Source organism: Phalacrocorax aristotelis, chromosome 8 (assembly GCF_949628215.1).
Source record: "Phalacrocorax aristotelis chromosome 8, bGulAri2.1, whole genome shotgun sequence".
Classification (NCBI taxonomy): Eukaryota; Metazoa; Chordata; class Aves; order Suliformes; family Phalacrocoracidae; genus Phalacrocorax; species Phalacrocorax aristotelis.
The window spans coordinates 31676281-31817869 of record NC_134283.1 but is presented as its reverse complement, the minus strand read 5'-3'; the positions used below and the strand labels follow the sequence as shown (position 1 = coordinate 31817869).

At 47.9% G+C, this 141589-nt stretch overlaps 2 protein-coding genes and 1 non-coding gene across 5 annotated transcripts; all 3 read left to right on the top strand.

Moving 5' to 3' along the window:
* Positions 1-83060: 83060 nt before the first annotated feature.
* HSPA9 (heat shock protein family A (Hsp70) member 9) lies at positions 83061-106851 on the top strand. Its single transcript, XM_075102226.1, has 17 exons — positions 83061-83578; positions 84470-84528; positions 85870-85957; positions 86076-86257; positions 86769-86893; positions 88458-88531; positions 88628-88734; positions 89555-89717; positions 90381-90473; positions 92173-92382; positions 94797-95024; positions 95832-95936; positions 96997-97114; positions 99606-99700; positions 103364-103456; positions 105119-105259; positions 106084-106851. The coding sequence occupies exons 1-17, from the start codon at positions 83492-83494 to the stop codon at positions 106141-106143; spliced, it is 2028 nt and encodes a 675-aa protein (XP_074958327.1). The 5' UTR covers positions 83061-83491; the 3' UTR covers positions 106144-106851.
* On the top strand, positions 95275-95345 carry LOC142061686 (small nucleolar RNA SNORD63). Its single transcript, XR_012662211.1, has one exon. It is a non-coding gene; the product is annotated as a small nucleolar RNA SNORD63 (small nucleolar RNA).
* A 4773-nt stretch (positions 106852-111624) lies between the features above and the next one.
* Positions 111625-140775, top strand: ETF1 (eukaryotic translation termination factor 1). 3 transcript variants are annotated; one of them, XM_075102223.1, is made up of 11 exons: positions 111625-111761; positions 111855-111996; positions 128114-128289; positions 129092-129231; positions 132404-132542; positions 133481-133671; positions 134189-134318; positions 135099-135254; positions 135838-135902; positions 137117-137264; positions 138683-140775. In XM_075102223.1, the coding sequence occupies exons 2-11, from the start codon at positions 111911-111913 to the stop codon at positions 138763-138765; spliced, it is 1314 nt and encodes a 437-aa protein (XP_074958324.1). In that variant the 5' UTR covers positions 111625-111761; positions 111855-111910; the 3' UTR covers positions 138766-140775. The 3 variants fall into 3 exon arrangements, with proteins under 3 accessions (XP_074958324.1, XP_074958326.1, XP_074958325.1); XM_075102225.1 differs by lacking the exon at positions 111855-111996 and having other exon boundaries at positions 111664-111761; XM_075102224.1 differs by lacking the exons at positions 111625-111761; positions 111855-111996 and adding an exon at positions 117645-117744.
* The last annotated feature ends 814 nt before the right edge of the window (positions 140776-141589 follow it).

The window sequence follows — 141589 nt, the reverse complement described above, 5'->3', positions numbered from 1 at the left end:
TCATTTTCTGCAGCAAAATTGTCCCTTCCCATTGCAGCAGCTGAACCTGCAGCTCACTGTGGAGTTCAGCCTGTGACTGGGCTTTGCCAGCCTGTTCCTCCAGCAGTAGCCCCAAAGGATTTACACTGTAAAGTTCCTTCCTAGCATGCTGTCTGCATTTCATCCTTGACCCCAGCTGGATGAGAGTCCACCATGTGCTGTTCCCCCTCTGATGGTCCCAGCAAGTCAGTGCCTCCCTGGCACATCACATTAGGATCCCTTAGCATCCTGCCTGTGAGCAGCATCCTACCCCCCAGCCACCAGTGAGCAACAGCAGTAGCTGAAATACATCCTCAAGCACAGTGTGTGCTGCTGGTCCCCAAAACCACCTTCCCTGGGGATGTCCCTAAGCTCTTCTGAGAAGTATGCCTTGGCAGAAAGCATTACACAGGCTTCTGAGGCTCTTGGGGTGTCCTGGAGGAAAGCATCTCTGCAAGCCCCCATGGCAAGGATTTGCAGCTGATTGCAGCTTCACCAAATCGGTGCCTCAAGTCTTTTTCTGTTTTCAAACATCACTGCCTGAAGGCAACGCCTGCCCTGGTATGTACACAAGATTGTTTCCCAAAATTGCTGGCAAAGGGGAGACGAGGGGTCTGCGGGGAGCTGGGTACCAGGCGCAGGGACCTCCTTACAGGGATCAGTGCAGGGTGATCGTAAGGACAGAGGGATCGTGCCTGGGTGAGCAATTTCATCAAGCATCAACAGCAAAATAGGGAGAAGGGAGGCCTTGAAATTTATGATTGGAATCTAAATGAAGGTGTTGCACCCCAAGCATCCCCCCCGGGCCCTTTCATCATGCAGTGGTAACCCCACCCCTGTGAGGGGAGCAGATGATGGTTGCAATACATGGTCAAGCCTTTCACGTGGCCCCTTTGCTCTTTACAGGACCCTTCAGACATCCCTGGAGGCTACCTGTGATTGCATCCAGATCTAGCTGCTTTCAGCCTAAATCACCACAGTCAGGAGCCGAGCTCTCAGCCCTTGAGTTCAGACTGTCAGATCTCATTCCCCACTGAAAAAAAGGTTACCAAATGGGCAGACCTCCCATCCTGGGCATGGTCTGATTGACCTACCTTGCACCTGAGCTCCACTCTCAGCCCCAGACAGGCTCTGTGGCAGGTACTAGGGGTCTTGGGGCTGCCTGGGTGCAAGTGTACCAGGTCTGTGCTGGAAAAGCTACCCCAACCACAGCTCGATCTTGGGTTCAACAAGGAGTATTTTGCTTTTCCTGTTACATTTAATCTCTTTTAGCCAATAGATGCACATGTTGATTTGTCTGGTTTCACCCTGCCATGCTCTATGCCTCTCTTCTGTGGTCTGGGTACTCTGAAAGGTGTTGCGTAAATAATTGCAATAGAGTCATACTTGTGCAGCACTTGTGTTACCTGGATGGCAGAGGGCTGGATCTTGGACCTTCCCACAAAGCCTGCAAAGGTAACCAACTCCTGTAGTTTGGGATCTTCTTAAGATCAGCTCCAGCATGAAAACAGGATGGTGCCTGCTGCATCCCTGCTGTGGGTGATGCTCGCCCCCAAACAAGAATCTCACTTGCACAGAGAGGGGAAATACCTGTAACATGCACGCAGATGCTGTCACTGTGCTGCACCTTTCCATGATGTCAGCCACAGCGTTAGTCATTGTCATGGAAACAGGGAGCTGATGGTAAACAACAGGAACCATCCCTGAAAAGCACCCTGCCACGCAGGTCTGTGCAGCAGGACGGGCCACTGGGACAAGATAACTCAAGGTAATGTTCGACCCAACCAGAAAGCAGCCCAGCAGCTTCCCTCGTGGTAAATTCCTGGCCCTGCCAAGGGAGAAGCAAGGAAGGATGGGAACCCTAACTGCCCCAGCCCTGTTGTCACCTTGTCATGCAACAGCTTGCCTGGGCAGGGAGCTGGGGGAGCCACCAGTGCAGCCTGAAGGCCACCTCATTCCCTCCCACTGGGTCCAGTCCAGTGTGTTTCAGAAGGGACCCAGAGCCAGTTTTGGCCAAGATGTGCTGCAGGCGATGCCACACACCATGACAAAATAGCAAATGATGCCCCTGCAGCAGCTGTACCATGCACCGTGGGTCTCATTCCTGGAGGTGCTGTACAAGGATGTGGCTGGGTGCATGTCCCGCCAGCCAGCTCTGGGAGCCTGCTGCATGACCAACCATGTGGCTGAAACCTCAAAGCCTCAGCAGTGGAGCAAGGTGCACATAAAATGCAACCTCTTCAGGTCACCTGCGGTTTCTGGGAGGCGAAGCACCATAAAACCTCCTTCAAGCATAAAGGGACACTTTGTGCCATCGGTGAGTGGAGGGAGGCCAGCAACACCCTCTCCCACAGTGCAGCCCAAGGCTGCAGGTCCCCATCAGGGTGTCATGGGCAGGGTCACGCAGGGATGTGCAGAGACTATTGCTGATACCTAGCCAGGCTGCACTCATAGTGGGGAAAGCAATGCTTGGCAGGAAATAATTTTTGGCTTTGCGTATGTTTTGCCTTGCAAATGGAGATGGAGTGAGGAAAACCACTCAACATTCGGCCTGGGCAGAAAGAGCCAACAAGGATGGTGTCACCCTCACAGAAAATCACCTCCATCAGGGATTTCATACCACACCTTGTTTTCAACATTTCAGAAACCTCCTGGTTTTCTGATGTCTGCCACAGGGTTTGGGGTGGAAAGGAAGGACATCTCACCTGTCAGGTGCCCAGATGGCTCTGCACCATGGCCAAGAGCTATTGGCAGCCACACCATGTCCCAGGGCTTTGTGTCCATGAGCCCACCAGTCTGGTGCAAGGAAAGGTTTCTTTCAGAAAGGCTTTTTCCACACTGGTTTTCAGTATTTAGTACTTAGTCTTTATATTTAGTATTTAGTCTTTTCATTAAGACCCCAAATCTTCTTCTTGCCCCTCTTAACTTTTCTTACTGAGTTTCTTCATGCCATAATTCAGAGGCAGTTTCAAGGTTAGAGTAAACTCCTTATGCTGCAGTCACTGCAGCTCTCCAGGGGAAGGTTAAAGGATGCAAATTGTTGACAGAGGGCTTTTCAATTTAGCATGCAAAGATCTGATGGTTGAAGGGTGAAGCTAGACAAATTCAGCGTAACAGAATGGGTGATCAGCAGTTGGAACAATTTGCCAAGGCTCATGATGGATTCTCCTTCACCGATGATTTTAAAACTAAGATTGGAAGCTTTTCTAAATGCTGTGGTCATGTTCAAAAAGCATTAATTAGGGGAAATGTTTCGGAGGAGTTCAGAGTGGTTCTACCGATGAAGCCATGAGCCCTGCATCTTCCTTAGGCTTTTCTGTATCTCCTCTTGCTCAGCCTTGATCATATGGTCCATGTGGCTGCCAAGGGCCACCCAGCAGAGAATTGCTAACCTCACTGGATGCCTGTGGGTGGCCCAGAGTGGCCCCAGCCAGCTCCTTCAGCTCCCCACCCTCCATCCCACCGCCTCCACTCGTGGCTGTTATCACTGCAGCACTGCCCCCGACACAGTGGTTCACCCAGCTCCCTCCAACCCATCCAGCCAATGCCCTTTGTCACCAAAGCCTCTGGGAAAGCCAGCTGGCCTTGGCAGGGCGAGAGCTTTGGGAAGCCACCATGCTTATGGCAGCATCTCGCCTCTGCTCGGAGCTGCCCCCAGCCGTCCATTCAGCTTCAAATGATGGATGGCATCTTTGCCTCCGTCCCTTTCATGGACAGATCACACTTTTTGTTAAGTCCAACTGCCAGCAGCAAATACCAACTTTTTCCCCTGGCAATATTACTGTATCAGAGCACAGTACAGAACATTTTGGCTTAGCAGTACCTGTACATATACCCAGCAGCCAGCTCCTCCCTGCTCAATGACGCTCAATGCTACAAGGAAACCAGGGAGTTTTTACACTACTTCTATTGTTTAATACTTTCAGTGCATGGTCCCCAAAATGACTGTCCTCTTCCCTGCTCTGTAACTTGGATGTGCCTCTTGGGCTCATTTAAACTGTTTGCCTTGCTCTTTCATTTCTTTTTTTCTACTGGAATTTAGTGCCCAGCTGACAGATCATGAAAACAGCATCCCATCCTCCATCCTTCCAGTGCTGCACACACCACAGCTGTTGGCCTCACAGCAAGCCATGCAGCCCTGGCCAGACCAGGGCCACCTTTCCAGGGGTGTAAATTTGTTCCCCCCCAGTTTCTCACTTGTATTTTTGGCTTTTCTACCTGCATGAGTGCCTGGTCATGTCCCTGGGTTCTTAGCAGTAGAAAGCACTGGTCTTCTATGCCTGAAAATCTGTGGGGCAATCTGTATCTAGTTACCTTTAAGTGCTGTTATTTTTTTAGCAATAATTACAGTTGTGCTTATCGTACTTTTTTATTACTTGGGTACAGTACGGGCACCAGCTTCCAGCTGTACACTGAGTCTGCTAGAGGAGTTCAGCCTCTCCTGTGAGCATGCCCCAGTTGAGCACTGCCCAACTCACATGAAATGCAAAGCCAGGGAGTGAAAGTCTCTATACGTTTTCATCATGCTCTTGCTTTTCATTTAATTTAAAGCTCTGTCCTTCGTAACTTTTGAACAAACCACTGTATAGTCTGCTTGAGCATTCAGATCTAAGAATCTTTGTTTTGTGTCATGAGTATGGAAAGAAAGTAATGAATGTCTCTGTCTTAATGGTCTAAAAGTCTTTCTTGCTGTGCAAAAAACCCCCAGCTTCCCCAAATCCATTTTCGTTTATAACATTATAAGTAATTCTACTGGCAGCAGTTTTTCCTTCCCGTATATATGTATTAGAGGGAGAAATTCCCTATCCTAAAATAATGCTTTTGCTTGGATCAAATAGGTTTTAAATTCCAACTCCATGTTTAACCCTTTAATTGCTTCCCATGTGCTGTTTTATCACACACTGCAGGATGGAGTGTTCCTCTCAGAAAATATGTCACCTGGGAACACAGAAAGCAGCTTCAGCAGATGACTGAGAAGCAGATAGAGGCAGTGCTCAGAAAACAAAATCAGAGCAGCTTCAGAATGAGCTGTGCCATTTTTGCAAGAGCAGGAAGCCGTGAGGACAAGCACCCTTCTCCCCAAAAAGCAATCTTCTGCCCATGCTCCTCAAATAATGCTCATGAAGTTGTGATCAGGGTATTGTGATTTGCATGCAGACACCCTGAGCTTGACCGGGCTGCTGAGGAACACGGGCGGGTGTCTGAGTCCAGCTAAGGGGACTCTGCAGGGTGGGCTGAAGGTATCTCTGAGCTTTTATGGACCTCAACGTGGTTGTAATCACACAATGCTTCATAGCTTCTTCTCAGTGTGGTGGTAATTGCACAATGGTTCATAGCTCCAAAGACCAAGTTGCCTGTGGAGAGGCCACCTTCTAGCTAAGCTTGAAGGTAAGGGGCCTGTGGAGGGGCCTGAGAGGAGGGGTTCCCTCCTGTTTTCCAATAAAATATTCCTGTGGCATGTATTTTTGGCAATGCGGGAAGGAGAAGGAGAGAATCAGCTGCTGTCTGGAAAAAGGAGGATGAGGCCACCATGGACGGGACTAGAGACCTCAGAAATATTGGTCTGCTCTGACCATTTGTTGGTGATTGGGGGCGCCATCTTCTAATGAGCAGGGTATTTTTCATCATGTCGGTGACAAATGGCTCTCAGTTCAGTAGAAAAATGGTTTATTGATTAGCTAGCAGAGGTGCTTGCAGGGTTTGTGCCACTAACGAACTGTGCCTGTTCTGCTGGCTGCTCTCTGCAGGGACTGCTGGGGAGAGGTGGGGGGACTTTTGGCCTCTTCCTCCTGTGGAAGAGGGGACACATTTGGCATCTTCCTCCTGTGGCCATGGGTCCTGCAAAACAGAGGACAGGGTACAGCAGAGCTTAGGGGAGCCTCATTCTGCTCCTTTCTCTGGCTCCCTTTTGGGGCTTGCTAAGCAGGGACATGTCACTGTCCCCAAGGCAGGGGACTACCTGGCTTCCAGGGACCATTGGTGACAACTACCAATATGCAGCAGAACCACCTTTGCATGTTCCCTTTTGGCAGTCAATCCCTCTGCTTCCCCGTATCTCTCCTTTCCATGTTCATCCAGTCTAAATCCGACCCTAGCAAAACACTCTAATGCTCAGTTTTAAGCATGCGGCAGTCCCGCTGAACTTGGCCGGCCTATTCAAACCAAATGTGTTTGGATGCTGTAGGATGGGAAGCCACACCAGTTATCTGAACTGCCTGGGAAGACTGCAGTTTTGAAGGATTTCTCCCTACTCAGAGCTTCATTGCTGGAAAAAAAACCAGTTGCTTTGTTTTCCATTTATTTTTCATCTTTAGCCTCTGTGTGTCTATCCACAGCACACCTTGAGCAAGTTGAGCATAATTAATCACAGTTTGCTTCCCTGTGTTCACATGGGATTCCTAATCTGCAGTAAATCCTTTGGGGAACAGATGCAATTATGAAAGAAATGCTTATTAAAAAGAACTATATGTGCCATAAAAAAATGTCAGGACAATTGTCCTTTAGTTGTTTGTAATGTTGCCAGCTGTAATATACGATCCTAGTGCTACGTCCCAGCTGTCTACGTCCCCTGGTACAGTGTGCTTCAGAGATAGCTTGTGCTGGATTTCACGTGCAGCTGCACAAAGCCCCCAGATTTCAGCTGTTCTTCCTCCTCTCTCCGTCCTGCGAGCACCTATTCCTAACTCATCAAGCAAAAGCTGGTCACAGCCAGGAACCTCCTATAGCAAACACTATTTTTGATCTCTCCTGACTGAAATGGATGATGAACTGCTTGGAATTAATATCCTCTGCATGTGTCAATGTGACCAGCCACTGGAATAAGATATATTTGACAGCAATTTGTTGGTTTGACTGGCTTGGCAGAAGAAGGACCACAGCAACTGAGCTGCAAATGTCTACCACACTTTTCCATCTGGTGGCATTTTCTTGCCTGGTAAGGAGTGATGGAGGAGGTTACAACCAAAATCCATGTGTTCTGGCTTTTTTAACACTCCTGAAGTGACATTAAACCCCTGAGGACAGTGACTCTGAGGAAATTAGGATTCTGGGGTTGCGCTCTTGGATTTGGCCAACCAGTTTTTCACTCTGTGGCTTAGCTTTTCACCCATAAGACTGGTGAAGTAATGTCAGTCCACTTCCGTAGACACTTTGAAGGAGCAGCCAAACGGATACAGACAAAGACATCTCCAGGAAAGCTCTTTAACAACATAGCTGGGTAGCCCATGACCAAGGCCAAATAATTCTTGTGTGTGGGATGGTGCTGGAACAGGGAGCACTTCGTCTTGGAAGAAGAAGCAGAGGAAAAGGGAGATGGTTTTGCTATATATATTAAAGATGTGCATGCTTGCTCTAAGTGCTAGAGGATAAGGGGGTGTAGGACCTACTGAAAAACTATGAGTGATTAGTAAATAAGGTCACATATTGTGAGGCTGCTGACCTATACGTTTTAAGGTGAAGCACATCTTTTTGTGGGCAAATAGCAGAACAATCCAAACCTTAGGAAACAGAAGTATGGGAAATGGAGCAGGAGCTGTCTTAGGTTAGCTCTAGCTCATCACTGACCTGGGGGAGAGGAGGAAAGACTGCAAGGACTAAAAGCTGGGTCATGTTCCCAATGGCAAGTTAGGTGGCATGAGCAGGCAGGGATGAAAGCAGGAAGCTCAGGTTGTGAAATGCTCTGCAATCAACAGGGATTATAAACGGTAATAAGGATCAGTTGTAGATAAATAAAGTATTGTTGAACTGGCCAAAGCCAGAACTTTATTCTTCATTAGTCAAGAAACTGGCAGAAGCCATCTCGGGGCTGTTACAATGCTCTGGGAGATTGGCAGAGACGAAGGTAACATCTGTGTTTACAGAGGGGTAAAAGGAGGAGGGATGGAGAATTGTTATTAGCATTGTAATCTAACTGGTTGGAATTCAATTACCAGAAAAATATAATTTCTAAGTACCAAAAGAAAATAATCCCCCCCAAAAAAGAAAAAAAATCACATGTGTGTCAAGCCAATCTGATTTCCCTATGTGAGGAGACTAAATATTTTGGATTGAGAAGAAGCCAGAGACATCAGATGTCTTGGCTTTGCTAGGATTTTGCTGTGTTTCACATAATATTCCGTTTAACAAGGTTTGTAAGCAGGTCTCCATAAAACTACTGTGGGAGAGGTGCAAAACATGGTTGGAAACCAGACAAGAGAAGTCAATGATTTGCTGTCAGACAAAAGGATGGATTGAGTGACTTTCTGCAGGAATTTGTCCTTGATCTAATAGGAGTCGGTATTTTCCCTAACGATCTAAATGATGGAATATTCTCTGTTGAATCTGCAGAGGTTCAAGATGGGAATTAGTGCTGCAACTGCAGAGAAGGAGCTTTCTAATCTTGTAACAGTAAGGACAACTAAGCACTGGGATGTTTTGCCTGGGGAGGCTATGGAGTCTCTGTCATTAGAAGTGTTTAAGAAGAGTTTGGAGAAGCATCTCTTGGGAATAATACAGAGCTAACCCTACGCTGAGGCAGGGCCAATGCTTGAGGTCCTTTCCAGTCCTGTTTCCTGTGATTCTGCAACATTCCAAAAGCAGTGGCACATCTCCTATGACTTTTAGGGAAAAGTATGAAAAATACCACAAAAAGCTAAAAAGGTGTGCTGACTTTAGAAATAAAGCTTTGTGCTTTTATTTACCAAAATCTCAATATATTAACCCAGTTCTCCAAAATAGTGGCAGAAATCAAGTAGCCTGTCTTTTAACCCTCATTATCTGCAGATCTCCCAGAGCTCTTGCTGGCTTGCTCCACCTTGCATTTGGAAAGCCTGGGTGGTAAGGTCTGACTGCTGTGGAAAAGTGTTGGATTTCTAAAACTGAAATATGAACAAGGGTATTTGTATGAAATGGGAATGAAAAAAATTTTTCTATTGACTCCTCTGGCAAAGACAGCTGCGCATTTGGAGTGATGGTGTTTGAGATGCAAAATGCACCTCATTGGAGAGTTGTTTCGTGCAAGTCATCTTCAGAGTACACTCTTACTGCTTGTTTGCAATGTGCAGCTATAAACCATGCTTTCTGAAAATGCTCCGGCTGGCTCAGTGGTAAGGAAGAGGGGAAGGATGGTAATATCAGACATTTCAATCCCCGCTGCAGCCTACATTGCTCAAAGCAAGATGACTTGCAAACATCTAACACAAATGAGGAAGATGAATCGTATGCAAGGTCAGGCGCAATGCCAGGAAACTGATAGAGGCAAAAGCAGTTAATTGCTTTAGATTCCAACAACCCCAAAACGTGCCCTGTGTACAGACATCCATTCTTTGCACAGCAGTGGACCTCACCAGCAAATAAAATAGGCAATGGAGGTGCTCGTCGTGATTTTTAATGTCAAAATTAGATTCACTGTTGCCTTATGGTCTCTGTAATTACTAGACATCACTCATAATTTTCCCCAGCTCAAGGGATACTCTGTTATTGACCTCACTGGGAAGATATAAATACATTACTGAATGGAAATATCACCATTTGCTATTGTGGAAAGGTCTACATCATAGCTCAAAGGACTCTCAAATCTTTATCTCAGTGTACCTACAGCAGAGGAGAATGCCTGATACTATTGATACGATGGCAAACCACTGCTACTAAGGTCTTATCTTAGAGGAGAAAAACCTATAACAGGTTATTAAAGGAGAGCAACAATAGCAAACCACAAGCTCAAAGGAACTTGCTGCAGTGAAACAGCTAAAAATACCGTTCTGGGGTAGCACAGAGCTGCCAGCAATGGAGGTGGTCAGAGGGCATGGTGGCCTCACTGGTCCCAAGATAGAGGGACCACAAAATCTCTTGGGAGCATGGCAGGACTGCAGAGAGCCACAGAAAATGAAAGCATGTTATTTCTCTTGAATGTGATGAGCACCGAAAGCAGGGAGAGGCCAGTGAGATGTTCTTGTGAAGCCTTGTGTGGAGCATCGTGGTGGTAAGGTGCACCTGTGAAGCTGTGCATATAGCATCATGGTGGATGTCCAGCTCTGTGGGTCACCCTGGAGGCTGCCTGTGAAAGGCAAGTTGCTCGCCGGCTTCTGTTTGTCACTCCAGAACCTGCAATGAGGATACTCTGCTGTTGCCTCCCTGCTGGTGGCAGGCCTTGGAGACATCCCATGGGTCTGGTAGTGCTGCCTCAACTGGGCTTCCCTCTTGTCTGCTAGGGTCAGGTGTCCCTTGGGGACCACCTCCTTCTTGAAGAACGAGGTCATTGCAAAGGCAGTGTGTGCCATGGGGTGCCAGCTCTTGCCTGGTAGGCTGCCCGTGCTCCCCAGGACCTGCCTGTTATTGCTGGGTCAGTGGCATTGCCCACTCCGAGCCCCAAGCACCCTGGAGCTGGGAAGCATCTCTGAGCCACAAAAAAGGGCTTTCGAGGTCGGGATCTTTGGAGAGGGTGAGCTGTCTTCATCTGTGGGGGTCATGCACCTTTGCTTTCTAGGTCTTTGGGCAGCTGCAGAGTAAATGTCTATGCAGGCATGGCATGTGCTCAGCTGGGGACACCTTCCATGCAATCTGCACCACCCTTTAAATGAGAAATCATGACCAATGATGCTCAAGCTGAGATCATGTGTTCCCACACAGGGTTTTGGTTTAGCACCCATCAGCCCCCCACATCCCTGCCTGGCACAGTCATGGCAAGTGGAGGGGAAAGGCCACCCCTCAGATGGGTCTCGCTCTCCTGCCTGCCTGGCTCAGCTTTCTGCCTGAGTATGTCTCTGATGAGGAGGGCTCCTCTGTGCCACAGCAGTTTGTGCTGATCCACATGAGCCCTGCTTGAGCATTGTACCTTCAGCGTGGTACCGCCGGGGGCTGGCGGGAGCCAGCTGGCCCCTGCTGCGTGACAGCTCATGCATTCAGAAGCTGGAGGGCTGTTAGGAAGCTTTGCTGGGACAGGGCTAGCAGAGCTTTTTTATGATTTCCAGGCTTTTTAAGAGGCCCCATAAAAAAGCCCCATCCATTTTGAAGCAGAAGTGGCTGTTTGCAGACAGGCATAGCAGTGACAAAGCAGAAATCAGATCTGCAGACCCTTCGAGAGACTTGAGAGCCATTAGGTTCCTGCTGGTTTTGTGGAGATTCATAGATTTCACCCAGAAATGTCCAGTAGCTCAACATGTGCCTGGCTAAAGTAGGTCCTGGCTGACAAGGACACTGGGACCTGATGGAAAATAAAGAAACGGTGAATCGCACCATCTCTTGGTGACTTGTTCCTGTGGCTAATCACTCCCACTGTCTAAAATGATCTTTATTTTGGGTTGGAGTTCGGGTCTTAAAACTTCTCTTTGCTTTAGTCCATGCAGGAGCTGGGGACATGTCCTCACAGAGGAAGGACAGCACCAGCAATTGGCCAAGCCAACATCTTTCCTCCTTAGTCAATATAACTGAGAGCTCAGAAGCTGCTTGAGTTTCATGTCTCATTTGTTTTTAAAACGGCGTGTCACACAAATCTGTCAGCTGCTTTGGAAAATCCCTGCCTGTATTCTTAACCTCCCACAGGAGCCTCCATGCATGGAAAGCTGCACACCTCTGAGAGCTGCTTTAGGCATCAGAGGGAAAGAGGACCCAGCGGCAGGCAAGCCGGAGCCCTTCCCAGGGTGACAGCTGCTATAGGGATGTTCACGTGCAGGGAGCCATGTCACTAAACCTCCTGGTGTGGCATTGCTGATGGGGTAAACAAACTGCAGGCAGCATCTTACTGTCCCTCCCTGCTGCTCTCTGCACCACCAGCGCCCCAGGGCAGAGATGCCTGCAGGTCCTGGGGGATGTGGGGGACAGTGACCCGCTCATGGGTTCATGCCGGCGGAGGGGGGACCCTGCTTACTGCAGGGAAAGGAGTGAGGATAGGGGGGAAGGAGAAGGGATGCACATGCAGGCACTCGTTCACCTAGGTTTTTTTATTTTTCATGGTGCCTAAAGAAACAACTGTGACTGAGCCCCCTGCAAGGGCTGCACTATGAGTGGATGTCTCTGGTGTGGGTAGCTGTAAATCGGATGGACCCTTGGCTTTAGGCAGGGACATGTGTGGTGGAGGAGACCCCCAGTGAAGCAGTGGTGTTCAGCCCTGCCTCCCAGCACAGCCCCGGGCAGGGTCCAATCCCCAGCCTGCAGCATAGATGGGGAAAGGACCAGGGCAGCCTGGGAGAGCAGCTTTGGGGCCAGGCCCCCCTCTTCTCAACCTTGATGGACTGAGATGAAGGCAAGCCAGCCAGAGCCCAGCCAAGCCTACATCCCGTGGGGAGAGCTGGCCCTGCAAATTACAGTTTCTCTGCCTGCAAGTGCTTATTATAGTTTATTGAGCTAGGGAGGTTTCTCTGCTTTCTATTTTGGGCCAAGTTCCCCTTATATTTATTTACAATCAGCAGAGCAGCTTGTAGCCATTGAGGCTGAAGAAAATTACTGTGAAAAGCAGGAAATTGGCTTCTCACCTTATGAGTGCAGGAGCAGGCTGCACACCTGGGAGCTGCATCTCCCCCCATGGGACCCCAGCCCTGCACTCGCAACAGCACGGGAGTGCTGTGCCATGGGGTGGCCTTTAACCCCAAACCCATGGCATCAGTGTATTGTCTTAGTCCATGTTGCTATGAATTCAGGTCTCTCAGGCATGCCTTAAGTAACCTCCAACGCTGGCTTGAGGCTACACAGCAGTGTGTGCTCGGTGCTGGCTGCAAAACCTGCCTTAGGTGGTTGGTGCTACAACTCATATCAAGACACAAGTCAGCAACCATAATGTCAGCTCATACATCCTTTTGAAAGGTACCTAAGTCTTTCAATGGTGTAGTTATCCTCATGGATACATCTTGGGAGGGTGAAGGAGTGGTGAAAGCCTCTGCGGAGGTCTCTGGGGTGCATAGCCCTGTGTAGCCCCATATTCTCACGGTTCTGGGCTCTCCTATGCTGCAAACTGGCCTTGACAGCAGTGCTTCACACCCACCCAGGCATTGCTGCCCCTAAAGTCATAGCAGTTTCCAAGCTGAGAGATGAGAAGTCTGTCATGTGCTGGGGTAACTGCTCCCAGAAAACCCTGCAATCCCTCTGGTTTAGGAAATGGCTTACCTATCTGGCTTCACCGTGCTAGTGGGGTGCTGAGCATGCAGCCCTCCAGCAAACATTGGCTCCAAAAGCAGAGGGGCTCACTGCAGCTCTGGCTGTCCCCAGCCAAATCAAGTCCCTCAGAAGAGGAAAAATGTGCAAGTGCCTGTGCAGCATCTCTCTCTGGACCTATTGTAAATGTCATGGCAGTGTCTATAAGTGGCCTAACATATTAAAGATCAGGCAGCAAGGGGAGGGAAGATGACCTTTTGCATTTTGCCCAGAGCAGGCAAGGGTAATGTAATTATAATTTCATGTAATTCATCTCCTGACACTGTGTAATAGCTGAACTTCACTTGGCCAAGCCAGGGGTGCAGTGGAGAAAGACAGGAGGAGGGGAGCACCTCAGGCCCCAGCTGGGACAGCCTCCCCCAGGCAGAGCCCCCTACCCTCACATGGCTCATCTGCTGCTCCAGGGGTCCTTGGTCTGGCCTGGGTACAGATGGAGCTTCTCCCTCCTCCCGGGAGGTTGCCAGGGCTGTTAGCTCAAAACCGCTACGTTCAGAGGCCAGCAGATAAAATGCTTCCCAGCCCACGGAAGCATCTGGCACAGCCGGGGCTGCTTGCTCTGCCAGTCTCAATCTGCTCCTCTATGTGGTTTAAGCTCCCCTCCATCTCTTCCCAACATTGTGTTCTGGGTTTGTGCTTTTTGAATCATACCAAGCACAAAACCGCTCTCTAGCAGCAGGGGGAGGTGAGGGGCTATGCCCCACCCTCAAATCCCAGTGCTGCGGATGGAGCAAACCCAACCCCGACAAAAACCAGCCCTACTGTTTTACCCTTAAATAAGGCTTTTCTCTTGTCCAGGCATGCTATACCTAAAGCCCACATAGTGCCAGCCTACTGTTAATTAGTTCTTTGTTAATTTGCTCTGCTGTCCCTGGGCTGGACCGCTTTTCTGAGGTCTGCTCTAACCTGTCCATTGGGAATGGAGTGATGGACCAGAGGACTTCCCACTCCTTTGGGCCAGTAATGGGGCTGCCATGCCCGCCACACATAGTGCAGGTTTGGGCAGGTTGTGTCTGCAGGATGGTTTATTAACAGAATAGATACCGTGTCTTCAGAAAGTAAGTTACACCTGTTTAAAAGCCACTGCCACCTGAAATTTATTTTTCATCACTAACTGATTAAATTCTGCTAGTCAGATTTTATCTGTGAGAAATCCTCCAGGAAGCTCTAATAGCAGAGTCAATCTTCATAACATCGGGAACAATAAAACAAGAGGCCTCATTTTGCTGCAGGTTTTATCTGCGGGTGCATGGCTCCGTGTGCCAACCAACCCCATTATCATCCCAGCACCCAACAGGAGTCATTAAATATTTATTTAAAAGGTTTTCATCCCTGAATGGCAAAATAGAAACCAGCAAAGTTTAAAGGGTTTTGTTAAGATAAACAATCTGGAGGAGAGAGCACCATTTTGTGATGGCTCAGGGGACTGGGATGCAGGGACTGGGTCTGGATGCTGCGTGATCCTGCACTGCTCTGGGGAAGATTCTGAGGCAGAGCCAGAGAAATTACCCATGGGCTTTCGTTACTGGATGAATATGGTGTTGGGTGATGCTGAGCCCAGAGGAGCCTTAAGATCTCCGTGAGCCGACATGGGGACCTGGCACCCAGCACTTGCAGTGTGATGGCCATGGTTTGCCCCGACTGTTTGCCACAGGAGGAAGAAGCAGGGATACTGGTTAGGGGGTTTTGTAATCAAATCTGCTGCACTCTGGACTCTCAAAGCCCAGAAAAATGCCCCAAGGCCAGCTAGAGCAAGAGAAACACCTTCATCAGCATTGGGCTGTATGGGCAACACTGCTTTCCACAAAGGCTCCGTCAGTGAAAACAACATCATCAGTATCAGCCTAATTCATCTCCCCCTTCTCGCTCCACGTGCCTTCTGCAGATCCATCATTGCAGTCATCTTGAGGCCCTCAGAAGATATATTTTTTCTTACTTAAAATTACCCTGACCTCGGCTAGATGAGAGAGATTTACTGGTGTTTCCCACCCTGTGTGTGCTCTGGGTTCACCTTCTTGGTGGCAGGGCAAGACATTCCTACCTTACAAGTTCTCTGTTCTGTTCCTCGCATTAAAACATCTTTAGTGGCTTCTCTACCTCTTAAAAAAAGGCACTTACAGGCTTCCCTCCTCCAGCTTTCCTGTAACAGTAGCTCTGACTGGCAGCAGACCTATGGGGGTGAAATGGGCTGTCTCAGCACTGGGATTTGGCACCTTTGGTGCCATTGAAGGAATTGGGTTTCCACCAGGAGGTTGAAAAGTGGGCACCACATTCTTTCTGCTAGTATGAGCTTCTGAGTTATATCCCAGCCTGTTTGAACATGTAGAAAAGCGGGCTGGTGTTGGGGTGGGGGACACCAGCAGCTTCAGCACTGGTGAGGCAGGAGCCAGTCCCATGCTGTTTGTACCCCCTGAGCTCTTCTAAATGCAAAAAGAAAAACTCATGTTTTCCACCTTGCCGCTGACAGACAAACTGATTTGCCTTTCCAAATTTATACTCCTAGGGTGCTTTTTTTTTTTTTTTTTTTTTTTTTTTTTGAGGAGGCTAGAGGGGAAAGCAGAGCAGTTGAAACAACACAGCACCTCCCATCTATGGATTGAATATAACACCCTGTTATCTTATAACATTGAAAAAGGAAGCATCCTACTTATTTCTGAAGCATAGCGTTTTCTGCATGGTGAATGGTAAGAAGTTTTTTTGGTCAATGTGATTTAATTATGCTACAAAGCATTGAAGAGCTAAGCTGCCCTTCCCGGCCTCCCACACCCCTCAGCTTGCTGGGGCGGACAGGGGGACACTGGCCAGTTTGACATCATCCTACTAACCTCTCCCCCTGCTTGGATTCCTCCAATTTTCTTCCTTGTTGCGCTTTAGAAGATGGTTTGCCAAATGCCCTTGTTCTGCCCTGAATTGAGTGCCTCCATGTCAGACAGAGCCAATCCTGTCCCACATGGGCATTCAATCCTCGCTGCAGCCACCACATCTGCAGCAATTCAGGTGGCCATGCACGTGGGACTCCCCAGCTCCCTCCCAAGCTGATCCAAATGTCTATCCAATGTAGGAGCCTGGCCCACTCATCCCAGTGAGCTGGCCTGAACTGTGAAGTCCCCAAAGCTCATTTAAGCTCCAGCAGGACCGGCAGCACTGGCACGAGCAATGCACACACCGAAATCAAAGGGCGCTTTGAATGCTGAAGAACATTTACATTCAAAAGTCTTTGAAAGGTTTGGGATTTATCTCCATCCTGGGAGGGAGCCTTATTAGCGGCTTTTGGGTACACCGCTCCTGAATAATGAGGACAATCCTGTCTTGGGAAGATAAATCCCGATATAATGATGCCATTGTCTTTTCTTATTGTAACTCTTCGTCAGCCCCTCATTTAACTGCTGTTTTACCCAAAGATTTTGACAGCCTGTTTTAGCACAGGAAGGATAATACAATGCTTTTTAATTGCCACCCAATCTAAAATTAGCCCTTTCTTCTGTGGCTAATGAGCCACTGCACAGTCCTTTGGGGACAATGGTTTCAGCATGGCCAGTTATATCTCCTCATCCTCATGGCCATGCAGGATCTCCTGCTGCTTTTCCATGCCCTGAAGGGTCCTGCACATCACCCAACCCCCTGTAGCAGCAGATGCTCCTAGCTCAAATCTCTCCTTTCCTATGCCTGCCCTCTTTGCACGGGAAGAGCAATTGATGGGGAAAGGTTTTTGCAGCTTTGCAAATTCTCCTACAATTATTGCATGAAAGAGAGTGGCTGAGAGAAACAACCTTGGTACCAAAATACTGTTTGGAAATAAATTTGTTAGAATATATTTCTGCTGTGACAGGTACAGAGACCACTGGAGCTGGACTAAGCAGGCAGGCAGCTCATAGGTCATTATGAGTTCAAATCAGTTACCAGGGGGATGCAAAGGGAGCTGGAGACGGATGTATTATAAGAAGGTATTCTGGAGAGGATTTGAGCAATTTCAACTAGCTGCCATGGTTGGGATTGGCTTGAAAGTTTCCTAATGAATTTCTTTGTCAGGAGGAAATTGGGCTGTTGAGTGGAGGAACGCGCAGAATAGAAAAGCAGGCTCTTTCTGTTGAAAATCCACCAGTGAAAAATCCAAATACAGATAAAATTCCTTAACCTTTTGGCGTGGATCCCCCAGGAGCTGTAGTATGCCATGTTTAGATCTGTAATTCTCCTCCTCAGATTTTCAAGGCAGCAGTGGGCATATCACTGCTCTGTAGAGGAGCAGTGGGGTGTGGGGGCGGAGACCTGTCCCAGATCAGTGCAGTGTGGAGGGAGTTGGGTCCAGAAACCACTGCCATGCCGGGAAGTGCAGGAGCACAGCCTAGGCTTTCCTTCACATGGGGCATCCCCAAGACCTTTATCTCCAGGCTAACAGACTTGTGACACACATGTACCTGGGCAGCAGCATCCCTGAGCCGAGGGCTCACGGCTCCCAGGAACAGCGCTGCAGCGCTCAGCTTGCTGCCAAAAAGCTGCATGCCCCCGAGGAAATTTTGGAGTTCAATTTCTTGGCATAAATTTTCCAGTGGTTTACAACCAGCAGTAGGCAAGAAGCCTCTGCCCTGCACACTGTCCCTATGGGCCAGCGGAGAGGAGCACTCACAGATCCTGGACCAGTATCTGGAAAAGGTATGAATGCTGGGGTGCATGGCTGTTTTGCTCCACTCTAATTTGCTGTGCTGATTTCATTTTGTGTTTTCCCCAGAGATTGGTGTCCTAATGGAGGAAATTTGGCACAACCTTCAGGGATTAACACCATTCCCAGGAGCATGTCTTGGACTCATCGAGGTATATTCTCCAAAACCAAACAATAGTAGTGCTGCAGTTACCTCTGTTATGTGCATAAATCTCCTGGTCTCACAGGAAGAAAAGGTCCTCAGCCATTACCTGGCTTCTTGGTATTGGGGCCCAAAACCTTTGGAAAGGGTGGTACAGGCTTTGTGTGCCAAGACAGTAGTTGGTTAAAGGAAGATCCTTCAGAAGTCTGAGCCGTGTTATGTATTTATTGTAGCTCTAGTGCTTTCAAATCACTTCAAAGGTCTAATTTTACTGCTTGTGTCTCCATGGTCCAAATTTAGCAGGGCTGGGGTTATCAGCAAATAGCCACGAGAGACGCCACGTGCCTACAGATGGGTTTGCTGTGTAGGTGTTCAAAGGGTTGGTGTTTGTGGTACTTCACTGATACAAAGGACCCATAAACTGGTTCAAGTAGTGAGATAATCTCCGTAGCTCAGTGCAGAAGATAACAGCAAATGATGAATCCAGACCCCTGCCCTGCTGGGGATGCCATTAGCATGTGCGGGATTTGCTGCTGCTGTGGGAAGGTTGAGCTGGATCCCGTATTTGTGTATCTGGCTCTCTCTGCACACATTTTGCCCTGCCTGTGCCGTGAGTGCCGACCCTGCCGTGCTCTGCCAAGAGTTAGTGTGATGCCTTTGATACCAGCCAGTGTCTGGACATAAAGGGCAACATTTCTGTCGAAATGGACTGCCTGTGTCCTCCTCACCCTGGAGCATTTCAAAGTTAGAGCAGACTAACTTGTGCTGAAGCTGCTGGCCGCTGCAGCGTTACCCAGAGCTGGATGCTGCAGTGCTCCCTCTCCCAGTCAGCATGGCTGTTAAATGAAAGGCTGGGCTGTGCAGCTGCCTGCAAGCCTGCAGGGCAGTGGGACATGCAGTGGGATGCGTGGTGGCAGCAGGGGTTTGGCTGGTGGGGGCTGCAGCCAGCAAAGAGGGTTTGCAAAGGATCTGGCTACTGCGTCCCTGCTGCCAGGGCTGAGTCCGCCAGCAAGAGCTGGGGGACACATTGTGCCCATTCCTGCACAATCCCTGTGGTATTTGCTGCCTGCAGTGGCCACCCCATCACAGGGGTGAGCAGGACACAGTAGCGATGTGGTTTTCCTGATTGCCAATAACCTGCAGGTGGAGTTGCTGGTACTCAGGGTCTGCTTTTCACCTTGCCCCTCCATTGAAAGAATCATAACCTGTGGCTCTCCTGACCCCGCGGTAGCATTAATTTGCCACCAGTTTCCACTGGACTGGGCACATGGCACTGCTGGAGATCTCCACCCAGGGTAACAGGGTGGGGGGATGTTGCACGAGCGTGAGGAGCAGCCACATACCCACGGGCACAACCTCATCTCCCTGTCCTGTTCACTGGCTGCAGGCGCAGACCAAAGGACTACAGCAAGGCATAGTTTTGCATGGAGCTGCCCTGCTGCAAGCGCAGGCAGGACAAGTTCATGCCAAGGAGCTGGCAGCTTGGAGAAGTGTGTCCTTAGGATGCAGGAGCAGCCTGGTGGCTCCTCCTGACTCTTTTCCCCTGTAATGTGACACTTTATGAATATTGCAAGAATGAAGACACATATGCCCTGAAAAAAGAAAACTCATTTTTTTATGAGGCTATTTGATTTCCTCTGAAATGCCTCATCTAGCAGCCTCCCTCCATTAGAAACCCTCAGAAGCTATGCAAGAAAAAGCCATATCTTATTACTTAAATTAATAAAGCAGCTGCAAATTTTTGCTTCATTCTAAAATATGACTTTAGAAAATATCCTTCCATGGACCATTTTTCCTGTGGTTTTCTTCCTGAATATTCCTAATTATGGCCATAATTAATTTTAATGAGTCACCCACCATCAATTCCACAGTAATTTGTAAGTGTCCTGCAGCTGACTTTTAAAAAAAATAAATTCAAAGCAATGCCCTCCTCTGGCTGCCTCTTTAATGAAACCTGGGATTACTTAAGGAATTGGCACTTGGCTCCAGAAATGCAAAATTGCCTGCTCCTCAGTCAGAGCCAATGCTGTCCACCCATTGATGGATGGCATCATTCAGAGCTTTTATAGGCACAGCGAAAGAGGCCAATCTGTCCAGAACGATAAATCTAAATCTTCTATAATATTTCATAGTTCTACCAGACATATGTATGAAGCCAACGTGATGCTTCATGCTCCCAGGGAAACAGCTCCTCCAAGGCCAATGGTCAACACCAAAGTCCTTGGACAATCTTTGGCCTCTGGGGAAGGAGGTTAGGAAGGTCTGGGATGGAGGTTGGAGGGTCTGGGGGGTAGTTGGGAAGGCCTGGATGGAGGTTGGGAAGGAAGTTGGGTATGTCTGGATGGAGGAGGTGGACGAAGAGAGGAGGTACAGTAAGTGCTATGGAGTCTCATCTCCATGTCCCAGACCGGGTTAGCATCACATATCTCTACAAGAAGAGATTCCAGCTTCTTGTGGACACCCAAGAGCATGGGAGCCCTTGGAGGGCACCTCAGACTAAACTTTGCCATGTTATTCTCATAAGAGGAAGGAAATTAGGTGAAATACCAAGTCAGCAGAATTTAAGAGCAGGGCTGGCAGGTGGGACCAAAGGGGAGGAAAGGAGGGATTGATCTGCAGAGCAATCCCACATCTTTGTGAGGTCAGCTGCAGACAGAGAGCCCCCATTATGGCACCCACTGCCCTGGTGCCGCTCCCTGCCAGGAGTTAGGGTCACCATTCCCTTGCCAGCAAGTGCAGTGTGGGCTGGGCAGTGGCACGGTGCCTTCAATCATCTGTTTTAATAAACAGCATTGCTGATATCCTCATTAGAGTCTTGCAGCCCAAAAGCAAGGGCTGGACGCCAGCAAGTGGCTGCATGTTCACAGGGGCTTGCTGCCTACATTTCAGAGCTAATCAGGCCAGCCACTGCTAGCCAGGGGTTTGACATGGAAAATAAAAATACAGGTAGCAACAAGCTCCTCTGTATTACAGCGTGGCTGATGGTCAGATCTGTCCTTTAATTCTGGTATGACTATATTACTGGCATTCCCCTCCTTTGATTTACCTTGGTTTTGCAAGTACATCCAGAGCCAGTGCAGGCGGCTGTAGGGTTTGGGGTTGTGGCAGCAGAATCTGGGACATGTTCATGTCTACTCCCACAAGTCCAAGCTTGGGCTATTGTGATTGTATGCTGCTGCTGAGAAAATGAATATTCCCTGCTGGGGTGTTGCTGTGATCCTCCTGCAGCACATCCCCTCGTTTAATGCCCCCAGCTAAGCCGGCAATGACCCCAGGTCTGGCCGCAGAATCAGGGCTGTGTTGGTAGAGCTGCGCAGTGCTGCAGGAAGGTGGAGTTGGGAGGTGCGTAGAAAATCCTGACCTCTTACAGCAGCTATACCAACCATCCTTGTTACAGCCCTTGGAAAAGCACTTATCGCTGGGTCTTAATCTGCAGTAGCTACAAAAGGGATAATATGTCTGTCTGGGGAGCGCTGGGAGGCTTATCAATGTTTATAAAGAGAAGCATGGAGAGGGACAGGGTTCAGAAACCCTGAGTCTGTCTCCAGTGTTCAAGGGACTGGCTTGAAAACTGTGAAAATATTGAAATATGATCCTTTTTTTTTTTTTTAATCTCCTGGTCCTGCACTGCTGACTGCACGGGTCACATTTGCAGAGCGCTGTGTGCAACCAAAGTGTTCCTGGCTGTTTCTGAATGATGTGCTGAGGTTTCTCTGCATCCCGTGGCCAGCACCCATCTCTCCTCTTGGGCTATGCATCTGATACAGGCACCTTGGGATGGCAACACTCCCCAAAGGAGAAATAGCCAGGTTAACATTAGGAAGTCAGAAGTAAAAGGGGACCTGGAGCCATAGTTTCACTTTAAAGCTTTGATTTCCATTGCATTTGATGGGCGTTGGAGGCCCAAGCAGACATCTCAGTGGCAGTGTGCCTGACTCCTGAGCATGAGGAAGTGTGTGCATTAGCATCACAAGCAAGGAAAGCGGGGAAGGGAGCATATTAAAAGCATTCAATTGACTGAAAAGCCCATGAGGATGTAAAAGACGCTCACTCTTTGCATACGCAAGGTTTAGCAATGATAGCATGAATCCATGAAAAAAATGTTTCCTCTTTACTGCAACTTGAAATGGTGAAATATGGGCTGACCAGCAGCTACGGCAACCGTTTTATCCTCCAATTTACTGCTCTCACTTCCAGCCTGGCCCCGAGAGCCCAGCTCCCTTTGTACCATTTTTCTATTAGTGGGTTTTATTTGCAGCTGGGAGCTTTGTACTTGCAGAGCAAAACCTGTCTTTGCTCCTAAACCATTCTGCCTGGGCACAGCTCCAAGACCCTGCACCAAGGCTGGGGAGAGCTGCTGTACCTGGGTGTGTAGTGCCAGACAGTGTGACTGCTGGGGTTCTGCCAGATTTTAGTGCCACAAGGAGGTATTGAGCCGTGGGAAGCTTTATGTTGCACAGCCATACCAAAAATAGGTCAAAGAGAGCAACTAGATCCAGTGATGCCTCAGTTCCCCATCCTGTTTACCCCCCCAGGGGCATCACAGGTTGAGGAGGGGTGCGAGAGGGTCAAAGACCCCATGCGCTGGCATGGCCACCCAGGAGGCACCCCGCCAGCCCGGGTGACCCTGGGGACACCTGGGGCTGCCCACCAGAACAGGGAGCAGCCCCAGTTTTTGCAGAAGCTCGTTTTTCCAACAGACTCCAGTGAGACTTGCTGAACATGCCAAACCTACCTCTAAGCATTGTTTTCCAGCCTCTGCCCAGGCAGGGTCTTCTGCAGCTTTCTCTGGCTTCATTCCCAGTCCTCCCAGTCCCCAAGGAACAAGTCCAGTTGAAGTCGCCTTGTGCTTGGCTGAAGGCATTTAATCTTTGTCTCAGCATGATGGAAATACAAGCTACTCCTGTGGCAGTCAGGACACGCTCTTCTTGCACGGACGAAGATGAGCAAGGAGCCATCCGAGCATGAAATAGTTGTCAGGCTTCCAGAGGGTCACAAGATATATGGATTATGAAGTAGAGACTCCCACACATCTCAGATTATCAAATATAAAGACTGCAGGAGAAGATTGCTTTGTGTTAGATCACAGGAGCACTGTCCTGAATTCAGAACTGGGCTGAAGCACCATCCCAAAGGCTGGCTGAGTCCATGGGACTCTTGTTCCTAAGATTTGTGTTCACCGCAAATTTAGCCACCCCTGCACAAATCTTCTTGGTCGTCAGATTTCTATCTCCAGCTCACAGGAATGGGCACGTTTTATGCCCGGGTGTTCTGTGTAGAACAGAAGCCGTCTAAAGGTTAGAGTGCTTGAAGAACTGGAGATTGGGATTAAACAGGACACTTCAGGCAGGTTGAACAGAAACTAATAGGATTAGCAGCATTAGGTTTGACATTGGTGGGAGCTGTCTTGCGCACGCGGATCAAGAGCCTTTAGAAGAACAGGCAGTTGCCGGGGGGAAGCCCAGCAGTGTGATGGCAAACCTTGAGGGGCTGTCAGAGACCCGCAGCCCCTGTGTGCCTGAGATCCAAGGGGATGCTTTTGCTGGCAGGAGGACACTGCTCTGTCCTTGAGCCTCTTTCCGAAGTCCCAGAGATAACAATGCCATCATGGGTGTTAGTGCTCAGAGGCTGAGAAAGGCTCTCTGGTATTTTGCCTGGGGTGGGTTTTATCTGCACTTGGCTCCAAGCTGTGATGTGTAATGCCCTCCCACAGGCAATCACTGCACTGTCCCCCTTTTCCACGTTATAGGAGATGCAGCTGAGGTCACCTCCCTGATCCCATATCTTGGTGCCCCATGTGCTTCTCTGGCAGCCTGGAGTATGGCCCTGGCCAGGAAAGCCATGACTCGCTGGATTGCTTTCCACCAGGAGCTGAGCCACTAACACAGATGATGCCTGTGAGATCCCAGGGCTGCAAGAGCAGGGGATGGGTTTGGTGACCCAGGAGGTCCCTTTCAGCCCAGAATCCCTATGTCCCTGCCTGCCAAATCCTGAGGTCACCCTCAGGCAGTCCCTGTTCCAGATTTAGGGGAAACAGAGAAAAGTCTGTGTGTAAGCCAAGGAGCCAGCAGAGAGGTGAAAGCATGCCTCCGTCTCTGTGTCTCTGCTCTGCCTATGCCCCCTCTCTTTATTTCTGCAGCCCCACTAGCTGCCCCTAAAACTGGGGCATTTCAATGATATATTCTTACAGGTCCTGAGCAAGACTGTTCATCAAACCCAGCCCTAACAGGGACCACGGCTACACACCATCCTCCAGCTCGGTACACAACTGCTTATTCTTTGCTTTCACTGCCACCCACCAGTTATTCTTCCTCAAAGCCCAGGCTCAGCCCAATTTGAATTAATTGCAAGAGTCAGACGTCAACTGCTTTTATGTAACACTCCTGTGTAATTCCATCTACTAGTTTCTGCTCCCCCACTAATTTATTCACTCCAGGTTTGTTTAAATCAGCCCGGCCTTTTTTTTTTTTTTCCTCTTCCACAAGGTCTCTTTGTAAACCATGTTCCTAATCCAAGGTCTTGGGACTCCCCAGGTAGCCAGGGTGGGTGGGAGTAAGCCCCAGGGGACTGTAACAGCGGGGTGAGCGCCTTCACATGGGTTTCACTGTGCTGAGTGTTGCTCGTGACTTGCCTCCTTCCCTAATTACTTCTATTTTATTTCTTTCTTCCACTGCTTCAGCAAAGAGATAAACTAGACTTCCGAAACAGACTCCCTTGCAGTGTTACCATGTATTTTTTTTAATCTATATAAGTATTCTAATATAGAGAATTTCTGGAGATTAGCTATTCTTTACAGTAAGATGGAAGAGTGATGTTATATACTTATTGATATTCAGAAAGCCTAATACTTAGAAAAACAATCCTACCAGCGGATTGGGAATTTCCCTTCATCTCCTCTCCCTGGCTCAGCAGAGAGGTGCTGGGACGTGCCAGCGGTGCAGGGACGTAGCCCATGCATGAATCCAGCTTGCCAGCAGAGCTCCAATGGCTGCAAAGCACACTAGTCCCGCTAATGAGCTGCCTGGCTCTGTGCGCTGAGAAGGGTCTACCTCTCTCTTATAGCACTCCTTCAAATAGAAGATGGCTCTTCATTTAGCTCTTGTGTTGACAGGGCTCAAATTAAGAGGCAATTCAGGCGGCTCTCAGAGTGAGATATGCACGCGAGTCCTTCTGAGGAGGTAGCAGGACTTGTAGGGAATCCAGTATCCCAAATTCCTGCAGAACTTAGTGGATATTTACCTTGGGCTTCATCTTCGCATCACAGTTAACCCCAGCTCCTACTTATGACTTAATCCAACCCCACCTGCTAGCACACATCCTGAGCAGCATCAGCCATGGGCTATCCATCACAATGCTGTAAGAATCTCAGAGTGGGTTTTGCAATACCTGGGCCCTGCAAGAAGAGCTATGGTGGTATTAGGACCAAAAAATATCATCTTATTTGCTTATCGATTTCCAGCAAAATCTAATAATTAGAAAAATAGTCCTGCCGGTTTGTGTGTGCCGTGCTTACAAAGGAAGAAGGCAAAATCATTCAGAGGATGACAGTGCTTCAATACTTGCCCTGTAATTTCTCTGGGCAGACAGACAAGTCTCACTGCAGCTGGCATTAGTCTGTGGCTCGAGGGAGAGAGTGGAGAACACCAGCGTCAGGAGCCCGGGGCATTCCCAGAGCATGTGCAGGGCCAGGAAAGGACTTTTGTGAAGATAGGACTGCCATAGATGGGACCACAAGCCCAGTGCTGTGGCATGGGTACCAGTCCCCTAGGCTAGCTGTGGTGACATTACAAGCCTACACGTGATCCTGACAGGGAGTGGCCACACCGTGTGCTCGCCTCTGCCAGCATCACCTGCAGCTCCTGTTAGCACTGGCAGGGAGATGCTGCTGTGAAAATAGCTGGTGCTGCATCTCCAAGCACGTAGGGTGAGGCTGGTCCTACTGTGAAAGGGCCATTCCTGCAGCCAGTGCCAGCACAGCGGCAAAGGTGATGCTGCTGAGGATCAGATGTGCCTCCTGTGTGAATAAACAGAATATTTTGCTCTCTTCAGACTCCTAATATAGTGCCTTCTACCATCTGTAAATAGCACACTTAAACAGCAGTTTATGAAAAACAAGTCTTGAGGAATTATCTGAAATCAGCCTGTGTGATGAAAGGCATGTGAGCTGGAGGGCTGTGTCCTGCACAGGAGTCTGAGAGCTAAAAAATAACAGCAGCATTGAAGTCAAAACACATTTGCAGCACTCTGCTGTCGTTCTGCCACACAGACTGCGAGCAAAACACCCCTGGGCCCCTGACATTACAGTGCTGGGCACAGTAATGGGCTGTAAACCACAGCTTTGCACACTTTGCATGTGATTGACAAAGTAATCGAGAGTTTTTGGCAAGCAAGCTGATATTTTACCTTTGGAAAATCAAACTCTGAAACATTCTCATCCCAAACAGCTCATCATTTGCTTTCTTTCTGCTTCCCAGCTTTGCTTGCCCCTTCCTGCTGAACTGCATTACCTTTCCTTGTGGCTGCTCTGTGTTTCCTCTATAGACCTGGTTGATCCTCTATATGTAAGAAAGCTAAAGAAGTGTTAATTGCTGGAGTGCATTGCACTTTCTGAAGATTTCAGGAATCTCCCAGAGCTGGCACCCCAGCACAGGCATGCAAAAAGTGCAGGGCTCCATGCAGCCTGCATTAGCCCAGGCAGGGCAGTCATCACCACCTCCAGCAACGATAGGCACCATCCTTGGCCTCCAAAAACCATCTGTCCTGTTTGGTACGGAGTGCAAAGAGGTAAAGCAACATGGCTAAACAACAGACAGATGGGTTCCCAGTCCTTGGCTGCTGAACATTCCCATGGTGGTTTCATGGTGCGGGACAAGGACCATGTATCATGCAGCACATGTGCCATGCTCACCCCCAGCCAGCAGTCCCCGGCATCTCAAGGCTCTCCTTGTACCCTCAGAATTTATCAGAGGAGCAATAATTGGGAAAGGAACACAGATGAGGCTCTGCCTGGCTGCCAGGCATGCTCCAGGGTAGAAGCAGAGACAGGCTCTGCGCACAGAAAATAACCGGGAAGGCAGGCTTCTCTCGTTTCAGCTCGAGTTAACTCTTGTGTGGGTCAGGAGCAATAACTTCAACTCGCCAAGTCTCACCGATTAGCATTCTGCTCCAGTCTGGGTTTCATAAGCTGGTCTGACTTTGTAAGATAAAAAAGTAATAACACTGCCCTCTATTATTTATTAGAAGCCTTTATGTCTTCCGGCAAAAAAAATCCTTCCTCCTCCCTGGCTTCCTTGCTGGGTTGCTCCAAACAAGGTGCGATGCTGTCACTCCACAGGCCCCATCAACCAGGATTTCACATGGCTCCAGAAAACCCATCTCACAGCTCAGGAATTATATTCCAGACATGACAGATATTTGTCTGGCTCCTGTCCTGCCTTCCTGGATGCTCAGGGTGGCCTTGTGCTCTGGCTGCAGGCAGCCTGGAGCTGCCTACACCCAGCTGTGGAAAGCATGGCAATTGGAGTATGGCTGAGTGGGGTCCCTACAAGAGCACTTGCCTTTTGCCCGGATTTCAGGGATATTAAGCTCTTGCATTTAAAATTATTTTGCCTCCAAACTCTAAAATTACTACTCCAAACAAAACACACATTCATTGTTTGACCTGGGCTGTACCGGTATCTCAAAGAAAGCTGGCTGCTGGATCTGTGCTGGATCCTTCAGGGTCCTATGTATGTTTTTTTCGGTAGATAGGAGTCGCTGGTGCCCTGGCCAAGTTTTCCTGGGGTGTTTGCCCCACCTGGGAGCTGTACACAGGGTCTCCCTCTCTGCGCTCAGCCCAGGTGCAGGGGCTGCTAAACGAGGTAGGTGCCCTGATGACACAGGGTGCAGAGAAGGCAGAGTTACTGAATGCCTTTGCTTCAGTCTTTACTGCTAAGGCTGGCCATCAGGCATCCCAGCCCAAAGAGCTGAGAGAGAAAATCTGCAGAAATGAAGGATTCCCCTTGTTTGAGGAGGATTGGGTTAAAGATCATTTAGGCAAACTGGATCCTCACAAATCCATGGGCCCCACGAGTGTTGAGGGAGCTGCTGGATGCTGTTGCTAAGTCACTCTCCATCATCTTTGAAAGGTCATGGAGGACAAGACAGGTGCTCAAGGACTGGAGGGTAGCCAATATTACTCTAGTCTTCACAAAGAGCAAGAAGAAGGACCTGGGACAGCCAGCCTCACCTGCATCTCCAGAAAGGTGATGGAATGGTTCGTGATGGAATGGTTCATTCTGGAGGTTATCTCCAGGCATGTAGAAGAAAAGGAGGTTATCAGAAGTAGTCAGCATGGATTCATCAAGGGGAGGTCATGCTTGGCCAACCAATAGCCTTCTAGGATGGTGTGACTGCTCAGCAGATGAAGGGAGAGCAGTGGATGTTCTTTACCTCAACTTCAGCAAGGCTTTTGACACTGTCTCCCATAACACCCTCACTGGTAAGCTTAGGAAGTGTGGGTTAAATGAGCGGACAGTGAGGTGGATTGAGAACTGGCCAAACAGCAGTGCTCAGACGGCCGTGATCAACGGCGCAGAGTCTGCTTGGAGGCCTGTAACTAGCGGTGCTCCCCAGGAGTGTGTGCTGGGTCCAGTCCTGTTCAACGTATTCATCGGTGACCTGGACGAAGGGACAGAGTGTACCCTCAGCAAGTTTGCTGATGATACCAAGCTGGGAGGAGTGGCTGTACACCAGAAGGCTGTGCTGCCATCCAACGAGACCTGGACAGGCTGGAGAGCTGGGCCGAGGGGAACCCCATGAAATTCAACAAGAGCAAGTGTAAGGTCCTGCACCTGGGGAGGAACAACGACACGCACCAGTGCAGGTTGGGGGTTGACCTGCCGGAAAGCAGCTCTGCTGAGAAGGACCTGGGAGTGCTGGTGGGCAGCAGGTTGGCCATGAGCCAGCAATGTGCCCTTGTGACCAAGAAGGCCAGCGGTGTCCTGGGCTGCATTAAAAGGAGTGTGGCCAGCAGGTGGAGGGAGGTTATCCTCCCCCTCTGCTCTGCCCTAGTGAGGCCACACCTGGAGTACTGTGTCCAGCTCTGGGCTCCCCAGTTCAAGACAGACAGGGAACTACTGGAGAGAGCGCAGTGGAAAGCTACAAAGATGATGAGGGGACTGGAGCATCTCTCTTATGAGGAAAGGCTGAGAGACCTGGGTTTGTTTAGCCTGGAGAAGAGAAGACTGAGGGGGGATCTTCTCAATGCTTATAAATATCTAAAGGGTGGGTGTCAAGAGGATGGCGACAGACTCTTTTCAGTGGTCCCAATGACCGGACAAGGGGCAATGGGCACATGTTGGAACACAGGAAGTTCCAGCTAAACATGAGGAAAAACTTGACTTCAAGGGTGACAGAGCAGTGCAAGAGGCTGCCCGGAGAGGCTGTGGAGTCTCCTTCTCTGGAAATATTCAAAAGCTTCCTGGACGCGTTCCTGTGCCCCCTGCTCTGGGTGTACCTGCTTGAGCAGGGGGTTTGGACGAGGCAATCTCCAGAGGTCCCTTCCAACCCCAACAGCGCAGTGTCCCTGCATTGCCCCTAGTTTATGTTGACTGTATTGACTGAATTAATTACAGTTTAGGTTCAATTTTTAAATTACTCAGAACTCCAGATAGCCAACTGAAGCAATTAGTTTATTAGCGAGAGCCAAAGCCAGACAAACGGCAAAGGGATGTTGCACTCCTGGAGAGGAGGCAGAGCAGCCACCCCTCATCAGAGATCAGCCCCATTATGCATATTTAAAGCAATCCTTGTGGTTTTGCTCAACACCGTATATTTGTTTTAGCCTTAAGACCCCAGTCCTGGCAAGTACATAATTTAACCTCTGCTGTTCGCCAAGGCTGAGCTGTCTCCTTAGACGCCCCTGCAGCATCCTCATGTAAGGCAGTGCACTGGGGGTGCCATGTAACTCAAACAGAAGGGAGCCTTGATGTCTGTGATGTCTGTGACTCACATATATGATATTTCTAAGCCCCAAATACGGATGTGAATAACAGCAATAAAAATATATCACTAACTAATATAAAGACGTAGGACTCGGGTTAGCGTATGGTTATGTGCCATTGGCATGCTTCATCACGCAACCTGGGATTTCTGTGAAGGAAAGACTCTCTCTAAATGCGAATGCTATATTCATCTTGCTTATGGCAGCATATCCTGGCCATGACACTGGGAATTAAACTCCAGGTATGTCTCTGCCAGGAGGTATTAGGTAGGAGTTTGGCTCTGCTTGCAGTGTGCTCGGTGCACAGCCCATAGGTGTGCTAAATCTACCAGCTTTAAAACCCATCACCTTTTCACCATCACAGCTCTATCTGTAGAAACAGCAGCACTTTGCACATGAAAGCAAGCGTCCGACTGGACATTTACTGTGTTTTTGCTGGAGAAGCACCTGGAGGCCTGGATTTCCTGGGGCGTAGCAGACTCCTCGCAGGTGGCAGGGGGTGGCATTGCTATAGCAATTGTCACCTGGGAAACAAAGATGTATAGAAATGTTAGAGCAATGGTATTCTCTCACATCTCTTGAGTAGGTTGGCTCAGTTTGGCGTCCAGCCCTGGTGTGGAAACCCAGAAAAAAGCCCAAAAGTAGACCCATCTCCATGCCCCATCTTTGCAGTCGGCCATCGCACATGGATGGCACAAGCGACACTGCAGCAGATGACCACCATGGCCCATCAGATGTCTCTTGTAGGTGTAGAAGAGGCTCAGATCAAAAGGGATGGGCTATGGAACTGTTGAAGCAGGTCTAGAGGAGGGCCATAAAAATGATTCAAGGACTGGAGCACCCCTCCTATGAAGACAGTCTGAGAGAGTTGGGGTTGTTCAGCCTGGAGAAGAAAAGGCTGAGGGGAGACCTTATTGAAGCCTTCCAGTACTTAAAGGGGACTATAGGAAAGATGGGGGCAACCTCTTTGGCAAGGCCTGTTGTGACAGGACAAGTGGTAATGGCTTTAATCTAAAGGAGGGTAGATTTAGACTGGATATAAGGAAAAAAATTTTTACTATGAGGGTGGTGAAACACTGGAACAGGTTGCCCAGAGAGGTGGTAGATGCCCCATCCCTGGAAATGTTCAAGGTCAGGTTGGAGGGGGCTCTGAGCAACCTGATCTAGATGTCCCTGCTCACTTCAGGGGGGCTGGACTAGATGACCTCTAAAGGTCTATTCCACCCTAAACCATTTTATGATTCTATGCCAGAGAGAAAAGATCCCAGAATGGAGAAGGGTGCACCCCGCAGAGGTCAAGACTTCAGCTCCTTTCCAAGCAGAGCCTCCTTCTTTAGACCAAAAGACTTCTTTCCTCCTCCTGAAACCTCCAGGAGCAGAAGTTTCCCAACCTGCACAGGATCAGCTTCTAAGCTGTCAACATGTGTCTTGCTTAAGTAAGATCTTCACAGGGATGCTCTTTGGATCCTTGCAGTTTTATTTATTTAGTCAGTTTAGTTTAAGATTAATCAGAAATGGGGAAAGAGCCAGAGACACACAAAAGAGGCTCTAAATAATTCTGAGTGATTGAGAGCATCATGATTAATGGGATCTGCCGATGCCATTCGGGTGGAAGCAGCCTTCCGAAAAATAGATTTATGTTAAATGGAAAAATACAATAATGTCATTCACAACAGGAGAAAACATGTGGTGGAAGAACCTGCCTTGAATGGTCGTCACATATAATTCAGGTTCACAATGAACAAAACTTAACTTCTCTAAGCTCTGTGTGTCCTGATTTTAAATTCATTCATTATATTTTATTATCTTCTGTCCTCCCCAAGTGTAATATATTATTTCTTACAGAATTGACCATGCTTCATATCAGGCATGGTTTAATATTTCATACAGTTCATTAAATAATCCATTCAGTTCAGCTCACAATGCCTTATTCATAATCCCATATACATCCCTATGAAACCACAGAGAAACAAAAAAACCCTGATGTATGGCGAAATGGAAGAGTGAAGTGAAATGGTTCTGTAAAAGGACCCTTCACAACCCTGGCAATTATAGGAGCTTTGCAAAAGGAGAGAGAAGATGGTCCTGCGTCCCTGTCTCTGCATGGGTGGGAGAAGCAGCGATGGGAAGCATGGCTGCAGGGCAGAATAGCTCTGAAGAGGTCGTCTGGATTTTCCTTTTGGTCTGGGCATGCTGAGTAGGCTTATGCTTCCTCCCTCCTTCCACACTCCAGGCGTGAAACAGAGAGAGCTGCCTCTCATCTCATGCTGACCTCGCAGATTTGATTAAAGCAGAAAATACGTACTGCCCTCTTGCTGGAAGCAAGCCAGGAAGATAGTGAACTGATATCCAAGCTTGCTCTGGGGATATGGACAGTGAAGGCTTTCTACAGGCTCTGGGTGGTTTTAGGCACCTGATTTTAGTTTGGGGTATCTGACTGAACCGACCTGAGTGAACCATACTGCCTCAAGGCTCTGTCTGCCTTCATCAACACACTGGGTTTCATTCCCACTTCCATGAACTTCAGCTTGAGGACAGCTCATCCACAGCTTCACACAGGGAACGTGTTGTTGCATGGCACCCTCGTGCAGGACAGGGTGCACAGGGCCCCCCCACAGAGCAGGCAGCAGTGGGACCACCAGCTGCACTGATGCAAGATTTTGCTTGATGGTTTGCTCTCTAAAGCTCACATGTGGACCATTTTAAAGGCCTTCTCACAGGCTTCCACACAGTGAGTAGCATCTTCTCCTAACAGCAGTCTCCTTGATTTCAGGGCAGGACTTTGAAAGGATGAGACCAAGAGGAAATAATTCACTCCAAGCACAAGAAGGTTTTTTTGGCAGGAAGTTAGAAATATCCAGCAGTGAGTGGAAATTCCTTCCCTGCTCCAGAACATGGCAAAATACTGCAGATATCTCCAAGGAGGGTGAATCTAATCATTACATCTGCAAGGGCACTCTATCTGATGGGCAAAGGCTAGTGTGCAGCAGAGTCTGTTATTTCTTCAGGTGATTAAAATTAATAATTTATATGGGGATGAAGTGACTTCCTCTTAATCGCTTGTGAGCTGTGATTCCTCCTCGGCAACACCAGGGATGCCAGAGGAGACCCAAGAAAAAGATAATGGGAAAGGATGAAGACGCCCCTGTGAAGGGCAGAGTGAGCAGCCCTTGTCCTCCTGCTACACACAGTGTCTGCTGTCCCATGAACGTACAAGCTCTGTGCTGGGAGCAGACAGTCACCCCAGCAATAAATATCCCTAGTTAAACCATGCATACCAAATGAAGATATACATTATACCCAGTCCTCAAGAGCTGAAAATATCATCCACTGTTCCCTACCAGGATTGTTCTGTCCTTGTCGGGAGGACCCTGTGGAGTGCCTGAGCTTAGAAACAAGGACCTCAGGGGATACATTATTCAAAGGCCAGGAAACAGCAGCACACCAGGCTGGGACTGTCCATGCCACTGATCAGTGTATGTTCTCAGGCTTGTCTCTCCATTCCTGTGTCTCTGGTTTTTTTCTCCAAGACCTGCTTTCTCTATTTATGCCCAAGCTGTCAAGGCAAGAATGGACTTGTTCATTGTGTTGCACCCAGCAGAAGGGGAGCCTGTCTCTAGGGACGTCTCTGGTTCCTGCTCCCCTGAGATCCTTCCCGGTGGTAACATGCCAACCTGGCAGCAGCGGATAAGCTGAACCCTGCAAAAATGCTGGTTTGAACTATTTGCTTGTATACATGTTCATGCCCAATTTTTTTTCTCCCTTTGCAAAGGTAACCTGTGTTCACTAATAATGCAGAAATAGTCAGGAGTGGTTGTATTTAGACATCAGAGCCTGTCTGCAAAAACCATGCCAGCCCTCCAGGTGGAAGGGCAGATATAATGTCATGCAACAGAGCCGGCCAGTTGCAGATAACTGTTAGCAGAAGCAACAGTTTTGTTAACATCTCACTGCCCCAAATCCGCTCCTCGCTCCCGCCTGGTGCTCCATCTGCCACAATGGCGGCAGTTTCACTCCGTGTTAACACACTCCCACAAGCAGCTGCTTCGCAGCGGCTCGCCAGCACTCTGGCAGGAGCAGTGCAAGGTGCTGCACACCACAAGCCGGGCAGATGTGGTGGCCCCAGCTGCATGGATGCAGGTGATGCTCCTCACCTGTGCCACCCTGGTAGGTAACAAGTCCCCAAGGGTGCATCCTACATGTCCTGTCCTCGTTAGTGCTGCTTTGCACAAATGTTTCCTTTGCACAAGTGTTTCCTTGCTCTCGTCATTCTGCCCTTCTGCATCTCTCCCTCTCTTTTCAGCCATCCGCTGCCCTGATCCCAGATGCCAGAAGGTGTTTGGTGTTGGGTTTCACCCACCCCCCCATAAAGATGAAAACTCCCCCCAGTGTCTGGCATACCCAAGCGTTAGGGCTGGGAAGAGAAATTTGGACTTGAGCATTTCAAATGGTGGCGGATGGGTTTAGCTCCAAACTCTTTTGCTTTTTTTTTTTCTTTCCAGTGCAATAATCCTGCCTCCATCAGTGGGCTGGATTTTCTGCCTTTTTTTCCTTTTCCGCCTCCCACCAGATCTGCTAGCACAGAATTACAAGAACAGAAGGAGAAACTAGATCTTCCTCCTTTTTTTTTTTTTTTTGGCATCCATCCCTTGCTCTTTTGCCGAGTTGCTCAAATTCCTCTTCCCCAGTGCCCACACTGCCTGCCCAGCCTGCCCAGCATGGGGGACCCATGGAGCACAGTGCCATGCATGGCGGCCATCAGCTCCTCCATGGCAAGAGGGGGGGACGGCAGAAATACCAACCTGAAACCCAGGGGAGGCACCTGTGTGGGTTTGAATCACCGTCTGATGAGAAGCCGCTGAGTCAGGGGCTGAGCCGTGACCACTGGCTGTCTCCCTGCTGGTGGAAAAGTCTTGTCATCATGTGTGGAAGACCACGGTGGAGCTCTAGCCTTGGACCTCTCCACCTGCATCCTCATTCCCTGCCCAAAAGCCATTCAGCATGTTTAATCATCCTTCCCACCTGTCTCAAAGCCTTCCCAGCTATACTACATTCCTTTTCACCTGTACAGTGTTCAACATGTAGGTGTACGGGGGAACGGGGGATTTATACAGCGACGGCATGATTTTTTCTGTTTTGCTCTCTGTTCTCCTCTGAGTAATCCCTAATTCAAGATGCTTTCCCCCCTCCACCCCCCTCCCCCAATCTCTGCTGAGCAATGAGCTGATGTTTTCAGAGAACTATCTATTATAACCTCGAGATCTTGCTCCTGAGAGTTAATACTCAGCTCAGAGCCCATCATTTTATTTCTGAAGTTAGGAATGGTTTCTCCCACGTGCACCGCTATTTATCCACGCTGAATTTCTCCTGTCATTTTCTTGGCCAGTCACTCATCACAAGGTCCTTCTGCAATTCCTCACAGTCAGCCCTTGTCCTTAATATTCTAAATAATTTGGGAGCATCAACAAAAGCTGTCATTTCACTCTCCAGTCCCTTCCTCTCCTGTTCCAGTGAGCCTCCACATAGGGTCCAGGAGAAATCTGGGGGAAACCCATGAACCCACAGGAAAACTGTGACCCATAGAAGCGGATAGGAGAGAAGAGCCCCTGCAGCTGTCCATGGTCCCCGTGGGCATCAAGCACCTGTGAGCATGGGGACAGGCTCCAGGCAATCCAAGCAACAGATATCTGCAGGGACAACTTGTTTTGATACATTTCCCCCAAGATTTATTGGCAAATGGGATTGAAGGGCCTTTAATGACCATAAGGAGTGAAAACTTCCAGTGGAGGAATGGCCGTGGTTTTCCTGCATGAGCAGATGCTCAGCAGAATCGATACTCTCCAGGGAATTGTTCCAGAAGGTGGATGGAATAAAGTGATTCACAGTATTAAAAAAATAAAATAAAAAGAGAGACATCAGAACTCTTGGAAGCTGTTCAGTTGGCATCACAAGGTCTGCGAATAACAGACACCCAAGGGAACTAATGTTTTAAGCCAAAGCAATTTGGGTAACAGGACAGGCTTGGGGGGAAAAAACCACAGTGCCAGATTTTGAATTATGCCACACATCAAAGCTAAAAAAGAAGACACACATGTTGTGAATGTACAGCCGAGGAATACATTTTATAAGCATATTCCTAATGTGGCACAAGGTCTTTTTGTTCTTATTATTGATAATTAACTATAGCTTCTCCTTTAGCTTTTCCTCCTGTTCTTCCCCACTTGACGGTAGGATTCAACAGGCCAGTGAAAACACGTGATTCTGTTAAACAGCTTAAAAAATTTCCAGGTGAACATATTGGTTATTTTGAGGGTCTGCCTTGAACTTGCAAGGCTTACATTGCAGAGCAGTTTCGTCCAGGGTGGGATGAATTAATTCGTTTCCTATATTGGCATCCAAAAGGGAGGGCTGGAGAAGCATCTTCCACCCAAGCAGCCTAGGTATCATCTTTGATCAATAAAGCTGTGTGGCAAGAATGGCAGGATTCAATCTGTCCAGAAGTATTTATTTTTAAAATATCAGATGATGCTTCAAGCCCCCACAGAGCTGAGAGTATGTTTTTCTTCTACAAACCAAAATCAAGCCTCTCTGTTCCCCTTTATCCCCACTAATAAGCCCAGAGGAATCACTGGGAACCTAGTCATAAGTCACCTTTTCTGTGGGAGGGGTGGAAGAAATGTTCTACCTCTTCCTCCCTCCAAATCCAGCCTCTGTGTTCTCCACATTTCTGTCTCCCTCTCTGATGAGGGACGTGTCACTGCTCCAACGATCTGCTTCAGCAGGGCCAGCAAAGCAACCCTGGACAAAAAATTGGGAAGTTTCATACATCTGGCCAACCCTTAGTGTTGTGTCTGCTGGGAGTGGAGCAGGATGAAATGATTGATACCCACCCATGTGTCCTGTGGTCCTTTGTATCTGTGTTGGTCTCATTCAAGTGCAACTTTTTTTTGCGAAGCTAGTAATAATCTCAGTGACCTTTCTGTATCTGACCTCAGTTCTATCTGAAACGTCTTAAAATTTATTTTATTAAAGATTTTGGGGAGGTCTATCAGGCTGGTAAAACAACTCCATCCATGTCTGAAATTATGTCCCAGCTTGGGGGACCCAGGAGATCACTGCCTGAAATGCAGACGGTCTGTCACTGCCAGCAAAGCCCATGTTAGTCCCATTGCCACTGGGCTGTGGCTCCCCTGAGAGCTACTGTAGCACCACTCCCCAGGGAGATCCAGCACTGGACCAGGCTGCTCGTCTTTGCTGTTGAGCTGTCTGCAGCCCAGTCTTGGGGCAAACCAGTCCTTGGGAGTACCCAGCGTTGTCGCTGCCAGTGCTGTCCTCACTGGTAGTTCTTGTAGCTTGTGTGGTGTTTCTCCTGGAGCTTTCACACACAAACATCTCCCTTCTTTCCACGTTCACAGCAGTCCCCATCTGCTATGTACCTCTGCAGGATCACAGACCCAGTGCTGTGTTAGTGTCAGCCTTGAAGGCCAACAAAAAAATCTGGTATGCCTGCATCTACTCCTTTCCACTTGGAGCCCAGAGATTGGCTGGGTGGTTTGCAGACTAACTGAAGGGCTTTAGTGGTTCTGGTCCCTAAGAGCTGATGCATGAACCACCAGCTAGTGGGGTGGTGAGAGTGCCCCAAGGAGCAGCCCCTTGGCTGGCCATGGGCAAGGTTTTGCAGGTAGGATAATGAGTTTCTGTGGAGACTGGCTTGGCCATGAGCTGTTGGGTTCCCATGTGATGAGGCGAAAAGGTGCACGGGGGGAGATGGAGCAGAGCAACAGGGACAGAGCATCTCAAAGCTGAGCATTCATGGTGGATGGCAAAACCACCATCAGATTTCAGATTCTGCCCCAAACCTCCGTTTCCTCCATTTTTCAGCACTCTATGGAGGAGCCCACCCCATCCATGTAAACAGGTGCCATGCCGGGCCACCTATCTTCACCGGCCACGGCCAGATGGGGCCAGATGTCACTCTTGAGAAGTGTAGCTCCTCCTAGTCTCCTAGACTGGAGAAGACTGAGGGGGGATCTTATCAATGCTTACAAATATCTAAAGGGTGGGTGTCGAGGATGGGGACAGACTCTTTTCAGTGATGCCAATGACAGGACAAGGGGCAATGGGCACATGTTGGAACACAGGAAGTTCCACATGAATATGAGGAAAAAATTCTGTACTTTGAGGGTGACAGAGCAGTGCAAGAGGCTGCCCAGAGAGGTTGCAGAGTCTCCTTCTCTGAAAATATTCTAAAGCTTCCTGGACGCGTTCCTGTGCCCCCTGCTCTGGGTGTACCTGCTCAAGCAGGGGGGTTGGACAAAATGACCTCCAGAGGTCCCCTCCAACCCCTACCGTTCTGTGATTCTGTGATTTAGTGTGATTCTAACACCACAGGAAGGCAGCCCCGGCAGCCAGCTCATGTACCTTCCCAGTATCTCCCGGGAGGGAGGCGAGGAGCTGGGATGGAGCTGGGAGCCAAGTGGGGGGGCGGTGTGGGGGGACGGAAGTACAGCTCACCCCCATCCCCTGACTCATGGCAGGTCCCCGCGATGCTGCAGGGCTCAGCGTGACAGCTCGGCTGCCTGCGGTAGTCTATAGCAACTGAACCACCTTGGAAGGCTGCACTGCCTGTGTGGGCTTGAAATTATGTGGTTGTTTTTGTTCCCTCTCAGAAAAAAAAGACAATCTGATTTGTATGTAACTCTGAATAAATTCCTTGTTAACCTTTACAGCCATCTGGAGGGAGAGTCACTCCTCACTGCAGAATGCACCGTGGCTGTGGGAGGGAGCAATGTTTCTGCCAGCAGATTTTGTAGGAGCTGGTGTGGAGGCACCACACTGGGAGGGAGCCAAGAGCCCTCACTCAGCCCAGGAAGAGCCAGGAGGTGGAGGATGTTGGGGTTTGGAGTGTCCTGGGGTTGCCAGGAGCCAGCTGGTGTGCTGGCCTGCCACTTTCACTCCCAGGCCTGGGCACAGGGGAACGGGAATAGCTTCTCACTGCAAGTCTTAGATAGAAACAGAGACGGAAAACACCTTTCTGAGAAGCCAAAGGCTGACAGCAAACTGGGGGTCTCCATTTACTGTTTGGGTCACACTGCCCCAACACCACACTTCCTGTGTGCCCCTAGCCCCACTGAAGACCTGAGCTTTGGGGTTCACATTTGAGGATTGAGGGTTCAGGTCTGCTCCAGGTACTCAGAGAGTCTTTCATGTCACACGGGAAGAGCTGCATCAGACCTGAAGGTCCATCCAATCCATCCATGGTCCCCAGGATTATGACTCAGCTTGCCAAAGACACGTCCCTACTTAGACTTCTCAGCCGTGGAGCAGCCCCCTGGTAAGTCTGCTTTGAACCTGCAGGGCATTCGCTGGCCTCCAAGTGCTTCTTGCAGAGTCTTGTCTCTACTGGCACTGTGTCTGGCAGTCATTACCTGCCATCCTTGCTATTCTGTTGACTTTCTGGACTGACAAGACTGGAAAGGTCATCACCTCTCAGCGGCAACTGCAGCATCCAGCCAGGTAGTGATTTTCTGTGTAAGCCTGGTGCATCCCTTGCTAAGCATGTTTGGTGCTCTCTCCTCCCATCGTTGGCTCAGCAACCGTGTTTTCCCCACACACAGGTGACAGCTCTTGAAATCCTTCGTGTGCATTCCTCCTGGCTGGGCTTGCATCCCAGGTAGAGTGTTCTCCCAGGGACATGGGGTGAACCAGCAGCTCCCTCCTAACCGTGACATCACAGCAGAAGTCCCACAGGACCCACCAGTGTCTGGATGCAGACACCTTCTGGCCATTTCTATAGCTCCTAAAGCTTTCTTCTTATTCAAACCCAACTGTCAGGCAAGAGAAAAGACTGCTTCTCCCTGGCATTTTGGGGTAGCAAGGGGCTGGGAGGGGAGCAGAGGACCCTATGGAGGAAAGCTGCCCATGCCATCACTATGGAGGATTGTCCAGTACAGGGATTTCCAGCAGCTCCTCTGGGATGTATGTGCATCAGATTGGATTCACGTCTGCCCAAAGACCTCAAAGCACTTCCCAAAGCAACGCAATCACAATAAATGCCTTTAAAGAAGACCCCTGAGGTGCAGGTCAGTGAGCACACAGGTGTGGTGGGGTGGTGGCCCTTACCCTCAGGCGGTCCTATACCCCAGTATAGGACCTCACGCCTGGCTGCATCCCTGCCCAGTCCCACCGGCAGTGCTGCTTGGCAAGGAGGGATGAGCAGAGAGGGGGGATGCTGGGCACCCAGCTGCCTGCCAAAGGCAGCCCTGTGGCAGCCCGGACAATAGGATGAATTATAGTTCCCGCAGATGAGAAAGAGAAGGGGAGTGCTAGCCAAATAAACACAATGCAACTTTATTTTCTTTCTTTCTCTGCTTCTTTCAAAATTCATAAATATTTTGAAAACTTTCCAAAGGGCGGGAAAAACCAGCAAGTTGCACATCAGTGACTCAATGCAGTGTCACTCTGTTCATTAAGAAAGAAGGAAATCAAATCATTACTGGAATTAATAAAGAAGAATCTCTAGGTTGACTAAGAGAAGGGGAGGGGGATGCACTTTAAAAGGTATATAAACACCATGGCTGGTTTCCAGCCATGCTGAGCTCTGTCTGAAGGTCTTAGTTATAAGCAGCTCAAAAAAAGCCAGCAAGAAAAGGAATTTACAACACAAAAGAAATTAATTAGATCTCAGATGCCTCTATACATATTTAATTGTTGGGATGCTGATGAAGAGGAATCTTTAATATTGGCTGCCATGATCCAGCTTTGCTCACGGAGAGCTCTTGGGTGGGCACCGTGCCTGGCCGTTGCTGGATTTGGCCAGTGGAAAGGAGGCTGCTGTGCATGCGGCTCTCGAGGCACGGCCACCAGCAAGCAGCCAGAGAGGATTAAAACATGACCTTTGGGTCTGGGAACTCAGCTGGAAGAACAGCAGGATCAGGCACCTCCTTGGAACACTCTCCAAGTACAATGACTTGGCCTTCAGAGATGCTGAAGGTCAGAGAGATGTTCCAAGTCCAAGAGCATTTAAAGCCATGCAGGCAGGGCACCTGAAGACCCTGGCTGAGGCCTCAGCTGCCACAAAGCACAATGGATGACTGAAAGCAACCCTCTCTCATTTTTAAGCCAGTCTCACTAAGTCCTCTCTGAACTCATTTAATTCATTTTGCCATCTTAGCTCTGATAACCACAAAGATTATTCGCCTTTACCCCATGGCAAATTCTGACTCTCCTGAACCTTCTTCTCATTTATTGATCTCCCACAACCTCCTGGGTAACTGTTTCCACTGCATCTTTTTAAGGCTCAGTTTAGATATTATCTCTCTTTGCTTCTGTTTGTGTTTGCATAGTGCATCCTCATTAATTAGGATGTCTTGTCGGACAGAGTGTAGTCTTCGGGGAGTTCCTCTAGTGATTTGTTTACAGATGTCAGGTTAGCTATAAATTGGGAGAAATAATTGACCTTTCCTGTAAGACTTTGCTAATCCTGTTTCTTCTTAACTGTTTCCAATTTTTAGTGTACTGCGGTGTTTTTCTTAATCAATTGTTCAGACTATGAGAACATTAAGGGAGATGCGATCAGGAACACATCGCAGTGATGCAATTTTAATGATTCATTCTCTGTTTCTCATTAATTCATTGCATTTCATGTTTCTCCAAGTGCTGACTTTGGAAGTTTTCAAGACTTTCAATAGCGGGTTGGTTTTTTTGTTTTTTGTTTGTTTTTCTTTTAAACAATTACAGTAGCCCTCTTGGTATGAGGCGTGCAGGCTGTGGGAAGGATCTGCTCAGCCAGCACGAGACAAGTGCAGAGAGAGAAAAGAGCTCGACCCAGCCTCCAGGACATGACGTCGTGCTCAAACAGATTTCAGCTAACATGCAAGGTGAACAGTCAGCAGAACATTTCTATTAAAAAACTGTTACTTTTAAACAATTTAATTTCCCCCATGAATCAAGCCACTGTAAAGAGAATTCCCAAGTCACAGGCTAAGTAAAATGGTGATACTCTCATTAGAAGTGTTCAGATGGAATTTTTGTATATTCTTTTAAACTGAAGAATTCAAACTTTTGGAAGTTAAACAACTTGGAAGAGATCCAGCTTTTGTTTTAAAGGAAATTGATCTGTTGTTATATTGCATTTCAGAAATTATAAAAATGTTTCTGATTTTGAAAATAAAACCTGGAGAAATGAAACATTGCATTTCAGGAAAAGAATGAAAATACTGGGGCTTTTCCATGTTGGTTATTTTAAGAGAGCGATAACACCCTTGATAAACAAGCTGCACTTAGCATCTAATGATGCTACTAATATGCAACTGCAGGTCCTTACTTCTGATCCTTCACAATTAGCAAAACAACAATTAAGTGTTCTGCAACGAAATCCTTTCTCCAACTAATCCCCTAATTAGAAATTCAGAGATTGACTTGAACTTATCAGATACAGTCAATTCAATGCAGAACTGTTTCTCCTACCAATGGCAATAACCCACAGCCAAGCAGTTTCTGCTGCAGTGCAGGCAGACATGAAGTGAGATCAGCCCTAGGTAACACTGTTAGACCCATCAGTTTATAAATCACACGTTCATTAGCACAAGCTGTTATCTTGTTTCACACAAAGCTGCCAATTTACAGCAACATTGCAAATTATGTGTTATCTCCGGGCTGTAATTGCCTTGGGGATGCTCTGTATTACCATTTCAGGGGGTGAGAGACACCAGCAGTGTCCTCTGCCAGGAGAACTGGGATGAATTTTCCAGTCCCACAGCTCAAATTACCACCAGTGATTTTGGGCATCCTGGGTGCAACTTGTCCAGGAGCAGAAAGACACATCTGCATCTAAATCATCTAGTCTTTTTAACCCAAGAATGTCCTCCATGAGAAATATTTAAATGAAAAGCCAACCCAGTGGAGTAAGACACAGCATCTGCCATTCATCAGGTGGAAGGAGACTCTGGATGTTTATTTTAGAATTAAAAAGTCATGTTTATAATTAAAACAAAAAAAGATCCTCCATGCATTTCAGGCAGTTTCTCGCCCAAGGCACTCCCGTCGCCTTGGGTTTTCAAGCAAGCCTTGGGAAGATGACTTGGTGGCTGAGCCTTTGTAGCTAGGGGGTAAATCTAGTTTTCTTGCTCTCATTAAGGAGTTTTGGGCTTATGAGGTGCAATTTTTTGAGCACCACTCCCCAGAGCACAGCAGCATTGCCCAGCCAGGGACCAGGGTGAGATGTCCAGCATGCAAAGCCCCTCATTTTGGACTCACTTCCCAAAGCACTTCTTTAGCTGGACTGCACTGGACAGCAGTACAGGTCTGTCTGTCTGTTTGCAAACTCCCAGTCCATAGAAAGCAAGTCTCAAGTGGGCTGAGCACTGGATCACTCCCATGCCCAGGCAGACACTGCTTACCATGCCGCATCCTGCAGGCAGCAATCCCTCCAGCTATGGCTTCAGTTAGGTACGCAGTGGGATACAGATGCTAATCATCTAACCTTGCTTTGCTGGGCCTATTTTATTTTATTATTTTATTTTATTTTATTTTATTTTATTTTATTTTATTTTATTTTATTTTATTTTATTTTATTTTATTTCCTTTTTCCATTTTTTGCCCTTTTCCCCTTTCCATTTTTTCCCTTTCCCCTTTTCTCTTTTCTCTTTTTGTTTGAGACATGGCTCCATCCCACGTAGCAGGGGCTTTCCATGCGGCCTGCATGCAAAGCCAGGGCTCTGACGGCACCTCCACGGTGGCTGCGCCCCATCCCCAAGGGCAAGGCAGCCTCCTGAGCAATGGCAGTGCAGCTCTTCCAGCAGCCCTTGTATACCAGTGATGGCTGTCTTACTCTTTCCTGGGAAAACCTTCTGATCTGGAAATATTCCTTTCCTGTTCAGGTCTGCTGTCACCACATACGTTTGTGACAGCACTCTCCCCCTCTGTCCAAAATCACCATGGGGAGGGATAGACAGAGAGACACGTCACTGTGTATGTACTCAGAGGAACAGATGGCATCATTGTCACAGAGATTTATGCTCCTTAGGACAAAAAGTTAACCATGTTTAAAACAAGGCCATTTCCAGCTGTCAGGATAATGGAGCGTGCTGGGAGGACTGTGAATGCCTCTGCCTTTCTTCAGTTGCTCATGGCTTCATCATGCTGCTCCCTTTCAGCAGGAACAAAACTCCTCCTCGCCAGCAAACAGCCTGGAAAGGATCTCCTGCTCCCTCCCCAATTAGAAAGTGTGCTCTCACTCCCATCCAAGGGGGTGAGTTTAATTATAAACTAAAACCAGAGCCATCTGGTTGGGTAGGCGGGTTTTTTTTTACCCAAACTAATGGTTTTTGGTCATTTTTCTCTTAACTTTAGGTTCAAAGAAATAAAAATTATTAAACTCTGGCACCAGTGAAGCCTACTGTGAACTGTCCCTCACCGAGGTGCTTGAGTCCAAAAATCATTTATTTTGGACGTGATGATCCTTGCAGGACCCTTCCAACTCAAGACATTCTATGATCGGCAGTGACATCTCTTCTGATTTGAAGGCACAAAGCAAAAGAAAAGGGTAATGAAACCCCAGTCCCACGTCTCCATCCCTTTCGCCAGTGTTAATTCTCACCCTTCCATCATGATGTCGTGGTGAGCCATCAGGTTCCCACAGGCTTTGCCTAGAGGAGCAGAGTGGGAGCCATCCCCCTTCAGTTTTGGTTAATTCAGGGTTATTTTTATACATTTCTAGTTCACGCCTGCTTATGGGTTACAGTCTCCCCTCTCCCATTGGTCTATGCAGTTAGTTGTGGCACGATTATTATGGTTTGTCTGAACTTCTATCTGTATGATATGAGTTTTTTAATGGAGGGGAAAATCATGCAATTGCACAAAGCTAAGCAAAAGTTAAGCTAAAAGAAGTCAGTAATAATATAACTAAAATAAACCCAAAACGACAGGATAGACAACAGACATCTGACTGCTTTACAGCTTCGACAAGCTGCGCGAGTCATCTGGGCCTACAGAAAGTTGCAGTTATATCAAAAGTTTCTTAAATAATTTTTGCAAAAATTATTAAAGCTAAAATAAGTATATTTTAAGCTCAAATATGTTCAAAACCAGACAAGGCCTGAAAACTCCTGAAGCTGGTGTGACTAATTACTGAAGATGCTTGGCAACACCAGACTGGCTGGGGCACAGGGCTGCACTTCTTGGGCAGGTACAGTGGGATATTTGCAAGAGCAAAAAGCCCCAGATAGAAGCATGGCAGAAAAGCAAAGGGGTTCAGGCCCAAACGGTGCAAATAAAAATTAGAATATTTAATGGCAAAAGCCTTTTTTCACAGGGCTGCGCATGTATGCATGTATGCACCAATGCATCTGAGGTCTCAAGTATACCCAGCTGTTTTCACAGCTTGGCAACTCCTTCATGATCTCGCAGGCTCTACTCCTGTGGGGTTATTCCCGCCTGAGGACCTTAGTGCCTACTTGCCTGCCAGAAAGAGTTTACAGGACTGTTGACTGAAGAAGGCCATTAAGTGCTGCAGGTGGAGGGGTTGCTCCATCCACCCCTGGCTCCCCGGCAGGATAGGCTCTGCTGTTACATGGTAGAGGACCATGATCTCTGCATAGATTTAACTGTCTGACAAATGAAGGACCCAAGTTAAGGTATCTGAGTTTAGAGCTTGTTTTATGAGATTGACCATATAATAAATCTAATAGTGCTGAGCTCAGCAGCCTTCCCCAAGCAACTGCAACTAATGACTACCTCCAGAATTGATACAAGTGCAGCACGGTGTGATGTCTGCGAGGCTAAAACAGAAATCTGCAGAAGTAAAAACTGCAGCGAGCCAGTGGTAGGAGTCAGATCTTTGCCAAGAACTGTTAGCAGACCTGGGAAAAGCGCCTGAAACTTCGGGGCATGCACAGTCAAATAGAGAGAGAGACACAAAAGCAGGCAGCTTTGCAACACTCAACTGAAAAGTCAGACCTGCATCCCTCCAGCTCTTTCTGGCCTTCTCCATCAGAGAGGATGGTGTGTGGAACCGGGGACCTTCCCAGCAGCAGTGACACTGTGACAGTCTCCATGCAGTGTTTAAAATCAGACAACCTCCAGCACTTTGGGCTACAGCCTCCCTCTAGGATGACCAAAGCCCAAGCACAGAGCTCTTGGAGGGGTGATTCTTTCTTGTTGAGTCAACATGATGCAGCCACAACAGGTAGGAAAGGACAGGGGAAAGGACAGCCCTGCTGCATTGACATTGCCTTGGGAAAACAGCCAAGAAACAGCAGCCCCAAGCCACAGCTCCTTCACAACCCTGTTGCATGGTAAAGGCTGTGTCCCCCATTTAAACAGCTCTGCTGTCCCAAGGATGGACCTGGGGGGACCGCAGCAGCTGTGCTGGCTCTGCTCCTAGCTGTTATGGGTGAAAGTCAAGGCTAGGCACATCACAGCTTGCTTTTTCTGCTTCCTTAGAGTCAGCAAAGTCTTCGTCACTACTATACTCAACAGTGTTTGGGGTGGATGTGGGGGAGGGCAGCTCTGTCCTCATGATGCCCGTGCTCCACAGCTCCTGCTCCCCAGCCAGCCCCATCTGAGAGATGATCTGAGCTTGACGTGCTTGTGGATCTCCTGCTGATGGGAAATAACTTTGTCTGCTGGTAGTGGTGGTGGTAGGAAATGTACTGAACCCCTCCCATCTCAAAATGTCAACAGGCCTTGGGTGGGATGTGTGTTGGGGCTCTTGGGGGATGGTGAGTCCAATGAGCAGTGTCTGGCATGCACATGGTAATGGGCACCCTCTGCATCCTGTAACTGGCTTTCAGCTGTTTTCCTCTTCTCCTGTCACTATTAGCATTTGGGAGGATAACAGAATGAGAAAAAAATCAGGGACATTTCTACTCTTATCCTGTCTCTGCTGCTGATGGCATATGTGGGTTTGGACACCTCTCCATTGCATCTGTTCCTGCAAGCTTAGACCCCTCCAGCAACCTGTACCATCTACATTTTTGCAGACTAATGATGTTACAGAAGCAATCAAACACCATGCCCCAGGGCCTGGGTTAATTTCCTCTCCCCCCTCCAAGGAAAGCATTGCGCAGCTGTCATATGCACTGATGGAGACCTGCACTTCTCAGGACCCAGGGTGGACCATTGCCTATGACCAGACCCTCACTTGGTAAACCAGTGCCCTCACCCAGCACGGCAATGACCTCCTGAGCTGTAACATTATGGTGAGTGAGGCCTGGCTAAAGAAACGGATAATCCCTAGGGCAGAAACAAATTATGAAAACCCAGCTACCCTCCATGCACAACTAGAGGGCATGGCAAGGCTCCTCCCTGGCTGAAGTACAGCTTCTTCATTAAGGAAGAGCAGCTGAAACTTACATAGAGTCTACCAAGATACTATGGTATCTATATTCAAGGTCTAACAGGCTTCCCTTTCCTTTTCCAAACTAAAGATGATCATTTATTCAGCTTCTGAGTGCTGACAATCCCTTGTGCCAGTTACTCGTGTCAGAGGAGAACAAATATGTCCAGCACTGCTAGTCCTTGGCCAGAAGCTCTGACCTCACAGAAATAAGGGAATTTGTGCTTCTTTGATTTGCTCTGTACCCGGCTGGGAGATGCTCTCACCATCCCTCTGTGTCACGGGCAGAAATGGTAATTGGACAGTTGGCAGGCAATCATCGTGCATTTCACATTTTTAATAAGCACTTGCAAGAGAAATGATCCGTTCATCTTCTCAAGCTTTCCATGAGGACACATAAAGCTGTAGAAAGCCTGCAAGCCCCTTCTGCCAAATGCCTGAGCACTAATGCTGCACAGAGCAGGCCTCCTTTGCCAGTGGGTCAGAGGAACCAAACCCAAACGGCACAGTGGTCACTTCAGTACAGCGTCCAGAAGCAAATACTGGGGTGAGCTCATTAGCTCTTGCCCATGTAAGTGTTACTGAAGGGATGATTTGGGCAATTGTGTCTTAAAAAGAAAAATAATATAGGGTTTGTTTTTAAGAACAGTCAGCAATACTTGTAATAATAGAATAGGTGCTGATGATTTCTTAGATGTGAAAATCCCCTGGTTATAGTATTTCAGGGTCATGGCATATTGTATCTTCAGTGTTGAGAGTGTGTAGCTGCACGGCATGTTCGTTTTCTGTGAGCATGATAGGACCACTCCAGGGATGTTCTGGTTTAGCTATCAGAGCAGCACTGTGATTTCCAAAGGTCCTTGATTACATCCACCTCGAAGCCAAGACTCTTTCCAGCTCCTTGTTCCTATGTGCTTTGCTACCTTTGCAGGGCATTCCTAGCTAATGGATGACCACAATGCCAGCTCCATGGCACGAGTTGAACTCTAAGCTATCATGACATGAAGAAAAAAGAAATTTTTTGTAAAAGAGTCATGTGTAACCTTCGAGCGGTGTCCTGGATTTTGGACTGCATCTGCCCCTCCATTCCCTGGTGTAACGGTGCATGACAATTAGAAGCTGAAGACATAAGCAAAGTTGAAGTACAGAAGCAAAGCTGAACTCTGAATCATGCAGAGCCATTCCGAGAGCTTTTCTCCGTGCCCTCTGCATGGTACTACCTTATCCTCTTGCTTATCCTCACAGCAAAAATTAAAACCAGGGCATATTTTTATTACCCTTTCTCATCTCATGCACCACACAGAGCTTTGGTAGAAGTGGCAAATGAGTCTTGTTTTTCTCATATAATGTTGCATCTGAGATTGCTGGGACCATTGCTGAGCATGGCTTGCTTTCCTCACCCATTATCCCAACTTCTGTTACTCTCTTCGCTCACCCTAGCCCTTTGATGACCTTGTCCTGTTTGCCCAGGAGAAGTGAGGTGGAATTTGTGGTTCCAAAGAGCATGACTCAGAGAGGGAAATCTGCCTGCCTCTGCCCCTGTCCTTTTCCTTCTCCTGCTGAGCTTCCCTCTGAGCTGCTGAAGACCTGGCCACAAGTCCCTGATATACCACAAGACCTCAAAAGCAGCCTGGGAAACCACTGAAAAACAGTATTACATCCATATGCATATGCAAGCCACTGAGTGAGCAAGGGGCATTCAGACTCAAGCCTAGTTTTATTTGCTTATAAATGGGGACAGTCATGGCCATGCTGCTTGAGGTGCTTCATGGCTTTCATTCAAAAACATGAAAAAGCACTTGAAGGAGAAGGGGTGTGTCACAGCGACTCAAAGTGGTGCATGGTCTAGGAAACAAAAAACAGTTGCAGATAATCTGGGGCTCCTACCACAGTTCCCTGCAGAAGGGAAAGCATCTTTCTCCAGCAAAAATGCACAGGTTGACAGATAAGCAGTGGTGTTTTCAGAAATCCTTAGGCAGGAGCGATGGCATGTAAAGCTGGTGGACCAGGGGGCATCTCCACAGCAGAGCGTTGCTCTGAGAGCAGAGTGGCCTACAGCGCTGCTCGCGCTGATGAAAATTAGTTTGCAAGTAAGTAACTGCAGCAAAGATGTAGCCACATGGACTTTGAAGTGCTCTGGCAAGGACAGTGTGTCTCCAGGGCACTTGGAAGAGTTTCCATCTGACGTGCTAACGCTCAGCGAAGGCTCTGTGCTCCTGTTCCCTGCTGCTGGTATTCTCTAGCATAACTCAGCAAGCACAGGGACCTTGCTTCGCAGATATGGCCATATACCCAACAACACACTTAAATGGGCACAAAACGTGAGTAGAGGGCGGTGGCAAGTAGCATTTCAAGGGTTAGGTGGCCAATTTTATTTGCTTGTGAAGTCTCAATATCCCTTTTCACTGGAATACATTGGTCCTACATCTGCAGGAGTAATACATTGCCACAAAGGGACCCAAACCTAATTTTTTTTTCATTGCTCACATCAAGAGTGTCATAGGAAAATGCAGAGACAAAACACTGGGCAGTTTCTAAGATTTTGGGGCCAGTATTTTTGGAGGACCCTCATGGAGCTGCAATGCCATGTGCTACTGGTACATATGCCCCCGGGCATGCTTTAAAACCCTGGCCTTAAAACTCAGCTTGAACAAAGTGTTACTGTTAGTACTTTTAGTAACAGCAATAAAGATTTTTTTTTATTGTTGTTTCATACAGGAATTTCAAAGCATGTCCCTATCGTTATTTTGAGGTCAATCCTCAGATCCAGCTCTACAGCTGCAATAATTGAAGAGACCAACGCTGAACATGTTCTGCACAGCATCGGGATGGGCTGTAACTGTCTATGAAAAGCTCTGCTGGAGCAGAGAAGGATGCTCATATTCCCTTGAAGTGGAAGCTGTGGGAGCGCCTATGGCTGCTTCCAGAGGAGGACTGAGCTCTTGGGAAAGAGCTACAAGGCTTCCTGCAGTGATTTCTCTAGCAGAGAGCCAGGAGCATAGAGATAAATGACAGGATAAACTCCTGTGCTCCCAGTCGGCTCCCAGTCCCTGCTGTGCCCCCCAACTGCCCCACAGTGGCACGAAGTGCTGACGGTGGCTTCACAGCATTCATCCCTCCTGGGCATTCAGCATCTCAGCTTCTTCACCGGAGGGGTCATGGCACTGCATGAGCTGCCGTTTTAACATCCCTGAACATAAATTCTCTCTTTAATACACAGACAATTGATGTGCACGCTGTTCCTCTTGTAGATCTGCAACGACGCCCATCTGCCGGCGTGGCACCATGCCCATGAGGGTGTAACGCCAGTAGCACGGCTGAGGTGCCAGCTAAACAAGCGCGGAGGGGAACAGCCTGCGCAACACGGAAAGCCAACAGATCCTCCTGTTTGCAAACAGTGCCAAATTTGGGCAGCTCGCTTCACTGCAGAGCGTGCATCTGGAGCGGCTCGTGGGCACTATACCCCTGGCACGCAACTCGGCAGTGCCACTCTTCTGTCCAGTTGCCTCCGCGCCTGCATTTCTGCATGTGGGCAGTGAGCTGGGAAGGGGAAAATATGTTGTTCATTTTTCAGACCCAGGTCAAATGATAACTCATTGGAGCAGAGCTTCTCAGGCAGTATTTGCCAGGCTTGTCAGCTGTTCCCAGTGCTTTTCCTCCCTCATTTCCAGCTGCTAAGCTGCCCATTCTTAGTATTCACTTAAACCATGAGTTTTTTGTGCCTGGGAAAGGGGAAAGGTAGTCTCCGTAGTTGCAGAAGGCAGATTTGTTGCCCATTATTCAGGTTTTGCTCTAAAGCATGGTCTTTACCAGGAAGGGCAAATGGAAACTACTGACTTTCAAATTGAAGCCTTGATAGGAAAGTTGCTTGGGTCTTCATGCCGACAGGAGCCACCTGCCCATGGCTAGGGCAATTTTAAGATCAGAAAGCACAGTAGATATGGCCAATGCTATTTTGAGGGAGACTTGAGTTTTCCAGTGTGCAGATACCCTCTGACAGACTTTTTAAGTTCCATGTAATTGGAATGGACAATCTTGCTGACAGTGCTCATTCACGGCCTGGTGCTCTTCACTGGCAACCAGAGATGGTAGGAGTCAGAGTGAGGATTTGTTTGATAGTAGGTATCTATCCCAAATAATTATTTTCTGCATTTGCACTAATCATGACTTCTCAGAAAGAAGCAACAGTATGCAGACATAACGATGTTCAGATCATAGCTGGACTTGGGGAAATACTTGTCATCATGAAATCTAATTTATACGGGTACCAGTTAGCCTGGTCTTGTAGCTGAAAGGCATGAAGGATGAGTAGAAAAGCAACTGTGACTAATGGAAGCTTTTCTCAAATGTAGGTAGTCATAGGAGTTAATGAAAAGAGGAAAAAGAGCTGGCTCTTGAACTCTCCATCAGGAGAAGTGGAGTGTAACACTATGCAGGAAAAGTAGCTATCATTTTCAGATTCCTTTCCAGCAATTACTTTGTATTTTCAAGTCTCTCTGAGCTCCCAGATCAGCTTAGGAAATTGTATTTTCTGAATATATCTTGTAAAGACCCAATTCTGCTACAAGAAATCCTACTCTCGCCACTTTTCTACTCTTCCTTGCAGAAGCAGCAAGGGCAAGGGAACTATAGCCCAGTCAGCCTCACCTGCATCTCCAGAAAGGTGATGGAATGGTTCATTCTGGAGGTCATCTCCAGGCATGTAGAAGAAAAGGAGGTTATCAGAAGTAGTCAGCATGGATTCATCAAGGGGAGGTCATGCTTGGCCAACCAATAGCCTTCTAGGATGGTGTGACTGCTCAGCAGATGAAGGGAGAGCAGTGGATGTTCTTTACCTCAACTTCAGCAAGGCTTTTGACACTGTCTCCCATAACACCCTCACTGGTAAGCTTAGGAAGTGTGGGTTAAATGAGCGGACAGTGAGGTGGATTGAGAACTGGCCAAACAGCAGTGCTCAGACGGCCGTGATCAACGGCGCAGAGTCTGCTTGGAGGCCTGTAACTAGCGGTGCTCCCCAGGAGTGTGTGCTGGGTCCAGTCCTGTTCAACGTATTCATCGGTGACCTGGACGAAGGGACAGAGTGTACCCTCAGCAAGTTTGCTGATGATACCAAGCTGGGAGGAGTGGCTGTACACCAGAAGGCTGTGCTGCCATCCAACGAGACCTGGACAGGCTGGAGAGCTGGGCCGAGGGGAACCCCATGAAATTCAACAAGAGCAAGTGTAAGGTCCTGCACCTGGGGAGGAACAACGACACGCACCAGTGCAGGTTGGGGGTTGACCTGCCGGAAAGCAGCTCTGCTGAGAAGGACCTGGGAGTGCTGGTGGGCAGCAGGTTGGCCATGAGCCAGCAATGTGCCCTTGTGACCAAGAAGGCCAGCGGTGTCCTGGGCTGCATTAAAAGGAGTGTGGCCAGCAGGTGGAGGGAGGTTATCCTCCCCCTCTGCTCTGCCCTAGTGAGGCCACACCTGGAGTACTGTGTCCAGCTCTGGGCTCCCCGGTTCAAGACAGACAGGGAACTACTGGAGAGAGCGCAGTGGAAAGCTACAAAGATGATGAGGGGACTGGAGCATCTCTCTTATGAGGAAAGGCTGAGAGACCTGGGTTTGTTTAGCCTGGAGAAGAGAAGACTGAGGGGGGATCTTCTCAATGCTTATAAATATCTAAAGGGTGGGTGTCAAGAGGATGGCGACAGACTCTTTTCAGTGGTCCCAATGACCGGACAAGGGGCAATGGGCACATGTTGGAACACAGGAAGTTCCAGCTAAACATGAGGAAAAACTTGACTTCAAGGGTGACAGAGCAGTGCAAGAGGCTGCCTGGAGAGGCTGTGGAGTCTCCTTCTCTGGAAATATTCAAAAGCTTCCTGGACGCGTTCCTGTGCCCCCTGCTCTGGGTGTACCTGCTTGAGCAGGGGGTTTGGACGAGGCAATCTCCAGAGGTCCCTTCCAACCCCAACCATTCTGTGATTCGCTGAACTCCTTTCCTGCTGGATGTTTATCCCAAATGAACTCTGTTATGACCCTAAGCCTGGCTCTTGCACCTCTCCCCGCAGTATCTGGCTGTCACTCATGCAATAATGTGCTCAGCTACCAATTCAAGCTACCCTTATTTATTGCATTCAGGAGCATAAGTCCTAGTGGCTTAACTCTATTGCACTAGGAAAGTTTGCAGGAAAGGTTCCTCTATGAAAGCAAACTGGGGAAAGCAAGCAGCACCACAGCACCAAAAATCTTTTGGTTTGTGTGAAAAATTAAAGCTGGATTAATTATTTCTGTCTCTTTGTAAGAGATTACTACATGTTGTACAGTGAATTTCAAGGTCTTGCATAGAAGAGCTCTCTTCTTACTCTTCAGTCTGTGCAGCAAGTTTGAAGAATTACTTTTTCTACATCCACGGATTAATCTGCACTTAATCGAGTTTGTCCTCGGCAGGTTGCTTGGCACATGGACCGAGCATAGAGCTCACAGCCTGGGAGTCTCTCCACTGCTTTCCGTATCCTCTAGACCCGACCATGTTGCTTGTGTCATACTGATCATTTAGTTAGCATCTGTTTCAGACATTTAAATGGAAAATGCCTCACATGATGCATTTATTTAATTAATGCAAAATATGTCCTCCAAATCCTGAATTCAAACATCCCAAATGGAGCTTTGCAGCAACCCCCTGTGCCAAAGTAAGCCTTGGGAGTTCATGCTTTGCCAGGCTGGCAGCAAAGCATGGTTTTCTCTGCTCTGGAGGGAGAGAAGCACTCAACATGCTCAGCACTCGGGGTGGGCTGTACACCCCACAAGCCCAACACCCCACGGCTGCTGCCAGCCACAGAACTGCAGTGCAAGCAGAGCTCTTGGCACATCCAAACCCTCCAGTTTGTGGCAGGGCAAGGATAAAAAGAGCTTTCTTGAATTTGGCTCTTTTATTCCAGTTACATAAAGATATGACCCAGCTTCAAGACAGCTGGCCTATACCCTGCTGGCTTTGGCTTGCATCTATCCTGACAGATAAGAGCGAAGCTGCCTGCTTCCATCAGACAGCAAACAATCTGGGTACAGCAGGTGCTTAAAATATCCACAGGAAGAAAAATCAATTAAAGAAATGAAGGGCTGCTGGGGGGAGGCTAGGCGGTTAAGTACTAGAGGAGGGGGAGGACAGGAGCTTGAGGGGGTTTTATGGGTGGGGGATGCTTGGGTAGGGCAGAAGGGAATAGGCTGGGGGGTCTGGGTCAATACTGCGCTCTGGGGTTGCTAGCTCTGCATGAGGGAACTATCTCCCTGCTCCTATGTGTAAGCTGAGCCCCTGGGCTCTCTCTGTCTCTTCTATCTCCCCTTGATCCCTGTTTCAGGTCTGTAAGGCAGCATGTTTGTAATGTAACTGCCTGTGTTGCTGGTGTGGAAATAGGGAGGCCTACAAGGACTTTCTACCTGCTTTAATTAAGCTGTTTTTAACAGGAAATCTCTTTGGGTAAAATCTAGCCCTAATAATAGTTAATAGAAAAACTTTATTAACTATAGAGGAGCTAGGATTGTCTCTAATTAGTCTTTGATAAGCCTGTTATTATTTTTCGTGGCTCTCTGGGCCCAAGGGCCCTGACTGTGGAGCAGGGCTCACTCTGATCCTCAGTACAAAAGGCTCTACCTTTTCCGGGGCTGCACAGTGCTGGAGCTGCACAGCCTGGTGTCCTCTCACCATGCCCTGGCAAGCACACGGTGCAAGCCCTTGAGAGGCTAAGTCTCTGCTACCCTCCCCAAATTGCCACATGTGCCTGGGAAATCCATGTGGATGTGCCAGCATGGTGTGTGCCAGGGAGCACCATGCGCCATTAGCTCTGCAGCAAAGGCATGTCCAAGCCAAATGAAAAGCCTATCATGAGTAACTGCTTGAAGCCATCCCTTGTGTTTCTGTCTTCTTTGCCAATATGGTTTTTCACCTGCCCCCTTGTTTGAGGTTTCGGCCTTAAAATCAAGATTACTGATGGCTGGGAGGCAAGTGGTAGCAGGAACCACAGGAAAGGAAAGTGATGGGTGAGGCGGCTTTGGGGATGGACAGGGCTGCAGCAGTGCTCCAGTTTTATTTCACCTTTGCTTCCCCATTTTTTAGTGCTGGTGAAAAAGTCAGGCTGAATGAGGCTGGGGTTTTACTGCTGAGGTCTCTTTTAATGCTTCTTCCTTTTTCCTTTTTCATCAGTAAGCCAACTTTGAAATAGAGGCAGAAACTTTCCCAGCTGGTTTCTTTGGGGGTTCTTAGTGACTGCAATGGCTGTCAGGCATTTACATGGTCCTGCATTTTTTACAACTGACGTTCATCCTAGTGTATTTACCAGAAAGTGTGTTAGACTATGGCTGTATATATTATATTCTGGCTGTTCCTTGTTTTCTAGCTTTCAAATGTGTTGGAGATGCACACTGAAATCAACAGCAGCATCGAAAATGGTTTTGAATGGATTTCACAGTTCTGGTATTTGGTAAAGCTCAGGGTGTTTTTGTGGGCAGAGCTGAGTGACATCAGACATGCACCCTGGGACCCAGGGCACCCTACAAGCATGGGGGGCACCTATGTGTCTGTGGGACCTTCAGGCAAATGAGTCAAACACTACAGGTGCTGTGGGCTTGGTGTTTCCCATGTGCATCTCCTGTAAATTATGGTCTGGAAAGCAGCAATGTGCCTTTGTGGATCTCAATGTGAAAATCTCATCTGGCATTTGAATAAAAAAAAAATCTGCAAACATTGCTAGCCCTTAAAATTAAGGTGGAAATCCTGACAGTGTGACCTCTCTGGTGTTCAGAGCTGGTGAATGAGACTTAGCATTTATTTAGGTTTAAACCTTCTGATATTTGAGACCCTCACTTTGCAGGGGGAGCGGCATGCTCATTATTGAATGCTCTTAGTCAGATGTTGCCACCAAAAGTGGTGGTCTCCCTGGACCGCTGGCATAGGTGGGTTGGCCAGGACTGCACTTCTTGCCTGCCCTCTCCCATAGTCAGATATTTACACCAAGACAAAGTGGGGGCAAGTTACACCCTCACTGCATCGGTTTAAATGACTCTGCAGAGATGCAAAGCGGTCACTCATTCATGAGCCCTCCCCATCAATAGCTGTGTCCATCTTTGTGCCACTGCCTCTGAGGGGCTCTGGGTGGTTCCAGAACCGGGGTATCAATCCTGCAGCTCAGGTGGCGATGGCCCTGGGGAGGCATCTAGCACAGGGGGATGAGTTTGAAGAGTTTGCTGTTGCTTGGAGCTGCCAGTTGATCAGAATGATGCTGACAACCTGCTGCAGCCTGCCCAGCAGTACAACCAGCAGATTTATAACAATCAGGAATAAACATGTTGGTAAAATGCTGGGGTGAAACTTAAGGACATTTCAGCCCTTTCGCCTCGGGAGACATTAAGCAGACACTTTGCTCAGGCAGCAGTAGATGCCTTGTTGGCCTGGCTAAACAAACAGCTGAATCCACTCTGGACCTCCTTCACAAAACCATCCATCTCTCTTGCTTTTCCTTTTTTTTTTTTTTAATATCTGCACTTTCTCCATGCTCTGCAGCAACTCTCCTGCACCTCAAGGTAAGCAGCACACCCAGGATGCAGCCAGGCACCAGATCACATGGTGAGGGACATCTGAAGCAAGACCCTGCCTGCTGGCTTCATGCAGAGCCAAACTTCAGCCCACCAAGCACCAGGTGAGATTTGTCACCTTTACTTTCCAGCAGTACAGGCTAGTCCAAGTAGTGCCCAGCAGGGTTTGCTGCCCTGAGTTCTGGCAGAGTGTTTTGCTGGGGGGTCTCCCCTGTGGAGTAGGAGGATTTACTGCTCATCACAGGATCACCCACATTAGCTCATGACCTTGTTGGGACCTCGTGTGCCCACCTCACTGGGACCTCATGTGCCCAGGAAAATGCCCAGAGCTCACTGGCCAGACCCTTTTGTTTAGGGAGCGATTCCGGCACAGTCCTCTCCCTGCAGGCAGGCACACTTGTCAGCTCTCCAGAGATGATTCATGAATTCACTCCAGAATTTATCTCATTTTCACATCTGTATGTTTTTGCTTCTTACAGTCAGTCTGGGATATCCTGCCGAAGGCTGAGATGGGCTGCAGGGCCTGAGCCTGGCCAACCCAAGCTCCTTGCTCTCGGGTCCTGCCTTCAGCTGCTTGGTGCAGGGGAGGCAGGGGCTGAAGAAGACAGTGAAATGGCACCCTCCTCCTCCTAATGAAGGGGTTAACTCACAATCTCACTGACCAGGTGCTATGTTGTACTCCTTACTGAGTGTCCTGCAGCTGTTTTGCTGCTGATTTCAGACTGATCTCAAAGTCAGAGACCCCCAGGTTGCTGTGGTGCAGGGCTGCACAGGGGATGCTGCAGAGCTGTCAGCTGGGATGGGACCCGCTTCAGGCTGCAGTGCTGGGAGGGTGAAGGCTGCACATTAACAGCAGTACTTCAGTGGGATATCCCTTGTGAGCCACATAAGTATCTTCTGGCCATTCTCAGGACACCTCTGGACTGGAAGAATATGGATGCCCAAACCCTCCACTATCATCAGGTGCCTCTGAAACACATGAAGATGTGTTCTTCACTGACAGACCTATGGCAAGCTGGCTGGGAGACAGACCAGGACATCCCTGTGCTACCTCCTCTGCAGCCTGGCCAGCATGGGTAGGTGCTGGACACCCTTGTGCTGTGCTCTGCTCAGTCTCCAGGCTTTCCTTCCAAGTCACCTTTTAGATATGCTCCTGACAGCCTCATTCAGCATGCTGTAGCTGGAGTACAACATTTTTGCCATCAGCCACGGATCTGCAGGTCCCTGATGTCTCCTGTGCCTCTCACCCATTGGAGGCAGCTGCTTTGGCATCTGGCTCTTGGGGCTGCTGGTTCCTCCAAGCTGTGATGAGCTGCAGCATTTGGACTCTAGGTGTAGGTAAAGCAGATCACAACAATCGTGATGGATGTTGGTGGCCTGGAGAGCAGAGCAGCCTCCTGTCCTGCCCTCGCTCCCTGTGCTGGTAGGATGAGGGAGCAGGCAAAGAGGTTGGTCACTTTGGGAAAGGCCATAACAAAATGAGAAGTTTCCTTTCCAGTGCCTTGCTGAATTTTTAGGGTTTGAATAAGGGCTGTCCCTGGAGCAGGCAGGGACATCAGAGGCATCTTCAAAAGAGGAAAAATAGATGTTACCTGCTGTTAAACTTAAGAGGAAAAAAATGATGGATCCCAAAGACTCCTAAAGCTCACTCTGGTTGCTTTAAAGTCTCTGAGATGACCATGTCATTATCTACACAGCAGGACAAGCATTATCTCTGCCTTTCAGTTTCCCCAGTTGAGTCATCCAAAACCACAGAAGCAGCAGGAGACGATCCCAGGTGGGTATTTCTGTTGCTGGTCCCTGCAGTGGGAGACGGTCAGCACCGCTGGCTGAGACATGGGCTTTCCTTGTCCTGCTGTCATCACCAGCCCAGAGGATGAAGGACACTAATGCTTTGTAGTCACAAGAATTATTTCTGATTTTTCCCAAATTCAAAAGTGTTTCAGAGTTTTTCAACTGTAAATCACAATCATATTAAGGATTGTTTTTCATCAGTACCTGCACTGCCGTTTTGGAGGCTTACAGCTTCTAAATCAACTGGTTGCCTGGAGAATGTACAGTGCAATTTTGGGATCTAGTGTGCAGGAGTACAGTAAATATTTAAAGCCATCACACTGAGGTTTCCAAAGGACTCAAGAGGTTGATTTCCCCAAACCCCTATCACTGCAAATGGAAATTTTGTGCCAGCTTCCTTTCAGCCAGCATTTCCCAGAGAGTCTAAATGTAGATCTCAGATGTACTTGACGAAATCGGGACTCACATTTCCCTGGTTAGCCACTGTGCTGAGGAGGTCCCTCTCCTTCTTAGCAGTAGCTGAAGTACATGGGCTGCTAGCAGTGACATGCTGTTCTGCTTAGACACGCCATGCTGTAGTTTTTCCTGTGATTCAGGATGTCTGATCATGTTTTTCCTGTTGGCTCCCTCCGTGCATCCTCCATCCTTTCTTTTTTTTTTTCTTTTTTTGACTGAGGGTAAAATCTGGCACCTAGAGCTAAGCTTAGAAGGGCCAGGATCTGGGGTAGGATGAGGCTCCAGCTCCATTTGGCAGGCATGTGGGAGGCTCAGGCTGGGAAGATGCACTTGGCAGTCAGGATGACACAGTATGGTGGTGGAGCTCTCCTTCTTGAGGGCCTCTACCTCCGGGCAAAGCACCAAGTTGTGCACAACACCACCACCATCACAACGCCAAGGTTCAGCCTGCTCCCAGCCAGTGGGCATCTGGCCCTGGAGCAAAGCCCAGCACAAGGATGTGTGGCCACGGTCCTTCCCTGCAGACAGCAGTGGCCATGCAACCCCTGTGTTCACACCCATGACACCCCATCAATTCACATGCACTGGGGTGATGTGATGGGGTGTCTTGCTGCTGCTTTCTGGGGCCTCTTGTGGAGCTGTACCTTGGATGGTGGCACCACGAGTTTGTGCTCTTGCTGCCAAGGTCCTTCTTCCCCCTCACCTCAGGATGTTCCCAGGCTTTATATGATGGTTGGTATGTCTCAGGCATACTGTCCAGCCCCAGCAGGTCACTAGCAAAGGAACAGTCCATGATGAGAACTGTTAATTGGGCAGATGATGTACTGGGCAGGGATTTGGGGAACCTACATGCTTTTTCCCCACTCGAGCACTGACCTGATATGTGCATTACTGCTGGTATCTCCCTCCCGCTCTGGTTTGTCACAACCCTGCATGTCCCTGCCCAGACAACTTATGCTGTGTGTAACTATGGTGTTTTTCCAGGGCTGGATATTAATATTAGTGAGGAAGCACCTGATGCCAAGGAGCTCATCAGGCTTCCTAAGCACAGGCAGCAGGTGAGGACCAGAAGGGCAGATGCCCTGGAGCCTTCAGGTGGCATCCCTGCTCACCCATCCTTGTCTCACCAGCCCTGGTACCCACCTGGAGGTGAGCAGCCAGGTTGCACCAGATGATCACAGGACATGAACCACCACATGGCCATGGAAGGGGTGGGTGCCCTGGGGTGTGGCACACGGGGGAGCAGCAGTGACCCCTGCCTGCATGGGGCACCCCAGCCAACTCAGCTTTAAGCCAAAGAAGTATCACATAGGAATTTGGATCACTCCTTGTGATAATAGCAACCGTTCCTGTCTCATGGTAGTAAGCTTCAGTAACAGTGATGGACCTTTACCTCCTCAGATGCCAGAGCAGACAGGCACTTTATCTCAGTGTTGGTGTTAGGGAAATGGGGGCAGAGAGAAGGTACTGGCTTGGTATGAGCTGGAGCAAGGCTACAAGCAGCTCTCCTGCTCCCAGCTAGGACACAGCCCCTGCGCCAGCAGCCCCTCCTGTTAGACTTGGGAGCATTTCCCCAGCTCAGCCCAGAAACGCTAAAACAGGCTCTGCCTGAATTTGCCCGAGGCCAAGTGTGCGCCTGTGAGCAATCACATGCTGCAGAAGGCAAACTCTGCAGAATAAGGCCTAAGAGCACTGTCCCCAAACCATGTCAGGGAACACTGAAACAGCACTGGCTCAAAAAAAAATCGGGCAGGATGAAAAGAAGAAACATAATGATGTCAATGCAAATTTGGGCTGAAATGATGTGAGTGAAATCCCCAAAGATGCAATGCCAACAAAAATAAAACCCAACAGAATGTCAGAAAACCAAATTACAACAAATAACATAAGGGGGATGGAGAGGGAAGAAGAAAAGGACTAATAATGTGGTCAGGCAGAAGAAAATGCAGGCAATTGGCAGAGGCAAGTGGCATCAAACCAGGTGGTGCAAATCCCAATGCCAGCCAGTCACTAGGAAAAAACCCTGGAGGAGATGATGAGCGATGCGAGGCGGAACCAGGGCAGAGCGACACCGCGCACAGCAGAGACGGGGCTGCGGGCCGCGTGGAGGCACAACGAGCTGGGAGTGACTTGCAAACCAAACAGTGATTCAAGGGCATGAATAAACTCATCTGAAGAGCAGAAGGTAAACTGCAAAGCAGAGTGATGTCATGCCAAGCGCAAACATCCAGGTCTCCTGGAAATGCAGCTGTTTGAGGTGGATCAACACTCAGTGACAAAGAAAGCAGAGCTGGGATGAGCACTGCGGACAGGGACCTGGCTTCAAGCAAGCTGGGGCATCGTGACTCCCAGGACAGGGCTTGCGAGGTGCCTTTGCCATGGGGCTGCCAAACACCACACCCACACTTGCTGCAGCCACCCAAGCGAGCGCAGCCACCCCGTTCTACAGGTGGAGAAACTGAGTTACCGGGAGGGCAGGCAGCATGACACACCCCTGCTTTCAGGTGCCCTCCCTGATGTTCTCCCAACCCTGCTGTCATCCTGGGGCCAGGGTGGGAGTGAGAGCATTGCCCAGACACAGCCCTAACGTCACTGTCCTGTCCCTGCCACCCATCTCCCTCAGCTCTCCTCTAAATCTCCGCATGCCTTTTACTGCAACTGGAAAGCCAGTTATAGAGCAAGCCTTGATTTCTGCATTTGCCTTGGTGAAAGCATCAGTAAGCACCTGGCCCAAGGTCAGGCAGTGATGGGGAGGTGGGAAGGGCAGCGTGGATACCGGAGCCACCTCCAACTGCTCCTTCCCGCAGTGCTCATGCCGCACAGGCAGCCCTCCCCAGCACAAAGCCCTCAATGTTAAATTCATGCTGCATGCCTTAAAATAAATGGAGCTGCGGAGACAATAGCAACCCTGGTACATTTAGTACATAAATAACTTTAAAATATCAGTATTGTGGAAGGGAAATCTCTGTCATTTCACTGCAGTACTTTTCCATCAATGCCACGCACTGCCTGCCCCATGTTTCGTGGCTGGGCGGGGAGGCATTGTGGGGAAGGAGGGATGTGCAGGCAGGAGCAAAGCAGGGCTTTCACAGGTAGGCCAGGCTGTTTGTGTGCAACTGGGGCAGTCAGGGAGGACATGGCTTCATCTTCCAACAGTCTTCTCCAACTTTTTTTGTTTGGGTTTATGCTGGGTTAATTTTGCCCTATTATTCTATAATGAGATAGGAGAAACCCTTGCCCCACCAGTGAGAGGGAATTCAGGATTTAATGAGGCCCTGGCTCAAAGTAGCAAACATACCAATTTTTTCCTTTTAATTTCATCAGGAAATCTTTGCTCTTGAAGGTTGAGTGACAGCATGAAAGCTGAGATGTCACCTGGGAGTGATCTGAATCAACGGGTACAAATCCCAAGGGAAGCCTCTCCTCCTGTCCCCTTTCCTCTTATGTTCTCACCAGCCCATTCCTGAGGGCTCAGGGTCAAGGACAACCCAAAACCACCCTGTCCCCATCCCATGCCCTGCCTCTCGACATCCTCGCAGCAGGGACTGACTCAAAATAGTGCTACCAAAGACATTAGTCATGTGGGGAATGCAATTCTGCAGTAGGATTCATCCCTCCTCTGTAAATACCTCCTTCCTGCAGCCTCAGTTGGAGGATTATTTGTATCTGGCATAAAACGTCCCCAGCAGGAGAGTGATAGGAGGCCGCAATGTTCTGGAGAGCACCTTGCCATGGGGGATGTTGCCCTCCATGGGGAGATGTGATGGGGTGCCTCTGGACTGGAAACCCCTGCATCTGGGTTCTTGGGCACCAGGGCTGAGCCTGCCTGGGATCAATGCTTTAAAGGAAATGCTTCTTGCTCTGCCAGGCTTCCCAAAGCCCCAAACCCAGGTTAAAGGTGGTTTTGGGGACTGGTAGCTCCCAGCCCTACTTGGGCTTGGGGGCATGTAAACATACTGAAGGATCCCTCCAGTGCTGGCACTGCTGTGTCCGTCCACACCCACATGCCATTCAGGGGCTGCTGCTTGGGTCTCCACTGAGGTTTGGAGTCAGCACTGCCTCTCAGAGCCAGGAGTTTCATCCCCATGGGTCCCTTCATGCCCAAACATGTTGCTCTTTAGGGCACCATAGGAAATGTAGCTGTTACAGCAGCCAGGGGAGTGGGTCTGGTGGGGCAGCATTTACCAACTAGAAATTACTTCCCTTCCCTTTAAATGTTGTGCATTGAAGCTTTTATACATGGAGCCTTCTGCAAATTAAAAAAAATAAGCACAAGAAAAGGAATAAATATTTAAACGGTAAGAAGCCCATTTAGCCTCTCACAAACATCGATATCCCGGAGCAGTTTCTCGGTGAGCAATTTGCGTTTCATTACGAGGAGACTGGACATGTGCTAGCAAAATCCATCCTTTGTTTATACCTCCAGTGACCGAGGGGCTAAGCAGCCTTCCTATCTTTTTACAGCAGCCTCCCAGCAAATCAACCCACTCCATGGCCCATTAAAGCCTTTAATCAGCCACCTCGGTGACTCGCAGCAGCCAAAACACAAACAAACCCCACCACAGCATTGGGAGGACCCAGTGCCAGGCTTTTGGGAGTGCATCCTGCTTTCAGCAGGGGTTTGGTGTGATGGGGCTCTCAACAGTGTCTCAGTGCCTCCAGGTGCTGCCTCCTCTCTGCATGTGGGGATGAAGATGCTCCCCAGGCACTCACCTGGTGAGGTGGGAGGGCACATCCTCTGAAGAGCTGTGCTGGGACCAGGTGTGGAAGGGGCTATGGACATGCTTCTGCCCTGGGAGGAAACCCAATGATGTGGGGCTTGGATATGTCCCATTGATGGCAACTGGAAGTGATGGAGGGTGAGCAGGAGCAGGCACTTTCATGGGGCTGTATCCCATGGGGTTTTGGATCTGCCCTTCTCCGGGCTTCCTGACTCCCTGATGGAGAGGCTCAGGCTGGCAGGGATGGGACCCAGTCCAAATCCTGCCCAAGCCCTGGCTGCTACAGAGGAAGCAGGAGCTTGCCCCTGCTTATTTTCTGCAGCGAGGATGGGAGAGGTGGGAGCAGCAGCATGGTTTGTCCCCAACCCAGCTGTGGCTGGACTTGTCCCCAGCCAACCACCCACGCCCCAGCAAAGCAGCAGGTAAGCAAGTAAAAGCCAGCTCACACCTATGCATTAAGCTATGCTGTTTTCTGGAGCCCAGACCCTCTGCCCCAAACAAGCAGTCTAATTACAGCCTGTGATACAAGGTCTGCCCACATGCAGATACAGACCTTACGTGCAGCTACAGACTCAAGGAGGGGATGGCTGGGTTTAATCAGCCCTCCATGCTGAAGGATTAACAGCAGCAATCTTGTTTCCAGCCAACCTCCAGATGATACAACATAATAAGACATATAACAGCCTCTTGGAAAAAAGAAAGTTATAGTTCCCACAGCAACCGTAACTCAGCCGTATTACACATATATATATATTAAGGCATAAATTTAACAACATATATTTTAATGCAAAATACCAGCAATGCACACAGGGACAAATAACAGTGGCTGAGGGATCCATAACATTTGGCTCTCCCCGCTTCCTGCTGCTTGAATCTCACCAGCAGTGGCATGGCGAGGAAGATGAAGCTGGCTCGGTTGTGGACCCTCTTCCTTCTCTCCCACATTTTGGCACAGGGCGCAGCGCAGGGGCATGCGCACAGACCTGTCTGCATGCACAGACACCTCCATCCATGGACCTATAGGTGGTCCCACATGCGCAGACATGGCACGATGTATGGAAAAGCTATATAGGATAATACCCCCTCTCACAGGGCACCAACAAACAACTTGGATGCGGCAAGGATTTCTCCTGTTGCTCATCAGGCTGAATACAGAATGAGATCCTTTCAACAGATTTCTGGGTTTTTTTTCAACTATCCGGTGGAATTGCACAGTGGGGATATAATTCACTATTACATTTTATGAAATGGCTCAAACCCATGCCGTTTTAACTCATTTTGCCAGCCATCTTCTGGACGCCAGCAGCAAAGCATGCGTGGTACTTTCCCCGCTAATGCCACACAGGTTGCTCCTGATGACTTGCAGGGGATAATTACAGCTGCAGTAACAGAAGACATTGTGCAGGCAAGCACCAATCTGGTCGCTGCCTCTCCAGGTCCCTTGCAAACAGAGGTGCCCCGCAAATGGAGCGGCCAGTGGGATGCATCCTGCCCACACCATTGCTGCTTTCCCTCCTAGCCACCCAAAACCTACCTTGGAGGAAACAATTCCAGCAGGAGAGAGGGGATTAATGCATCCGGTAAAAGTGCCTGAGAGGGTCTGAGCATCAGGGTCCTGCTGAGGCACAGTTATGCCCAGGGCTCCTGCTACTGGGGCAGGTGGGTACTAAGGGCAGGTGGGTGCTAAGGAGGTGGGAGCAGCCTCACTGGGGACCTTTCCCCTTAGCTTGAGAGATGCATTTATGCTGAGCCCCTTGCTCCTTGCTTAAGCTGTGGGGTAGCTTTGCTGTATGCCTGACCAGCCCTGCTTTGTAGGCATGGTCCGTCGCTTTGCTCTGCTCCAATGCTGTGGCCTGGTGATCCCGGGATCCCTGGCTGGTGCTGTCAGTGGGCTGGCTCTGCTCACCTCCCACGGGTGCCATGGGTCTGCACCCTGGAGGTGGGGCCTGAAGAAGTCCTTTGATTGTAGCTTTTTGTGCCCATGTCTTAACTCTACATGGCTTTGTATCATCTTAGTACCTTGATAACAGGAGTTGAACTACTGGCTGCAGTTATGGCTGCGAGTGTCTCCAGTACAAACACCTACATTTACACTTAAATTAGTTTAATTGCATTGTCCTCTATATGGCTGCATTGTGGGGAGGGCTGGTCTGTGCTATGATGCTTTGCTGAACTGTCATGTCCCCTCTCCTGAGATCCAGTGAGGAGGCAGAGCTGGGACCTCTGCTAGTCTGAATTCTGCACTGCCTGATTAAAAAACAAAAATATATATATATATATTTATGCACACTGTTTACAAAGCAATCCTAGCTAATCTCTCTATCTAGCCAGGGCTTTAGGATGTCCTTTCAGCAGGGATTTGTAGAGTTTGCTACAGTAGTTTCCTAAGAATGCATTACCCGGGGTTTTGGATGAATAATGTAGGTCCTTGTTCAGCAAGTTACTTACAAATGTCGAACCTTAAACTGCTGGAGTCAATGGATCCACTTGTGTACTTAAAGTTAGGCACAGGCTTAAGTGCACCAGTAAATCAGGGCCTTATAGCCTAATCTGGCACTCCTAATAAGGTCTGCTGATATAAATAGCAAACGGTATTGACCCAAGGGTAAGTTTGCCTTGGTCAACACTGCATCCTGCAAGACAAACACTGATGGTGGTGGTGATGAAACCAAAATGTCTGTGTGGCTTTGTTCCAGGTGTCCTCAGCAGATATGTGGCACAACCTCCGCTTCCAGCAAACACCGGGTGAACTCCAAAGGACTGATACTCCTGGCCATGGGTCTGCACTTTCCAATCTGAGAGGGCTTTTAATTTTAAACTCCCACTCTAAGGAGGGGGAGGTAGTCCCCTTCCTCCCTGGACGTGACAGATACGTGCACTGAGCGCCTTTCCAGGAGCAGCTGAGTTCACCTAAGGGTTTGCTGCTGCCAGGAAAGGAACAGGAAAGCTTGAGCACAAATGGTCTAGCTGGTGCTGCTGGCTACCCAGGGCCAGGAGCTGGTTGTCTCTGGGGCCCCCTGGGAGGCCTCTCTGTGCTGTGCACTGCTGCTTTTCCACCACAGAGGAGGACGGGTCTCTCTGGGAAGGGTTTCTGTGCTGGAGCTGGGCAGGCATGCTGCAGCGTCCTTTGGCAAAGCTTGCAGGAGTAAAACCCCAGCTCTGCTCCCTGCAAAACTCCAAGGTGAGGGTGCCCTGGCAGGTGGGCCCCCCTGACTGCCACTGGCCCCGCTTTGGCTGTTGCCGGAGAAGTGGTTCACTGGGCTCTCTCTAACATGTGCAGACCCATCCCAACCACCAGCCAGCTTTGCCCCTGAAGGCTGAGCTGAAGTGCAATAGATCTCCATTGGATGTTCCTGGCACAGTGCCCTCGGCAGAGCTGGGGCTGCAGCTTTGCCCAAGTCAGTGGGAGCACGATGTGAAATACTCCAGTCTTGCCAAAAGTTTGGGTTTGTTTGTTTGTTTGTTTGTTTATTTAGGCTTGCATGTGTGCAGCACATGCTGCCAATAGGTGGCACGGGCAGAGGGACCCCTTGGAGCAGGAGGGACCTGTCTCAGAGCCCAGCCCACGGGCACAGAGCAGAAACAGTGTCCTGGTTTCAGCTTGGGATAGACTTAGTTTTCTTCCTAGTAGCTGGTATAGTGCTGTGGTTTGGATTTAGTGTGAGACTAATACTGATAGCACTGTGATGTTGTATGATGGTTACAGATCAGTTCATCTTGAGTGAGCTCACCAGACAAACGCAGGACAACCAGGGGATCAGGTCAAGCCAGCATGGCTTCATGAAAGGCTGACCAACCTGATCTTCTATGGCAGGGTGACCCACTTAGTGGATGAGGGAAAGTCTGTGGACGTTGTCTACCTGGACTTTAGCAAAGCCTTTGACACTGTCTCCCACAGCATCCTCCTAGAGAAGCTAGTGGCTCATGGCTTAGACAGGCGTACTCTTCTTTGGGTACAAAACTGGCTGGATGGCCAAGCCCAGAAAGTTGTGGTGAATGGAGCTAAATCCAGTTGGTGGCCGGTCACAAGCAGGGTTCCCCAGGGCTCAGTGTTGGGGCCAGTCTTGTTTAATACCTTTATGAATGATCTGGATGAGGGGATCGAGTGCACCCTCAGTAAGTTTGCAGATGACACCAAGTTGGGTGGGAGTGTCGATCTGCTCGAGGGTAGGAAGGCCCTGCAGAGGGACCTGGACAGCCTGGAGCGATGGGCCAAGGCCAGTTTTATGGAGTTTAACAAGGTCAAGTCCTGGGTCCTGCACTTTGGTCACAACAACCCCATGCAACACTATAGGCTTGGGGAAGACTGGCTGGAAAGCTGCTTGGCGGAGAAGGACCTGGGGGTGCTGGCTGACAGCTGGGTGAACATGAGCCAGCAGTGTGCCCAGGTGGCCAAGGCAGCCAGCAGCATCCTGGCTTGTATCAGGAATAGTGTGGCCAGCAGGAGCAGGGCAGTGATTGTGTCCCAGTACTTGGCACTGGTGAGGCTGCACCTTGAATATTGTGTTCAGTTTTGGGCCCCTCAGTACAAGAAGGACATTGAGGGGCTGGAGCGTGTCCAGAGAAGGGCAACAGAGCTGGTGAAGGGTCTAGAGAGCAAGTCTTAAGAGGAGAGGTTGAGGGAACTGGGACTGTTTAGCCTGGAGAAGAGTAGGCTGAGGGGAGACCTTATTGCTCTCTATAGCTACCTGAAAGGAGGTTGTAGTGAGGTGGGTGTTGGTCTCTTCTCCCAAGTTACTAACAACAGGACAAGAGGAAACAGGCTCAAGCTGCATTAGGGAAGGTTTAGATTGGATATTAGGAAGAATTTCTTTACTGAGAGAGTGGTCAGACATTGGAACAGGCTGCCCAGAGAGGCAGTAGAGTTGCCATCCCTGGAGGTGTTCATAAAACATGTAGACGTGGCACTTCAGGACGTGGTTTAGGAGACATGGTGGTGTTGGGCTGACAGTTGGACTTGATGAACTTAGAGGTCTTTTCCAACCTTAATGATTCTATAACTTCTATGTTTTAGTTGTTGCTAAGCAGTGCTTACACTAGTCAAGGACTTTTCAGCTTCCCATGCTCTGCCAGGTGTACAACAAGCTGGGAGGGAGCACAGCCAGGACAGCTGACCCCAACTGGCCAAAAGGATATTCCATTCCATGTGACATCACGCTTAGCATATAAACTGGGGGGAGCTGGACACGGGGCAATGATCGCTGCTTGGGGACATGCTGGGCATCAGTCAGCCAGTGCTGGGCAGTTGCATCACTTGTTTTTTCTCTGGTTTTTTTTGTTGTTGTTGTTTTCCTTTTCACTACAATTTATTATTGTGGGTTTTTTTATTTTATCTGAATTATTAAACTTATAAAGAAAATCAATTTTCTTACTTTTGCCCTTCCAATTCTCTCCCCCATCCCACCAGGGGCAGGTGGAGGGTGAGCGAGCGGCTGTGTGGTGCTTAATTGCCAACTGGGGTTAAACGATGACAGGCAGTGTTTCAGCAGAGATCTAATTAGTGGTTCTAATTAGCCCTGATTTCCTCATCACCTGCAGGTCTCAGCTACTGCTCAGGCTGCATTGCAGAGCTAAAACATCAAGGGGTACATATGGGCAGGGGATTCCCCCAAGTAAAGCACCCTGGGATGGCACAGCCCTCCCTCACCTCTCCATTTCCACATCTCCTGTTCATCCAGCCCTGCTGTGGGGACACCAGCAGGCACAGGGGAACAGGCAGCGAGGGACAGGAATACTAATTAAACTCTCCTCTAACCTCCACTGTGCTTTGACTGGCAGGGAGCTACTCCAAGGGGAATAGAGTGTCATGGTAGAGTAGAAAAATGAGGGCATGGGGTAGAGGGGCAATAAGACATAAAATCACATCTGGGCGAAAGAGGATGGAAAACACTTGCGAACTGTGAGCTTTGCTTTCTATTTTTTTTCCTTCCTGAGCAGCCCTGGGAAGTGATGGTCCTAGATCACAGCCAGACTGTCCTTCCTGGCAAAGCTTGTCCTATATAAGAAGCAAGAACCAAAGTCACATCTTTATCTCAGACCTCTTGGCAAGTGGCTGGGACAAACAGCGTAGTAGTTGGGATGCCCTTTGGACAATGTAGAGCAGGAGAAAGCAAAGGCAAGCTTAAAGCATATAAAACCATGGTTATCCTGGTGAAGAGGGAGTCGCAGGCACAGGCAAAGCAAGAGGTGGGTAGGCTCTGGCCACAGCACTGGGAGCTTGCAGGCAAAAGTCTTCATCCTCTGTTGTGCTTCCTTCCCTGCTCATGCTTCCCATGATCGCTTGGGCAAATTCTTGTGAGCGAGCCAGCAGCTCTCCTCTTGTCTCTTGTAATTATTGTCCCAGTGTTCTCCTTGAGAGAGACCATCTGCTACTCCGCCATCACCAGTCAACTTCCCATCTCCCCACTGTAGACCTTTTCCCTGGAGAATGTGGCTAATCATGCTGATGGTGCATCTCCCGAGGTCCCACACTGCTCGTTATGCTCAATCAGATCAAAGGCGGCTTCTCCAGCAGCTGATGCACCAGCCATGCAGTTGGGGGGCTCTGCTGCCCCCCCCAGCCTCAGACAGAACATGCTGGCCAAGAAATGAAAAGCCAGACTGGTGCTCCTCGCTGTGGGCAATGGGAGTTGGTGACCCTGTAAACCCTTGCCCCCATCTCTCCGTGCCTTGCATGGCTGCTGAGCAGACCAAGGCTGTGGCTGTAGGGAAACCCAGGACCTTTTCAGAAGTCAGCTGGGGGTGCTGGGATGTCCCCAGGGAGGCAGGGCCTGGGTGAGGATTGGCAGCCCATGGCAGTTTTAGGGGGGCCAGCCCAGCGCAGGACAGCTGGGAGCACTGGGATGACACTGGGAACTGTTTGCAGGTGTAACAGCGAAAACAAGCAGTTCTGGGGTCAGAAACAATACGCATTTTGGAGAGCTTTGGGCTCTCAGGAGCAGCAGAGCTAGGCTTCAAGTCAATGCAGTGGCAGAAGTGCGGGTGGGAAGCGTCACAGTGCTCAGCTGCACCACGGTGCCTGGTGCTAGTATTTGCTTGCTTTTAATCAACAGCAAATGAGCTTCTGGGGGATGTTCTCTCACTGCAGGATACCAGAAACTTTCATTGAAGTCAACAGAAGTTACTTTTACCCTCAGGCAGAAGACTGTGGTCCTGGAAAGTTGCTAGGGATCCATGATTTATGCTATGTGTCGCAGACTTGACCAAAGCTAGCACTTGCCTCTTGGTGTAACTCAAAATTAAATGTCCATTTATATAAAAAATACTGTAAAACCATCACATTTTATTAGGGGAGGGCATGTGGTTCATTTTTACATTGAAGCTTCCAGCAGCCAAAGATGAAAAGCGTCTTCAGGAAAATCACTGCCATGGAGATAGGCTTTCATCCTGCTGTATCAGGTGACTCGTTTGTATTTTTAAGAAACCTCATTAGAGCATTAAATGATCTGTAAAGGGTAAAACATAATTTTTTTCAGTGGCTCTGGTGCTGGCCAAGCTTCGAATCACCACAGAGCAGGGGGCGGTGGACACATGGTCCTGGGCACAGGCTGAGCCCGTTGAGGCTCACTCTGCCCCGCAGCCCTGTTCCCAGCCTATCCTTGGGGCCAGGCAAGAGCACTCATTGTTTATTCATGCTGGCAAACATCCTCTTAAAAGCCACTATAAAACTGATTTTTCTGTCTGTTGATCGAAACTATTGTCTGCAAAAATATATGTACACCTCCTCCAGAATTTATACCAAAGCTTTAGCTGGGTATTTATATCCTCACGCCTGCAGATGAGCCAGGTGCCACCTGCGAGTCTCCTCTGTCCAGCTTGCCTGTGGCTTTGCACTGGCACGTAAGTGGTCCCGTTTGCTAAGCACCATGTGCTGACTCCTTGCAGGCAGCCCCCAACCCTCTGGCTGGGAAAAACCCAGCTCCTGGCTTTTGCTCCTACGCTCTCCCCTGAGTCCTGCTGTCCTCGCTTCATTCACTTTCATCCAAGAGCTTGCGCCACTCTCCCCTGTTGAAAGCATCTGCTTGCCCATCTGCGAGGCTTTGAGAAGGGCATCCTGGGCTCTCAGCAGCCCTTCTGCTCCAGCTCCAGTGCTCCCCTCCCAAATCCCACACCGCGACTTTGTAAGGCAATTGTATGCTGCAAATTAATGATTTTTTTAAAGACAACCAAGTACATAACATCAGAAATTCTTAAACTGTTCCAAGGCCAGAGATAAAATCTACACCTGAAGTAATGGAAGTATTTCAATGCAGCATTTCAGGTTTAAAACTGCATGAGAGTTGGCGATGATGTTTTAAGTGTTTACAAGCTACAAGGCTCACTGTATGAAGGAAGAAATGAAATGGTCAGGACAGCAAGAGATGAGTGATTTTGCAGACATTTGTCCCTTTAGCAGCCTTTCAAGGACATCTGGCACCACCTAGACTTGAGCAGCTCAGCAAGTGCAGCAGCCCTGCAGAGGAGCCAGGGGACCTTCTGCAGCAAGGCAACATACCGGGGGACACGTCGGCAGCAGGGATCAGCCCTGGTGCAAGGAAACCCTTTCCAATGAGCCCCAAAAACTCCCGTTCATCCCAGTCCAGAGCATGTGGTTGCTGCATCGCCAGCAACCCAGGGCCACCTGCAAGAAACAGCCTGGCTGGGCCAGGAGAGGCACAGGGAGGGAGCCGATCTGCAAAACCTCTGTGATATCTCTGTTATCCTCCGTGTACTGGACCCCAGCAGCACACAGTTAATTCCCAGGAAAGCTTCCAATTATTTTATAAGAAGATTGGTTTTCACAAATGAGCAGCTTTTAAAAACGTCTGAGTATACATAATCAGAGGCTTCTGAACTTAGCCAAGGTTGGACATAAAATAAATAAAGGTGTGCGGTTGCTTTGCTTGCACACATATTTTAAAAAAATGACTAATTCACAGCAAATTATCCTCATCCCCGAACAAGAAGGACTTGCAAGATTTGTGAAGTGCTCGATATTCTTTATGAAGTGTTTCTAACACTTTTTTTTTTTGCGAAGAAAAGCTTGGCAGGGGACAGGCTTACCTGTTCATAAATTAGCAGGCAAATTAAAGAGGATGTACAGTATGTACAGTGTCGGGTTTTTTTCTCACTACATTTAACCCAGCTCATGTTTTAAAAATATTTGGGGGTGGTAGCACTGAAATGGTGCTCCAGGAGAGGAGATATGGGTGCCAGGCATGAGGCTAGCACCGGCCAAGGAGTAAACCTGGCTGTGCCCAGCTTGCCTCCACTGCATCACTTAGGTCCCTGCCCTGCATTTATAACAGGGAAAGGAGAAGCATTGCTGTGTCATTAGCTGCTAAAATGCTGACTGAGGGAGCCTGGGAGCATGTACCAAGGGCAGGATCATTTTATACGTGGCCTGGATCCTATATTTTTCCACTGGCTTTTGCTCCCAGGCTCTGTGACACTTGGCTGGGCCATGAGCATCTCGGCTGTGGCAGCCTTTGCCCTCCAAATGGGCTCCTGGGCTTCGCACCATGTGGTTGCCAGTGCTGCCTGTTGCAAAGCTCCGTTAGCTAGTGTTTTAGCCTCTCATTAAAAGTGGGGGAGGAGGCTGGAAAAAGGAACCTCAATTAAGAGAGGTGAAAGTTAAAATATCAAGAAAAGATTTTAATTGAAAAGCAGCCCTGCAGGGAAATGCAAAGGCAAGTTGCTTGCTTGGCAGTTGTACAGATGGTGATGTCACATTTTTTGGAGAAAGGAGAGGGAAAAAAAAGCTAGCTGGGGTGGTCAGAAGCTTTGAAGTAGGACATGCACAAAAGCAATGAGAAGGGAGAGAGAAAGCGCCACTGCATTTTGGCTACTGGGTCCCCATCGCAGCCTGCCTCCCAGGGATGGCCCTGTCCCTGGGACCCAGCACCTCCGTCCCTCCAGCTGCACCCCGGTCCTGGGGTGCAGCGGTGCTCCTCGGAGTCGCCCGGCTCAGTCAGCACACAGAGAAGCCAGAGAAGTCATTTGCCCCACTGACTGTGTGCGATGCCCCAGGCTATGGAAAAATTTGCACTATTTAACCCAAAATGTTAAGGAAAGACACAGTTTCCAACTAATCATATCACGGGTCTCACACGCGGTGTCAGCGCAGCAGCCTGAGCCGGTTTGCTGTGCCTGTCTGGATCCTGCCTTGAAGGCAGGGACCCGAGGGAGCAGGATGGCTGCTACAGCGCTACAGTTCTCTTCCCTATTTTTATTTGACTTTGTTTCTTCTTCTCTTTCCACTCTTTCTTCACTTTTATATATGCATTTTTTCTGTTGCAGCTCGCCCCAAGTGAGGAGATACAACCAGCAGTGGCGTTTTGCACAGAAATGTCTTCCATGACTCTGTAGTTTATGACCTGGAGGAACAACTGAAGGGAGCTTTGAATCCCCTCCTCTACATCCTTAGAGAAACCATCCCCACAGCTCCTTCCCATCGCAAACAGGGTGGGAATAACTCAGATAATCTGTATTTTGCCATTGCTGGATTTTGGTGAGCTCAAAGTTTTGCTTGCAACATTTTACCACTAATAATTCCCCATGGGCCCTCAGCGTTTGGTCTCTGACGTCCTGGATCCCTGATTACCGCTCCCAGGAGACACTGCCCTTCATAGGACAGGGTTGCGATGGTTCTTGTCCATGAACGCAAAGCTTCCAGGAAGCAATCAACATTTTCTTTTCTTTTTTAGGATACAGTCACCAGGGTTGAATTGCCCTTGTTGCGAGCACACGGGCACTACCCCATCCCCATGCTCACTTATGCACAGAGCACAAAGCCAGCATGGGCTGGTGGAAAGCACATTAAGAGTGCAAGATATGGCTCAACCCCAGCTTAATCAGTCCCAGGAACATAAATACTCCTAGAGGAGGGAGTTACAGCTGTGAAGGTCCCATAGCTCTTGAGATTCGCCTAGTTTTTTTCTCAGCTCCAAATTAGTGGGAAGGGTCAGCTGCCATTCTCGTTAGAAACATGCTTCTCTGAAAGGCACCTCACAGTGAGAAGGTGGAAACCTTGGAGCTGCTGAAGTGGAGAGGTGTGCTGCCTTTGGCAACACCTGTGCCTGGGGCTGACTTTTCATTAACATCCCAGGGAATTGGTTTGCAGACAGGAATGTTAATATAAACAGGGTGTTTTTACCAATCTGATGCTGTACTGAGAGCCATGAGATCAGTGGAAGATCACGAAGAATAACACTGAAATTACAGAAATCTCAGGGTGGGCTGGGAGCCAAATCCAGTGCTGGATTTGTGGCAAGTCAAATTTTAAGTCATCTTATCCTAAAAGCCTTTTCTAGGTTTCATGCTCACTAAATCAAGGGAGGACACCTCCATATCCAATGAAAACTAACCAGTCTGGCTCATTTCTCAAATTCTGGCTGGCACACACTTACAACGAGGAACAATCTGCAGCTGGGGAGTTATTAGCAAAAATTATTCAGGGAGTAGTTTGAAACAAGGAATAAACTTAGGAAACTTCAGCACTTGTTGGCTGATTACAGGGAAAAAAGGAGAGAGAGAACTTGGTGCCTGAATTATTTGTGATGAGTTAATTACATCGGCAAAGGATGATGGAAGATAGGAACAGCAGTCAAAAATTTTCTGCCTCTTTCCACCTACGCAGTTTTCTTAGATCCACTCAAAATTAATGTGGTGTTCAATATCAGGCCCTCTCAAGTGCTGAGTGTCTCTGAGCCTACACATTTTTTGATTTACTACTCTGTCCAGTAGTAGTGTACCTTATTTTTTTGGATCTCTTCAAGATGTAAATCATGTGGAAAGTGAAAGGCATTGATAATCCAAGGTCCTGCTTCTGCAGGGGAGGTGACAGCACTCCCTAGATGACCCTAAACACTTCAATATGGGACAGAGCTTTCACCCTGTAAGACCAACCTAGAAATAATGCAGTCATATGAAACCAGAAAGCAAAATGCAACGCCCAGGAGGTGGTAGGAGAGGAAGATGAGGCACAAAGACCATGAGCTTCTGGGGACAGTCAGGGCTGGGAGGTGTGAGGCCAGGAGAAGCATCTCCCACCAGGGTTGAGCCTGGTGAACCGAACCACCCCACAGCCCTGAGCAGGTTTGTCCATGCTCAGTCCCTCAGGACTGGCACTCGGTGGGGCGGAGGGGGTCTCTTCCCACATTCTTGCAGGATTTACACAGCTCTAACTTTCCATCCCACTAAAAACTGCAGATCTCACGGGAAAGCTGCTTTCCCATGAGGCTTCCCACTGAATCTTGCACATCCCAGGAGGGTGTGCAAGCACCCAGCAAGCTCTGGTGTGTGTAGGCTAAGCTAAATCCAGAAGCACATAGGGTATTCCCCATGGTGGGGGGGTGTATTACCTGCTCTTGTGCGCACAGCAGCTACTGTTCAAGCAGAGATGAAAACCCTGCTGGGATCAGCGCACCTTTAATTAATGGCAAATTTTCAGAAAATACTGTAGGTCCAAAATGACCCTGTGAAGAATTGCGGCATGCTCTCTCGCTCTGGTATTTTGTTTTAATCACATGCACCAAGATTTATTGAGACATCCACGCTGTGTTTCTGAGCTTTAGGAGGCTCTTCCTATTACAAATCCATGGATTTTTATGCATTTGGTAATGGATTTCTGATGGAATTTTGAAACTGGAAAGAAGCCACTAGTGGGGACTCTTCAGGGCATCCCTCTTGGCACCTAAAGAAGAAAAAAAATGGAGAGGGAAAAACTTAATGAAAATATATATTTGTATAAACAATCAATGAAGATCGTGTTTGTGTGTTAAACAACCACCTTGAAATTGGTCTGTCTCAAAGGACTGAGCAATTGCAGACTACCTTAGCATGAATGATTTATAACATTCATGAACTTGGCAACTGCATCAGTTTTCCTAAACCTGGCAGCAAACACCACCTGCATATTAAGTGAAGATTTATGATTTATAAAACTCACCTCATTATGCAGAGGAACATGAATTGTCTTGTGTGTGCAGTCTATAACTCCTGGGACAGATGAAAAGGCAGCTATGACACACAATTTATGTGTTCTTGCTGCTGAAGTCGGTGAGGGAAAAACAGGGAGAATAACTAGGTCTTTGAGTCAGGTATCTTCAAAGCTGTCCACATCCCTCTCCCTCCCCCCAGAATGATGCTGTGGCTAAAATTGCCTGTTCTGTTGGAGGGGAAAAAAAAAAAAGCCTTGCAGAGATTAATGGTGGAGGTCATTTGAATCAATGTGCTAAATGATGTCCTCCCTCCAAAAAACACAGGGATAGGAAGCATCTGATATGCCTCCAAGGAAATAACACACTTGGTGTTGAGCTCATTGCTCATATTTTTCCTGACCCTGGCCTTTTCTGATCTTTCTCACCCAAGGACGCAGGTTCCCTGCTGCAAGACATGAAGAGTTTTGGTCTCAAAGAGACCGAAATGTGACATGCAGTTAGATGTGGAGCTCACGTCCCCCAGAAAGGACTGAAGTAGAAAGCACATGAGCCCAGAGTGCAGGTGCTTTCCCTCATTTTGGGTCAGGAGAACATTTGAGAGGCTTGAAAACAGGCAGGGCTGATGGGCTGAAAAATGAGTGACTTGATCCAAGGAGAAAATGTTCCAGAGTAGAATTTACCCTGATCCACCATGTGAGCTTGAGCGAACCATGGTTTGTGTGTCTTGTTTCCTTAAAAAAAAAATCCTAGAGAGCAGACGCTGGTACAGTTTGATAGGTAGCACTGTTGGGGGGCTGTTGGAGGGCCCTGGAGATCTCCGGTTACTGCTGAGAGCAGGAGAAATCCCAACCCAGGGTTTCCCCTGCACGCCCAGGGCACTGGAGGACATGGACATCCCCTCCTTTGCTGCCCCAGCTTGGGCAGGGCTCCCACAGACTGGACAGGGGCATCTGTGCTGTCCCCAGGCTCCTGGATGTGTGCCCGTGGAGCAGTTGCTGCAGCAGAGCTGGGACATCACTGCTGGGGGCCAAGGTGTGATGCCTGCTTGTCCTACCAACCTCAGGCTGCTCCCGGGTCTGGCCAGTGGGTCACAGGCAGGGCACAGGGGTGCGGTAGGGCCATCAGGGTCCCTCTGCACCTCCGGCTACGCAGCAGGGCAGCTGTGTGTGGGTATATCTGATCTGGCCAGGCAGCACCTTCCCTGCATCCTCATCAGAGCTGTCTCCTTTTGAAGGAAGGGATGTGACCTGTGAGCACCAGCTTAGAGCACACTGCTCTGAGCTGGCCCCTTAGCCATGCAGTGTGCTGCTAATTACACCCAGGGGTTTTGGCTTCTCCTACAGGAGAAAAACATGTGCAAAGACTTTGGGTTTGGCTGCAGTGCTACTTAAATCAATTTAAGCTGCCTCTATGCCCAGCCTGGCGGCTCGTGCCCAACCTGTGCTGCAATTGTCTGTGTAGGGAATTGGCTTGGGGAAGTGAGCTGGAGAAAGCCAGCCTGGAGAAAGGCAAAGAGGCACAGGGCCCTTTGGCAACCAGCTCTGCGCAACCCACCAGTCAAGCACCCCCTGACCCCAGGTAAGCGGGGGCTGCGGGAGCTCCTGGAGATTGAGATGTAGAGGTCTTGGATGTGTCCTCCTTCAGCAACAAAGGGTTTGGCTTGTGCCAAACGTGTGTGTACCCCAGCATGATAATTAGGCTTGGCTGAGTGGGAAGGATCAACAGGAGGTGAGAAGCTGAGGCTGGAGGCAGTTGGGATGTGTTCTTCAGCTGCTGCTTACGGGGGAACACTTCATTTTATTTTCTGCACTAAAAACCTGCATTGAAGATTTCTAAAATATGTGTTGGTGCAACTGGAAAGGAGGGAGTCAGGAATGTGAATGATTTTATGTTTTCTTCCCTCATTGTCTTATTGCCAAGGTAGCAGAGAAGGAACATTTCTTCTAAGTACAAATCAGGATTTTTTCTCCTCCAAATGTTACCCTTTTGTTTCACCCCTGTCTCATGAGGCTGATTTCAAAATGAAATTGCTGTAACTGTATGTATTAAATAAATTGCAGGCTCTACCTGTGCCGGGTGTGTTGGCAGCGACTGATCCAACAGGAGCTTCCTGGCACCGGTCCTGCCAGGCAGGGAAGAATCTTTCCTGGCTCTGTATTCAGACAGTCAGCACAAAGCAAAGCATGTTTGCACAGAGTGACTGCACGAGGTTCATGGCATTGTAGCTTACAAAGGAAAGGACACGTATTTAGGAAATAACAAAGGAAATAGCAAGTATGTATCAATGGAGTGATTTATATTGTTTTCAGAATAAAAAAGCTGTATTCTTTCTCAAAAGACAAAGATGCTGCCTCAGGACTTACACCCTAGCTGGGGAGTTTTGCATCTTCTGAGCTGCATCAGGAATGGGAAGTGATGGTTCTTGGCTGGTGGGTACAAATCCAGAGAGCAGATTAAACTAGCACTGGTAAAATGACAGTGGGCAATGGGCGCAGCGAGGAATCAGCTCAGAAGGAATAGTGCGGTAACACACCCTCGTGGCAGCCTGGAGGAGGGAGCAAGAGCACTCTAAGTTCCCATGGCTATAAATTTGGTGGCTCTGCATATACCAAAGAGGGCAAAAAGAGTGGAGAGGCTGGGGAGGACAGGAGGCTAGCAGCGAGGAAGAGATCCATGCCAGCAGAGGCATGCATGTCACAGGGGAGTGATCCTTCCAAAGCCATTTAATGAGGGACAAATTAGGGAAGCAGAAATGGGGAAACACATTTGGGTCTCATGCTGGGATGTGGGAGAGCAGATGAGCCTATTCTGAGATACCAGGCCAGACAGAGGACCGGCATGTGCTGGAAAGCCCCACTGTGAGACAGTGGGAGAGGATGAATCCAGCCCTGCTCAGTAACAGGCAAAAGGGAGACTTGTGCCAATGCACAAACCAAAAACTGCAAGTACAGCACTTGGAAGTTTTCATTTGTAACACTCTAACTGCCCTCATTATTATGGTTCCTGGAGGCACCTCAGATCCTTATTACAGCAGCTTCAGTCATGTAGGGGTGAGAGGCAGTTTGCTGCTCCCCCCAGTCGCCTGCATCCTAGGCGGGGTGGCAGGTCATTGCCACATGCACTGTAGGAAGGTCTGGTGAGCTGCTGGCAGACTCGCAGGCAGCCATCACAACTGTCTTGTTGCTGGTTTGTTGCTTCTACTTTTCTTTCTATTTTGTGATGCTCTACAGGCTGATGCCTGTTGCCAGCCCCACTGGAATCATGGGGGTAAAACCAGGGAAGCCCGGAAGGATGCTGTGGGACTGACCAGCTCTGTGTTGAATGCCCACCCCAAACCCTCAGGTCCCTGCTGCGATCCCCCTCAAGACGATTACCTAGCCAAGCACCTGGCTGGCAGTTCATTACAACACTGGTGCATATGAACTGTTAAATAAATACCCAAGACAGAGAGAAACACCTGCATCCCTTCCACCCCTGCAACTGGGAGGGTTTACTTTTGCCCTGCTGCCTCCTTCTCATTGCTCCTGTATGCTGTAGACCACCTCTTCCCCAGGCAGCCCTTCACCAAGCATCTGTGGATAACCCTGAATTCAAATATGACTTTCTCCTCCTGCACACCGAGTGTGGTGGGACTTGATTTGTGATTCACCCTGACTCGGGGTGCAGACTGATGCCACACTGTGTTTGATCCATCACTGCTTTTTCTGTTAGACTTCATTTCAGTGAGCAGGAAAGCTCTGAAAGCACTGAAGGGCAGCTGTTTTGGCAGCTGCCTCAACAAGCCTTTTCACACCGGGTCACCTGAAGTCATGCCATCATCGCTTGGGGTAACTCCAATGCACGCCGGAGCCAGAGAGCAGGAGCTATCCTCAAATCCCTGCCAGTGGGAAATAATGAAGGTGGAGAAGCTAATGCAGAGCTCCCCGCAGGCCCTGTCACGCTGCCGGCAGCCTCGGCCTGACTCGGCACTGACAGATGCCTCTGACGCACTTCTTCCACTGCAAACTCCATGTATCCTCCTTGAATTTTTGTCATTTACAGTGACATCCTTCTGAGATTGATGCCTTCAGAGTGACAAACACGGCCAAGTGGCTCGAAGCTTTGTAGGAAAGGAGTTACAGCCCCATTCTGCTCCTATGGGAGTCAAGCAAATGCCCTGTTACTGATCTCTGTGGGAATGGGGACAGGACATCCATGCAGAGCCCTGCGTTTGCAGCTGCCAAAGGGCTGCCCTGCTGCGAGACCAGCCTTTGCAGCACTTCAAAGCAGCCTCACATCTGGCAACAGTTAACAGGAAGGAAATTAATTGGGCCCCCACAGGGCAGCTCCTTCGCACCATTTCTGTGTTGCTGTGTTGCAGGCGGCTGGTCCTTGCTGCAGACTCTCTGAGAGGAACCTTATCACCCTGCCTTGCAGTCCCTTTGCTGACAGCCCCTCCCATCCCTCCCCCCAGTTTTCCCCTTTCCCCAGGAAGGCTCAAAGACAGGGAAGTGCAGGCTCAGGGGCCAGTCTTGCCTGATGCGGAGCATCCTCTGGGTCACTTGAAGCCAGCAAGGTGCAAGGTCTGGGTCTCTTGTAGGGCGTGCTCAGTATGTTAGCTAACCACCTGAGCACCAAGGGGCATGGCCATGCGTTGTGCCAGCGCTATTGCCTGCGTAGCACGATGTAGGGAGCAGAGGGGAACACGAGGCAGATCCCTTCTGAGGGATCAATATGTGTGGGAGGAGGAGCAGGAGCACAAGGTGCAAAGGACACTGCAAGCGGTGCAGCTGAGGGCAACAGCTAAGTGCAATTTGAAGCCCAAAGCTGTGGCTTTTAGCGAGCAGGTGAGCATCTCACATTTCAGGCATGGAGACTGAACTTGCCTGCTGGCCTTTCACCCGTGGGTTCTGAGGGCCCTCCCTGCCTGGTGTTTGCTGTGCCTGGAAGGCGGACACTCAGGCACCGATACCTAAGATGCTGTGCCCAAGGCTGGCAGGTCACATCTGTTTCCTCAATAGCAGCCAGAAGGGTGATTTTGAGACCTTCAGAGCAGGCAGTTTCCTTGCTTCTCTTGTTTTTATAACCTCTGCAGAGACTGCTGAAACAGATTTGCCTTTTGGTTTGTTGGTAGCTGTCTGACTGGCCCCTGTCACAACCAGGGTGAGAGGCTTGTTTGCTGCGGGATTGGACAGCCTGCCTTTCTCACCTCGGAGATGAAAGGAGAGCAGGGAAGAATCGTGCAGACAGAGCTCCCAGAGAGCTGTTCCTAAGCGTGTTTCAATTGCAGCCTTGCCAATACTTGGAGGTTGTCAGTGATGTGAATCAAGCTGTCATTCTCCCAGGCTTATGATTCACGGGACCAGCCTGAAAGCAGCGCTAACATGGGCAGCTGCTGCCCCTGCCTGGTGATGGGAGAGGGTGACACTTGTACCTCCTGCCTTGCTGCATCAGAGGCGGCTCAACACAGGACTCTGTACTTAACATAAGCAAAGATACTTGAGGGGTGAGGTCAGGCTTTTCTGGGCCAGAAACGATCTGACTGAACGGTTATCAGGAGCATATACTAACCCTGGCTCGGTTACATTGGCTGTTATTTATTGTGCCCCTGCGATGGCTCCTAACCCTATAAAGCAAACCCACTCAGGCAGCAAGGAGCCGATGGAGCCATACCCCGCCCTGCCTTTCCCCACAACATAACCCACGGGCAGGTCCCAGACCCACTGGTGGGGAAAGGCAACCGTAGCCCACACCGCCTCCTTCGGAGAGCTGGTGCTGGGCAAAATGAGCTTCCGCGTACAACCCCGGGGCCTGTAAAAAACTAAAGGGCAGACTTCTGCGAAGCAGGGACCGCACGTGAGCACGCCCTGCTTCGCAGAAGTCTGCCCTTTAGTTTCTGCGCTTTCCCTTATCAAGGGGTGTTTAGGTGAACGTGCCTTTCGGAAAACGGCGTAACTCTGGCAGGACTGGGGAAGCAGCGAGGGCTCCCGGCAGCCAGAGAGGCCTGTTAGTGCCAAGCCGATACCGCCTGGTTTCGGCGGTGCCTCCGGCGTCCCCGGCAGCTGTGTGCAAGCTCGGCCCTGTGCTGGCAGGCCCGGGCCCGCCCCCGCCTGCATGGGGAAGCTCTAGGGAGGGCCTCATCCCACGTTCCGGGGCACCGGGGCTCGTTCTGGCCCTCCTGCCAGCCCGATACCGACGGTAACCGGCCCCAGGCTTGCTCGCTCACGGCGATGCCCCTCAGCGCACCACCCCGCGCATGCGAGCAGCCCTCCGCGTGGCCCCACCCACGCAGCCGCAGTAGGGTAAGTGTCCCCCGCGCATGCGCCGGCGCCGCTCCAGCTGCGCATGCGACGCCCTAGAGCGAGCGGCGCATGCGCACCACCCGCTCTGACGCAAGGCCGCTGCAATCGCCCTGCGCTTTATCCTGTCCGACCTTGAGTGCGCGGCCGACTACAGGGCCCAGGCTGTCTGAAGCTGCGCCGTTGTGCGGCGGGCCTCTCCGGCTCCCGGGTCTCGCCCCTGCTCCCACTGGCCGAGGCGGCGGGCTCTCGCAGGGTCTCAGAAAGGCAGCACGGAGCCGCGCCCCGGGAGCCTGAGTCCGAGCGGAGCACCGAAAGCCAGCGGAAGGATCAGGCGATCCACGGGACAGCCCGCGCCAGGGGTCCTGCGACGCGTTCTCCCCCCCCCCCCCCCGGCCCACGTGGGTGGAGGTTTCCAGAAGAGCCGCGGCCCGCGCGTACCCTGCTCCCGCTGCTGGCTCGGCCTGGCATCGCCACGCGCCGCCGCCGCCGCCATGCTCAGCGCTAGCCGTGCCGCGCCGCGCCTCGCCCTGCTCCTGCCGCGCGCCGCTCCCGTGCCCGCCGCCGCCGGGAAGGCGCAGGTGGGTGAGGGGACCGGACCGGGGGGGGGGAGGGGGCCGCGGGACCGGGGGGACCACTGTCGGTGTGTCCGTCCCGGCCCCGTCGGGCTGCCTCGCGCACTGATGAAGGGAGCTGTTAATGGGGTCGCGGGGCGGAACAGCGGCGGGTGGGCGAGGGGGGGATGGCGCCCCGGGAGCGCGTTCCGCCAGCCCGGGTCTGCGTTTGGGGAAGTTTATAGCAAAATTGGTCAATTAACCCCCGCCCCGACCAGGCCCTCGCACCCTCCCCCGCTCGGGGAGCGCGGCTAGGCCGTGCCTCTCCAGGAATTGGCAAAACATCCCTGTTTTGGCGCGGCCCCGGTTGCGTTAAGATGTTTTGTCAAAAACTCATTCTCGAAGCAGAAAAAGGGACGATGTTTTCGGCCCTCTCCGAGATGCTGATTTGCACGTGCAAAGCTATGGCCGCGGCAGAAAAAGCTAAGAGTTGCTGCAAAATCCCGACTGCAGACTCCAAGGGATGTAGCAGGTCATTTGTTGCTGACCGCACATGAAGCTTTGAGGAATGGGTTAATGTTTGTCTGCTCCTGCTCATTGAAAGCTGAAGGTCCAGAGTTAATCTGCTGAAATGTTTTTTTTGCCTGGTAGCATGTTTGTAGATTGTCCTCTGTGAGGGAAGTACCTTAGTCTGGTAATAGAGATCATGAGTATGCCAGATAAATAAATGTAGTAATTTGGGTTTTTATGGCAGCCTGAATCTTCCTCAAATTCTTCCTTACTTTGTACTTGAGTTTTTTAAAGTGAAACATTAGTAGGACTGCATCACTTCAGGAGTAGTCTGCCTTTGAAAGTCTCAGCTTGAAGATTGCTTAATATTTAAAACTAAATTTTCATTAGAATGTGTTAATTTTGTAGACATTCTGGAATGGCCTCAGTCAAAATGTTCTCAGAGCAGCATCCAGCAGAAAATATGCGTAAGTATTTCCTTTTTTTTCATGTTTGGCAGTTTGATATTTAATCTCCTCCTGATACCAGAACTGCTTATTGGAGTCAGAGATGGAGTAATGGAGCAAAACCAGCAAAATAAAACTAGACAGAGCTTATGCATATAAATTTCTAAAGCTGTTCCTTTATCTCTTGGCTTTTTTTCCAGGGGTACTTCAGGAATTGTTCCTCCCCCCTTCCCTCACTACCAGCAGCATTCACAAGATGTAGGTTGTTGAGATCTGTTTGATCTTAAAAAAAAAAAAAGCCAAACCCCAAATATCGGTGGAACAAATAGTTTTACACTGGCATGAAACAAGAATGATGCATGTCTCCATTTCACTACAGATAAAATTTATTTCAAACAGCATTTTTAATCACTTGTTCTTCTTGCGGCAAGATAAGGGGGAAAGAGTAGCAGTAAGTTGTGTAACTTGGTCAGAGGTTTCGTGGCTGATGCTGATTCAGGACACAGAATGGGAAATCTGTTCGTGTTAGGAAAAATGCCCAGTTCTGGTTAGTACAGAGAAACCGAGCAGTTGCACACTTCTAAGATCACTGCTTTATGTTGTTTGAACTGGAGTTAGAGCGACTCAGCATATTGGGGAGTGAGAAGGTGAGATCCTGGTAATAACCGTGGTCCTGCTCGGTCTTCAGTGTGCTTTCTCCATCCCAGAACATGGCTTCATTTGTAAGGCAAAACCAGGATTCAGGAATTCGCTCTAGCCTTGAAAGGGGTAATACGCCCTTCCTAGAAGGAGGAGGAGGTTCAGATTTGTCTTGTGTAAGAACCACTCTCATTTTTCAGAATTAAATTTGTTGCTACTCAGGATCAAAAAGATGGTTATCTTTGGCTCTGGCTCAGAGAACCCTGCATGGGTTGAGTCATTTGTTATCTTTGTGTGTTGTTCTTTTCATGCTAAGCAATGATAAGTAAACCAATGCAATTTATTATTAGCATTTTGACTCTGGGTGCATATTTTCAAACAGTTTTGAACATAAAAAGTAACCCAAAACAAGCCCTGTCTGTGTAGGGACAGAATTAGTTATGACTTTGTTTTAGTCAAAATCTTAAGGGATGTTGAGAATATAGGTGGTAAAGGTGGTTCTGGTGAAGACTGTTTAAACAAGTGAGGATTTACCTGTAAGCGATCTGACTGAAAGCAGAAGCACGAGATTAAGTTCCTGTGTAATGAGTCAGGGAACGCCTTAGCTCAGAATACAGTGTGTATTTGCTTCATCATCTAGTGAAAAATGACTGTCCTGTCTTGAGGGTAGAGAGTTTTTTTCCTGTAGTAGTAACTTTATTTTTCTTACAATACGCTTTACAGCTCAGAAGCAATTAAAGGTGCCGTTATTGGAATCGATTTGGGTACAACAAACTCCTGCGTGGCAGTTATGGAAGGAAAGCAAGCAAAAGTAAGTTAAAAAAAAAAAGAATACTAGCTTATAGTGACAGTATTAGAAGTTGAATGTCCAAATTAGTGTTTTCAGGGGCAATGTTTTTTAATGGCATCCTGTTATGTTTTTTACATAGGTGCTGGAAAACTCTGAAGGTGCCAGGACAACACCTTCGGTTGTTGCATTTACGGCTGACGGCGAGCGCTTGGTTGGAATGCCAGCGAAGCGGCAGGCGGTAACTAACCCACACAACACCTTCTATGCTACAAAGCGTCTCATCGGGCGGCGCTTTGATGACTCTGAAGTGAAGAAGGATATGTAAGTGAGGGGGAGAGCAATTCCACTACCAGCAGGAAGGCATAAAATGCAAAGCTGTATAATGTGGCATGTTGTGTTTTAGAATATAACCCTTTTGTGGCTGTGAAGTAGTTACACCCTCATGTCTCAAAGCTTCATTGCTTATATTCTGAGCTCCAAGCTGTATTTTGCTACGTTAATTGCTGATTGTCTTAAGCTGTTCAGAGAAGAACAAAAAAGCCTTGCTGATGCTGTGTGGAATAGTCAGTATCTACCGATGAAAGCTTTTCTTGTTCTTGAGGGCGTTTACAATCAAAGCTGTATGATCATACCTAAGGTTTGTGATTAAATGATGTAGCTGGTTATAAACAGTATATTGGTGCTTCTGGGACTCCCTGGATCTGAGGCTGCTGTTGGCAAGTTCAATATTCTCTGTTTAGAAGTTGCACATGTTCATCTGCTGATACTAATTGTAGGGGGTTTGTGCTGTATGCTGACACAGAAATTGAGTGTGGCATTCTTCTGTTTTTAGTAAGAATGTTCCATTTAAAATTGTCCGTGCCTCGAATGGTGATGCCTGGGTAGAGGCTCATGGGAAGCTCTATTCTCCAAGCCAGATCGGTGCCTTTGTACTAATGAAGATGAAGGAAACTGCAGGTTGGTACAGTTTGGTCTTTGCTGTCTGTGTGTGCAAGTGTGACCTTGGTGCTGGGCCATGGTAAATGGAAGTACAGCAGCCATAAAGGTGCTTTTCTTGGCATGGAAATCCATGTGCAGCAGGCCCTTGTGTGAGGCATATCGTGAAAGGGTGCAGTGATGGGCTATTACGAAGCCTCAAGGAATATCAATACCTACCTCAGTCTTGGATCTTTGGCAAGATATTATTGCTTCACTTAAAACATACTCTTATCAAAATTGAACACCTGATTGAGTTGATACTCAATTTTAATTGAGTTGAATGTACACTTACTGAGAAGGGGTAGCTCCTTTTCATTGTAAGCTGCAGTCCTTGTGCCTCCCAGGCTGCAGCTGAGCATGGGCTGTGGCAGCCAGAATTTTGAGTGGCTTTATTCTTATTCAGCTGCTAGATATGTAGAAAGAAAGGGAGTGTTCAAAGGACCCGATCTTTGGGCTGAATAAATAGCTGCTTAGCCAGTGGTGACTTTAAATTTCACTAGGGGAAAATATCCATTGGCCTGGAGAAATATTTTTTTCTTCTTTTCAATTGCTAGTGTGGTTTCTGGGGAACTGAGTATAACACATAGCAATAATAGTCAGTAGCTGCCTTCCACAGCCTCATTTGGTAAAAGCTGTGCATCCAGTGATAAGTGTTTGGAGGGCAGGACTAAAGGTTGTTATGGAAGCTTCATCCAAAGATATTCCCCCTCCCAGTGTTAGGTCCTGGACACTTGCTAAAGCCTTGCCCGAGAGTAAAATATGAGTATGTGGTATGTGAGCATCTAGTCATGACCAATCGGATTTACTCTGAGGGTGGTGTTCCTCTGGCTTAAGCAAGGGTCTGCTTCCTGTAGGTCTGTTGATTTTTGCCCTGGATGCTATATGAAAGCAACTATGGAATGATCTGGCTTTGCACACAATAGACAATGCACAGGTGTAAATCCTGCCTGTGGATTTGCATTTCACTGTGTTCATTCTTATTTTTTAGCAGGTCTGAATCTGTACTTGTTTACATCCTTCTCTCTATTTTTTGAGAGAAGTTGGTGACCTTAAATTAGGGCGTAATACTTTTTACCTGACTTACTGTCTCAAATGCTTGTGAAGGTGGTATATCTACATTATTTGTATTGTATGAACGTTTCCTATGGCAGACTCTGTAAACAGGACAAAAATGAGTAAGCTTCAAGTGTGTGACATGTTTAATACTCCAAAGAAATGGAGAAGAACTTGTCTCGCACACTAAAAAGACTAAAAGTTATAGTCTCAGATAAATTTCCACTCACTAGTGGCGTCCAGTTACTGATTGAACTGTGGAGGTGCTTTGCTGTTCTGTCAGAAGTCTACAAACTATTTCATGTTATGTGGAAGGACTTGATTTCTGCACAGCTCCTTCTGTATCTTCCCTGAAAGCAGCAGGTTCTTAAGTAGCAAGCCTGTTTTCTGTTCTCAATTCAGGAAAATTATTTCAAACTACATAAAAATAACATGGTGGTATTCTTACCTTATAAAGATAACTTTCTGTTTTATTTCCTTTTTCCTCCAGAAAATTACCTGGGACATCCAGCAAAGAATGCTGTGATCACCGTCCCTGCTTACTTCAATGATTCTCAGAGGCAGGTATGCACCAAGCTGAAATATTTTCTGGCTTATAAATTGCATTTGGATTCTCTCAGTAGTCAGCACTCCTCTTCGTCTTTTTTTTTTTTTCCTCAGGCTACGAAAGATGCTGGGCAGATCGCTGGCTTGAATGTTTTGAGAGTGATTAATGAACCAACAGCAGCTGCACTTGCCTATGGCCTGGACAAGTCTGAAGATAAAATGTAAGTGCCTGTTCATAACACTTACTCCCTCTTAAATAAGCATGCTGAAATTTGCTTTGTAAATGCATCTTCTGCTTTTTCAAAAATCGTTGGTTGGAATTTTGCCAGAGGAGACTCACAGCCTTGAGTCAGTGCTGTGTAATGTCACCTCTGTTCTGTGCCAGCCATACTTGTTAAAGAATATGAGTTCATAACTTGCAGCTGCAGCTTAATTATCAAAGCTGAGTGTCAATTTAATTATCTTACCTACTGGTAGCAGTGATAGGTGTGGCTAAGAACAACTGGGTGAGAGGCTGTCACCGTTGGTTGCTGAAGTGTAGCACAAGAGGTATGCTGAGGTTTGGTGCCTGGTATCCACAGCTTGCATCTTCTTCCCTGACTGCATTCAGCTTTCTATCGTTGTCAAGGGTGGTCATGTAAGTGCAGGGGGTTCGTTACAGATTTTTTAAAATCTGTTGTAGCTTATAGTGCTGTGAAAGCTGCACATTTTGAAAAACGTGTTTGATAATGGTTCTGGTGTCCCTGCCCTTGTCACTGGATGCAGGCGTGTATTTATTTGAAGAAGGATGAAGATGTGCTCTTTTGGAAATAATGGGCAAGGTTAAGCATTGTGGAGCACATCTTTCGGAGGAGACTTCCAAGTGGACTCAGGGTGCTCAAGGAATTTGTACACTGCGTAATTTGTTTCCTTCTGTCTTGAGAGGCCTTTAACTTTTGTGAACAGCAACATAAATTCTGCACACCCCATCTCTTGAGGAGAACAATTTTTGAGCCACACAACTGTCCAGAAAGTAATGTTTTTCTGCATCTGTTCTTGTAGTATTGCAGTCTACGATTTGGGTGGTGGCACTTTTGATATTTCCATTTTGGAAATCCAGAAGGGAGTCTTTGAGGTGAAGTCCACCAATGGTGACACTTTCTTAGGCGGAGAAGATTTTGACCAGGCTTTGCTACAATACATTGTTAAAGAGTTCAAGAGAGAGGTAAGGTATTTCATCAGAAGTCAATCTTGTGTGACGCTGTTTTTCAACCTTGCTTAACTTCCGTGGAAGTGTGGGAATTTCCTTAAATTGTTAGGACTTGGTTTGTAATCTATGGCACAGGTGAAATTTGAGTATTAAAGACATCTGTTAGTCTGGCTTCCAGTTCTTACAGTTGTTTCTTGAGGTGAACTATTCCTCTGCCAGAAGACAAAATAGCAGGACTTTTGCCTTTTTTCCTCTAGTGTAGTAGGACTATCCTATATGTAGTCTGCTTACTTTTAATAATAAAAATCTGTGGTCCAATTGAACATGTCAGCACAGATGAATGCAATACAGGGTTGGCTGTAGAAAACTGCAATGTAATTCCAACTCTGTTGCTAATTCAGTCTTGCCTTTATATTCTGTGATGCAGCAGCTTTTCCAAGCTTTGATCTGTAACTTACTGTATAATCACTTCCATAGCAGAGAGCGTTAGCAGATGTTTTTGAAATGCTAAATATGTTTGTCAGAGGTGAGAGAGATCAGAAGTGCACGTATCAGGCTGTATTTCTACAAACATCTTCACAGTTGAGTGATAGGATGGTGAACTGCAATGAAGAAAAGCTCTCCATGACTCCTGTGCAAAAGCTGAGAATCTGTTAATCTATATTGTTTGTCATTTAGATGGGTGTTGACCTGACTAAAGACAACATGGCCCTTCAGAGGGTGAGAGAAGCATCAGAGAAAGCAAAGTGTGAGCTTTCGTCATCTGTGCAGGTATGTGACTGGGTTCAAAGCAGTCTGGTAAAACACTTTGATACACTGAGTTTTGCATTATTTTTGTTTACAAGGCTCTATGAAATTGCTGGTATTTTTTTTTTCTTGGGGTGGCAGAACAAGCTTATGCGTAACCAAATGACATCACTTTAACAGAAAGCCCTTTAGCAGAGCGGAATGTTTAGGAGCAGTTAGTTGTCAGAAGCTGAGAATGTTAACGGGTGCGGGGTTTTACCTTTCTTCTGGCACCATGTTTTCTCATCTTGCAGGGAATGCAACCTTGTTGCCAACTTATTATGTATTTCAGAAGTATGATGGGCATCAGAGAACTTAGCTGCAGCTAGTACTGCTGGGCTGCGGGGAGCACTTGCAGCTTTGTGGAAGCAGTTCCAAAACCTTGATGCTACTCATTCCACTGAAACAGCTAATTTGTCTAATAACAGGAAATTATTTCTATAAAGAGTCTTTACTTATTTGCCTATAGAAGAGTTGTCTAGACAATGGGCGACGTATACCCCCGTTTATTTTTTCCACCTGCTTTGTATATGAATGCATTCAAATATGTCCTGTATTCACTACTGAATAAGGAGCTGGAAAAGCAGCAAGTTGGGGCTGTAATAGTCTTGCCTAAGTGAAATTAAGGTCAATTATGTAGTAATTGAAATGGGGTCTCTGCCAATTTCTAGGTTCTGAATAAACTTTTTTTTTGATGGTGGTCTTTTTGTTGGCCAGCGAGGAGCTCATAGCAAGGAGTTTAGGCCAGTCACAATGGATGCATAGTTCTGCCAGAGACATAGCAGGCTCTGTTTTACTAGCTCAAGAGTTGGCAAATACAGCCTGTTCATACCAGGAAAAACGTAATTCCTTTACTCTTTGGCAGTGAAGGGAAAAGAATTTGCTTTTGGCCCTATTATTCCCTAATATTTTTGACCATGCTATTTATAAAGTGAATGCACACCTCTAGGCAGTAACGTGGGTTTAGTTCTTGTTGTGTAAACTTAATTTCTGGAGCTAAAAGTATTAATGTTTTTAATTGCTTTGATTTGTAGTATCTTCTGATGTCAGCGTGACTCAGCACTTGAACAAGATGGTTTTGGTGTAAGATTTGCTTTAAAAGTCCAGCATGTGAATTTGTAAGGGCATTCACAAATAGCCATGAAAAGTGGGGGTTATGGACCCTGGCACTGATGAACTTCATGTTAAACACCAATGGATTGGCTGTCAAACATGAGTTGTTTGCATTTAGAGAACAGTCATGAGTTACTTCCTTCAAGTGGCTTACCTTATATGAAATGTTAGTCATTTGGCAAAAATCCTTTGGAACTCTGAAGATGGGCTTTCTTCTGTGTTGTGCTGAAGGAAGAGGATTAAGGTTGTCACTTCTAATGTTTCAGCTCTTACTTCCTGGCTATGATAGAAATTAAGTTTTTATTAACAATAAAAGATCTCAAAATACACAGTATGAAAATCGGAACTTAACAGTTGTAACCATGAGATAGGAAAACTATTTTGTTTCACATCTCTCGTCTGGAATATCAAACATAAAAGTATGCTTGCTGCCACTTAGACTGGGCTGCAGAGTGAACAGGCATTCAGATGTTTCAGCACAGGCAGAGCAGAACCTGAAACTTGATCTAAAACCTGTATGTAGCTGCCTTATTTTTCCACTCCTGTTTTTCACTCTGTTTCTGTGCTGCAGACTGATATTAACTTGCCGTACCTTACTATGGATGCCTCTGGACCAAAGCACTTGAATATGAAGCTGAGTCGCTCACAGTTTGAGGGCATTGTGGCTGATCTGATCAAAAGGACAGTAGCACCATGCCAGAAAGCCATGCAGGATGCTGAAGTCAGCAAGAGTGACATTGGTGAAGTCATCCTTGTTGGTGGTATGACCAGAATGCCAAAGGTATGAGACATGTCTCTGTTACGGGCAAAGCTGGCACAGCTAGCCATTGCTTACTGTTAAGGGTTAACCTGTTACAGAAAAGTTGGGAGTCTGGTGACTTCAAAGCTCCAGCAGCAGAAGTTCCTCAGGGACAGACCTGTTAAGTAATCACATTGAAACAGTGGCAAGGGACTCTCTCATCCTGTTTAATTAGCTCAGCTTGGATCTGGGGGCTGTGTCTGAGTTGCACTCTACAAAGGCAAGTGGGAGGTACCAGGAGTTGAAAATTCAACTTGACTTTCTGATGCGGACCAAACGTAAGCAGCATTGTTCAGATACACAGGCTGTTCTCTCATGTTACACTTCAGCAATAACCTGTCAGTAATTTTTGCCTTCCTGCGGATTTCTTCCACCGTGTAGAGCACTTATAGCTAGCTGTGAAGAAACTGGACAAGCAGAATGGCTCTGTTGCCTCCTGGTTTCGTGTATTTGGCTACCTGTGTGAGGCTGGGTGTGCTGTCAAGCATATTTAACTGCCCATTCCAAACACTCATTACCTAATACCTGGCCCTTGTGTTCTGTGGTGATAAGCACCAACAGGTAACTTAAAAGCTTGCTCTGCTGACATGCACAGTCTTGCAGATAAGGTGCTGTCTGCTGGTGATGTACTGTTCTTGTTCGTAACAATGCAGGCTGCTGCTTGGCTCCCCTGAAGTCAGAGCTGAACGTGTATGTACACTGCTCTCTCCAACGGTACAGCTTGTCTTTTTCTACAGAGATCAACAAAATCTCATTTCATAGGGATCAGCCAGGCTTGGACTATCTTACTGTTAAGATTTGGGTTTTCCAGGTCCTTTCTAGGATAGTAGGTGTGTACATGGTCCTGCTTAGGACTGATTTGGGGTTTGGGTGTGTTCACTGGGATTTGGGGGTTTTTTTTTTTTTTTTTTTCCTTCCCTAAGTGTTAAATGAGCCTGGTGGCTGGAGGTGGTGATAGCGTGTGCAGAAGGTGACCCAGGCAGGGAAGCAAGAGCAACAAGATAAACAGAAGCTACTGCTCTGGCCAAAGCTCAAGTGGAGTAACTGTGCTATACCTTCCCAAAGTCCCTGTTGTTCCAGCTGGATAAAGGGAAAATGGTGTAGTTAGCTATGTATAAAGTGATAAAAAGCACTTTTAGAAGTGGGGAGATGGTAGTTAAATACTGATTTTTTTTTTTTTTAATTATTATTACTTTTACTTTTTTATGCCCTATCTATAGCCCCAGCATCTGTGGCTTTGAGCTTACATAGTGCTTTCCTGAGTGCCTGTAGTTACAGCTCTGGCTCTGAGATCAGCGCCTGTACGTTGCACTAGCACAGAGCCTTCTCTCATGTACGTAGTTGTGTTCATTTCACCCTGCTAGGAGGGAATGTGCCACCTTTGGAGCGCTCACATGGCCAGTGCTCCAAGAAATGTACAGTGGGTGGTTAGAAGTAATGTTTCTTTCGTACTGTAAAATATGTTTCCAGAGGGAAAGACTTGTCCTTAATTATATGCACATACATAGTGTCTTCCTCTGTAATGAACACTCCCGGCAGGTGTCTCTTGGCTGAAGTGCAGGGGAGTTGGACATTTGCTTACAGCATTTTTCCAGGCACATCACGTTCACCTGTGCTGATGTGTGGGTGGGTGTACTGAGGTGTACTCAGGGAGGAGGGAAGCTGTGAGCAGAAATGAAGTCCTGCTACCTTCTCTTGTAAGGTGGAGGAGTGGTCTGCCAAGCTGTGCTCTGCTGTGGACACCTTACTGCATTCCACTCTAGATAATTCAGCAATAAATCTGTTGTAATCAGGACCACATCCTTCTGAAAGGGCAGAGCAGTGAAAAGCTAGTAATGCAGCTCAGACTGCTGACATAGCAGATGTACTTCTGGTGAAACAGCCCATTAAATAAGAGAGTTTGAAAATACTGTCCTTCATACAATTTCCTTCTATTCCCCACCCCCCCGCCTTATTACACACAGGCAAGATGAAGTGTCCTTCTGCTCTGCCTCCACAGCTGTACTATCCTTGACAGCTGTGTTCTGCCCAGCGTTGGCTCGTACAAGTTCCTGGGGAGCAGTCCTTGACTCCTGCTTGATAAGCATGGAGTGATCCCTTCTGAATGTGGCTGGGTTACGTGAAAGGGCTGATGTAGGATGACTGGCAGCTGGCAAGCTTGATTGCAAGAAAGTCTCCAGAGAAGGGGTTGTCTAGACTGAAATGAGTGCATTTAACAGGGTGTGTGGAAGATGGGGACTTAGGGAGCAGTCATAAGCCTGAAGCTTAATATTTCTACCATGGCAACAGGAGCAGACAGATAGAAACCTTTAGCCATGGCTGGGATGTTCTTGTGGCCACAGCACTGGGCATTAGTGGTTCCCTCTGCATACGAACTGTGCTTTCTCTCCTTTCAGGTGCAGCAGACTGTACAGGATTTGTTTGGCCGTGCTCCTAGCAAAGCAGTTAATCCTGACGAAGCTGTTGCTATTGGCGCGGCTATTCAAGGTGGTGTGTTAGCTGGTGATGTTACTGATGTCCTGCTGCTGGATGTAACTCCCCTCTCCTTGGGGATTGAGACACTGGGAGGTGTCTTCACAAAGCTCATCAACAGGAATACCACCATACCAACTAAGAAGAGCCAGGTACAAATTGACTTTGGATGGGTGGGTCCTTTGTGGTGCTCTCTAACACCCAGAGAAGGCTACCCAAAGCATCCCAATAGATAGTGTTGTGTCATCCCTATCTGGCAAGGAGCAGCAGTGTAGAAATCAGATTTTATGTCAGCCAGTGAGTATCTCTGATTATTAGTGTGCCCAAGAGGGGAGGTAAGTTGAGTTAGCGTGTGCCAAGATACCCCAGGTTGTTTGTGGCCTGGTCACGATTGCAGTGTGTGTGCCATGATGTAATTGTCAACACATCATTCTGAAGAAGAATTGTGTGGAGACCTTCTGTAACTGAGCACCACATCTGTTTGAGACCACCTTTCTTGGGCACCTCGGAAAGGATTTTTTTTTTCCCTGTGTTGTAAGGCCCTCATAGACTTGGGTGTGATCCTTTCTTCCACTTTGCTTTGTCCAGGTCTGCTAGTGTGTGCTCTTACTGATAACACTTGTTTGCTCTGGGGTGTGGGGCAGGAGCCCTGCCGCTTCAGGAGCAAATGGCCTGGTAATGTGGCTGGCTGCCACTGGGGCCTGTTGCTGGCATGGTAGTGCCAGTTTTCATGTGCTTGAGTACATGTAGGATGAGGTGCCAGTGAGCTTGGCTGTTGCTGGTCTCAGTGCCTAGCTGTTTTGTAAGAGGAACAGGGAAATGACAAGAGTCTAATGGTTTTTTATCTCTTCAGAGTAGCTTCTCGTTAGTCCTTTCCTTGTTTAGACAGCTTGTAACTGCATCCATTCTTGTGTTGCAGTTTACTAGCTATCCAGTAACTTCCTGTTTCTTTTCCACAGGTGTTTTCTACAGCTGCTGATGGGCAGACTCAAGTGGAGATTAAAGTATGCCAGGGGGAGAGAGAGATGGCTAGTGACAACAAACTTCTTGGCCAGTTCACATTGGTATGTTGGCTACTTGGTATGCATGACCTTAGACTTGACCTTTGAGAAGTTCAAAGCCTTCAATATTTCAGTTGACCCCTGAAAGCAGTGTCAGGGGGAGTCATCTTGCAGAAGACATCTGACCCTGTTTGTAGTAAAAAGCAGTCTCCAAAGGTACAGCCTGGTTCTGGGACAGCCTTTCAGTGGTAGGGGAGCAACTTGTGTTTAAGATGGGGCTCAAAGTTTCTAAGCGGTCCTATGTGGCACAAGGGCTACTGTAGCTTTACAACTAGGAGGGCCCTCTCCACTTCTGGACATAAAGAGCAAAAAACTCTGTAGCACCAGGCCTGTGCCCCAGGTAACCTGAATGTGGCCTTTCTTCTGGTGTTGCAAAGACAAGACTTGGCTCCATGTTAACCTGCAGTCCCTAGGGTAACCCATTTCTAGCCCAGTACTGCTTTTCTGTGAAGGCCTGTGGAACTGCCCTGCTTACTGGAGAATAGATGTGTTCCAGGGATTCATGTGTGCAGTGTGTGTGGCTGACTAACCAGCTCCCTACGCAGAGCTGGTTTGGTCAGTGTTGGCAAAGGTTGGTGCTGTTACAACTGTTCAAACTTGCTGTTTCTAGCAAGAGCCATCCAGAAAGGAAGGGGTTTGCCTTTTGTAGTTTTGAAGGAAGCTATACTGCCTGTCACCCTTCTAATATGGTGGTCTCAGAGGTAGTCAGTGAAGTCCAGTCATGTCCAGAACTGATGAAATAAAGCACTCTGCCATGGCCTAGAGGGGAAGAGTGCCTTGTTTAGCAATAAAGCAGAACCTGTGTCACGCCCCAAACTGAATTTGAGGGTTACCTCTTATGGTTTCTGTGCCCTTGTTCTGGGTAGAAATCTGTATACTGTTAAATCTAGATACTGCTAATTTGCTTCACGATGCCAACAGGCATTTGGAGGACTTGGCTCTGAGGGTTAGTTAATATTTGATTCAACTGACAGATCACCAAGGCAGTGTGCCTGACACTGGAGCCTCATCCCTGAGCTCATGTCCCTGTGGGAGCTAATGGCTAAACACTTCTCATTCTCAGGTTGGGATTCCTCCAGCGCCACGTGGAGTGCCCCAGATTGAGGTCACTTTTGACATTGATGCTAACGGTATCGTTCATGTGTCAGCCAAGGATAAAGGCACCGGACGCGAACAGCAAAGTAAGTGCTCTGGAATGCTGCCAAGGGATGAGGAGGAAGGGTGTGGATCAGGGAAGGTGCCACAGCACACCGGGCACTGGGGGCAACACTAGGTGACTCGAAAGGTAATGGAGTGCTGCCTTGATGGGCATCCCACAGTCTGGGGTGGGGACTGTGATGCATCTTACCTGATTAAGAGTAAGGATGACACAAGCAATCTGCTTGCCAGTGCAGCACAGATGCAGTTAGCCATCTTAGCCTAAGTGCCTCCTCTGGAAAGGAGGGCAGAGGGTTACTGCAGAATGAAATAAGGAAAGAAAGAAGTGACAGTTGACCTGCATTTTCATTTTAAGGAGCAAAAGCCTCTGTAAACATGCAGCACTCTGTTTCCCTCTCTGTTACCCTGCTGACAGAAATTGCCACCAATGGATGCTCTCTCCTTGCACGTTACCAAGGTCAAGGAGGTCCTCGCTGGCAGGGTTTTACTGCATTCCAAGTCATTTTGCGCTGTGCAACAGTCCTTACTTGGACTTGCAGTCTGCTGTGATGGCTATAGCAATGTTTCAGCAGAGTACAACCGTTTCCTGGCATTTCCTGTATGTATTAGCTGTGCCTCAGTTCCCAGAGAGGTGTTGGGCACACAGGCTGTATAACCAAGAGCTCACAGGTGTTTGTGGAGCAGTGCTGCTGCTGCTTACAGGGGTGTCCTGTGTCACTGAGATGCTCAGAGCAGTGACATTCTGTTCTATGTTACCCTGAAGAGACAGAAATCAGGGTTTGGGAATCCAGCACCTTGTACAAGTTGTTTTTGAGCTGTGCTCATGGGCATGCTCTTCCTTTGGAGTGCCCTCTGCTAACACACGAAGAGATTGCTGTCTGTTTGAGGTTTCCTGCGTGAAGGTGCCGATTTTAAGGGAGAAATTGAATTAGGAAGGTCTCTGTTGAATCCAGGGCATGCCAAAAACAGCTGAAGAGATCAGCCCTGTGCTGAGACCCTGTTTTGTTTCTAATTACTCCATTACAAAAGTCTTGAAATTCAGGTATTTTGAAGCAGCAGGTGTCTTGCATAACCACCTTGTCAAATATCATCCATTCAGGCTGGAAACATCTCTAAATGACAGGAGGCTTGGGGACTTAAAGCTGTTAGTATATTTTGCTCTGTAGTGCAATGAAATGTTAGGCCCTGTGTTCTGGGGTAGTTAATGACACGGTTGACATTTTCTAGAGCTCTGTTGTGGACTCAGAAAACTAATTTGAAGCATTTTTAGATTCCCCTGATACAAAATAGATCCCTCTTGTGCCTCAGACTGGGAAGCCTCAATACTGCCCTTCAGTTGTTGGAGGCAGCCACTTGATCAATCAAATGCGTGCTCCAGTTAAGAAAAGTATTTTTAACTCTGTATTGACAGCTTGAAGGTATATGCTGCTCTTAATCATGCTGCTTGGCTTTTCGCAGAAATACGTTACCAAAACCACACTGCTTGTTACTTTGATTTCCTTGCAGATTTCTGATGTGTGGTAGCCTTCTACTTCTGAATAGCTGTCTCCTGATAATAGGCAACCAGAATTTTTTAGCTGGCTATCTGTATGCAAATATGGGCCTAACCATAAAGCTGAACTGCCTGTCCCACATCTGCATTCCAAGGACCTGAGCGTTTGTGTGTGTGTCTTTGTTCAAGGTTTTGTACCATTGACAGATAAAATGTAGAAAACTTATTTCTCATGAGGATCTTAGTATACCCTTTTTTGGACTTTGCAATGTCCTGGATGTTGGTCCTCTCTTTAGCAATGAAATTATGCTTTACTGCAGAAATTAGCTTAAGTCTAGAGTATACTTTTTGGGACTAATGGAGAACAAAAAGGGGGAAACCTTTAAGAGCCTGCCCATAGAATCATGCTGTGCTCACTTAAGGGCAGTGTGAGGAGCTGGGTGGGGAATGTTGTCTTATCCTGCTACCAGCCTGGGCTGCTTTCCAACAGTGAAAGGAATCTCTGTGCCCTGGTAAAACAATTTCTTCTGTTTGGATTCTTTTTTTTTGGTTGGTTGATTTTTTTTGTTGTTTTTTTTTGCTGGGGTAGGGTTGTTTGGTTTGGTTTGGGGGGGAGGGGTGGTGTTGTGGGGGTTATTTGATTGGTGGGGTTTTGGTTGGTTGGTTTTTTTTTTGGTTGGTGTGGTTTTTTTTTAGTTTTGTGATTTTAATCTGCTAGAATGCTCCTTTGGCTGGGGGCTTTGTTTGCATGTACACTTTCCAGGAGGAGTGATTTGCAGACCAGCGGACAGGAAGTGTCTGGCAGAGCTGGGGAGTTCATAGATCTAAGATGTCAGGCTTTTATCTTGCCAGCAGCATCACTGCCTCTTTAAAGACTGGCTGTCTTTGTTCTGCCCACGGGGTCTTCACAGGTGCAGAGTCCCTGAGCAAGGCTGCTGCCACTGAGAGGGTTTGGGAAATAATACTCCTCTTTCCTCAAAGATGAGAGCACATCCTTTATTAATACTACTTCTCTAATGCAGTTGTTATCCAGTCTTCTGGTGGCCTTAGCAAAGATGAAATTGAGAACATGGTGAAGAATGCAGAGAAATATGCAGAGGAAGACAGGCGAAGAAAGGTAATGTGATAGTTGGTATCTTCCAGCTAGTAGCATACCTGCTGGTTACTGTTGCTCTGTGCTATTATCTGTGCCCACCTTGAAGGAGCTGTAGGTTCTTGTGTGCATAGCCTTATGCTGTTTGCTTGTGCAGTTACCCAACTATCTGCTTGCTTCCTTGTGTTTAGTTTACATTCCAGAGTTGCAAGAAGATGTATGCAGAGGCGTTTGGGTCTTGGGTTTGGGTTGGGTAACTTGCCCTGTGTGACTAGCATTTTAATTCCTCCCTGAAGAATTACTGGGGCATAGAGGTGACAGTAAGAAAAGTAACAGAATCACAGGTTGGAGGGGACCTCAGGGATCATCTAGTCCAACCTTCCTAGGAACTCTAGCCAAGATGGCCCAGCACCCTGTCCTGACGAGTCTTGAAAGTGTCCAGCGTGGCCGAGTCAACCACTTCCCTGGGGAGATTATTCCAATGGTGACTGTCAGTGTGAAGAATTTCCCTCTTGTGTTGAATTGGAATCTCCCCAAGAGCAACTTGTGTCCATTCCCCCTTGTCCTCTCCATGTGACTCCGTGTAAAAAGGGAGACTCCATCTTCTTTGTAGCTGCCCCTTAAGTACTGGTACCTGGTGATGAGATCCCTCCAAGCCTCCTTTTCTCAAGGCTGAACAAACCCAGCTCTCCCAGCCTATCCTCGTATGGCAGCTTCCCAGTCCTTGGATCATCTTGGTGGCCCTTCTCTGGACCCCTTCCAGCCAGTCCTCATCTTTTTGGTGTAGCGGGGACCAGAACTGTACACAGTACTCCAGGTGCGGCCTGACAAGCACTGAGTAGAGCAGGATCATGACTTCTTTATCTCTGCTGGCGATGCCCTTTTTGATGCAACCCAGCGTCCTGGTGGCCTTCTTGGCTGCAGCAGCACACTATTCGTTCATGTTGAGCTTTCTGTCCACCAGGACCCCCAGGTCCCTTTCCACAGAGCTGCTCTCCAGCCAGGTGGATCCCAGCCTGTGCTGCACTCCCGGATTATGTTTTCCCAGGTGCATGACCTTACATTTCTCCTTGCTGAACTTCATAAGGTTCTTGCTGGCCCACTCTTCCAGCCTATCCAGATCTTCCTGCAGAGCAGCTCTCCCTTCCCCACTCAGTTTGGTGTCATCTGCAAACTTCATCAGGCTACACTTGATCCCGTTATCTAGATCACTTATAAAGATGTTGAATAACATTGGGCCCAATATCGATCCCTGGGGGACTCTACTTGTGACAGGTTGCCACTTGGAAAAGGAGCTATTTACCACCACCCTTCAAGTGCGGCCTGTCAGCCAGTTCCCCACCCACTGCACAGACCACTTGTCTAGGCCATAATGCATTAATTTCTCCAGGAGGAGACTGGGGGGGACCATATCAAAGGCCTTGGAGAAGTCCAGGTAGACAATGTCCACCACCCACCCCCTGTCAACCAGGCAAGTCACTTTGTCATAGAAGGCCACCAGGTTTGTCAAGCACGATCTGCCTTTAGTGAAGCCGTGTTGGCTTTTCCCAATCACGTGCTTCATTTGACTTGTGATGGCCCCCAGGAGGATTCATTCCATAACTTTCCCAGGGATTGAAGTAAGGCTGATGGGCCTATAGTTACCCGGATCTTCCCTCAAGCCTTTCTTGTAGATAGGGGTAACATTTGCCTTCCTCCAGTCCACTGGGACATCCCCCGTTCTCCACAACTTCTCAAAGATTATGGAGAGTGGCCTTGCGATGAAGTCACCTGCATATAACTCATGAGTAAACAGCTTTGCAGCTCTAGTTATGCTTTTTGTCATCAATGCTCTTCTTTGTCTACCTGCTTGTTATTTTGGCTGTTTATTTAAAGCTGGCCTACTACAGCTGGGTTTCACCATGATGTTCCATTTAAATGAAAGCAGTACAGGGATACTTAAGCTACTTTCTCTGAGTTTGTTTCAAATCTTGTATTATAGAACCTGCAAGGAAAGCTGCATCTCATTTTCTTCCTTCTTAAGTGAGAAGATGCTTTCCATAATGCTTAAAATCTCACTGTGGCATCTTGAACACTATATTCATCTGAGTGCAGTATTTGCCCTGAGGGCAGGTGAACCCATCAGGAGATGTTTGAAAGCCTCACTGACTTTGTCAAAAGACTGACCCTTGCCACAGTTGAGTGACTGAATCTGTGGTATTCATAGGATTAATGGTTGGAACTAATTGGTTTAATGAGGGTAGTACTAATGAATTATGCTACTAAATATAGAGCATTGATTTTTAAGCAGACACAGTGAAGGCCTACTCTGGGATATGGCACCAATATATGTGGTTAGGAATTGCAGAAACTGGCACACTGAATTTATCTCCTTTGTGTTCTCCTAGTCTGTAGAAACCTGTCTTAGGTGTTCAGGTGGTGCTGTATATCTCACCCTTCATAGTGAAGGGATCAGAATAGGACTCAAGGAGAGAATGCATGGAGTAAATTCACGTGAAGCAGCATCACCTTGCCTCAAATGTCTAAAGCCACAAAACATTGGCTTATTAGCATTTGGAGGTTAGATGGAGAACTTGGTCTGAAAGTCCCACTGTTTAAATAACCGCATCATTGTCATGAAGCGTAGGTGGCAGCCTAGCACTTGAAGAGGCTGCACTGAAAACATTTGCCTGTTGCCTTACTTTGACTTTGTATCTTAAATCACTGAATAAGTTCTTCCCTGTTGTAGTCCTGAAGTGGGGCTCATCTCTGTCCAGTCACCTGTCAGATGAAGGTGATTAGGTTGCTTTCTTAACTAACACTTCTCTCTGTCTTTACTTGACCTGCATAACTGTCAAAATTCCCTCATTACACCTTTCTGATCATGCTTTTACCTCCATGGAAGTATCATAAATGTATAAACAGAGTTATCACTCTGCAGGACTCGGCATCCTGCTGTGAACTCTGACATCCCACAAAGAGTCCAGACATTGTGAAGAAACTAAATTATTTTTCATCAGCTTTCCACTGTAAGTGGTTAGCCTCCAGAGAATATTATCAAACCCTTGTTTAGGTAGACTGCTCTTGCAAATGGAAAGGGCTGGGTATCCCAGAGACTGTTGCTGGTGAAATAGTTCATGCTGACACTGAGACTGAATTATGTCTCAGCAGGACCACAGCTTCTCTGTGCTTACAGCTGACTCTGTCCCCTCTTGGTTGTCTTTGCAACAATAATGTGAGGAACTGGTATTTCTTAACTAGCACAGTGGGGTTTTCCACTGTTGAAATGCTACAAGCATTTGTAATAAGGGGACATGAGTAAAACAACCCAGCATGTTAGTTGTCTGGGGTGCCTTTGCTGCTGAAGAAGCTCAAGAATATTTTCTGAAAGTTTTCTTGCTTTCCCAAGGACAGTAGTGCTATATTAGCTGTTCCTACTTTAAGGGAAGTAGGATTTGCTGAGTGTGAAAGCATGAGGACCTCCTTGCATAGACTGCTTGTTTGGGTTTTCTGGTGCCAGAATGTATCTAGAAATGGCTTGCTTGCATTTCTTCTTCCCCCCTTGCTATTAAGAAGAACCCTGAGTGTGAGCTAGAGTGGAATTTGGCAGTTTGGGGAAAGAAATGTCAGCTGCTAGTTCATTCGTACACAGCTCACTCACAGGGCCAGTGATAATGCAATACGCCCTTACGAGCTCTCTTAACCCAGGAACGTGTGGAAGCTGTAAATATGGCCGAAGGCATCATTCATGATACAGAGTCTAAGATGGAGGAGTTCAAGGATCAGCTGCCAGCAGATGAGGTAGGTAGTTTCTAATCCCATAACAATGAAGGAGGTAAGATTCCTTATCATATCTTTGCTCAAATTCTCACTTAACTCATAGCTGGCTCTGGCCAGTGGTACCGACTCTGTATTTCTATGCTGCGGAAAGACGGCAGAGTCATCAACTTTTCTTGTTTTTGCACTTGAGTGAAATGAGTGTGGCTGATGGGAGGATGTAAGGACATAGTTACAAGAACATGGCTTGAATAATAGCAAATATCCTATTTCAAAGTGCGAGTTCAGTGTCGCTGAAGATCTAAGAGCCTGAGAAGCTGTTAACGAAAGGTTTCTGCATGAATTATATCTTTGACTTGGCCTTGCGGTGATTTCATGAGAACTGTGTGAGGGGAGAGTTTTGCTCAAAAGCTAGAGATTATGAACAGTCCTACCAGTGTATTAGCAGAGGGAGAAAGGCAAAGCCGCTGTGTAGGCCTGGCAGCCTTGGTAGTACAAACACAGTGCCCAAGAACTTGGAGGCAATGAAAATTACCGTATCCACTTAACCCCAGGTTTTTTTCTATCTTTGGAGTAAAGCGGGTATTTAGTATCAAGAGAGCTTCTCATGCCATTCTGTGTCACAGTTTAATTTCTGCATTACAAATTTCAAAAGCCAAGTTTAAAACAGATTGAACAATCTGCAAGTTAACAACTCTGGGAAGCAGAATAAAAGGGGTCCTAGGGGCCCTATGAGGCTTTTGAGGGAACAAGATTATAGTTTACTGGTAAGTAGCCTCTGCTCAGTTTAAAGGCTGTTTTTCAGCCCAGCTTCTATCTCTAGGATCAAAATTGATCACTGGAGTTTTCTCTCAGGACCACAGAGCCTAAATTCTTGTTCCGTGTAATATCTTTTGGGGAGTACCAAGGGGAGGTGGGTAGCAGAGCTTGGAAGAAGCCCTGCACTGTCTGGGTGGAGATGGTGGTCTGACACAGTAGGCATTGATCATCTTCCCCTTCCTGTGGACCTGAATAAGAGCTCTGCCCACGTTTTTGACTGCAGGTGCCGCTGAGCAAGCGCTGCCGGCACAGCTGTCCCCCAGTAACCTCACTTCTCCAGGCCTGCTGCTCCAGCAGCATGCCAGTTTGACAGAGAAATGCCAGACTGTGGAGCATTTGACAGATGGCTACAGGGGCTGGGATGAGACCGTATTGCTTTTGTTTGTCTCTCTGCTTCTTCCCCCGTGTGCAACAAAGGGATTAAACACGGTGCTGAACAGCCTTACTCATTGGCTTTCTGACTTGCCTTAAATATAGATGAAAACCAGCATTCTTTTCCCTTTACCCTGGCTGCTGGGGTAAGTGACTCACTGGTGAGGTGTGCCAGGGAGAGCAGCTCTCATCCTTGGCGGGCTGTTCAGTCTCTGCAGGGCTTTCTGTCCTTGGCGCCTCTGCTGAGACTGCAAACAAGGGGACCGATTAATGCCAACTGTGGCACATTTAGTGAAGTGGGCAGGTACCTGTTGGGAACTGAGCACAGCCCTAGTCCCTGCAGACCGTATGGCTCAGCTTGAGGCTTAAACTTCGTGGCTTCTGGCAAAAAAAAAGGTAGTTTTGCTGTGGCCCATAGGTGGGTGAAATGACAAGAACAAGATTCTCAGTCAACGAAGTGCAGGATTTCATCATGTTTGTGACTTTTATTTGCAGTGCAACAAATTAAAGGAAGAAATTGCTAAAATGAGGGAACTTCTGGCTCGTAAAGACACTGAAACAGGAGAAAACATCAGGCAGGCAGCAACCAGCCTGCAGCAGGCTTCCCTGAAACTCTTTGAAATGGCATACAAGAAGGTAAGTTCATGGTCATTCGATTTTATAGGCCTCATATGTGGAGGGGTGAGTCAGAACACCAAACACTTAAGTAAGAGCTGTGCTTGGAAGTAGTGCTGAGTGTCAGTGCAGCTCCTTCTGAATGACACTGTAGAAAGTTGGGTATAGTCAAAGGCCTGAAAATTTGGCCATCCTGCAGAAGGTAGCCTGCCTCCCAGACAGTGTGTTACGTTTCTGTAGTGTTGTATGAAAAAGTGCTGGAAGCTCTTGATAAGGAGCATCAAGAAGAGCGCAGCCAGGGCTTTTTTCCCCTAGGTGTGTAGAGTGCCTAAAGAAACATCTGGGTTTACTTTTAGGATGATTGCGTAACAGGCTTTGTGTTCATTCTGCCTAAAGTTACAGTGGTAAGGCCATCAGGATTTTCTTCTTGATCTCCTTCCCAGTGGAAGGCCCACCCATTTGAGCCCTGGCAGGTGCGTACTTCACCTGTCCGGGGAAGTCTCTGCAGATGGCAGTGGCTGCTCTGCCCAGGTGACCTTGGTGCTGCTAAGCTGTCCTTACTGTAAAAGCTGCTGTTGTGATGTCAAACTGAAAACATTCAGTGCTGCAATGTAAGCCTGTTATGTCCACAGGGAAAGCATAAATAATGGGAAGACAATTTCTTCCCTCCTAGTGGCAGTCATGCAGAGATGGAGATTGTTTCCATTCTCCAGTGGACAATTATCCTTTTCACTGAGAGCATGGTTTCTTCAGTCTAGAATTAACCCTAGCAGCTAGCTAGGGGAAAAAAAGTATGGGAAAAGCATTTTGTTGTTACTACAACTAATGAGCCAACTCTTTCACAGATGGCCTCTGAACGAGAGGGTTCCGGAAGTCCGGGGGATCAGAAAGAAGAGAAGCAATAAGAAGTCATTGCCTTGACTTTGACTGGACTATGAAGAAGAGGTCGATTTTCTTGATGCTTGGGAGAGAAGGGACCTTCCTGAGCAGCAATGGGCAGAATTCAGACTTACTGTGTTTTTGCAGTATTCTATATATAAAATTCTTTAATGTATAAACTTAGTGATGTGTCTGCTAGCTAAATTGTCACTTGATGGAAGTTAATTCATGCCGGATGAAGTCCTAAGTGTTTGGCCCTGTGGTATTCAACTAAGGCACCTGGGGACTTGCTGATCATTTATTTCTGATACTTGACACCATGGTGTACTAAATCTAATATCAAAGTTTGGAAACCATGTCAGTAAATCAAAGGGTGGAGGTAGAAGTCCTGCTGGAACTGGGAGGAGAGAAACACCTGTATGGACCCTCCTTGTGGATCTGGGTACTTAGAGCAGGTAGTAAGACCTGTGAACAGCAATGAAAAGGCTGGTTACATTTCTAGAGAACATGCCAATCTGCAGCTAGATTAGTACCCTTGCTCTCGAGGAGGGGTTACTTCAATTTTATTTCTTACAGAAGAGGCTATGTGGAAGTTAAATACTTTGCTTGTCTGAGCCTTCTGCTCCATCCTGTGTCTGTTCTCTGCTTATGGTAAAACAATTTCCTTATTAAAACTGTTATTGGATCCATTCTGGATTTTTTTAAAATAAAAGCAGAAAAGTATCTGACATGGATTTCTTGGTGTCCTGGACTTTGGAGAATGTGGTCGTGTTAACTGCCTGTGAGAGCTCCTGGGGCAGAACAGTCAGCCAGCTCTAGTGGCAGCAGCTTTCTGGAATTCGTGCTTCATTCACATGCAGAAAGAAGGTATCTGGTGTCAGATCAGAGTCTTCCCTCAGAGAGTATCATTGCTGTGCTCACAGAAGATGCCTGGAAGTCCTGCTGGGATCTGCAGTAGCAGTGGGACTTTACCTTCAAGCACTTAGTGCTTGGGCTCAACATTCTGAAACAGGCTGTGGACTTGGAGCAGCAGTTGCCCACTGCTGCTTCTAGCAGCCAAGTCTTCCAAGGAGGTGCAGTCACCTTGCCACAATGTATTTATCCATTTGTCCTTTTTCTTCCCTGTTACTCTGTGTGTGGAGTCAACTAGAAAGAAAAAGCAAGATTTACAGCTGCTTTGTCCAGACAGCTCAGATATCTATGAGGGAGGAAATGAGATTTTTCTTTTTTTCCCCTCTGGCACTTTAGACAGTCTCCTAATTATAAGAATTAAGAAATGCTACAAGTCTTCATCCTGTGAACTTTCCCTTTAAGTCAGAGACTGAAAAAGATCAAGACTGCTGCAGATATTGAGCTCTCTCCAGCAGTCCTAGCAAGAAACACTGGAAGCAGCTTCTACTTCAGAGTAAACCAGCTTAGCCCATTGAAATGGACAGAGGGGTGGGAGGGGAAAAAAAACCCAAACTTCAGATAGAGTTGTGAGTGATCTAACTCTGTGAGAGAGAGCCTGAAGTATTTTGACCTGGGTGTAAAAGGTGAGGAAGGGGCCTGGTGCAGTTATGGGAGGAGATAGGAGACAATGCTTAATGTGCCCGGGGTGGGGGAGGTATGTGTGCAGGGGAGGTCTTAACAGCAATTCACAGTGTTAAGCTGCCTGACTTCAGTGGGACTGGAGTTACAACCCAAAATTCAGTGCTTTGCTTTCAGCAGGGGAGTTATTGGGCTCTAGGCTTCCTAACTGCTGGGTTTGCTTATGGGGAGGATAGTGGATAATGGTGCAGCAGGCTAGCCTGTGGGGCTTTCATCTGGCTGGTGGCGTGGGTATAGGTCTTCCACAAGCAACCAAGTGATTACAGATTTATCACACATGGGCCCAGGTCCTGTTTTCTTGTGTGGTTTTTTTTTTTTTTAAAGTGGTGGGGCTTTTATTTGTCACAGGCAGGTAATGGCAGGCTGAGATGTACTTAGATCATGTGAAGTGCTTCTCCTGGAAGTTTTGGGGAACATGTGGCTAAGGATGTATATGTTCACAGCAGCTGCTCCTCCCAAGAGCTGTTTGTGCCATGTAGGTTTATAACATGTGAAACCCTGTCATGGCGTAAACCACCTCCTGTCCTCCACGTGGGTTTGGTGCAGGTGGGGAGTGCTTGGCTGTGCATCTCCTGAGAATGATCTCCTTCACAAAACCTGATTACAGGTCACTTCTGTCCTGAATTCCCTCTGCTGCCTGTCCTGTGAAAAGTGATCCCCTGCATAAAACTAGTCTGAAAAAGAAGAGGAATTCTCTGGCAAAGTGTGTTGGGTATTTCAGGTGAAAGGAAACATCCTTAAGTGAAACAGTTTAAAAGCCGTCTTCCGTGGAAGCTCTTCCCGCTGCCTCCCTGAAACCGCAGCGAGATGTTCCTGTAGCAGAGCCAGGGGCAGCCCGGGACAACGCTGCTGCTGCCTGCATGCTCTTACCTGTGCTCTGGGCTTGTAGTGCTGCCTGGGCAAAGGTGATGGACCATCACCACGCGGCCTCGGGGGTCCTGAATCATTGATCAGGGTTGAACTTTATTCTTGAATGAATTCTTTTCACTGTCACATTTTAAGCCATCTTTCATTTTCTTTATTTTTTAATGTGTTGTCCTTAGCTCCACCTTTATAAGCTAAATTATTGAATCATGGAGGGAAAAGTGAAATCAGCTGGTATGTGGCATGCTGAGAACAGTTTCTTGCTCTGAAAGCTGCCAGAAAGGCAGGAGATGCAGCAACTGGGCTGTTATCTGTGAAAAGGAGTGACTTCTGTCCTGAAGAGTTACCTGCTGCCATCCTGCTGCTGGGAAGGTATCTGTCAGCATGGGGAGGAAGGGCATTCAGAGTTCATTGCCCACTGTCATTTTCAGTGTGGGCTGACACAGATCTTAGGAAGACTGTAGCCCCAGCAGTGCTGCAGCTCTGGAATAAATTACTGCTCTGCCTATGAGAGTAATTAAGAAAAGTTTTGCACGTGTTCTTTGAGGAAAAAGAGTGACTGAGCGATGTTTGTGCTGCCTGCGTCCACCCACCTGCATCCTCTGCGGGTGGGAGCAGGTCAGTGCAAGGCACAGCCTCCTTAGGCTCTGCAAGTCAGACTGCCTTAAAATAATAGCATTAACACAAATAGGACGGGGATAGTAGATTCCAGCATCTCAGCTACTGCCTGACTTTAGTAGCAGAGAGAAGGCTGAGATTTCCACTAGGTGCAGGGGCTCCACTTGCCTGCAGGGGCTTCTTTTCCTTTTCTAAAAGCATTTTCCCCTGCTCAGGACAGCTGCAGCATGCCGTGTTTGGGGAGCATGCCCGGTGAGAACAGAGACCTGCTGGGTTGCCTGTAAAGGCAGGAGATGTCCAACTTTCTTGGGGGTTGTGGGAGGAAAGTGAGATGGAGTGTCTCCCCCTTCTCCACAAGACAGTGACTGCTAATGTGCTGTGAAGGCACGGCTCCTTTTTAAAACTTCTCTCTAAAAAGGGCAGCAGCATGTTGAAAAAGTTCTCTCTAGTTCAGTGGCTCTGCCCCCATCGCTGCTCTGGGCTCCGTCCTCGTTCCACAGAGCTGTGCTGGCTGTTGGAGAGAGGCGCTGCTCAGCATTTGTGTCAGCCAGCCGGTGGGAGAGCTGCGGGGAGAGCTGATGGCAGCATCTCTTGCGTCAGGAAGGCTGGAGCAGAAAGTGCCATGGCAAAGTGGGTGCATCGGGCTGGGAGGTGGTAACTGGGGTGCTCAGCCATCGCTTTTTGGAGTAGGCTCCATGGATCAAACGGGAAGGGCAGATTGCCAGGAAAGCACGGGGTAAGTTGTTGTCCACCCAGCCATCTGTGTAAACCAACCCTGTCATATCAGGCACAGAAACTTCTGTCTCAGCAGATCCTCTCCTAAAGCCAGGCATAATCCTCCTGTTTCGAGGAGGATTACGAAGGGCTGCGTGGGTCCAGATACATGTGAAAAAAATACTTGTAAGGGTTGAACTCAATACTTGCTCAGCCCCAGAAGAGAAACAGGACTTGAAAACCAACCAGGTAGTTCAGAAATCCACAGAGCATCCCTAACATGACCCTGCTGATAGAAAAACCAGCTCCACGCTGAGTCCCAGACAGGTCTCTGTTCCAGTGACTATGCTGCCCAGCGCTCAGCTCCCGGCAGGGCTTCAGTGGTGCTTTACTGCTGGGCCGGGGTGCTGAGGAGCAGAGCAGGAGGGAGAGGAGGCTGCCCTCAGGCTCGGGCTATTGCAGCGCTTGCCATCCTGGGAGAACGATCCCCCCGAGGCACAGCACAGCAAAGCACAGCGCAGAGGCCAGGCTGCCCTGGGGCTGGGGACGGGTGGTGATGACCAGACTGATGGCAAATGCCACAGCTGGGCTGTCCTAGGGAGGCAGACTGGGACAGGAGGGACACCACGGCTGCGAACCCCACCACTATCCAGCTGTTGGTGCCTGCTCAGCATCACCAGGAGAGCAGCACCTCCGGGGTGGCAGAAGGGAATCAGCCTCTCTGCTACCACTAAAAGAAACGAGTAAACGGCTTCAGCATCATTTAATCACTATGTTTCCAGGTGGTGCCAGAGGCAGAGCTGGCGGGTGCTCCCCAGGCTGTAGCACTCCCACGGGAGCAAACCCACTGCCCGGCATCTTTGGGTCCAAAAAGGCAGGTTGTGGGTTTGCAAAACCAGGCACCGAGGCTGTGGTTGTGTTTAGATGTGTTTGTTGGACACGTGCTCAGACACGCACAGGTGGGTTGGCTCCCCACAGCCCCACCGTCCTCACGAGCAGTGGCACAAAGGTGGGCTGGCCGGGTCGTCACTGTGATGTGCCCCCCGAAAGCCAGGAACCCCAGGCCAAACCCTCTCAAATAATGCATGCGTAGGAACAGGAGCAGCCCCAGCCCAGGGGCACTGCAGGGCCACGCAGGCAGTCCCGCGCCCCAGGCCGGGCCGACCTGCGGGTGGGCTGGTGTGAGCCCCCGCTCCTCTGGGGACCAGAGGAACCCCCGCTCTGTGAGGGAGCGGCCGCAGCCCCCAAAACCAGCATCATGGGGTGTTGCGGGGGGTGGGCAGGGGGACCCTGTAGGCGGGACGCGCTCTACTCCCTGCCGGTGGGCTGCCGGCGCGGAGCGGTGACAACCGGTGGCACATGGCTGGGGGTGGGACGAGGAACACACGACACCGCGGCGCCCGGCCGGGGCGGGGCACTGGCAGCGGGGCAGCCCATGACGAATGGTGCTGCAGCAACGACAGGAATCCATCCCCAAACCGCACCGCTCCCACCCCGCCGCGGTCCCTTTAAGGGCGGCTGGGGTCGGTAGCCCAGCTCTCGCGAGACCCACCGTTGCGTCCCGCCCCGAGGTGGGCCTCGGACTACGCGCCCCTTAGTGCCCCGCGCGGAGCGGAGGCCAATAGCGGCGCGGTCGGGGGGCGGGGGCGAGGGAGTGGGCGGCCTATGGCGTGTCGCCCCGCTCCCGCGCGGGCGGGGCGGACGCCCGCCCCCCGCCCCGGTCCCCCGGAAGTGATGTCACGGGCCCCATGTGAGCCGATTGCAACACATGCAGCGCGGAGAGGGGGAGCGCGAGCAGCCGGTGTCCGACGTCAGCGCTGCCGCCAGCCGCGCGCCGCCGGGAGGGACCGGGCCTGAGGTGAGGGCGCGGCGGGCGGGCGGCGGCGGCGGCTGCGGGGCCGGGGCGGGGCCGGGGTCTAACCGCTGTGTCTGTGCCGCCGGCCCGCCGCAGGCCGCCGCAGCCGCCGCCGCCGCAGCAGGAGGAGGAGGAGGAGGAGGAGGGAGAAGATGGCGGACGATCCCAGCGCTGCCGACCGCAACGTGGAGATCTGGAAGATCAAGAAGCTCATTAAGAGCCTGGAGGCGGCCCGCGGGTGAGCGGCGAGGCCTGCGCCGTCTCGGGGGCGGCCGCGGCGGGAGGGCGGCGGCGGCGGGGCGGGCTGGCGGGCAGCGGGGGCGGCCGCCCCGGGGCTGGGGGCGGGGGGGGGGGATGTCCCGGCCGGAGCGGGGACTGGAGCGAGGGGGCCGCTGGCCGGCTCTGGCCCCACCGCCGCTGGGGGGAGGTACGGCTCGGCCCGGCCCGGCCGCCCCTTCCTGGTGCCCCTTTTGTCTTGCCGCGTGGGGAAGCGGCCGGGTCCCAGCGGCCGCTCGGGGGCTTGGGCCGGGCGAGGGTATCGGGTCTGGGGCACGGCCGGCGGGTCCGTCCGCCCCCGGGGCGTACCGGGGAAGGCTCAGCAGCAAAAAGGAAGGGTAACCGTGTTTCCCGCATGGGAAAAGGGCAGTGTCCGCCGCTCAGCTCCCCGCTGGCCCCAGCCGGCGGCGGCTCGCCAGCCGACCTGCCCCCCCCTCCCCTCCGAGCGGGCGGTTTCCCTCAGGCCGCCGCCGCGGGGGTGTCACAGGTGCCCGGCCCGGCCCCGGGGACGGGACGCTGGGCCCGCGCTGGCTGCCGGGCTTCACGTCGTGTCCGGCCTCGCTGTGCCCCTGGCTGCCCCGTGCCAGCTGGCACCGGGGAACGGTGGATTCCAGCTGGAGTTGTCGGCTCCTCTGGCCCCTGTGCAGGCTTGGGCTCCTCCCAAGGGACCGGCTGGCTCAGGAAAGGCAGGAGGGTGAGGGCAGGGAGGCAAGGGCCAAGGCACCACTTGCTTTATTGCTTCTCTTACTGATGCTTATTTGATCTCTCTTGCTCCTTCACCTTCCAGTGAAAGTGCTTAGCTCCGTTTCCCCGAAAGCAAGCTCTTCCACAGTTTAGGTAGTGTTAAATTTTTAAGTCTCTAATCCCGCTTATATTATCCTCGCACTTTGATTTCTTTTTCTCCACCAGAAATAAAATTGCTGGAAGTTCTTACAGCCTGTCCCATGCCAGAGGTGACATGGTGCCCACTTCTGAGAGTAACTCAACAGTGGCTTGTTGCATGGGTCGGGAGGCCACTTGGCCTTGAGTAAGAACTCTAGGTATTGGAGCTGTAAAATAACAAAGACAGTGTGTGTCTCGGAATACAGTGCAATAAAATAAAAATGAAGGGTGACTTGATAGCTCCCCTTGTGGCTCCAGTTTCCATAGGCTTATCTGAACTAGTGTTAATCTAGCTGTGGCCCCTCTGGCAGCGTACTGTGGCCACCCAAAAGGCAGGTTGCCTTTGGATAGCTCCTGTAAGCAGAGATGCTGTCTCGTTCTTTCCTTAGTGCTGGCGCTTGTTCTTGTGTGTAGAGTAGGCCTGGGGAATCCTTCAGCTGAAAACTAACCCAGGGAGGAGAACCCAAGCTACAGGTCTCCCTAAACTATCTGATTTACGATGTAGCTGTGCAAGGGATGGGGGTGAAGGAAAAGGCAGCATGGAGCCATGGTTTTCTTTCTCTGCAGCAGAGTGGACTTTGACTGCTGAAGGTGATTATTCAGCTGTGCCTTCGCACTGTGTCGACAGCACGCGTTGTGCTCCCAGGGAGGTCCCAGCAAGCACAGGGGTGCGTAAATGACTTCTGCCATGAAGTTGAAAGCGTTTGGGGAGACACAGACATCCATGGCAGCTTGTGAAAACACCTATTGGTCCCTGTAACAGCACTGAGGGAGGCCGGGATGTGTTTTGGAAATATGTAGTTAGCGTTTTGGCTCTCCCTGATTCAAAATGTGGTAGCATAAGCATGTCTACCTTTAGTGGCAGCTCTCAGGTTATTTGGCATAGATGAATTTTGCAGGCAGCAAGATTAAAACTGGTATCGGAGAGCTCCTGGGAGAGGTGAGGCTGAAGGGCTAGCTTGGAGTGGATGGCTGTTAGGGGTAACAGCTTCCTGAGGCCACAGCCCAGGTGTCTTCCCTCTTCCCCATCAGTGATCCCTGGCACATCTCTACTTTGTGGCAAAGATGCTGCAAGCACTATAAAATGTGTGTAGGTGAGCCCTCTGGATCCAGCATATCCCTAGATGTCATGATACTGCTGTTCCTCAATATGTGTGCTAGCTCATAAACCACCACCTGACAAAGGCTGCTGATGCTAGCAATCCTTCTATGAGCAGGGTTATGCTGGTTACATGTAAATGCGCATCATGCTTCCAGGGAGTCCTAGCTAAAATCATCCTAGTCTGTTTGGGTCTGGTAAGGGGAAAAGATGCTGCAACTTTTGCCACCAGAAGTGTTAGGCTCCCCGACACAAGAGGTGTGAGGCAGTGAAACAGGCTTTTCCGGCCTTTGGGAGAGTCGCTTCCTCTTCCTGTGAAGTAGGAAGACCTGTTCTGGGGTGGGTTAGGGGGCACAGCCTTTAAATAGGGTGATGTGGAGGGCCAGGGACTCCTTGGCGTCTCCACCTTCCCTTACTCATGTACTCCTAATAGTGACCCAGCAGCAGTGTCCCAGTTTCATGTGCTGGTTGTTCCCGCAGTGGATCAAAGGGATGGGAAATGGAGGAAGCTGGAGGTAGACGTTCAATTCGCGTGTGGCGGTTGGGGCACCTCTGCTGTTATCCAGGTATTTTGGTAAAACCTCAATGAAGTCTGCAGAATGTTATAAAAATGTTAAGTGAGCATAAAATCAAGGAAATGCCTTTATCATGTTTGACATAGATGAGGTGAGTGGCAGCACTTGGTCAGAAAACTAAGGCAGAAGGTTAGAGCCTCAGCTTTACCAGAAGCTGATCAGCTAGAGGCCAGGGAGGGTAAGGCTGCTTCTCAAACTTCAAGGTAATGTCCTAGCAAGAATGTCTTGTGTTGTTTTTCCAGCCTTGCTTAGGAAAGCTGGCTTTCTCACTGATCTCTGGATAGCAGGAGTCTGGCAAATCAAAACAATGAAAATAATTCTTAAAATGCCCAAAGCCACCGCAAAGCCCTACCTCTGCTGGCAGGGAGTAGAAGGAGCTTTTGTCTGTATCTTACTTTCTAAAACAGAAGTGTCTATTATCTCCTCCTACCTCTTCCAAAGTTGAGTGGCAAACTGGTACTGTACAAAGTTAATGAGTTGGTCTTTCTGATCTGGTGGGAAGGGAAGGGGGAGTAGCTGGTATCTGCAGAGTGTGTATGAGTGACAGCAAATGAGGCCTGGGTTCTGCGCTACAGGCAATTAACCTTTCTAGCCAGAAGATGATGAGGCTGAAAGGCTGGTGATAAGCAAGTTATGCCCTTGTGAGAAGTCTAGCCATCTCTGGTAGCTTGGAGCGCTCAGACTTTCATCTGATGTCTCTGCTGCTTCCCTACAAAGGGATTCTGCCTTCAGTCCATGGTTATTTTTTGTAAAACAGCATCTGGGTGAAAGACTGTACCCCCACCCTGAAGTTGCAGCTATGTCTTTGCATGTGGATGTTGCAGCAGCTCAAGTTGAAGCAATGTTAGCCACTATATTTTTCCCTTATCTTCTCTCTAAGTGCTTTTCTGCTGTTGCTTCATGCAGTTTTCCAGTGTCACTGTTAAACTGACAATCACTCTTTGTTCCTTTGGTCTTTGCAGTTCTGTATAGTGAGCAGGGCTATGGTCAGTTTTTTCTGCTAATCTAAGCTGTAAATGCTTGGCAAAATTAAGTATCAGCAACAACTAGCAGTCTTCTTGCAGGCTTAGGCCTGAGATGTCACATCCGAGTCACATTTGGATAACTTCTCAAAGACTTGGAAATGAGAACTTTCTTCCTGCAGACAGCTCTGCTTAGAAATGGCTTACTAACACCTCCACTGGGCAGATGGACTTTCAAACCCCAAGTAAGAGTGCAGCAGGTGCTGATGCAGGGTGTAGAGCTGCATTATAACGGTAAAACCTTCAGGAACCTGCTCCCTTGAGATATCTCACCTGTCCTGAACTTAAAGGCAGGGCTAGACTCCTGTTTGGAGCAGTAGTGCTTATGAGTTATTTTACTGAAACAGAGAAAGAGGAGGCAAAGAGAATAGTGTCTTTGAAGGCTCTGTCTGCAAGCATGACTAAGGTTGACAAACAGAATGTTTTCCAGATTAAGTATTTTGGAAGGTGGGGGGAACAGGGTGTACGCAGGCTTCTGAGCAAATGCAGAAACTAACTCTGAACAAGTAATGTGCTGTGGCTGTAACTGGAAGAAATGTATTGAGGTAGGAGAATGGAGAAATGGCAAGAGAAGGGGAAGCTTTGGTGTCTCCAGAGCCATGGGAAGGATAAGTGATGCAGTCTCCTGCTGGGGTTTGGATTCTGCTAAGATGAGACTTCCATCTGCTACATGGGACAAACCAAATGTGAGTCAAATAGTCACCAAGAAGGACAGAGGCCTGAAAATGTGTGGGAATTCCTGCAAAGTGAAACCCATACTAGTTCTATTTGAGGGTGGAGAAGCTGACCTGTTGCTGAGATGTAAATGATTTGCCCAGCTGGTGTTGCAGAAAGCATTGTTTGCTGCTGAGTTCTCCTGTGGTCCATCTGGAGCCTTGCTGGTCCTGATGGGGCCAGCTTCAGAATTTGCCTCAAGCTGCTGCTGTTTCCCAGCCTTGTGCAACAGGGATGGGAGGCTGCACATCTCCACACCTTGTTGGGGTGTCCTGGGGTGATGCCACTTCTGTGAGCAGGCAAGTTGGCAAGGTAGAGGCCTCTTTGGACAACCTGGTGGTTCTGGAGAACAAGATAGTCTTGGCCTGTTCTACTTTTAGTGTGGTGGGCCTTTCCAAAAGTGACCTGAAAGCCTGCCTACCTTGTGTGTTAACACTGCAGCTGTGAATGCTGCAGCAGTGCGAGCTGCTGGGATGCATTTAGGGAATAATTGGAGTCCATTGCAAGTAGATGTCCTGTACGGGTTTGCCTTGTTCCTGATTTCTTCTGTGAATAAAGTGCTAGGAAATTGGTGGTGCCAGGCTTATATCATGCTGCATCGGTGAGCTGTATTTCTCACCTGAATTAGGTAGTGCAAATACTCAGTCACTCCTGGGAGCATCTGCAGCACTTGACTGTAGATGGCTTGTTCTGCTGATTGCAGGTGCTATACAGCTTCGTTGCACTGAAGTTGCAAATGTGCTGGAATAACTGTTGAATGTGCTAGCACAGTTGATTCTGAAGTCGATGTGAATTCCTCTACTGCACCATATATGCTTATAAGATTACAGTACACTGTATGCAGCGGTGTACTCTATCGTGTGTGGTTGTAACAATACAGTCGTGTCTAGGCAAGTACCAGGATAACTAACTTGTCTTTAAGTGATGTCATACATCAGGAAGAGGGTTTGGTGTGCTCTTTCATTGCTGTGACTGGTTTCTGGCCATGCTGCCAGAGATGTGTCAGTTCAGAGGCTCCCTCCCCTGCCTCCCAGACTAGCAGCAGGTATCTCTCCCTACCGTCTTTATCAGGATCTGTTTGTTGTTGTGGCTGTGCCTTGGGCCTGGTCTCTGGGAGGCAGTTTAACTGCTGTTACAGGATCTGTTTCTGCAGAGCTGAAGCTTTCACCTTAGGACATGGAGTATGATGGAGACCTTGAACCGGGCCTGGGTGAGCTGGTCGATCTGTGAAGGGCAGTGCTGTGGCAAGGTACTACTTGGCTTTCCAACTTCTGTTAATTAGGTTGCAGTGCTGATATGTCATGCTAGTGCCAGTCATGGGATAGCCTTGAGGATCTCTCCACAGCAAGCTGATGTCTCCAGCGGTCCTTCGTTTGCTGAAAGTCTTTTGCTGGAATCTGGGCTGGGCCAGCCTTGAGGTAAACAGCTGTCTCTTCATGATCTGGGGAATGTGGAACAGATGAGTGGGGCAAGGACTGGGAGAATAGCATTTTCGGGTGGCACATGGAATTTATCTTTACTGACAGTGAGTTTTCTGCTTTGGCGTTATGATCCATCATTAAAACATAGGGTGATTAGGGAAGAGGTTATGATTTTTCTTACCTAAGCCAAATTGTTTCCTCTAAGTAGTGCCTTCTCAGCTCACTTGTCTTAAGGGTAGTTTCTAAAGGAGGTCACTTTTCTGTTGCAGAGGTAAGGGCTATAATATTAATACTGCCTTTTGCTTCTGGTGGTGTGAGGAGATGATGTTTGCAGAGAGGAATGAATAGAAATAGTCCAGGGTAGAAGTGATACCTGAGGGCTTTGTGGCAGGCTGCTTACGCACCCTTTCCCTGCTTTGACTGTCTGAGTACGGGCTGCCAGTCTCCATAGTGCTGGGGTTAGAAGCTGAATATGGATTTCAACGACCAGGGCTGATCAGACCTCTCAAGACTGAGGCAGTCTGTCTTAAGAGCTTGTGTTTCAGTAGTGTTGAGGGTGGGTGGTCTGAGAAAGCTGTCCCCTCCCTGTACCAGGTGAGAAGGCAGCCGGAGCCAGGGAGAATGTCCAAAGGGTCGTTGACATCCTGCTGGTTGCTTCTGTCTAATTGTAAAACACTTCCTGGGGTTTCTCATCTGCGCACTCTGCCTGTGCCTTTTGAATTATAGCAACAGTTAGGAAGTGCTGTTTTAAGAATACACACTAGCAAGTGGGGGAAAATGACCTGATCTGGGAGAATGGTTACGTGTCAGATAAGAACTCTAGGAAGTGCTTTATAGCCTTTGGTAGTTTGGCAGCCTGATACCCTCTTTTACAACTGTGTGACTTGTTAGTGAACACTGATTCATCCACAGATCATCATTCACATAGAGCTAATGAATGAGACCCTGACTGCTGAAGTCAAATGATATGGTAGAAGATGGGAACGAGTGCCTCAAAAGAGGACAGACTTTTTTGGCTTTGTGGTTAACTAGATTTCTCACCCCCCCATTAGCTCCCTGTTCCCATGTAGCTCTGAGGCATTAACATCTTAACGAGCAAATCTGGATTTGTTGCTTCAGTCCCTCTGTGTACATCTTGTACCCAACTGGCCCATTAGCATAATGCAACAAGTCTTTTAAACTTAGAGCATTAATAATTGGAGAGGTAGGGGGGAGAGCAGGGGAGCTCTGGCAAAACCAAGCCTCCCAGTGAGTCACAAATGTCTGAAGTGCAGAAATGTCTGTTCCACTTACCAGTAATTGGGCATCCGGGCTTTCTGCATGAGGTCAGATGCAGCCAATAAGGCCTATTCAAAACATGCCTACGCAATTATGTTTTGTGATGTGTTGCCTTTGATCCAAGGATTTCAGGGTGGCATTGATTCACCTTCCTCGTGGGGTGTGCAGTATCCACTCGTGCTGATTCAATGCTCTTTGGCAATATGGGATGAAGTCAGGATCTGCTTCTGGAGCTGCAGAACTGATTGGGGATCTGAGCGCTGGCGGTTGGCTGAGCAGCAGCTGCAGTGTTGGAGCTGGCTGTGGTTGGGGACAGGAGGAAGCTTAGAGCCTGGAGCTGCTTACGTTGACCTTGGTGTGGGTAGTGCGTGGTGGACCAATGGGCAAGGGCTCACTGTTACCTGCTACCTGTGCAGCCTTCAGACACGTGATACCTGGCCAAATTCTCTGCTACACTGAGAAACAGAGGTCTGTGACCTGATTCTTCTTTCACCTCCTTTCTGTCCCTGGGGAGTGATGCATGCTGAGCTCAGGAGGCAGATGCTGGCAGCAGGCCAGCAACTGCTTAGCGGGGGGGAAAGCACTACCTTGCTTGACCCTTGGTGAGACACTAGCCAGTCTTGCCTCTGCTCCTTTGCTGAAGCAGCCATCTGCTGCCTCCCTCTGGGAAGCTTTCCTTTGCTGTCGAAGCAGGGGGTCCACTGGAGAGAGCAGACTTACTTCTGTTTTCCAGGGTTCTGGCTTGGTGCTTTGCTCCCTAGCTTGCACTCTGTAAGCTTGCTTGGCATCCTGGGGCTTTTCCTCTTCAAGAAGGTCAGTGGGTTAGGGTAAGAGAGCAGAATACCTTTTCAGGACAGTCTTAATGTCTGTGTTCAAGCTGTTTCTGGTTATGTGACGTGCTTTTCCTGTAATGCTGCCAGATGTGATAAAAGATTCCTGTGTAGGCCTTTGGGACAGAACTGTAGTTTGAGAGCTTGGCATTGTGTGAGCCATGGAGGCAATAGCTGCATGGCCTCATGCTGTGCAGCTAAGTGATTTTCTCTTTGTTCAGGATAGAGGTGGCATTCAAAGTCTGAGGGGGAATTCGATATCTGGAGTGTTTCTTCAGTGTTTCTTCCACTCGGGAGGGTGGCTCGCTTTCTCCAATTAATGCTTATGCTGAAAAGTACTCTTGAGGAAAGAATGACTTGGTCTACCTGGCCCTGTGATCCCCCCCCTCATAACTACCCTTCCCCCATCTTGAGCTTTTTTTCTGTGCTTATGAGGTAGGACTGGCTCTAGAGAGGTTATCTCTGCCTTATTTTTCCACGGGAACTGGTCTCTTCCATATCTTCATACCCTTCTTTGGATGACCTGGAAACGTTTGAGGAACAACTTGTATTGATGTTGCCTTTTACTAGATGATCCAGAGTTCTGGTGTATGCTGTAGTGAAATGCAGAATGCCTCTGAGGTGAGGGTTGTGAGTTTCTTGTTGAAATGATGCTGTAAAAAGTGCTGTCAACAGCATGGCTTTCCGCTCAACTTCACATTAAACTTCAGTGGACCTAGTGGTAGGTCCCACTGTCACATAACTGGTATTGTGTGCTCTGTTTAGGTATCTGTGCAGCACTTGTCTCTTGCTGGAGCTGTGCTTTGAGCCCATCACCTGAACAGGGAGTGAGATTTCATCTGTTTCTAATGGAGACATCACAAAAAGCTGTTGCTTCTCAAGCAGCAGCTAGATTGAGGCATGTTGGCTATGTCCGTTGTAAAGTATTCAACCAATATTCTCGCAGGCAATGCAGTCTTTGGGTAGGCTTCCAGATGATGTTGCCTCTGAAGCACTGAAGGGATCCTAGGCTCTTAAGATTGTCTCTTCTCTTTCCTAGCAGGCTGACAGGATTTCCAGGAAAACTTATGTAGCTTTTGCATCTGCTGTCGTCTCTCTAGATTTGGCATCTGAAGTAGACTTGAGGCATTTCCTTTTTGATGAAGGCTTTGTCTTATTAAAAGACTTTAAGTCTTTAGAGGGCACAGCTATGAGCTGTTTATGTACTTCACAGCCATAATTCGTAAATGGTAAGAGCATACACGAAGAAATTCCCATACGGCAAGGTCAATGCTGTTGCATACAGGGCTTATGTGAATAGGGAGTGTCTAATGGCCTATGTTTTGTAAGAGAACCCACACCAGCAATTTTGTACTTGCCTATACCAAAGGACACTTACTTTTTATAGCACTTCATTCAACATCTCTGCTCAGGTACAGGATCAAAAAAAACTCAAATATTTTTACTTACATCACTTCATGTGTGGACTGTGCTCTCAACCTAGTCCATCGCTGATGTAGCGTGTGCCTGCAGTGCTATGTGGGTATTTTTTTCAGAAGTAGCGCTCTTCTCTTGGTCCTGTAGTATGTGCTTGGTAAAGTTCTGCCTTGGATTACACAGGCTATATCAGTCTTGCATCTGGCTGTGAATATGCCAGTGATGACACTGGTCTAGGCATTGTAGAACTTCAGTAGTGTTGGCCATCCAGGCAGCTCAATCCATGTGATGCCTGCCCAGTAATCTGCAGTCCTCTTGGATGGAGACCAACAGATGTTACCTTGGGAAGGTAACGTTGCTTGAAGCAGTATGTGGCAAGTTATTTCATAGAAAGCTTCCTAGCTGTGGTATGTGGTTAAGATCAGATTATCTGAAAGCGGTTTGCTCCATGCTCCTGCCAGTCTCTGGCAGTCACATATAGTTCTTGTACTGCCCTTGGTTCCTGGAGAAAGCAAGACACTCATGAAGCTAGTGCCCGGTAAAAATAAGCTCATTTTGAGTCATAGAGAATGACTGACCTCCCTTGCCTCTGTATCTCTACATCACACAGCGTGCTATTAGTGTAAAATGTTTCATTGAGGAACAACTACAGCTCAGCTGCTGTTTGTCAAGTATCCTCTGATACCACAGGATAGGCCAGTTACTGCTATTTATATAGCATGCCTGTTAAGTTATTGCTCTCCCTTGCCAGTGCATATTCCAAATTCCAGGAGACAGGTTGAGTGACTGTTCCTTCTCATACTTCTGGTTGGGATTGCTCTTGTCTGCCAGGTTGAGGGTAGCTACAGTCAGTGCATGCTGTTCTGGTTTTTGTGTGGTATGTGGCCATGCAGGTAGCCGTTTTACTGATGTAATGCTGTGTAAGATGGTAGGAGTCTTTTTAGAAAACCACTAGACCAGTTTTTAGTTTCAGCTGAAGGTCTAAGGACCTGCTCAGCTCTTCCTTCTGACAGGCAAAAGAGTAGAAACTGAATCCCTGTAGATGAAGGTGGCCGCCTAGAACAGGAGGTTCATCTGCCAGCTGTAATGAAAACCATCCATGAGGTATACTTGGCAGCTTATTTCAAATGTGATACACTGCTCTCTTTGTGCACTTGCCTTCTGTTGTGGTGGCTTCCTCATGCTGAACCATAAAACTCATACACAGTGGGCACTGCTCCTGGTGCCAAACCTGGCTTGGGACTCAACACAGCAATCCAGCTGGTGTAAGTGTCTTCTGTGACATCCCTGCTCTTTCTTCTGGAAACCACCCAACGGTTCTCTCCTTGGTCTGCAGTACTGCAGCTGTCATAAGGCACAGTGAGATGCTGTCGGATGATACCTCTTGGGCAGTGCAGGAATATCTTGCAGGAAACATGAGCGGCTTGGATGCCGTAGTACCTGCTTGCAGGGATACTGGCAAAACTTTTCCTTTCAGCATTTTGGGGCTAGTTTAGTGATGATGATTTAGCACCACACACACTGCCACTCACTGTGATAACTTGTTAACATTTGCTCTTGGGCCTCTCTGTGACTGGGAAAGCTCTTTGTTTTGTGGTGTAGTTGTCTGAAATTCAAACTGTAGTAACATTGAAGTTTTAATAACAGAACAACCTATCCTATCCACAAACCTAGATGGTTTTTTTAAAGAACTTGCTGTCTAGAGAGAGCAGAATGTGCTTGTTTTTGCTTCTCCCTTTCCCCCAAACAGTTCTTTAGCAGGTGGTAGGAGCAAGGTTGGAGCCCACCTGCAGTGGTTTAGGAGCAAAGTTGGAGCCCTGATCATCTTCTATCCTAGAGATACCTAATGCTGGTACCTCTAAGCTAATTGCCAATTACTGACAGGACTGGCACAGTGTGAGTAGTAACCGTAGTATCCAGACAGTGAAGTCTTTCTACCTTTCCAGAGGTTGGCACTTAATTGCCCCCTTGTTTTTGTAGTGTGTGGACAGGTGCCCTTAGTATTTTTAATTGTTTTCTCCTCTCCTGTTCCTTGCACTGTGGCACGTGTTGTGCTGTCCTGTGGTCCTGGATGTTTTCTTACAAAGCAAACATCTTGGGGCATTCTGGGTTTTGGTGGACGTACTTGCATTACAGTGGCAGCTATTCAGCTGCTCTGCAGTTACTCCTTAACCCAGAATAGGGACAGCAGCTCTCTCTAGCTGCTTAAAACTTCCTGGCTCAGTTCAGTTTGAAAGCATTAGGTTCCAGCTGATCTAGTATAATTTGTCTCGGGTGCACTAAAGATGGGGGGGTGGGGGTGGGGTGGAGTTGGATGACACACACCTTTTGGTGATGCTGCATTTTGAAATCAGGATCCTGCTGAGCAGAATATAATCTGGAGTGCTTTTGGTCCATCCTTCCTGCAGGAGCTCTGGGAATGATACAGTGAAGAACTAACTCATCGCACATTCGATCCTGAGCTGCCAGTGTGAGCACTGCCCTTAATCTAGATTGATTACTTAATTGTTCACTGTAACAATTCTGTAATGAAGTTCTGTCTGGCAGTGTGCTCGCTAGGGGTTTTGTGGTTGGCAATGGCCTGCCAGGCAGCAAATGTCCCATGTGCTTCATGCACTGCAGAGCCTGTTTGTTTTAGAGGTCTGCCGTTTGGAAAGGCCCCTTTTGGGAGGTTGTAGTCAGTGTGGTTTCCCCTATCTTGTTCCCAGAGTAAATGTACTCTAGAACCTGGTGTGTGTCTGTGAAGGAGGAGGCATGGGATTTTGCAGAAATACATATTGTCTTGTTCAGGTCCAGTGGCTGCAAAGGCCGATAGGAAATCTGAAAATAGTATTACTATGCAGAATAACCTAATTTTTTCTAAGTGTTTTGAATGACAGCTTTGTTAAAACATCTTTGCTACGTTTTGTCTCATGGTGAATTTAGCAGATGCAACCACAGGGTTTTTTTGTTTGTTTTGGGGTTTTTTAAAGACCTTGCTATTCTGTGGTAAGGTTGATACAGGTACAGGCTTGCTTCGAGAGGGGGAAATCTGCTCTTCTGAGGTGGGATAACAAGGTTTTAATTGTGTGTGAAGTTCTGCAGCCATCCCAGTTACTTATGTGCAGATCTGCTTCAGTCGATGTCTTGCTGGTTGCAGCCTCACTGGGACACAATCTAATTTTGTGATCAGTTCCTCACTGTGTGCCTTTTTTAAGGAAGATGTGAGATGAACAGGGGGTGCTGACTGTTACTTTCAATTAGCTGGCTGCCTAATGAACTACTTGGTTAGGTGGATTAGCTGTACCCAGCAGGCAGCAGCATGCTGGCAGGGGCTGCCCAGCCTGGGGTGCTGGGTGCCCTGGGGACATGGGGTGACAAGCTGGCTGACTCCTTGAGCTCCAGGCTCCAGCAGCATGGATGCTGTGAGATGCTTAGGCTGCCGCTGCTCCTGTGGCAAGCTGCCTGCCTGCTATTTTGCTGGATTCTGTAGGAATTGGTTAGTGCCTGAAATAGCTTTGGCTGAGTAAATAGTGGCGAAAGCATGTCAAGCCTAAGAAATGCACTTCATGTTGGTAATGGAAGGTGCTTTTGGATATAAATCCAGGCTGGAATTTGCTGCAGCGTTTGACCAAGCACAGTATTGTGCTGTGTTAAACTAGTTTAAGACTTAGATGATGCGTTCTCCCTCATTTAAGTAAACAGGGTGTCTCTTATTTGTTTGCAGTAGTAAATCATGAGGGCTTGTGAAGCCCACTGTATGACCACAGGTAGGGTCCTTTGGGTAGGGTATTCCTAAGGAACAGTGATTTGAGTAACACACGTGCCTCTGCTGTATAGATAAGACGCTGTGTGTAATAAATTGAAAACTGAAGGTAGCTTTCCAAGTGCTTTTTTACTGAAGAATTGGTAAGGGCACAATTGGGAGGGCACACCTGATCTTCCTCCTTGCTGTCTGCCCTTTTCCCTCTGTCCTCAATACAGAGACTTGGATGGGTGTACTCCTCTTTGGGTATAAAAACTGGCTGGATGGCCAAGCCCAGAAAGTTGTGGTGAATGGAGCTAAATCCAGTTGGTGGCCGGTCACAAGCAGGGTTCCCCAGGGCTCAGTGTTGGGGCCAGTCTTGTTTAATACCTTTATGAATGATCTGGATGAGGGGATCGAGTGCACCCTCAGTAAGTTTGCAGATGACACCAAGTTGGGTGGGAGTGTCGATCTGCTCGAGGGTAGGAAGGCCCTGCAGAGGGACCTGGACAGCCTGGAGCGATGGGCCAAGGCCAGTTTTATGGAGTTTAACAAGGTCAAGTCCTGGGTCCTGCACTTTGGTCACAACAACCCCATGCAACACTATAGGCTTGGGGAAGACTGGCTGGAAAGCTGCTTGGCGGAGAAGGACCTGGGGGTGCTGGCTGACAGCTGGGTGAACATGAGCCAGCAGTGTGCCCAGGTGGCCAAGGCAGCCAGCAGCATCCTGGCTTGTATCAGGAATAGTGTGGCCAGCAGGAGCAGGGCAGTGATTGTGTCCCAGTACTTGGCACTGGTGAGGCTGCACCTTGAATATTGTGTTCAGTTTTGGGCCCCTCAGTACAAGAAGGACATTGAGGGGCTGGAGCGTGTCCAGAGAAGGGCAACAGAGCTGGTGAAGGGTCTAGAGAGCAAGTCTTAAGAGGAGAGGTTGAGGGAACTGGGACTGTTTAGCCTGGAGAAGAGTAGGCTGAGGGGAGACCTTATTGCTCTCTATAGCTACCTGAAAGGAGGTTGTAGTGAGGTGGGTGTTGGTCTCTTCTCCCAAGTTACTAACAACAGGACAAGAGGAAACAGGCTCAAGCTGCATTAGGGAAGGTTTAGATTGGATATTAGGAAGAATTTCTTTACTGAGAGAGTGGTCAGACATTGGAACAGGCTGCCCAGAGAGGCAGTAGAGTTGCCATCCCTGGAGGTGTTCATAAAACATGCAGACGTGGCACTTCAGGACGTGGTTTAGGAGACATGGTGGTGTTGGGCTGACAGTTGGACTTGATGATCCTAGAGGTCTTCTCCAAGCTTTATGATTCTGTGATTCTAAAAGAGGAAAAAATGCATGAAATCTCTTCCTAGCAGGAGAGCCACGTAGTGCCCAAGGGGTGTAATGGTTCCATCTGCCACCTGCCACATCGGGATGCCCTTAGTTCATGCAGCAAGTTAAACATGATGTACAAAGCTTTCTAATTTCTGGGAAGTCTGAGAATCTCTTCTTTCAGAGGAAGAAATGAACTGCGTGAGCTTGCCTTAAGAGTGCTACTTTCAGAAAAGTCTGGAAGAGTTGCTTTCATTCCGATCAGCCTCTTACTCAAAAGAGCCTGCTGGGAATGATAGTCCATTATATCTCCCCTAAGGCTTGTGCCATTCACTGGGGCAGCTAACTGCTTTAATTGAGTGGTATAGGGAGTATTCTGGGCTGGTGTGACCTGGAAGTCTGATAGCTGTCAGCATGGCTCAAAGCTCCTTCTGGGAATAATGTGTGCAAGTGTCTCTTTGCAACTTTCTTGATTAGCGTGTACAGGGATCTTGGATATTAAAACCAATTAGTTGTCTTTAAGGTCGGGGACTTATTTGACCTACCAGCATCTCTTTCAACTTGGCCTGAATTGAAGATCTTTCGAAGAGGGCTGTACAACTTCTGTAAAGAGGCTAATGAAGTGATGCTTTTTAAAGCACTTCCCTGCTGTCTCTGTAGCCCAAACACTTCAGGCAGGACACCAGTGTGTGACAATCTGAAACAGCAGCAGGCAGGTACTGTGTTAGTCTTGTCCTACCGTAAGAAATGTAAAAAAGCAAAACCTTTTTTTTAATGGCTGAAAAGCACTTTGGTGCTCTGAGTCAGAATCCTGAGTAGAGGGTTTTTTTACAGAGCTTAGTTGGTTTGCCCTTGAGAGGGCTAGAGGACATGATGAGGCATTTGATTTTTATGCCATTACTCTAACGTGAAGTATGAGGTCTGGGTTAAATTTGAGACGGTGCAGAAGCAGCACTTCAGACATCTGGGATACTTCAGTGGCAAATGGGAGGTACTGCTGGAAGGCGGACAGGAACTTCCCTGATTTTTATTTTGGCTTTGGATGGATTTGAACCATGAGGCTGCTTTGGGGATTAAGACCTCTGCAGGATCCACCCCAAAGCCATAGGAAAAACCAATCTCAGTCTTACTTTTTTCATTTAACTTAAGCCAGTTCTGTGATTTGTGGAGTCTTATCTCCTGACTCCACGCCTGGGGTTGGTGCTTCTGAGCTAGCAGTCATGTACTTAAGCATTCTTTATTTAAAGCAGCTGCCAGAGCTGGTGAGCTTTTCTATAAAGCAAAGTGGTAGTAGGAATGTAGAGAAGACTATCTGCTACAAAAGTATCCTTCCAGTTCAGTTTTCTGTCTTAATCTGAGGGAAAAAAGTGCTAAAATAACACTTGGGCTGGCTAGTGCTCCAGCTGTCTGAGAACAAATGGAATGGGCTTAAAAGTGTCCTTAAAGTATGTGGCTGCATTGTTTTAAACAGCCTCTGCTGGGGACTGCTTACATGCCTTTAGCTTGCAGCCCTTAGCTTGTATTATGTTCTTTTTTCCAGAGTAGTATCCCAGGTTAAATGAGCAGCTTTGGAGGACTTGCTTGCTAGTGGCTAACCTGAAGACTTGGTTATAGAGTAAAGTCCTCCAAGAAGCCTGTTTTTCTTTTCTCTCCCATTGTCCAGCAGAAGGGGAATTACACCAATAACAGTGAAGTATCCTTGGCAGGGGGAGGGAGGAGGGACAGCTGTGTGCATGGTATATGGTATGAATACACTTGTTACTTTGGCTGCTGGCTGCTCACAACCCCTCTCTTTTCTTTTCTCAGCAATGGTACCAGCATGATATCGTTGATCATTCCCCCCAAAGACCAGATTTCACGAGTGGCAAAAATGTTAGCGGATGAGTTTGGCACTGCTTCCAACATTAAGTCTCGAGTGAATCGCCTTTCAGTACTGGGAGCCATTACATCTGTACAGCAAAGACTGAAACTCTATAACAAAGGTAACTTCTAGCTTGTATGGATGCTGACAAACTTCCTTTGCTTCGAAGCAGCCTTAAGTTCCTGCATTATGCAGTTTTCTGCTAATCTGTTGGCCTGTGCTGCTGTTTTGCACTGATATTCCAGGTATGTTGCCCATGGATGACTACTTCAAGGGTAGACCTTGGGAGTAGAATAAGTAGGACAGCCCTGGTCTTTGATAAGCAGGCTCATGATTCTGTCTGTAGCAGTGCTGACTGTTCTAAACTTGGTCAGCCTTAAGAGCTGTTCCACAGTTATTCATTTCCATTAAACTAATAGTTTTCCATCAAGCAGAAGCTTATGAGTGCCTTATGCATGCCACTATGCAGCTGCCATCATTTTGGGAGGAAATAGACCCAGGCCATCTAAAAAGAGTACTGCACTGTCTTTACAGTGGCAAGTGGCCTTCATTGGGATGGCCACTAAACTGCTGTGTAAGAACTAGGAAAGCTTCACAGGGCTGTTCAGCCTTTTTCTGGTTTCTGTGAGGTTGCAAGCTCATGGGTTTAACAGACAGGTATGTGTTCTTGCAGCTTTGTTGCAAGTGTTTCCATCAGTGTTACCTTTAGCTGCCTGCTGTAAGCTGTTCAGTATAGGCGCACTAAATTGGTTCATCTTCCATTGTAGGGATCTGGGAGGGAATGAGGCGTGGAAAACAAAGTAAAAAAACTTGGTAACTTAATTTTCAACTCTGCTTTAAGTCTTAAGGCCTAGTAGTTAGTTTTGATGGGTACAGCTCACAGTATTCCTTAGTGATCTAAAATCGCATTGTGTCCTTTATAGTACCTCCAAATGGTCTGGTTGTTTACTGTGGAACAATTGTGACAGAGGAAGGAAAAGAGAAGAAAGTCAACATCGACTTTGAACCTTTCAAACCAATCAATACGTCGTTGTATTTGTGTGACAACAAATTCCACACAGAGGTAAGAAGTCTCCTCTTGCCTGCTGGTCTTGCAGTAGTCAGACTGCTTTACTAGACTCACCAGAACAATCCCATGGTGTGCTTGAGTCCACAGTCTGTAGAACAGCAGGCTTTAATTACGGCGTCCCGCTGAGGAAGCCACTGAATGGCTTGTGACCGGCTAGTATTCAGAAATGTGTGATATTCGCTGAAAGCAGTTGAGATATTGTCCAGCTCCTCCTCGAGCTGACTTTATGGCCCAGCTAGTAACTGCTGAGCTTGTGTAAACCACAGACATAAGCTTTTCTCTGTAACTGGAGGCAGTTTTTTTTCTTAACTTTAGAGGCCCATAGATCTTATTCCAAGCCAGGCCTTTAAGTAATGCCAAGATAATATTAGTGTTGCCAGTCTTGATATCGGATGTGTTAACTGAGGCCCTTGATGGAGAACTGACATGTGCCTAATCTGTCTGGGGTAAAGTGGGATTATTTTTATACAATGTCTTCTTGTCTTAGTAAAATGAATGGTTTAAAGCATGTTTAAAGTAATGTGGATTACACTAGTCCTGACTGCATGAAGTCAGTTTATTGTGTCTAAGTCTGTTTTTGGCTCTGGCAGTTGCAGAGGTATCAATATTTGTAGTAGATGACTGACTGCCTTTCATGTCCATGGCGTTCACCATGATAAACGTATGGACTGAGACTTAACTGCCTGTCATCAAACCCGTATGACATGGGCTTGACAGGCCCTTCAGATATGTAGTTCTGCTTGCTTGCTTGGATCTTTGGAGCTCTGATCCATGATTGGGTTTCAAAGGGTAGAAGGAGTACAGGAAGGAAAGGCATGCTTGTTGCGCAGGTGAGGTACATCCCTATTATTCTGACTCTCACCAAGGATGAAATCCCAATACATCTTTAACCTAACAGGAATAACGAAACTGCACAGGTACAGCTCTTGAGTTCTGCTGAGCCCACACATCCATAGGCAACTGAAAGCAACAGGTAAATAAGAGAATTCAGGAGAGAGCCAGAGGTGCAAAGCTAAGGGAGATATTTGTCCCTGCAGTTGATGGCAGTGTGTGGGCAGTGGTAGGCTGCCTTCTGCCCTATGAAGAAAGGGATTACTTTGGTCTTGGCTGCAACTACTGCCTCAGGGCACTGACTCAAAACAAAGTAGCTGCTGCCCAGTGGGCTGTTCCCAGGAGGCGGCTGTAAATACACTCTTGCTGGTGTGTAGAATGGCTCAGCAAGAGAGTGGCAATAACTTGAGAGGAATTTGTAGTAATTGCTACTACTGATTATGTGATTACTAACAGCATCTTTCTCCATGGGCTGTTTTTTCTCCTGTGTCTTGAGTATGTGATTGTTTTACTTGGTATTGTCTGCACTGCAGAATCAAATCTAGCTGTAAAAGCCTACTGTACGCTATCTTGATCAACAAGATGTTAGCACCAAAGTTCTGATCTATCTCATTTGGTGAGCAGACAAATAATGTGATCTCACCTTTAGGCTGAGGCTGCAAAGGGGAAACTCAGTCCAGGCTGAAGGAACAGAATAAAAGCAATAGTCCCTTTTTTGTGCTTGATAGGTTAAACAGTGGAATTGCTGACATAAAACTAATGAAGGGGAAACTGGGGGAATCACTGATCACTGGATACATTATTAAAATAAGAGAGAATCAAGAACATGAGAGCTGTAGTCATCTGCTGCCTGGCAAGAGTATCTGATAAGATTTCCTCTAGATATTTTATTGCCTGTTTGAACCTGAAGTAACTTCCCAAGAGAGATATGAACCCTGATGTGTGTCTGAAGGGTAGATTTACAATAACTTACTTTGATACCTTGGCTGGAGCATTCATTCTAGTCACACGATTTGCTTGGCTCTGTCCCAGTTACATAGATTGCAGTGTAATATGCCACTTCCTCCTCTCATTCATCCCACTACTGGGGAATTAATACAGAATATTTTTTTTACCCCATAGATTCCATTAAACCTTAGTGTCTGTTCTTGAAAGTTGTAGACTTGGTTGTGTGCATTTTGGATAAAGGTGACTGATGGTTTCTGTTCTTTCTATTCAGCCCAGTAATCAAGCTGGCAGGCATGCAGGCAGTTAAAGGTCCTGTGCAGTAAACCAACACCATTGCTCTTTTAGTATTAAACTGGTGACTTAAAATAATCTGGAATTGGACAAGTTCTCCATCCTGCTAATGTGGTGTTGCCAGCCAGAAAGAGGATTCTTGCTGTTATGTTTATTGGGCATGTATAAGTGAATTGTGTGTGTGCTGAGCATGCCTACCTGCTCAGGCTGCCCATGAGGGAACAGTAGCTGACAGATTCTGAGTAGCGTGGAGTTCAGGTGTAGCTGTGGATGTTCCACACCAGGGCTGGGCAGGAAACTGGACAAAAGTAACTCAACAGCCTTGATACTAAGCAGTGCTTTAGTTATTAGTCAACTTAAATTACCTTAGAGGATGAATTTTGCTGCCGCCTTTAAAGGGAAGAAAATTGAAGGATAACTGAATTTTCCAACAAATATTGTGGGTGTCTTCTCTATAGCCAGTTTTACACAGGGTAATTACTGCTGCTGTTACTTAATTCTGCTTTGTAAGGCTGAATTTGTCATAGGCACTGTAGATTTCATCATTTTACCTTTGGGACTTTTTGAAGTCAGCAAGTGCAGCAAACCAGTATTTGCGGTAGTTGGCAAGTTGAAAGCCTGTATTGGTGCTTTGTAGTACAAAACCGAACTGACAAATAGCCTGAGCAGTGAACTAAAAGTTCTCCTTTCCTGGCTGGAATGCTAGGAAAACTACTCTTCTGGTTTGCCAGCCAGAGAGGTGATGCAGCCTTGTAGAGGTGTGATCTGTTTCACTTAACACTTTCCAGAGCCAGTCTTTAGGGTTTTGCTATTACACCTGCCTGTGATGTCATGTGATGAACTGGTAATGCTGTGAAAATAGTTATCAAGCTTAAACATTAGCTTTCTTTCTGCTTTTGGCAGCATTGTGCGAGATAGTCATCTGGGATAGTCTCAGCTCCTGAATCTGCTGCTCTTCTTGTTTATTTATAAAAAAACAGCAGTGGCCACCTACAGAACTAAAATTTATTGAGATGTATTGTTTCTGGTAGTCTTTCTGAACCACTGTCCTTAATAAACTGGTGCATACTGCTGACAACATGGTTTTCTGTTCCAGGCTCTTACAGCACTGCTTTCCGACGACAGCAAGTTTGGCTTTATTGTAATAGATGGTAGCGGTGCACTCTTTGGCACTCTTCAAGGAAACACAAGAGAAGTCCTGCACAAATTCACTGTGGATCTTCCAAAGAAGCATGGTAATGCACTAGTCTCTCTCTAGACTGTTTGCAGCAGAGTATTGCAGGGTGGGATGTGAGGGTAGAAGCAGGGAACTTGGCTTGTAGGAGTTTAGCTCTACTCAATTCTTTGCTTCCCTGAAATCTGACAACAAAGCCTCTAGTCTGTGCCTTCTGTCAAAACTAATGAATCACCATAATATGCAGTTGATCTTCTTAAAGTGGTGCTTTTTATTTCTTGGTGCATTTGACCCTTTACTTGGTTTTGGGATAGTCTCAAATGGCAGAAGTAGTAATACCACTTGGTAGTGTCTTTAAAGTTTGCATCTGATGGTGTTGCATGCAAACCACAGTGAAAAGCAAGAAATTGTTCCTTGCAAGAAGCACAGAAGCCTAATGGAGCAAGCAAAATTCTAGTTCCACTAAGCGATGCGGTATTGTAGTGAGCTACTGATGAATTCAGCAAATTGTCTGTTAGCTACTCCTGGTTTACCATCCTTCTCTGTAGATGAGGATGGGACAAAACAAAATAGGAACATCTACCCCAGTAAGTTTCTGCAGCAGAGACTGCTGGGATGCATTGCATCAGCAACAAAGATATGTGAGGCAGTGTCACAAAGGAAATGGCTTTTAATGAAGGTACAGGACATAAAAAATGTGCACAGATGGTCAAAACTTCTATGGAGAGTTGTGAGTCCATATAAAAAGAAAAAAAAAACCCTCAACATTCTCCTCTATGGGATACATGGAGAAAAAAAATCTCTTGCTGTGAATGAACAATCTTTATTTGCTTGCTGTTTCAATCAGTGCCCCTGGCTTTGCTTGTGGCAAACTAATTCTGAAGGCTGCATCTGCCCTTGACTTGAGTTATTCAGGGCCCAGTTGGGACCTTGTACTAATAACCTTCCTGAAATGAAATGACTTCCAAATGGCTGCCTCACATCTGTTCTCTTGTAAAGGTAGAGGAGGTCAGTCTGCCTTGCGTTTTGCTCGTTTGAGAATGGAAAAACGACACAACTATGTAAGGAAGGTAGCAGAGACGGCTGTGCAACTGTTCATTTCTGGCGACAAGGTGAACGTGGCTGGTCTCGTTTTAGCTGGATCAGCTGACTTCAAAACTGAATTAAGTCAATCTGACATGTTTGATCAGGTGAGTGGCCTTTTCTGAGCAAAGCCCAAACATTTAAACTGTCAGTAGTAACATGGTGATAGTAGTAGCTCTTGTATAAGATGTACTCAGGAAGAATGTAACTTCAGTGTCTTAAGTAATTTGATCAAAACTAGAAATCCGATGTATCCTAGAGAGGTGTCCCTTTCCTAATACCTCCTGCAAGGTATTTCTTTTCTCAGTAACTGTACTAATAAGAAATCCATCCTCCCCGTTTTGGAATTGGTGTTCATGTTCTTTGTGTTCCCAAATCTGAACTAGAAGCTTTACTGGAATTGAAGTCCACTAAACCTAACCTCTGTGGCCCTGTTGCCTGAAAATTGTGCTTCAAAATTAAGTATTCAGAGGTCCCCCTGACTCAGAACCTCTGCTTGCAAGCGAAGCGAAATACATTAATGCTGTGACTCTTGCCAGGTACTTATTCTTGTGGTATTATGAAGTAGCCTTATGGCAGTGCTGTGTAATACTCTTTTTCTTGTCTCCTCTTTTTCTTGTTTAGCGGTTGCAATCCAAAGTGCTCAAACTAGTTGACATTTCATACGGAGGAGAAAATGGATTCAATCAAGCAATTGAGTTGTCAACTGAGGTCCTCTCCAACGTGAAATTCATTCAAGAGAAGAAACTAATAGGTATGTGACTATATGCTTAGCCTTCTCCTGAGCTAGATATTGCTTGACTGAATGTGCTGATCTTGCTTAAGACCTCCTGGTAATGCCTTTTGTGTGCTGCCTCAGCCCTGTAATGCTTTGAGATGAGCAGAGCATGACTTGTAGTGATTCCTTCTGTTACCTGGACACCTTCTCAAATGCTGCAGAACTTAATGAGACTTTAAGGAGTGGGGGGTTTTGTTGGTTACACACACACCCCATCCGCCCCCCTCCCCAAACTTCTTGGGTCTTCTCTGTTTAAAGATGAAAAGATAATTTCAGGCCTTCTGGTGACATATGGGTGGGAGGGGAAAAAACCTGTCACCATGATCACCAAGGTGAGAGTTAAGTTTTACTTTGTTTTAAGATGGCAGTAGAAATGATCCCTTGTCTGATGTCAGCAGACACACGTTGCTAATTTGAAAGCACAAGAGTGCAATAGTAACTATAGCTACCTCACACTGAAAAGAATGATGTTTAAATAGTGTCATCTGGTGGGTTAGTCCCATCGATTGTTTGATAGTGAAGGTAAGCCTTTCAGTGGAGTGAGATTCCTGATGGGACAGTGTTAAATGGAGTTGACTTTCTGCCAATGAATGTTCTAAATTACATGCCTTGACGTGTTATCATATCCCTTGCTTCCTTCAACAGCATTGCAGTCTCCTTTTCCAGTTTCTTCCTACATTCAAATCAGGTTTGTTAAAAACCCATGTGGCATGATCAGTGTTCATGACAATCTCCTTCTTTGTATCCTGGCTGCAGGACGATACTTCGATGAAATCAGCCAGGACACGGGGAAGTACTGTTTTGGTGTTGAAGATACACTAAAAGCTTTGGAAATGGGAGCGGTAGAGATACTGATAGTCTATGAAAATCTGGATATAATGAGATACGTTCTGCACTGCCAAGGCACAGAGGGTAGGTGGCGCTTCTGCGAGACCAAAAGGTCCGTGAGTGTTTAACACAAGCAGTCTCACTTGGACAGGTTATGCTGGAGGAACTCCCTAAATTTTTAAGGGTTTGGTCAAGGGGATTTTATGTAGGCAGGTCACTAACTTGCAGCTTCCCAGCTACTCTGGGGGAAAAGTCTGAAACTAGCAAGCCTCCACTCTGGAGAGGAAATTGCAGTGTTGGGGTGGCAGCTTGTCACATAACTAGTGTGAAACCTGCCTTTCAGTTATGTAAGTATAAATGTGATACCAGTGCATTATAGAGGGGAGACTGACTTGACTGTTATGTCCAGAAACACAGTTCTTACTGCCTTTAGACAAACTGTATGCCTATAGTAGGACCTCTGCCTTTTTTGGTTTTGGCACTATAGTTTTTCTCTATTGATGTGCCCCGTTTCGTTTCCCATAGAGCTTCAGCTAGAAAGAAAGGTATTGTCAATGACCAAACCCTCTGTGTTGTAATTGCTGGCTGTGGTCAGCCTCTTGCTGTCTTTAACCTGCATCTGGTAGTCTTATCCAACCTAACATTTTCTTTTTCTCTCCCTTCTCAGAGGAGAAGATCCTGTATTTGACACCAGAACAAGAGAAGGATAAATCCCACTTCACAGATAAAGAGGTATTTCAGCTTTGGGGCTAGTAGATTTATTCTTGGTGTACTGGTGCAGCATTCTGAATATCTGAGCTTAGTTTGTTGCAAGCACATGAGCATGAGATGACACTTTTGGCACTCAGATGAGGCTTCAAGACGGTAGCCTGTGGCTCTTCTTGTCACCTTCAATGTAACCCCTGGATTCTAGATTTGCTTTTCTCCAGTCTTTCCTGCTGCCAATTCCAAGGTTGCATAAATGAGTTGAAGTGGCAGGCAATATGGGGCCTTTGACCACCATCAAACCATCTGCTGTAGAAGAGTTCGGTAGCCACCACACAACATGCAGGCTAAGGTCCCAAACCATTACTCCCTGCTTATTGTGCACTGATTTGGTCAGCACAAAACAACTGTGAGGCTAGAAGCTATGATGTGGATATAAGTCCAAGGGAGTGTTTGCTTCTAGATTTATTTGAAATGTGGATCTGTCACTCACTGCCAGTGAGTTTTCTTGCCTGTACAGGTCAAAAAATCTTGATGGGGCTCTGCTACTTGCCCAGCAGAATAAGCTGGGCAAAAAAGTCTGTCCCTTGCAAAAAGGGTGGTCATCTCTGTTTCATATTAGAACTGTCAGGGTAGCCATTTCCAGCTGCTTTCCCTCCTGGTGGGGTAATGGCTAATTCCTTCTGTGCACAGAAGGTTTACAGTGTTATCTGCAATGGTGTAGTGTTTCTATGCCAATAATCACTTGACCTTCTACTTATAAAACTATGCTTCTTGCCTCTGTATTTGCCTAGATCAGTATTTCCTATAGTAAACACTGCCTGGTTAGATGAGTGGTGATGGACTCTTTGCAGGGTATAAAGCAAATCTAAAGAAACAGGAAAACCTAAGTGTAATAATAAATAAGGCATTTCCTCTCCTGCTTCTGCACTGACTTCTATAGAATGGAGGCTCAAAAGAAGGCCTGTCAGTACTTAATTTCTTAGCACCAGGAGCCTTCTGCTTGTGCCAGCAACTTGTCTGATACAGATGTGTCAGGAATGCCTACCACCTGGACCCTGGCAAGTGTGTTGGGCTGCTCCAGACTATGGAGCATGAAAGCTTGTGTCTCTGTCTTAGGACTGGAAAGATGGTGGTGATATTTAAGCCAAAGACAACTCTTGGTATGAATTTTTCTCAATACCTAATATGCGGTGACCGTAACTTTTAAAATTTTTTTTCCCCCTCAAATGTCTACATAGACTGGCCAGGAACATGAACTGATAGAAAGTATGCCCCTACTGGAATGGTTTGCAAACAACTACAAGAAATTCGGAGCAACATTGGAAATTGTTACAGACAAATCACAGGAAGGATCCCAATTTGTGAAAGGATTTGGAGGAATTGGAGGTAAACTGCAAGAGAAAAAGGGGGGGGGGGGGCGTTAATGGTTGATTTAATCTGGTGCCAACACAAGTGAAAAACTGAACAGATTAATCTTCTCTTAGTCACCATACTAGTTTAAGAAACTATCATGTTCATCAGGGGTGTCCAGGTGAATTCATTCCATATTCAGGGAGATGCTGCTGCATGGGCTATCAGTTTCAGACTGTGTTCCTCAGATCCCTTTGTCCTTCGGAGTGCTCAGAGGGTTGGACTGTCCTTCTTTGCAGCTGCTGAATTTCAGAAGGGCTGTGAATTGCTTCACTCTATCTGCACAGTTGTTTTGTGGCAGAGCATGCCCTGCTGTGTAGAAGTGGTGTATGACAAACACCAGCCTAGTTTCTGAAGCAGCTGGATATCTGTTACTCATCTCTCAGAACTTCCCTGTACTTTGCTCCCCAATCTTCTGCATCTTTTCAAAATAAAAGTATTTTTAGCACAACTTCATGGAGAAATGAAGCTTCTGAAATCCTTCAGTCCTTCTCTTAGCTGAAACTGGTCAGTGAGTTCAAGCCTGGCAGAGGTGCTGATAGCTCATGTGCTTCAGTATGACAAAAATCATTAGCAGGGTAGAGCAAAAACACCTGCCATGCACCTTATTCTCCCCAGACTAGTGATTCTAGGACAAAGCTGTTGCTTATTTGCTGATAAGCCAATTGTTGCTACTTAACTGTGTTTAGGTTGATGGATGTAAAATGAGGATGAGTATATTGTAAAGAGGAATTTCTTGGGGCCAGAGAACACTGATTAGAAGGAAACAAGCTTGAATTGTTTGGCTACACAAAGAGCAACAGGCTTCTAAGTTTTCAGGGTTTATAATGCCAGGAGTCCTTCCTGTCCTGCCAGATCCAGCCTCTTTGCATGGTAGGATACTCTTTGCCACCATTTTTCAAGTCTGCAAGGACTTGAAACAAGCTAAATACTCCTTGAATACCCTTCATCTAAGTAAAAGTTTCCAGGGGTAAAGGCTTTCCAGAAACCCAGGTTGGTGTTTGGGGTGGGAAGAATCCAGCAAGACAGCTGCTAAATATTGCTTTTACTCCATCGTAAAAGTTATTTCAGTGCCAGCTACTGATAGGGCTTTGTCTGAGCTGGTAGGTTTTTTTGGAGCTACAGTCGTCCTAGAATAGGCTCAGCTTTTCCAAAGGAAAGCTGGTCTGTGTTGGGCAGGTAGGTATTTCTTCCTTTTGGCAATAAATTACATCAGGCTGTGATGTGATGTGGCATTTTCACTCTAGCCGCATGTCTGTGAAGACTTGCATACGGGTGCTAAGTCAGCTTCTGAAAATTTAATTGAGAAACTCCTGATGTGCAGATGGGGCTCAATAAATGGCTTAAAGTGCTCTTTGAATTTCAAAGAAGCTAAAGCTTGTTGTTTTTACCAGGTATCTTGCGGTACCGAGTGGACTTCCAGGGAATGGAATACCAAGGAGGAGACGATGAATTTTTTGACCTTGATGACTACTAGGTAGTCGACCTGGGTCTGGCAAAACGTGCCTCGCCCCTCCAGCATCCAACCCAAGGAGCAAACTCATGGTGGAAAACACAACAGATCCCTGCCTTAGAATTGGAACATTTCCAGAACTTGATCCACAAGCATTGGATATAAAAAAGCAAAACCCTACACTTTGATTTGTCATAGTGTCAGTACAGCAGCAAACTACTAAGTTCCTATATGCCACTTCGGACTAATTTAAAAAGAATCCCAGTTTTTACTTTTACTCAATGGTGAAATTGGTTGCTCTTGTATTTTATGAAAATGATTTTTTTAACCTTCATGATACATTAACTGCTGTAAACCTCTTCCTTCAAAAATTAATAGAAGTAAAATCCTACTGGTTTGTTTCTTTTTACTTTGATTGGAGAAATCAATTGCTGCATTTTGCAGCAACGTGACCCATTTACATGGCATTCTCAGCTTAGACTGCAGAAGAAATGTAATGAAATTGGAGCCATTTATTCTCTTCAAAAGAATGAGAAGGCACTTACCTAGAGTGCTAGCCTATAACGTGTGGCTTGCAAATTCAGATGGTTTGGGGAGGCTTACCAGCCAAACGTGCTTTAATCTATTTGCAGAAGCACTGCTCTTACAAACTAGGAAATGCACTTCATTGATTGCAATGAAAATGCTGCTGAAGTCTTGGGCTTAATTTGGATTTGAGTAGTGCAGCCTTCAGGATTTTTTTTTCAGTCTTGATAAAAATAAACACATGATTTAAGTGAAGTAAGGTACACGTCGCTTTTTGTTCCTCTTTTTGCTTTAGGACTGCGTAAGGTTTCCTTGATTATGTGAATTTGAACCCACAGTTCTGTAATGGAAGCGGGTATTTTACAGGAATAATTAGTAAGCGGAGCCCTTGACTAAAACCTTAGTACTGGTGCATTTGGAGCACTTGATACTAAAACATTGAACGTTAGCACAACCCACTGGGGATGTCCATCTCCCAGCACTAAGGCTGTCTTGTATTGGCTCACAAGTGTCCTGTAAATCTGATGCTGAACTCTAATGTGCCCTTAATGGGTTAGAACTTCTGGTTGCATCAAGACTCAAGAAAGCTTTTCGTCATGCCTGCTATATAGAATGCATTTCAACTTACTAGAAATGGCTAAGAGTTTTTCGGGTGGTCTTGCAGGCAGAGGGTGAAGTGAACATTGGCACGAGATAATGCACAAGTCTTGCTTCTTTTTGGGGGTTATGGGTTCTCTGGGCACTCTGACATCGTGGTGCCTGGTAGTTCTGTTCTTCACTGGCTCTGTCACTCCTGGTGCATTGGTCAAAAGCAGCTGCTGTTCCAAGTTGCATACCTGCCTATTTTTCGGATTATCCTGTTTCACTTGAACAGAGGGGGAGCTTGTCTTAAAATTTCTGTCATGCTGTCCTTTGAGGTCCAAAATTACAGTTATTGTGAGCAATATAATTTGTAACCCTGGTTTATAAACTGGCAGATGGCTTTGCTGCCATTTTCACATCAAAGCTGGAATCTGTCACAAAAGGTGTGACTGGGTCTGCTGCAGGTCTCTGCAAACCCAGGTTTGAGCACATTTGCGGTCTTCACAGCGGTATGTTCTGGATTTTGCCATTGTAAATGGGTCTAATGTGACATGACAAGACCAGAAAAATTGGATGTAAATTTACATTTTTGAATATACTGCTTGTTGTTTCACATGATACATTAGGGTATGCAGCTCCTTTTTGTAGTTTTTATTTTTACTATTTAAGTTTGGAAATGATGCCAAATTTTTGTATTTCTTTAATCAATGTGTTCTCTTCAGTGATATATATTGCATTATATATTGATGTGTATATCAATATATACTGATATGTATTACACTTACACATACAAACACATTAAACGGGGGTGAAAAATCCTAGCCTTTGCATACTATATAGCCTCTGCAGAGAGATCCCAAGCAGTGATATCTTGGTGTTGTGATGTACAGAAATGGAGAAGAGTATTAAACCATATTTAAGAATATAGTATGGACTCCTGACTTATTTTCTTTAGTCTAGGAAACACCTGCTTTACTCTCAGCTCGGTGCCAGCTTCAGGTCAGTACTTGAGTATTGAGGTAGCTGTTTCATAGTTGGGCTTGAACACTTTTTTCTTCATTATACTGAGTTGTTCTTTTAAGCTGTAGCAGAAATCAAACTTCAGAAGGCAGGGAAACACCCCAACAACCCAAGTTCAAAAACAGTTGTGCTGTGAAGGTTACCTGAGGTCTTTTGAAAAGCTGAGGCAGATTAAAAATACCCTGCAGATGCAGAAACCTGCCCTCAATATTCCAGTCACAGAACACTGGGGTATTTCTTTAAGAAGCCTTTTCTACCCTGCCTCTTAGTGTGGGACAGATCCTGAACGGAAGTGCACTTGCTGCCTCAGCCTGCTGCCTCTGGTTTCTCCTATGTCCAAGCTAGATGCATCAATAACTTTACCAGAGAGGATCTGCCTCCTCCTCTAGCTGGGAAGGTGATATGTAAAAGACATCATTAATATCAAGAATTTTAACAGATGCTTTAAATCACCTGCCAGTTGGTCCTGCCTAGCAGTGATTCTCTGGCTGAAGCTGAGCATCCACCTCATGCCACCATATTGGAACAGAGCAGCGTGCGGGCCGTGTTGCTGTTGCCATTACGTACAGGCTCCTACAGCCGTAGGTCTTCCTGGGAGCTTAAGCAGATTCTGGTTTTTGTTCCTGCTGCCTCATGCTGTCTTTGATCTGCAGTTGTAGCAAATGGGAGAGCACGGCTGGCGATCCTTGGGTCTCTGGGTAGCAGGAGTTTTGGAGATGAG

What these genes read in the sequence shown, in the direction of transcription:
- HSPA9 (XM_075102226.1), top strand. Translation starts at nt 83,492, where the DNA reads ATGCTCAGCGCTAGCCGTGCCGCGCCGCGCCTCGCCCTGCTCCTGCCG. An exon ending in TCTGAAGTGAAGAAGGATAT is followed by an intron (nt 86,258 to 86,768) that starts GTAAGTGAGGGG and finishes TTCTGTTTTTAG; the next exon opens with TAAGAATGTTCCATTTAAAA. An exon ending in TTCTTGGCCAGTTCACATTG is followed by an intron (nt 95,937 to 96,996) that starts GTATGTTGGCTA and finishes TCTCATTCTCAG; the next exon opens with GTTGGGATTCCTCCAGCGCC.
- ETF1 (XM_075102223.1), top strand. Translation starts at nt 111,911, where the DNA reads ATGGCGGACGATCCCAGCGCTGCCGACCGCAACGTGGAGATCTGGAAG. An exon ending in TCAAGAGAAGAAACTAATAG is followed by an intron (nt 134,319 to 135,098) that starts GTATGTGACTAT and finishes TCCTGGCTGCAG; the next exon opens with GACGATACTTCGATGAAATC. An exon ending in AGGATTTGGAGGAATTGGAG is followed by an intron (nt 137,265 to 138,682) that starts GTAAACTGCAAG and finishes TGTTTTTACCAG; the next exon opens with GTATCTTGCGGTACCGAGTG.